The following is a 144,179-nucleotide window of genomic DNA, read 5'->3' as shown; positions in this document are numbered from 1 at the left end:
TGGCTGTAAAGGGAATTCCGAAAGAATAGTTTTTAAAAACATTTAAACATCTTAAGATTTAGAATGGCATCACTGAGATGAATGAACAGCCTCTCCCACCTCCCCCAAGGTGACTTCTTCCAAATAAGATAGAGTATACTTGGATACAGATTTCAATGTGTTTGCTTAAAAATCAATTGTGTTAGGGGCTTTGCCCAGCATGCGTACTACAGAGTACTACCTCCATTGACAGGGGGCAAAAAATAATATTTCTGTGGGCATAGTAGTTTGGGAAATAATGAATTAAGTAAATTCTCTTTCCTGGCATTCTTTTCCTGGTCTTTTATATGCTGATGCACCTATGGCTCTTCCCATAGTACTAAGATGCTTAGTTGGTGATTTGACCATTTCACAGAGCATCTCACAGGGCCAACCTCTCCACACAACACTCTTTGGTGAAGAGCTTCTAAGGAATAGAGATGAACCATAATCAAATTCTGAATTTTTGGCAAGTTATTTTCCAAAATATAAGTCAAAATGTATAGCAAATTTTATAAAACTTATATAACACATTATTTCCTCATCCAAAAATATTGGGATAATAATGCCTACTTCATATACATATTGATCCTTAAATGAGCTAATGCATTTGGAGCCTCATTGAAAAAGTCAAGACTGAGGAACCAGAAAGATGAAAAAGAGAGTGCACATGCATACAAGAGGAAAAAAACACTAACACAAACATGCAAGTTGAAAGGGAAAAGGAAGAGCAGCCAATGCTGTCCCATGCCTGGACCCAAACCCACTTCCCCACAGCAGGGCCAGGAAGCTACACTGCCTGCGATATGAGCATCTTCACCCTTGGAAACTCCTTATTCAGATCAAAGGTTTGGGCACTGCTTTTTTTCAGATAGTTGTGGAGATTATAATTCTAGAATTCGACAACTTTTCTAAGCAAAGCCTGCTGAATATAAGCTGTAGTCAGTGGCTATCTATCAAACATGAGTTGAGGGGTGTATTAGGCCATTCTTGCATTGCTACAAAAAAATGCCTGAGACTAGGTAATTTATAAGAAAAGAGGTTTAATTGGCTCATAGTTCTGCAGGCAGTACAGGAAGCATAATACCAGCAACTGCTTCTGGGGAAGCCTCAGGAAGCTATAAAGTTGGTGTAAGAGTAATTGTGGGTTTTGCTATTGAAACTAAAACCACAATTACTTTTGCACCAACCTGATATACTCATGGTGGAAGGCAAAGTGAGACAAGTGAATCACGTGGTGGAAGCAGGAGCAAGAGAGAGAGAGAAAGAGAGAGAGAGTGGCGGGGAGAGGTGCCACATACTTTTAAATGACCAGATCTCTGGAGAACTCACTATCACAAAAACAGCACCAAGCCAAGCCATGAAGTTTCTACCCCCATGATCCAAACACCTCCCACCGGGCCCCACTTCCAGCACTGGGGATTACAATTCAACATGAGATTTGGATGGGGACAAACATCCGAACTATATCAAGAGGGAATGAGGAAAGGCCCGCCCAACCAACCAGGAAACCCCAGGAGCCTGCCACTCTGCATTTAATGCCTGCTCAGCATTGCAACCGTTCCTTAAAAGGTAATCCACAAGAGAGGGGGAAGTGGGAGTTGTTCAAGGGGTATAGAGTGTCAGTTTTGCAAGATGAAAAAGTTCTAGAGATATGTTGTGCAGCAAGTTGCGTGTAGTTAACATTACTGTAATGTACACTTCAAAAAGTTTAAAATAGTAAGTTTTCTGTTATGTGTGTTTTACCACCATAAAAAAAAAGTTGACTCACAAGCATCTTCTGGCATGTTCCAGAATGAGCAGAATATGTAACTTGCTTTTGAAAAGAAGGGTATTAGGTGGGGAAGAGTAAGCGAGTAGAAGAACAGGTGGTTTTCCACCCAGAAGGAAACTTCCATGGAGGGACCTAGGCAGCCAACAGACCATAGCAGGATACTGGGTGTGTTGGGGATGAGAAAGTGGAGAGGATGGAAAGGAAATTGAAAGAGAGTGGCTAGAAAACGGTGGGGGTGAATAGATCGGGGCATCTGTCACCCTGTTGATCCAGTTGACCTATCTGAGTATGTCTTTACCAAGGCTGTAAAGACTAATTTTCTAATGTAGGAACATCAATCTTTGATGAAAGATAAAGGAATAGCAATCCCCTGCTTGGACTTCCAAATAAGCTTTCAAGCCCATTTGTTGGAATCCCTAGAAGCCACTCACATTTTTGCTTTTATAAGTGCCTACTCTGGTTTTTTGTACACATTAGCTCACTTAATTTAAAAAACACTATTATTATTATTATTATTATTTGCATATGTAGGTAAGGAAACAATATCAGAGATATTAGAAAAATCTCTTCAATATCACTCAAACAATGGGCTGGGGATGGTGGCTCACACCTGTAATCTTAGCACTTTGGGAGGCCAACGTGGGAAGATCACTTGAGTCCAGGGGTTTGAGACCAGCCTGGGTCACATAGTGAAACCTTGTGTCTACAAAAAAAGAAAAAATTTAATTAGCCAGGTGTGGTGGCACATGCCTGTAGTTCCAGCTACTCGGGGTGGGAGTGCAGGGCTGAGGTAGGAGGATCACGAGCCCAGGAGGTTGAGGCCGTAGTGTGCCAAGATCACATCACTACACTCCAGCCTGAGCAACAGAGCAAGACTCTGTCTCAAAATAATTAATAATTATAATAATAATAACAGAGCTGAAAATTAAGTCTAAGTATGGTTGGCAGAAGGCCACAGCTGATTCCATTAATGGACAAATATATCACCACTTGCTGAGAAACATTTGTTGAGTACCTACAATCACAAAGTATGATACAAAGAAGCTTGTCTTGTAGAAAAAACAAAGAGATATAAATCTAGCTGGGAAGATAAACCATACACCCATAAGAAGATTGCTGCCACAAATTCAAACCAAGAATTGCTCATGGCTGTATCTATTATTTATTGGCACAATAGGCTGCCGAACAAACCACCACAAAATGCAGTGGCTTAAGACAATCAGCGTGTAATAGCTTCCAACTGTGCTGAGCAGTGATTTAGACTGGTCCCAGCTGGACTAACAACCTATGCCTAGCAGTCGGCCGAAGTTCGGCTGTTCTAGGATGGCCTCTCCCGGGATGGCTGCGACAGCCTGGCCCCCTCCTCATTTCATCCTCCAATCTTTCTCAGGGAGGGTAGGGAAAGGAGAGAATCAATACAGAAAGTGAAAACACATATATGCTTTTTCAGGCCTCTATATGTCCCATTTGCTGATGCCAGTCATGTGACTGAACTAGGATAGAAGATAGGGCAATGACTCTAGCTCTGTAGTAAAAAAAAAAAAAAAAAAAGAAAAGAAAGAAAGAAAGGAAAAAAAACCTGCAAGTCACGTGGCAAAGAGCAGAGACCCACGGAGGATGAAGAATTGAGGTCAGCAGTGCCATCCAAGTACCGCAAGAGCCGATGGTGGCTGTAACAGAAGGTCTGAGTGCAGTGGGCAGGGTGCTCTTCTAAGCATCTCACATAGTCTTTAAATAATTCTCAAAGCTTTTCTACGTGACAGTGATTACTATCCCCATTTTATAGATGAGGGAACCGAAGTACACAGAGGTTGACCAGGTAGCCTCTGTCTGTAAATGGCAGAGCCTAATTTAAACACTGTCATGTCTGACTCCAATGCCTTTGTGTTTCAACTTGGACTTCAGAGAAAATTATTTTAAAAATGTTAAAAAGGATGATTTAAAATTTAAAATCTAGTTTGAAAAACATGACATTTTATCAAAATTCCAATCATAAGCTCTATAGTTTCTAAAAAGATATTTTATAGCAATTCTTTAATAATATTTGACAAATGAGTCAAGCCATTGAATATTTATATTAGATATAAACACATTACCTTATTTTCAAAACTCTTCAGCAGGATTCACGAAAATTATGGTAAACCTAAAATAACACCAATTGTCTTCTGGCCTGGACACTAGGGAATATTTGAGCGTTACATGCTAAACAAGTGACAAAAAGCACCTGAGAAAATGTGCTACCTAGTATGCTTTTACATGTACAAATTCAAGAAAGTATTATAATGTATCATTTAAAATGAAATTAAAGCTTCTTAAGTGGTCAGAACACCATTGCATTGAATTTAGAAAACTGTAAGCAGGACGGTCACAAGCTATGCCATTTGCCCACACGGTCCATTACATTTTGTTCATTACTGCAGTGCATTTACTACAAAGAGCAATAAATCATTGAGAGCCATGGAAAATCTGGCCTCTAAAACAGATGCAGTGGCAAGATTCAGCACAAGACTTGATCAAGATAATCCCCACACAACTAAGAAATTGTAGCTCACTTTTGGCAACAGTACACTTCAATTTCCTTTCCACCTTTTTGTTTCTCATAGCTCCTCACTGTGATACTATCACTTAGTTTGTGTTATATTCCTCTGGTCTATCTAGCAACAGGCGAGGGAGGTGGGAAGAGAGGAAAATCCCAAGAGTCATACATTACTTGCCTTGTAGGGAGGGCAAGAGCAAGGAAGGGGGTGGAAGGATTTTCAAGAAAGAGATTCTAACACTGGTTCCCTGCTTGGTCATCAGCTTAGGCAATAGGCTTGTTACTATGCCCTGCATTTTAAATAGCAAGATAGAGATAGGTCTGCAGCAGAGCAGCAAGCCCTTGTCAGATTTAGCCAAACAAGGATGGTGAGTGTGCCATGGGCAAAGTAGACACTTCAGATGCTAATCAGCTTGAGCAATCTTGTCAGTACCCACCCTAGAGAGCTGTTCATCAGGACAAGACCTCACTGAAAGAGCCTTCAGCAAAGACCACCTGCCTTGAGAACTAAACATGCTAACTGTGCATAGCAAGGGACAGTCTACAGGTGGATCTCACAAAATCCCACTAAATCCTCATAGGGACTCACACATTTGCCCCAATGGGGCCAGCATTTGGACACCTGCTACAGAGAGAGCATTGAACAGCAACACCCAACACTGGGTTGCAATTCCATATCCAGTAAGTTAAAAATATGTATTAGTTTTTCTCCTACCATACCCAACCCCAGAAAATCTAGAGGCACAGTAAAGGGAAGAGAGAGAAAGCATGGAACAGCAGACTATGTTCTTTCCCCATTCCAAGCCCTTCACAGCCAGGCATGGCCCATGCTAGGAGGAGGGGAGACGATAACCTACACTAAGACTGACATTTGAAATTGGCCTAGGCTCGACTGGAGTTGCTAATAACAGAATGTGACTGGAAAGCCATGGGATAAACCTGAGATGTCACGGAGAAATAGAAAAAAGAGATTCAGCAGAGCGTGGTAGAAGGCAATGATTGGAGAAAAATAACACGATTCCTAAATCAGACTCTCCATAAGTCTGTGACTCTTTATCTAGGTCTCAATTTTCTCCTTTGAAAATTGGAATCCTTCCAGTTTTAACAGTCCCTAAGAGCCAAGCTCTTTACATACATAACTGGATTTTTTATGTGACAACCGAATTCTAATTCTAATACAGTTCTAATGCTGTACACAGAGTGTAAAATTGCCACATTCCATCTTCAATTTCAGGTTCTGCTACAGTAAACAAAACCACCAAAATTAGTATTCAAAACCATCAGAAATGAGTAATGAACATTCACCAATGTTGACTTCATCATCATGGACCTCGCCCCCTTGGAGTGGGAGACATTAGTCCAGGTGTCAAAACATGATTAGCTTTAGTCCTGCTTCAGAATAAATTTTCTTAGTTTCTCTAGCTCTTCAATCCAATACAATCAGCAACCAATATGCAGTCAGGCTTCTGACAGTTGTTTAACAGATGTAGTGAAAGTTCACAGTGTGATGTTACACAGTAATAATGCTTCTTGAGTTTTTCTTTTGGGGGTGATTTCAGTTTTTCATAGAAGGCAGTAATGAACCATTGGTCTCCCCTTAATAATTAACAAATCACTTGATCATTTCCCTTAGGACTATTTCTGCCTTTATTAAACAGTGACAGCAGAAACTTTATTCTGAGTTCTAATGGGATCCTTTCACTGGTAAGAGTGTACAGCTTTTTTGTAAAAGTCAAGCCAATTTACCAATGAATCGAACATATACTCATATTTGTGATTAAAAGGAATTCTATATAAAGTTATTTTATGAAGTAAGCCATCTCTGGTTTATTTTCTTTCCTATAAATTCTACTTCCTATTTATTAGACTGGCAAAAAAAAATTAAGTTCAGCTGACATTTTAAATGTTTTGTTATTATAGGTGGAGCTAAGAAATACCAGTACCTCCACTGCAGAAGGGATTGTTCTGGAAGCAGGCATCCCCCCTGGGCTCTGGGGCAGATGGAACAGAGCAGACTGACAGGATGAGCCTGGATTGTATTTGTTTCCCCAAGCCTGCAACCTAAGGACTGATAAGGAGCTCATGGTAGTTTGGAAGGCAGAGGCCTTTTTTAGCAGACCCACATGTGAGAAAACACTAATTGAAGGGGATGGCCTCATGGCACAAGTGACCTAATAAATCAGCCTTATATACATGGGAGGTATCAGAGCACTGGGAATCATGTCAAGGGGGATCCCATAGAATATGGGGATAAATGGGCCATTGTTTTTACTCAGCTATTGGCAGGTTGTCTATTATATAGTGAAAAACAATCCAGCTTATAGGATGATCTAAGTTTTCCTTCTCTAAAATTCAAATCTAAATAATACTTGTTATATAAGTGGACCCTGGTTTAGTTTCTACCATTTAAGCAGGTGATAACAGATAGACCCTTACTCTCACTTTGTCTGCCAGGCTGGAGTGCAGTGGCACAATCATGGCTCATGGCAGCCTCAATCTCCCAGGCTCAAGCAATCCTCCCACCTCAGCCTCCCAAGTAGCTGGGACCACAGGCACACGCCACCATATCCGGATAACATTATTACATTTTTACTGAATGAGCAGTTTGCCCAGCCCTAAACCCTGGGCCCAAATGCTTATATAATAGTAACTGTGAAAGAAAATATCTGCTTCTCACCTACTGCAGCTGCTGAGAACTGGGCTCACAGGGGCTGGTGTGGCTTGAATGTGTCCCGCAAAAGCTCGTGTGTTGGAAGCTTAACCTTCAACCAGTGTTGGAAGGTGGGGCCTAATGAGGACAGAGCCCTCATAAATGGATTAATGTCATTCATTATCATGGAAATGGGTTAGTTATTGATAGAGTGGGTTGTTTTAAAGCACGTCTGTTTGTTCCAATTTTTCTAAAATATCAAAATTTTATGTATTAGAAAAGCATGTCCAGCCCCTGGTGTCTCTCTTTTTGGCATGTGCTCACTTGTTGTCTCACTTTCCACCATTTGATGACACTGTCCAAAGGCCTTCACCATATACCAGCCCCTTGATTTTGGACTTTCCTTCCCCCAGAAACATGAGCTACATAAATTTCCGTTCCTTATAAATTACCTAGCCTGTGGTATTCTGTTATAGCAACAGAAAACAGACTAAGACAGAGGCTTAACCCCAGCACTCTCAGGGAAGAATTATCTTAACCATCAAAGGTCAACATAATTAAGAAATCTATATGGGTCAGTGAGTTACAAGCAAATTCCAAACATGTAACTATGATAGATAAAGTACTCAAAAAAATGACATAAGCATGATTCTATGTTCCTTATTGAAGAAGAGGTCAGGCAGAGTAGGGGTTTAAAAAGCATTCCAATCCATACATTACTTGCCACTTAGTGCTATAAGCTCAAAGGATATATTTTCATTTGATACCAGAGGATGTCAGCTCAAGGTTCTCCTCTGAATTTCTCTTTTTTTGAGCATCCCTAAGTCACACTCAAGAGACACCAGACAAGTATCAGCACATCATTTAGACCATGATATTCAAGTGCTACTTTTCAATTAGCATAAGTGTATCAGACCGTCCTCACATTGCTATAAATAAATACCTAAGACTGGATAATTTATCATTAAAAGAGGTTTAATTGGCTCACAGTTCTCCAGGCTGTACAAGAAGCATGATGCTGGCATCTGCTCAGCTTCTGGGGAGGTCTCAGGAAACTTACGATCACGGTGGAAGGCAAAGAGGACGCAGACCCATCTTACATGGCCGGAGCAGGAGGGACAGAGAGCAAGCAGGGAGGTGCTGCATGCTTTTAAACAGCTTAACAACTCACTATCACGAGAGCAGCACCAAGGGGATGGTGCCAACCCATTCATGAGAACTCAACCCCCATGATCCAATCACTTCCCACCAGGTCTCACCTCCCTCACTGGGAATTACAATTCAACATGAGATTTGTTGGGGACACAGATCCAAACCATATCAGTAAGTCAGTCTAAGCAGTTGGAATCAGGGAGAGAGACAAGCAGAAAGAAAGGATACTGTGAAGCCAGAGAGGACCAAAGGGATACTGTCCTTGTAAAGGCTGTCTTTTAAATGAGCAAAGGCACCAGCAGAGATTCTAAAAATCACTGTAGCTACCAATGTTCATTAACGGCAAATTATTGTTTCTGGGACTCTGCTAATAGATCACTAAGGCAGTAGCCATCACTTAGAGATTACTGTTTTGCTCTGGCCTCAACCTCCTGACCTCAGGTGATCCACCCACCTTGGCCTCCCAAAGTGCTAGGATTACAGGCATGAGCCACAGTGCCTGGCCTACCATTTTGCTCTGAATGAAGCAACAACCTCATCAGATGGCCCTCCACCTACCCTGTTTGAGCGATGTGATTCTTGCCTGTCTGGAGTGGTGATGGTTGGGCCTGCCCCAAAGACAAGGGACCAGTCAGCCTCATGGGCTTTCTCACCACCTTAGACTGCTTCCATTGCTATGACCATCCATCTCTACCAAAACATGTGCTCTCTGTGTTATTTAAAATCAATTTTTCAAAGCTTTTCATTGATTTTTCAAAGTGAAACACAAAGAATAAGGAGTAAACCCATTGTTTATTATTGGCAAAGCATATTTAAACTGTCACATCTAATTTTGGTGAAAGTTGCACTTTAGTGGTGTTTGGTATGAGTGCAAACAAAATACAATGACATTTTAGAGCTGAGGGAACATCCTCATTTTACAGATGAGAAAGCCACTATCCACAGGATAAAGAAGCTCAGGCAAGGAGTGTGGTACAGAACTAGAAATGAAACTTTCGTTTATGCTCCACTTACCCACAAGCCTCTGACACCAATACAGTCTGACTCCACCTGTTCTCAGGTTAGGTCCACCACCTGCTAGTGGAGATGTTGCTCAGCCTCTTAAGCAACTCCACGTACCCTGAAGCTCATGCTGAGAGCCACAGACTAGAGTCGCTCTCTCTCTCTGCATTTCACTTAGTCATGTTTCCTTAAGACTATAGATGAGTCTCTGATCTGAGAGTTTCAAGAAAGGTCATTCTTGATCTCAGCCTTCACACCTCATCTGGCCTCGGCAGATTTTTCACAACTTTGTGATTTAGCAGTAGCATCATGTGTTATTATTTATTATATTTTCTCTTGACTCTGAAACTCAATGAATATGAATACTCCTCCTATCAGGGCTCATATTCCATAATGGCAGTATTTCTGCAGGCTGCCTCAAGTAACACTCCTCCCAGACTGACCCTATTGCTCTTTCTTTGTCTGCCTGATTTTCCTGGTGTAATAGTTGCCATTGGCACTTGCCACCATCTAAATGTTTGTGTCCTCCCAAAATTCTTGGAGCCCTCATGAATGGGATTAATGTGCTTATAAGAGACCCAAGAGAGTGCTCCCTTTCCACCCCCTTTTTTTTGTGAGTCAGAGTCTCACTCTGTTACCCAGGCTGAAGAGCAGTGGTGCAATCTCAGCTCACTGCAACCTCCGCCTCCCAAGTTCAAGTGATTCTCATGCCTCAGCCTCCTGAGTAGCTGGGATTACAGGCGTGCACCACAACGCCCAACTAACTTTTATATTTTTAATAGAGATGGGGTTTCTACTAGTCTATAGCACCATGTTATCCAGGTTGCTCTGGAACTCCTGGCCTAAAGCAATCCACCCACCTTGGCCTCTCTAAGTGCTGGGATTACAGGCAGGAGCCACTGTGCCTGCCCTCCCTTGCCCTTTCTACATGTGAGGACACAGCAAAAAGACAATGGTTCATGAACCAGAAAGCAGGCCCTCACCAGACACAGAATCTTCTGGATTCTTGATCTTGGACTTCCCAGACTCTGGAACCATGAAAAATAAATTTATGTTGTTTATAAGCCACCCAATCTATAGCATTTTGTTATAGGAGACCAAATGGAGTAAGAGAGTACCCTACCCAGATCATCTGGGCTGATATACCCATTCCAGCTGCTTGGAGAATTGGAAATTGCCCACTCCTCCAGATAATTGCCTATGATCAGGAGCCACCTTACCCAGGAGGAGAAGGGGAAAGGAGAGGGAGACAGCCCAAAGCCAATGACTGATTGAATGAGCACACAAGGCCAGTCGTTTACCTGAAGGAGAGACAGCAGTGGTGTGTGTTTGATTTATTTTCTTGACTAGACTTTCCCTGAGACCACACCCTCACTCAGTTCCTTCCCCTTCCTCTCCTGCTCTCCTCACTCTCTTACAGGTTTTCCTAAAGATTCTCCCTCACTTGCAGCCAAATCTTGCATTTTGCATCTAGAGAACTCTACATAAGATATCTGGCCTTGGAGGTTAGCTGCGGCCACTCATTGAAGACACTAGCTGCTGTCAGGGTCAACACTTTGACCTAGAGAGCCTTGGAGGGATTTTAATTCAAATTCAAATTCTGGGATTTATTAGCTGCTTGAAATTGGTCACATTATTTAACCTTTGTAAGCTTCGATTTCTTCATATCTAAAATTAGATATTAGTAGAAAATTAGGCCAGGTGAAGGGGCTCATGCCTGTAATCCCAGCACTTTGAGAGGTCAAGGTGGGCAGATCACCTGAGATCAGGAGTTTCGGACCAGCCTGGACAAACTCTCTCTCTACTAAAAATACAAAAATTAACCAAGCATGGTGGCATGCACCTGTAATCCCAGCTACTTGGCAGGCTGAGGCAGAAGAATCACTTGAACCCGGAAGGCAGAGGTTGCAGTGAGCAGAGATCACACCATTACACTCCAGCCTGGTGACAGAGTGAGACCCCATCTCAAAAAAAAAAAAAAAAAGAAAAGAAAATTATTGTGAGAATTAAAAGTTGTAATGCTGCTAAAAGTTTCTAGGCTGGTGCTAAACACATTTCCTCTGATATGTCAACATTAGTAATAGTAGTAGCTAATGTTTCTTGGGCATTTACTATGTTCCAGGATCTGCATTAAGCACGTTACATTCGTTATTGGATTTAATCCTCACATTAGCCCCTTGAGGTAGGTTCTACTATTACTCCCACTTTAAAGTCAAAGAGACTGAGACTATAACTTGACTAAAGTCTCATATTTAGTAAGTGGTAGAGCTCAGATGTGAAGCCAGGCAGTTGGTGCTGCATTTTGTATTCAGTAACATTACATCTGCTTTCTCAGAGCCACATCTTCCCTCTTACTTTCATTCTAAGCCCCTAAACTCCTGCTTCCCTTAAGATGCTCACTTATTTGTAGCACTTCACCATTAAATGCCCACATGCTCTTGGTCTCTATCTCCCAACAAAACTTACCCCTGTGTTCTAACCCCTGTGTCCCATTCTGCATTAGTTGACTCTAATGATCCCAAGCTTGCACAGGTATTACATGACTGAAGACAATGATTGTATGTGGATCAAGCACAGACAACCTTTGTGTTTTAAACTTGTCCTTCAATGACATCTCCCCAGGAAGTGCATATACTGTCATAATTTCAGGCATTTTGGTGGGTCGGTAGAAAAAATATATATATTTGTTGCCAGAGTGTTTATTCCCAATATTCCACAAATCCTTTCACATTGGTGATTACCACTTTCTCTCTGCAAAACATTCCTAGCCAAACCTCTGTCTCAGAGGGATTACACACCTGATCACTGGAGGATCAATTTTCCATCAGCTCAGCTGGACGTCTCCCTTTCAGTTATCCCTGCCATCATAAACATTATGTATTCCTCTCTTTTAAGGCAGAAAACATGTTTTTATTTCTAAAAAGCACCAGGGTCAGTTTTAGCGTCTTCCTTACAAACAGGGGAAAAGAAAGAGAAAGAAAAATGGAAAATAAAAATGAGCTTATATCCTCTCTTTTCTAATATGTCGCATTTTATTTTAGTTCACTTGCGCAAGTATCTAGATTATGCTTAAACAGCAAAGCTTTCTTCTTTTGCAGCCCCTTGCAGACATTTGCATTAGGTAGAGAAAAGAAAGGTTAAGAAAAAGTTCCTCTGAACAAATGAGCCTTTAGATGGGAACTTTCATTAGGCACACAGCTCGTTGAATCTAATCAGAGAGATTCAAAGGAGGGTCACACTTGACCTCAGCCCTCTTCCGCTGGGGTAGATAGTAGGTGTTCAGCTTGGTCCTCGATTTCTGAATGTCAATTAGAGAGGAAATGTCCATAAGACATGCTCACATGGATGATGCACAATGAAACTGGGACTTTAAATCTGTTTTTTTTCTTTCTTATCCCCACAGGGAACCCAGCAAGTTCCTTAATAATCAGAAAATATGCTTCACAATTCAAAAAAGTACTACAGGTTCACATTTCAGATATAATGGCTAAAAATCACAGCAAATAAGCCAGAAAACAAGGCTTACAAAGTGAAACAAAAGAAATCAGATAACAAAAGTTAATCACCTTAGATCGCTAACTAAAAAAGAAAAAGCACAGTAGCCTTACACAACAGTATATATAGTTCATGTTGGTTAAAAAAATACACATATATATGCATATGCATTTTTAAAAGATCTAGAAAAATATTCAGTAAAGTGTTACCAGTGATTATATCTGAGTGGCAGGAAACTATTTGTTATGGTTTGAACTGTGTCTCCCAAAAAGATATGTTGAAATTCTAACCCCTAGTACCTTGGAATATCACCTTATTGAAAACAGGGCCAATGCACATGTGATCAGCTAAGATGAAGTCACAATGGAATCGTCCCTTAAGCCAAGATGAATGCTATCCTTATAAGAAGAGGAGGAAGTCATTCAGGGTAAGGGACCATATGATGACAGACACACAAGGAGAGGGCCACATGCTGACAGGCAGGGATTGGGGTGATGCAGCTGCCAGCCAAGGAACTCCAAGTCTTGATGGCCCCAGGAGAAGCTAGAAAGAGGCAAGGAAGGATTCTCCCTTGCATGTTCCAGACAGCTACCCCGTCGAGGCCTCAGTGTGGGATTCCTGGCCTCCAGGCTGTGAGAAAAGAAATGTCTGTGGTTTTAAGCCACTCAGTTTGTAGCACTTTATTATGGAAATCCTGATAAACGAATACAATAATTATTTTCAAAATTTTGCTTGTCTGTAAGTTTCTACTGTCAATGTGCATATACTAATTTTGCATATACACTAATGCATATATACTAATTTTGTAATTTTGAAAAGGTCGTTATAATGAAAGAAAGAAGAGAGGGAAAGGAAGGAAAGAAAAAAGAATGAAGACAGAAAGAAAAGATGGTGAGAATAAATTCTCTTATTGTTAAGTGAATCACTTTAGATGATCCCACAGGAGGTATTTAATAAAAGAATAATAAAAATCTCGTCTGGCTAGGCATGGTGGCTTACGCCTGTAATACCAGCACTTTGGGAGGCTGAGGTAGGCAGATCATGAGGTCAAGAAATCGAGACCATGCTAGCCAACATGGTGAAATCCCGTCTCTACTAAAAATACAAAAATTAGCTGGGCATGGTGGCACACACCTGTAGTCCCAGCTACTAGGGAGGCTGAGGCAGGAGAATTGCTTGAACCCGGGAGGTGGAGGTTGCAGTGAGCCAAGATCACGCCACTGCACTCCAGCCTGGCAACAGAGCGAGACTCCATCTAAAAAAAAAATTCACAGCTGACAGGAGCCCTGAGATGCCAGCAGCACAGTTCCTGGGGGCCTCTCTCTATATCCCTTGGTCACTCCATTTGCTGATAAGTGCCTATGTCATACCCTCTGCTAAGTTCCTCCAAATACTAGCAAAGTGCCCGTCTGCTGCTGCTCCTAAGCCCTCTCCATTTCACTTCTCAGTACTGTCATCCCAGAGCCCTGCTCTCTGCATTGGATTCTCATAAGGAGCATGCAACCTAGATCCCTTGCATGCACAGTTCACAATAGGGTTCACACTCCTATGAGAATCTAAAGCCACTGCTGACTTGACAGGAGACAAAGCTCACGAGGTAATGTTCGCTTGCCCACCACTCACCTCCTGCTGTGTGGCCCAGTCCCTAACAAGTCACAGGTCATAGCCTTTTATTCATTCACTCATCAGTCATTTGCTGAGCACTACTCTGGTCCAGGCAATGGGCTACAGATGTAAAAATAAACAAGAACAGTCCTTGTCTGCACGGAGCTCACGGTCCAGTGGAGCAGAAAGGCAAGAAACAGAAAGTTCATCAGAGCAGCAGTCCCCAGCCTTTTTGGCACCAGGGACAAGTTTCATGGAAGACAATTTTTCCACTGACCAGCATGGGGGCTGATTTCAGGATGATTCAAGCACATTACACTTATTGTGCACTTTATTTCTATTATTATTACATTGTAATAGATAATGAAATATTTATACAACTCATCATAATGTAGAATCAGTGGGAGCCCTGAGCTTGTTTTCCTGCAACTAGATGGTCTTATCTAGGGATGATGGGAGACAGTGACAGATCATCAGGCATTGGATTCTCATAAGGAGCGTGCAACCTAGATCCCTCCCATGCACACTTCGCAATAGGGTTCATGCTCCTATGAGAATCTAAAGCCACTGCTGATCTGACAGGAGACAGAGCTCAGGCGGTAATGCTCGCTTGCCCACCACTCACCTCCTGCTGTGTGGCCCGGTCCCTAACAGGTCACAGACTGATACTGGTCTGCCAGCCCTGGGGTTAGGGAGCCCTGTGTTAGAGGTTTGTAAGTGACTCAACATGGAGGTCTTGCTGGAGTCAGGGGAGAAGGTACTGGGGGGTGTGGAATGAAGCCTCTCACCGGATTTGAAGAATGTGATGGTTAATATTAGGTGTCAACTTGACTGGGCAGAGGGATGCCTAGATGGCAGAGGAAGCATTGTTCCTGGATTTGTCTGTGAGGCTGTCACCAGAGGAGACTGACATTTGAGTGGGTGGACTGGGAGAGGAACCCCACCCTCAGTGTGGGTGTGCACCATCTAGCCGGCTGCCAGTGTGGCTGGGACAAAGAAGCAGAACAAGGGGCACAAGCAGCCTGCAGAGTCTGCTCCTGCTTTTTCTCCCACTGCTGGACGCTTCGCTTCCTCTCTTCCTGCCTTGTACCTCAGACTCCAGGTTCTTCGGCCTTTGGACTGGGGGACTTGTACTGGCGGCTTCCCTGGGGTTCTTGGGCCTTTGGCCTCAGACTGAGGGCTGCACTGTTAGTTTCCCTGGTTTTGAGGTTTTCACACTCGGACTGAGCCACTACTGGCTTCTCTCTCTCCTCAGCTTGCAGATGGCCCATCATGGAACTTCATCTTATAACCGCATGAGCCAGTTCTGTATGATAAACTCCCTTTTATATTCACATACATTTTATTGGTCAGTCCCTCTGGAGAACCCTGGCTAATACAGGAGGGCTGTGGGCTAGGGAAGGAGCTAACTCCTCCTGATTGCTTAAGTCTGGATTAACTAATCGTTCTATGAGCCCCATGCACTGCCCCATTGCAGCATTGACTTCATGACCCTATAATTCTTTCTGTGTCCAAACTGAGCCCCTCCCTGGACTGCAAGCTCCATGAGGAAAGGGCCAAGTCCACGGTATTCATCACTGTGTTCCCAATGCCTAGCTCGGCACTGGAGTTTCATATATTTATCATGAGTGCACAAGTGAGTGAATAATTTCATTAATTAATTAATCCAGATGAAGGGGAGAAGATAGGGAGTTCAGATTTGAACATGATCAGATTAAGGTACCTGTAAAATATTCAAATGAAGTTACCTCACAGACAACTGGAAACAGGTTTATAGAGCTCAAGGGAGTATGTTTGGGCTAAAAATAGACAGTCAGCATTAGCAGCCTCTATAAGATAAAAGAACAATGAAGAGACCTGGAAAGAAGCAGAAATATGAGAAGAGGTTGAGTGAGTGAGTCACAGTAGGTTGGCTGACGTCTCTGTGCTCTGAGGTATTGCCCTGCCGTTTAACAAAACCAATAGTAAATCTCTTATGGATGATGACAGCTTTCAGAAATTCTTTTTATAGATGGAACTCTCTTGGAACTCCTCAGAAAACACCATGTGGGCAGCCATATGGTGAACTAGTCCATCTCTCTTAGTTCCAGCTGCTGTAACAAAGTACAGATGGTCCCCCGACTTACGATGGTTGGACTTAGAATTTTTTGACTTTGCATAACCCTACTGTAAGGCTAGGAGCATCTGTACCACAGACTGAGTGGCTTACAAACAACAGAAGTGTATTTTTCACAGTTCTGGAAGCTAGAAGTTCAAGATCCGGGTGCCAACATGGTTGAGTTCTGGTGAGGCTGTGCTTCCAGATTGCAAACTGCCATCTTGTGCCCTCACATGATGAAAAGAGGGCAAGAGAGCTTCCTGGGGTTCTCTGTAGAAGGATACTGATCCCATTCATGAGAGAATCCACCTTCATCGCCTAATTACCTTCCAAAGGTCCCACTTCCTAAAACCATCATATTGGAAGTTGGGATTTCAACGTATATGTTTTGTGGGGACACATTTAGTTCATTGCACTACTACCTGTACATTAGTCTATCTCTAGTAGATAATACTGACTCAGTACTTATCATGTGACAGGTGCTATTCTAAATGCTTCACATGGATTCTCTCATTTAATCCTCACAATACTGTCAAGCAGTTCTTATCATCCCCATTTCACAGACATGGAAACTGAAGCCCTGAGATACAGCCTATTGTGACTCCCTCTTACACCACAATGATAGCTCTCTAGATATATTAGAAAATGAAATTGTTTGGTTGCTAAAATCAACTGTCCAGAGAATGAGGAGAGTCTCCAAGCCAATAAGCTCCATGTGATTCACCTGTAAGATCTGGGGGTTTTATCCATTAAGAGCAAAGCACCATCATCCCTTAGCAGAAATGCCCCTTCTAGACTTCGTTCACTGGCAATGCTTCCTGGGCACCCATTCCTGACAGCTGATTGAACACATTAAATCAGCCCACAGGAATAAGTCAAACTCTGTTAGTAACTCTGTAGAAATGTTAAGTCTATTTATTTATTATGAGTTATTCATAAACATCAAGACTAGACTTTATAATTTAATACCACCTGCAATGATTCCTGAAAGTGGCAGTATTTTACTACTACTATCTGATTAATTGACCTGTTCAAACAGAGCTCCAAATCAAGCATAACTTCCCTTTGACAGAAGTGTATTCATCTTCATCTCAAAGCCGGCCTTCTTGACTCATCAGGGGAGAACAAAACAGCTCATCTAAGGGAACCAATTAAAATCATCTGAAATAATATGGATATTCTACTAAAGAAATACTTATAAGCTATTAATATTTTCTTTTCTAAAAATATACAAAGGAGTACACACTTTATTATTTCAATCATATATGTTCAAAAATATACAAATGTAATGGTGCTGTCAGAAGGCAGGACAAGAGTTTTCCTTGGCAGCAGAGGCTGGGAAGACCTAATCCCTGGGGTAGGGCATGAGAGGGGCCTCTGAGGGATTGGACAGCCTCTGGGTGCTGGTTTCATGAGTGTGTTCACATTGTGAAAATTCATCATATGCACACTTTTCTTTATATATGTCATATTTCAATTAAATGTTTACCAAAAATTAAGGGGGAAAAAGGCAATAATTCATACTCCAGCAGCACCACCAGTCAGAGGCTTAACTGAAGACAATACTTCGGTTAAACTCCTCCAACTCCCAGATGTAATTACTAGATAGGCAAATCACATTAAATGAACCTCAGTTTGCTCGCTTGTAAAGTAAGAACAATGCCCCTTCATAAGTGGATGGAAAATGACTATAAAAATTTTTATATATGTTTATATGCATATTACTATCTGCCAGTTTGTAACGTGCTATGAAAATTCAGTATTATGCTACTGTTATTGTTATAATTATTATATAATCCTTAATTTCTTTTCTTGTTTTTTGAAACAGGGCCTCGCTCTATCGCCCAGGCTGGAGTGCTGTGGCATGATCTCGGCTCACTGCAACCTCCACCTCCCAGTCTCAAGCGACTCTCCAGAATTGCTCAGCCTCCAGAGTAGCTGGGTCTACAGGCGCACACCACCATGCCCAGCTAACTTTTTGTAGTTTTAGTAGAGATGGGGTTTTGCCATGTTGCCCAAGCTGGTCTCGAACTCCTGAGCTCAGACAATCCACCTGTCTCAGCCTCTCAAAGTGCTAGGATTACAGTCGTGAGCCATCACACCGGCCTGTAATCCTTAATTTCAACAAAGGTGCATCTACTCTTCCTGACTGCGCCTAAGCAGAGAGGTTAAGGCGTTGACTCTAAAATTACTGTTTAGATTGGCCCTGAAATAATAAAAGGATTAAACTAACTAGAGGCCAATATTTTGCCATGTCGATGAGTCTTGAAATCCCCTTGTTCATGACAGTCACAGGCAGGGCCAGCCTTTTACCAGGATGAGTTAGCAGCCCCTTGCACAGGACTGTTCCAGACCTTTTCCTCAAACCCTAACCTAAAATTCAAACATGAGGGATTCCTCTGATTGACAATAGAGAAGAATACACAATTTGGAAGACAGAATCCAGTAGACCATTCTCAACCTTTTCTTAAATTACTAAATTTTCCAGCCACTCATTAAGGAAGCAGGATGCTGGGCGGAGGCATAAAGGAAATGGAGATTTTCAGCTCTAGAAGATCAGTTGCTCCACCACTATAGACTGGATGTGTGGGGGCCAATATCTTGTTCCTTTTTTTCTTAGGTCAATTGCCACAGACAACTTCAGATGAACTCATTCTTTTTAATGATGTCAGTACAGGCAAATAGTTTACATTCAACATCATTTGTTCTACAAATGAGCAAATGAGTATGAATATGTGTCAGGTGCTGAGGACGCTGTTGGGGGAAAACCAATAAACTCCTGCTCCCACCGGGCTTACAGTCCAGCGAAGGCTGTAGAAGGCTTTCACGGTCAGGCAGGTATAGTCAATATTGCAAACGAGGTTCCCTCAGCAAGGAGTCACAATATTCATTAGGAGTAAATGAACTGAACTCTCTTTACCACCATGTTTCAATCTCAATTAATGCTTTCATCGCAGAACACCCATTAATTCTAGAACCCTAAGACACAGTGATATAGATTAAAATCGCTCCAAGAATTCAGGAAAATAAGAGAGCAATAAAGAATGGAGTCATTAGAAAGGCTTAAATAGAGGAAATGAGGCTGGCGGTGGATAGCTTTGATCCTTGTTTTAAGACAGCATGCCCTCAAGCATTAAGGATGAGTTTCAGCCTCTGTTCTACAAAAACACCCAATGTAAACAAGCTTAGCATTTAGCTGGTTCCCCAAGGACACACTTGACACGAGGCCACTTGCTTGGTAGCCTGGCCATGTCTGTCACTTGACCTTTCTAGAATGAAACAGGAATCTTGAGGCCTTGCAAAGGAGTTTTTCTACCTACAAGGGACCTTAAAACTATCTAGCCCGGAGTTTCTAAAGCTGTGATTGTAACCTATGAGTGAAATCCAATTCAGTCAGCATTTTTCTTTCAATAAGATCAAATGGAGGCCAGGCATAGTAGCTCACACCTGTAATCCCACCACTTTGGGAGGCCAAAGCAGGAGGATCACTTAAGTTCAGGAATTTGAGAACAGCCTGGCCAACATGGAGAAACCCCATCTCTACTGAAAATACAAAATTTAGCTGGTTGTGGTGGTTGGTAACACACCTGTAATACCAGCTACTCAGGAGGCTGAGGCACAAGAATTGCTTGAACCTGAGAGGTGGAGGTTTCAGTGAGCCAAGGTTGTGCCACTGCACTCCAGCCTGGGCGACAGAGTGAGATTGTCTCAAAAAAAAAAAGCGGATAGATAGAATGGAACTGAATGTATTAGAAAATATCAGAGCACCATACACAGAAAGAGTAACACTATTTTTTCATGAAACTTTGTGTGTCTATTCATATATGTGTGTATGTATATACACACATAATATTATGTATATATATACACACATATATATTATGTGTGTATATGTATATACACACATAATATATTACGTGTCTATGTATATACACACATAATATATTATGTGTCTATGTATATACACACATAATATATTATGTGACACATAATATATTATGTGCCTATGTATATACACACATAATATATTATGTGTGTATAGCATACTAGGTTATGATATAAAATTTATTTCTCACTGTGAGTTGTAAACAAAGTGTTTAAATGCCCGTGTTACAACTTAACAGCCTCATTCTATATATGAAGATACTGAAGAGAAGTAGAGTCAGTTGCCTAAAGACACAGAGCTACAGGCCAGACGTGTTGGCTCATGCCTGTAATCCCGGCACTTTGGGAGGCCACGGTGGGTGGATCACCTGAGGTAAGGAGTTCAAGACCAGCCTGACCAACATGGAGAAACCCCATGTCTACTAAAAATACAAAATTAGCCGGGTGTGGTGGTGCATGCCTGTAATCCCAGCTACTCGAGAGGCTGAGGCAGGAGAATCGCTTGAACCCAGGAGGCAGAGGTTGTGGTGAGCCAAGATTGTGCCATTGCACTCCAGCCTGGGCAACAAGAGCGGAAACCCCATCTCAAAAAAAAAAAAAAAAAAAAAAAGACCCAGAGCTAATTAGTGACAAAGCCATAATTAGAATCCAGCTCCTGAGACTCCCTGTTCAGTGCTCTTACCACTACACCAGCTATTCAAAAACAAAATTACACCTCATTGCTGCCTTTTAATATAGCACATTCCTGCCTTTGAAACTTGTTTAAAGATGTATTTACAATAACTCTCTGTTCATTGCCTTAAAACTCTAAACAAGATAATAATATCGACCTTTGTTGAGCTCTATGCCAGATAGGCATGGAGCCTGAGGAAAACCTAAAGGTGTTTAATTTTTTTGCCTTGTAAATTTTCTCACTAAATATGACAGAAGAGAATATAGCTGGAAGCACTATAAAACACCTATTAAAGAAGTTATCTCTTAAATAGGTACTGTTTACAAAATAAACCATACAGTCCCATTTTCTCCTTTATGATCTAATTTTCTTGCCAGCAGAGCTTATTTTTTTTCTAAGAAGCAAAAAAAAAAAAAAGATTTCAACTGCAGTGGTGTCTTTACCTCCCAATCAACCAGAGCTGGTTATAGACAATAACAACATGATCCTAGCTTTATAGTAGCTTTTAAATTGCAAAGAATTCTCTCAAGGGATTTGAGTCAAGGGGAAAAAAAGACCCTAAAATATAGCATTTTCAATTAATCTGCTTACTGGCAAAAGTTGCTAAAGAAGAGAAGGAAAATGAATATTGTTTTTGTTTCTTCTTCTTTAAATCTTTTACAAATAATTACACAAGGAACTTTAAGCTATTTAATTTGAACTTCAAGCCTGCAAAAAAAATATTTGTGCTCACGTTTCTGAAGAGAAATTCTCTAAAACAATAACTGGCACAGGAGAAAATACATGCTGACAGGTATTTCAAAGGCAAGAACTTTTATTTTTGTTTTGTTTTTTCCTCCAGGGCAACTTTGTGAGCCATCATTTTTCTTGCAAGATTTCCCTCCCCTGAGGTGTTCCACATATACGCTGTAATAATAAATGAAACAGGTGCAATTCAAAATGTATAGAAAGAGGATGTGGACAGAATGGATTTGATTCAGATCCCATGATACTGGCCAGAGTGGTGGGAATTTCACGGAAATGCCCCAGACTGCTGAGTTTATGTTAGACCCATTCACCTCACTCTTCATCCTGCACCTCATTTGTGAGTCCACAGAGCAATTGCCCTGACACAGCTCCAATAAAGGCAAGTCCTAACTTACCAACATTTGTCTTTCAAATATTTGCTTTTAATGTGGTTATTTGTAGCTAGACTCTCACATTAAAAAACAATGCAATGCTATCTATAACAAGGATAACAGTAACAATAATAGTTCATATTTATTAAGTATATTCCTTGTGCCAATTTTTGTTCTAATTGCTTAACATGTTTTAACTCATGTCTGTAATCCCAGCACTTTGGGAAGCCAAGGCGGGAGTATCACTTGAGCCCAGGAGGTTGAGGCTGTAGTGAGCTCTGATGACTACACTGTACTTCAGCCTCAGTAACAGAGCGAGACCCTGTCTCTAAAAGAAAAAGAAGAAGAAATTGGTTGGCCAAATAACTAGATTCAAGTTGTCAGGAAATTAAGTCATTATCAAGATATGCACAGAAATAAAGAAAATGCATGAGGATGGCCTGAGACATAATTAGACATGTGGCCTCCAATTTCCTCTTATTTTTCACTAGTATCAGGAAAATATTTTTAAATGTACACTTCTAATATAGATATTTTTCTTTTAACATAAAAACATGTGTCACTGTATTAGTATATAATAAACATTATAAACCATATGCACAAAATGTTTTTAATGAATGAAAATAGTTAAATGTCACTATTTGCCCATAACACATCATTTTTTTCTCAGAAGTAGACTTTATTGTGGAAGGAAAAGGAGGGGATAAGTCCTTGATACATGAATGAAGGATGTCCGAAAAGCCCAGCAAAGGCTCCTCAAGGAGAGAATACTGTAAACAGTGAGAATGATGTCCTCTTGGTCAAGGTAACATATTTCAAAAGATGGAAACTTCAAGAATGTCAAATTCCCCAAAGTAATCTTGTATCATGGTGCCACCTTATTGGTCCACATCAAAGAGCTATGCTTGACTTGAGAGCATCACATTCATTTTGCTCTGATAATTCTTCCACTATATTTGTATGTGTTTCCTACATATTACATATAAAAATCTTGTGAGCAAGGCCAGGTGTGGTGGCTCATGCCTATAATCCCAATGCTTTAAGATGCCAAGGTGAGAGGATCTCTTGAGACCAAGAGTTCAAAACAAGCCTGGGCAACACAATGAGACCCTATCTCTACAACAAATTTGAAAATTAGCCAAGTGTGGTCATGCATATGCCTGTGGTCCCAGCTACTCAGGGCGCTGAGGCAAACAGATCCTTGACCCAGGAGTTTAGGCTGCAGTGAGCCATGATCACACCACTGCACTTCAGCTCAGGTGACAGAGTAAGACTTTATCGAGAGAGAGACAGAGAAAGAGGGAGAGAGAAAGAGATGTTGTGATTACAGTCATTTTATAGAAGAGGAAACTTACGGTTATACAATCAGTACATTATGGCTTTAAGATTCAAATGCTGAACAACTCATTCTGAGTTCATGGGTTTTCTTATTGTAATCAACTGTCTTTTACTTATAGAGTTTAATTTGCCTTTAATTATCATTTTAAAAAACAACTTTTTAATGTTTTTTCCACATACCAATGAATCATTGCACATTGTGGCATACATTCACCTTCCTATTTGGATACCACTGACGAGTTGACTGAGGCAGTCTGATTTTAACAACTGTGCTTGCTTTTCTTAAATTCATTTCATCTTTGTCTTAAGGTGGTCTTGCTCATGGCAGTAATAAAGTTTAATTTTTTTTCTGATCACAACCTTGCCTAACCTAGATTTTTTCCACACAAAAATCAATAAAAGGCAAATAGTAGCTAAAACACTGTACTGAATCCCACATCACACGCTCATTTTATGTCATTCCCCAAAGCCACGAGATATTAGGAGAAATTTCTCCTTTCACAAATCAAATGAATAAGTAATTTGCTGCAGGCACAAAAAGGCAATTCAAAAGAGAAACAGACATAGCCAAATCATGGAAAGAATAGCCAAAACAATCTTGAAAAATAACAAAGTTGGGAGACTCAGACTTCGCAATTTCAAAACTTATTTCAAAGCTACGCTCATAAGACAGTGTCGTACTGGTATAAAATACATGTACAGTAGTCCCCACTTATCCCTGGGGGATATGTTCCAAGATCCCCCAGTGGATGCCTGAAACCATGGATAGAACCAAACCAGATTGCCATAATCACAACACACTTCTGCTCACGTCTTCTACCCACAAATTTAATGCCTTTTCCATCTTAACTAAACATGTATCATGCACTTTGGCTGTAACTTTTGCAGTTTGAGGTGCGACAGCAAAACCAGATTTCTTTTTCTGTCTTCACAATTTCATAGATACATTTGTTCTTACCACAGATCTTAGCAACCTCGGCATACGGGGATTTTTTTCTTTCCTTATTAAATAGAGAACTTTCAGATTTTCACCTAAAGGAAGCACTCGAAGGCTTCTCTTTGGCATATGCAAATTGCTATCATCACTACTTTTGTGCTTTGAGGCCATTACTAAGTAAAATAAGAGTGACTTGAACTCAAGCACTGCATGACAGTCTACCTGATAACCTAGATGGCTCCTAAGTGATTAACTTAGGGTGGGGAGCTTAGACAGCAGGGATCTGCTGGACAAATGGATGATTCATGTCCCAGGCAGGACAGAGCAGGATGGCACAAGATTTCATTATGCAACTCAGAACAGCATGTAATTTAAAACTGAGGAATTATTCATTTGTGGAATTTTTCATTTAATATTTTTGGATCGTGGTTGACCACAGGTAACTGAAACCTCAGAAGGCAAAACCACAGATAAGTAAGGGCTACTGTATGTATCAATGGAATAGGATTGAGTGTTCAAGAAATAAATTCATACCTTTGTGGTCAATTGATTTTTGCAAGGGTGCTAAGGCAACTCAGTGGGGAAAGAACAGTCTTTTCAACAAATACTGCTGAAACAACTAGATGTGCCCATCTCAAAGGATGAAGTTGGACCCATCCCTCTTGCTACATATGAAAATTAACTCGAAATGAACCAGAGACTTAAATGTAAGAGCTAAAATGATAGAACTCTTAGAAATCATGAAAAGATGTTTAAAATCACTAATAATCAAAAAAATACAAATTGAAATAAGAAACTGTATTTTATTTATCCAATTGATGAAAGAAATTCTAAAGACCAGTACAGGTTCAGTTTGGAGGACATGGAACATGGATACACATTTTATGGTTATGTGTATTGGCCCTTTCTGGAAAGCAGCTTGGCAACATGAATCAGTGTTAAACTGTTTAACTCAGTAATTTCATTGAAAAGGGATTATCCTAAAGACATATTGGGTAAGGATACAAAGTTGTACATGCAAGGATGCTCATTTAAGTATTTTAAAGAAGAACAAGAAATTGAGAGTAAAATAAATGCTCATTTGTTAGGGTTTGGTTATAAACAGATATACAATAAAGTAATAAGCAACCATTAAAATCATTGATTGATAGGTATATTTTATTGACATAGAAAAAATGTTGAGAATTTATTAAGGTAAAACAATTAGGCAACAAAATAGTGTATTTTTTCTTTTCTTTTTCTTTCTTCCCAACTTTTATTTTAGGTTCAGGGAGTACATATGCACACGTGCAGGTGTTACATGGGTAAACTCTGTGTCACGGGGGCTCGGTATACAATTTATGTTGTCACCCAGGTAATAAGCATAATACCTAATAGGTAACTTTTTGATCCTCACCCTCCTCCCACCCTTCACCCTCAAGTTAAGCCCTGGCTTCTGTCATTCCCTTCTTTACATCCATGTGTACTGAATGTCTGCCTCCCACTTATAAGGGAGAACATGCCATATTTGGTTTTCTTTCTGTGTGAATTTGCTTAAGATAACAGCCTCTAGCTCCATCTATATTGCTGCAAAGGACATTTCCTTTTATGGCTGTGTAGTATTCCATGGTATATATGTACCACATTTTCTTTTTCCAGTCCACCGTTGATGGGCATTTAGGTTGGTTCCATGTCTTTGCTATTGTGAATAGCACTGCAATGAACACACATGTGCATGTGTGTTTATGATAGAATGATTTACATTCTTTGGGGTATATAGTAAGTAATAGGATTGCTTAGTTCAAGGGTAGTTCTGCTGTAATTTACCTGAGAAAACTCCAAACTGCTTTCCACAGTGGCTGAACTAATTTACATTCCCACCAACAGTGTATAAGTGTTTCCCTTTCTCTGCAACCTCACCATCATCTGTTATTTTTTGACTTTTTGATAATAGCCATTCTGACTGGTATGAGTTGGTATCTCCTTGTGGTTTTGATTTCATTTATCTAATGATTAGTGATGTTGAGCATTTTTTCATATGCTTATTGGCTATGTGTATGTCTTCTTTTGAAAAGTGTCTATTCATATCCTTTGCTTATTTTTTAATGGGGTTATTTTTGTTTATTAATTTAAATTGCTTGTAGAGTCTAGATATTAGACTTTTGTCAGATGCATACTTTGAAAATATTTTCTCCCATTCTGTGGGTTGTCTGTTTACTCTGTTGATTACTTCTTTTGCTGTGTAGAAGTTCTTGAGTTTAATTAGATCCCACTTGTGAATTTTTATTTTTCTTGCAGTTGCTTTTGGAGTATGTCATGAATTCTTTGCCAGGGCCCAAGTCCAGACTGGTATTTCCTAGGTATTCTTCTAAGGTTTTTATAGTTTTAAGTTTTACATTTAAGTCTTAATCCATCTTGAGTTGATTTTTGTATATGGTTAAAGGAGGGAGTCCAGTTTAAATCTTCTGCATATGGCTAGCCAGTTATCCTAGCACCATTTATTGAATAGGAAGTCCTTTCCTCATTGTTTGTTTTTGTCTACTTTGTCAAAGGTCAGATGGTTGCAAGTGTGTGGCCTTATTTCTGGGTTCTCTCTTCTGTTCCATTGGTCTATGTGTCTGTTTTGTGCCAGCACCATGCTGTTTTGGTTACTGTAGTCTTTTTGTGTAGTTTGAAGTCTGATACTGTGATGCCTCCAGCTTTGTCCTTCTTCCTTAGGATTGTTTTAGCTATTCAGGCTCATTTTGATTCCATATTAATTTTAGAATTGTTTTTTCTAATTCTGTGAAAAATGTCCTTGGTAGTTTGATAGGAATAGCACTGAATCTGTACATTGCTTTGGGCTGTATGGTCATTTTAATGATAATGAGTCTTCCTAACCATGAGCATGGAATGTTTCTCCATTCGTGTGTGTCAGCTCTGATTTCTTTGGGCAATGTTTTGTAATTCTCATTGAAGAGAACTTTCACCTCCCTGGTTAGCTGTATTCCAGGGTAGTGTGTGCGTGTGTGTGTGTCTATTGTGAGTGGCACTGCATTCTTGATTTGGCACTCAGCTTGGACATTATTAGTGTATAGAAATGTTACTGATTTTTATACATTGATTTTGTATCCTGAAACTGTGCTAAAGTTGCTTATCAGATCTAGGAACTTTTGGGCAGACACTATGGGGTTTTCAAGGTATAAAATCATATCATTTGTGAAGAAAGATAGTTTGACTTCCTCTCTTCCTATTTGAATGCCTTTTCTTTCTGTCTGTCTTTCTTTTTTTTTTTTTTTTTTTGCCTGATTCCTCTGACTAGGACTTTCAGTGCCATGTTGTTAAATAGGAGTGATAAGAGCATCTTTATCTTGTCCTGGTTCTCAAGGTGAATGCTTCCAGCTTTTGCCCATTCAGTATGATATTGGCTATGAGTTTGTCATAGATGGCTCTTATTATTTTGAGGTACGTTCCTTCAGTGCCTAGCCTGTTGGAAGTTTTATCATGAAGGGATGTTGAATTTTATCCAAAGCTTTCTCTGTATCTATTGAGATGATCATGTGCTTTTTGTTTTTAGTTCTGTGTATGTGATGAATCACACTTATTGATTTGCATACGTTGAACCAACCTTACATCCTAGGGATAAAGCCTACTTGATTGTGATGGGTTCACTTTTTGATGTGCTGCTGGATTAAGTTTGCTAGGATTTTCTTGAGGATGTTTGCAAATACGTTGGTCAGGGATATTGGCCTGAAGTTTTCTTTTTTTGTTGTGTTTCCACCAAGTTTTGGCATCAGGATGATGCTGGCCTCATAGAATGAGTTACAGAAGAGTCCCTCCTTCTCATTTTTTTGTAATAGTTTCCATAGGATTAGTACCAGCTCTTCTTTATATATCTCACAGAATTCAGATGTGAATCTGTCTGATCCAGGGCTTTTTCTGGCCGGTAGGCTATTTATTACTGATTCCGTTTTGAAACTTGTTATTGGTCTGTTTGGGGTTTCTATTTCTTCCTGGTTCAATCTTGGTGGGGTAGTATGTTTCCAGGAATTTATCCATTTCTTCTAGGTTTTCTAGTTTGGATGCATACAGGTGTTTGTAATAGTCCCTGAGGGTTTTTTATATTTCTGTGGGTCAATGGTATTTTGTCATTTATGAGTGTGTTTATTTGGATCTTCTCTATTTTTTAATTAGTCTAGACAGTGGTCTATCAATCTTATTTATTCTTTCAAACAACCAACTTTTGGTTTTGTTGATCTTTTGTATGGTTTTTCATGTCTCACTTTCATTCAATTCAGCTCTAATTTTGATTATTTCTTTTCTTCTGCTAGCTTTGGAGTTGTTTTGTTCTTGTTTTTCTAGTTCCTCCAAGTTTGATGTCAGTTTGTTAATTTGAGGTCTTTTTGATGTGGGCGTTTAGCACTATAATCTTCTCTTTTAATACTGCTATTGCTGTGTCTCAGAGATTCTGCCTTTTCATAAAAATGAGAAGATCTATAATCTCATTTTGTAAAAAGGCATAATCAATCTCAAAACGTTAAAATATTTTTCTCTGGATGTCGCAGTTAGAGCTGATCTTCATGATCTTCTTTCATATCTTTTTTTTGTAGTTTTCTGCAATGAGTTTCCATTCTATTTGCAATTTTTAAAATATATGGATGCCACTTGGAAAAAAGAGCCCCTTTCTTAACAAAGAAGTATGCAGCTATGTATCTATTCTACTAACTCTCATATAGTAGCCTCACTTGCAAAATAACATGTGATTGGAAAAGCCCCTCTACTCCCACAAGTCTACCCTTCCCCTATAACTGAGGCTGAAATTTCTTTAAGAGAAAACAAGACTGTGGAGCCATATTTGACAATAAAATTACATTTTTCTAGGAAAAGTAGCACATAACTCAAGCACTGAGGGTGTATCTTATCTTATTCCTGTCCATTCCTCTTCATACCTTTCTCTTTTGCCTCTATTCCTTCCTTAACACCAGTATACTTTGCTCAACAATTGTCTGTTGAATGAATTAACAAGCTCTGATTATAGATTAATCAGAGAATTTTCTTAAAGCTGATTTTGATAGGAAGATATGGAGAGCCCATGAACACTGCATACCTAAGACAAGCAAGAGAAAATGCATAATAGAATAATAAGCAGCCATTTAAATTGTTAATGAATATGTATATTGTATGGACATGACAAGTATCCAAATCTTATTATTAAGGTTAAAAAGAAAACAACTATGCATTCCTGCCTCAGCTGCGGAGTACGGAAAAGGGAAATTTAACACCCAATAGGAATACTTGAGTTGCTGAGTTGAAATTTGTCTCCCCCTCTGCTTTTTCTTGGGTCAAATCTGGCTGTGTACTTCCTTCAATAAGCTACAGTTTGATTTTTTCCTCTTATAAATGTGTTTGAGAAGTACATCATGCACTCCAAACAGCTTCTGGGCTGAAAACAATCCAAACATTTAGACCAACAATTATATGCTAATCTAATAATTTTAGATTGGCTGGTAGATGTCAAGGAGCATTATTAGACAGCCTTCTCCTATTACTGTAGCCTATGGAAAGAGGTTCTAATCTTTTTATAATTGGGATTGATGACTCTGAGTTACTGGATAATCCCAAAGACTCTAAGTCCTTTAATGTAAAACAAATCATAACAACCGGCATTCTCAGCTAACTGGTGGTAATCCTTTGTAATATAAAACACAAGCCTGAGAAATCCTTCCATGCTCACTCTTAGTTGGAACCCTCTGGAGAAAATGCCTGTCTGACCCAGGGAAGAGATGTATTTTTTCCTCCCAACAAACTCCCTGGTGACATGCCTCTGTCAGTACAACTAAAGCCTACCCCACCCCAAATGGAGCAAAAATCAATATCTTTGCTTCCTATCTCCTTCAGGAGAGTGCTTAGAGCATTAAAACAGCACATAAAAGATAGAGATCAACTGCTTTTATCACTTGTCAACTGCTTGAGCTACATTTCATAACATATTTGGACACACTTCCAACAGCCACAAAAGAAGGTCCCTAGACGAACTACATTATGCACGTGTCCAAGAAAACAGGCAGCTTGTAAAGCCCCAGAGAGAAAATGCCAAGGAATGAGGCACCTGTCTCAAAAGCTCCTCCTTCCCTTCCAGGTGTTAAACTAAAGCACACACATTTTCATATACTATCCATGTGTCACCCAGGCACAAAGGAGATTGACATTGCAAGCAATCAGTCAAGTGTATATTTAGTTTCACTTCTGAAATGCTCAATTAAATGTGGCTGTAAGTTCATAATTTTTTTTAGAAAGTTGGGCACACATCTGTAACCCCAGCTGCTTGGGAGGCTGAGGCAGGAGGACTACGTGAGCCCAAGAGTTTGAGACCAGCGTGAGCAATGTAGCAAAATCCCATCTCTAAAAAAAAAAAATTAATTAAAAAAATTAAAATACTTGAGTAAAGTTAATGTTCCATACAAGTTTCACATCTCCAAGAGTAAGCTATTTCCCAAGGTGGAAGAAGAAGGATTGCTTGTCATGTAATTCCAAGAATCACTAATGAGACAGCCTTAACTTTCTATTCTGTTCCTTTGATGAGAAATCTGTGCCCCTGGACCATTGCCTATGCCAGCTCAATTATCCTCAAAGATTTAACCTCATGATATTTTATCTTATTCTGAATCTGCCCTTCGAAATTATTCTTGCCACCAACTCTATTTTTGAAACCCCATGAGATACAGGGTGTGGAATTTTTTGAAGAGAAGCACTACTTGACTTTTGCAATGGGGGAGAGATGTATTTAATAGTGGCGCATGTAAAGCACCTGGTGCCCATATGTCTATCTAACTGAGGATACATTTTTAGTTCTAACACTGATCAGAAAGTGACTCTTGCTGTCAATAGTAATGACAGTTAAGGGTAGATCATGGAAAATACAAGGGAAGATGGCCAAAGCCCTGAAAGCAATTGGATTGAGGATCAAAGAGCTATCAGAACAAACAGCTGGCATCCCATTCCTGGGATAATAATAACAACAGTTTTCAGAGCCTTCTGGAGGTAATAAGCTTCATTAGGCAAACAGCATAAGTGAAAGAATATCTTGCTTCTTCTTAAAAACAAAATCTTTTGTTTTTCTGCCACTGGGTTTCATGATGGAAGCAAATGAAATCTCTGGATACACGAGTATGGGGGAAAAAAGCATAAGAAATTCTTCAGAGAATAATCACATTTTATATAATGGAAAAAGAGATGCCCAGAGTAGACAAGAACAGGGCCTCTTCTCTTTACATTCGTTCATCATTTTCTTACTGAGAAACTTTCTACCAGAACCCTACTTTTGATTTGTTGTGTATATTTAAGTGCATAGAAAACTTGTGTGACTTTCATTCCGAAGTATGAGTTCAATCATTACGAACTAATATATCCTCACAAATTTCTGAAGTAACAGCTACCTCCAGATAGCATGGGGGACAGATATCTGAACACAGGCGACCCAAATGACTACAGTATTTAGGATTCTAGCACCAGGAGGGAACTGTTCCAACTGCAAAAAGAATGTTACTCCAGAAAATCACCCACCTCCTAGTATGTTACCTTGGCAGGATTTTTAATCTATCTGGGAGGACTCATTGCATTTCGTTCAGTACTTAGATGACAAAGATGTGATTCTTTCTAAGCAAAGCCTAGAAAAGAAGGCCTATTTTTAAAAACCTTATCTGCCTATGTGAACAAGCAAGGTTTCCAGCAGAGCTGAGTTCTTTGTATTGACCTGAGAAGTGACTCCGTGCATAAGCATAGCCAGCCTCTGAGATAAACAAGTTTGAGATGTAACTGGTTAGTAGAGATTTTCAGTGAAGCAGCCATCATTTTCTTCTTCCTCTTTAGTGTTTCATAGTTACTGACATTCAAATATAGTCACAACTTCTAAGCCAAATACTCATTTTTATTATCTGATATTTTAGATGAACTGCATTACTCCTGCCTCTGTGGGAAGAGATAACACATCAGTGTTTCACCAGGTTTTTGTAGCTGCTTTGCTCAGAGGTCAAATTCTTGCTCCTTTCTAAAAGTATCAGTAATTGTGCAATAGATTGCAAAGACTTTCATCCAACAAGCTTGTGTGAAATACTATTACATGCTAGACACTGGATGCATAACAATGAGAAAAACAAAGTCCTTGACCTCCAAATACCCTAGAAGAAATGGTCAAAAACACAGATTGCACTATAGAAATATACATACCATATTAGAGATATGAACAAGACCCATGCGAATCTAGGAGAGCTGGTGATCACAGTGGCTATTTCAATGTGGTTTACCAGTTATAGATAATATTTTGGGGCCCAAGAAATATTTTTGTGCTGTTGCTCAGTGTTCTGCTGGAATTTATCTTCTTTCCCTAGGCAAGGTTTTACTGCCAGAGAGGACTTTACAAGCTCAAATCGAGTGTTAATACCACTATTACTATTCATCAGGCTGAAGGGTCGTTTTTCTTGAATTCATCTTTATGCGTCTCCTCTGCTAATTCAATCTCAGTGAGGTCTTTGGCTTCATAAGGATGTGAAGCAATAGGGTTATATAGGTTGGTAGATGAATAAAAAGAAGTGATTCCAGATTGTAGACTTAGAGAAGTTAGGATGAAATGGGAAAAAGAAATGAGAGAGCTGGTTAAGAGCTCTTTCAGAAATTTATTAATAAAGAATGTGCACAAAACTACTATCTGTACAATCATGTCTCAATTTATGTGTTATGTGCCATCTTAAAAACTGGACTGTGAAGTAATATTTGAGTCAAATTCTATTTCAAATGTACCTCAAGGCAATTTAAAAAAATAATTTGGAAAATGTCTCTGTAAAGCAAAGACTCTCTTATAATGTGAATAATCACGTCCCTATTGTATGTCTTGTAAGTTGGATTTTTGTCAGGTTTGCTTAATGAACGACAAACTGCACCTTCTATTTATGTTAAATAAATAAGTAATATTGAAGAGTATGCCAGAAGACTTTATCTTTCCGTGCAGTCTCGTCATTAGGTGCATGAGATCAGTTGCTCTAGTTCTGAACCACTTGCACCAAATAGACCAGTATCCCAGAAAATAGTCAGAATAGGAGGGGCAGTCTCTGCTCCAGGAAACCTTAGGTTAAAAAACAAAACAGAAAGTGTTATCTAAGCCAGCACTTTTCAAACTTTAACTCATACATAAAGCACCTGGATTTTGTTAAAATGCAGATTCTAATTCAAGTGGTCTGGGGTGAGGCACAAGGTTCTGCATTTCTAACAAGTTCCTGGGTGCTGATGCCAATGCAGCTGGTCCATGCACCACGCTTTAAGCAGCCAGGATCTAAGCTAAGCTGATGAAATAAATGGCAAGAAGCATGTGTACTGTGCAGTTTATCAGCAACTTGAATATCCAGGCAAAATATATTTGAGGTTTCCAAACCATATCAGTGATGAAACAGGCAGGAAAAAAGGGGGACTCGTTGAGACAATGTTTTCTGTTTCCCCTTGTTTTCTCCTGTCGCATTCCCATCCCCATCCTCACTTCTGTAGAAGGGGCCCTCTGTTTACTGCAGGGAGTCAGCTACCATAACATTTCCAGCAGAGTCTTTCTATTTCACCACAGCAGTGAAAAAGCAGGGTAACTGGGGAAAGGTCAAAGGTTTAGCTTTGATCTCGCACAATATCATTCCTCTGAGCCTCCTATGCTCACTCTTTCAAAAAAAAAAAAATTAATGCAATGCCTTTTACTCTGGCTTCTTCCTCTCTTGAGATGTCTCTGGAACAATCGAGAGGTGCTGGATATGCTAAGTTTTTCCTTTGAACTAAGGCAAAAGGAGTACCCAAGCCCCAGAATACCTTTGGGCTCTAAGCACTGTATCAACTTTGAAACTAACTATGAGATTATAGTTCTATATTTTTAGAAACACATCTTTAACTGAAAAATTGTGGATAAGCCATTGCACCAACTTTTTAAAAGCCATGGCCCCAAAATAGGCACATAAAGAACTTCACCCTCTCTGGGCCTCAGAATAATTTCTGTACCTTGGTTTTCTCAATAGTCAAAGAGTAATCCATAAGAAGACCCACCTCATATTGCCATTGTAAGGCTTCCGTTTCCACGTGGTTTAGAGAACTCCTTAAAACCAGAAATCAATCATGACACTCAAAAGGATTTAACTTCCAATCAGTAGAAGTAAATTGCAGAAAAGATATTCAAAATCAAAATATTGCCACTTAGAAATTGCAGATCGCTATTCTACAAGCTGAAAAAAAATCAGCCTATCAGAATTGTTTTTTCAAAGATATATCAGGCAAAAGTAGGATATAAGAGCAAAAATTCTTGCAAATGGCATGCCATGCCAATTAATTCTACATTTATTTCTTCTTAAAATCTCTTTTTTGTATGATGACTAGTTTATGCTTCAAAGGAAAACCAGGGTATACAAAACAATTTCTATTGCTAAATACCCTTTCTGTGTCCATAAAACCACTATAAGAATACACATTCACTTAGGATAGATATCAATATTATATATACTAATATACTCTAGATGCTCGTAAATATTAAAGATATGCAGAGAAGGATACAGGAACATAATCGTTAGGTTACATTTTTTACTAATGTGGTTTTTATTGTAAAACATAACCTGTGTGTGTTTCACTAGATATGCCATATCTGCCCTCTAGTGGAAAGATGGGACTAGCACTTCAAGCTTGCTTTTCTGGTTTCCACAACAGAAATTTGCCTGCAACTAGGGGAACATCGTTACTGAACTACCAGAAGAGTACGGATTCCGTCCTGACTGTCATGTCATGCTAGGAGAAAGACACATCTGGGTATGTCTTTCGGTTAGTTGGGTAGGCTCTGCAGAGGTATGAGATATGAGAGACCAGAGAAATGGAGAGCCCTTGGGTAAGAGCTCAAGCGGAAGCCATTATGCCCATCCACTTGGTCACATGACAATGTTCTAGACGCCAAGGGATAATTTTGGGCACAGCACGTATCCTTCACTCAGACTGTCCTCTGGCCCAAGAAGCTCTGGTCTTCTGCTAGAATTTTAGAAAGCTGAGAGCTGCTCGTAAAAACCGATTTATTTTCAGGGTTATCATGGAAGCAGAAGGTAGCACTGCCCTGGAACCAAGAGTGTGTGACACAAAGCTAGGGGAATGATGTCCCCTCATCTCCTCTGTCAGCACAGCATGGCACCATCACATCAACGGCACTGGACATGAAATAGCCTCAGCAGTGTCAGTGTTTTAGCACAGGGCAATAACTACAGGACCGTTTAAGGATGGCACAGCACAACTTCAGGGGCCAAAAGCAAATATTGATAACCAAGAGCTACTTAGCAAGCAGCAGCACCAGAACCAAAAGCAACGAGGCACCATTCATTGCAGGGATCCACATTACCAATGACCTTGGCAGAACAGGTCAGGATATGTTGTCAAATAGAAGGAAAATGGAAATGTTTTGTGGTGGCTGACAGGATTATATTCATGAGCAGCATGAGATACTCTCTGGAGATCGCTAGAAATAACTGGCTGTTGGAAGATCCTAAAATTGCAGGACAGGAAAGAGCCAGACAAGTAGTATTCACACTACTATTGTGAGCAAGCTAATGTGGCTTGATAGAGAAAGTCCCATCAGTCCTGTGCACCATCTGGAACATTGTCATGACTTACCAATATGCAACATAAATTTTCTTGCTGATAAGGCGGCAACAGTTCTGATGAACGAACACACATCAAGAACAAAGGAAACAGAAGAAGGCTGGAAGAAACTAAATAGTTTGGTTAAGACTGGAACAACCCAGGCTCCATAGAGAATAAACCCCAGAGAATCTTCAATTGTCTAAACCTCAAACATACAAGGAACCTGTCAGCATCTTCACTGTATTAATTATTCCCACCATGGGAGTTCATATTTTCTATGTTTCAGTTGCGCTTTTCATTTGGGTATCCGAACTCCTTATCATCATTCATATCAAACTTGTCCCACAGGTTTTCACCTCTGGATTTTTCCACGCCACTTTGAAAATCTTTTTCCTCCACAATGTCTGGTACAACGTAAGGGACCAATACATTTTAAATAAACATATTTTATAAGTTAAATATCTTCCCCAACACAGAAGGCAACCCATTCTTAAAACTTACATGCAAATCAGGCTTCACTTTACTCCACCTGCTTTTTACATCTATTCCTTCAGAATTAGTTAGACATTAGGAATATCCCAGGAATAAGACATATCAAAATCATCAGATGCTAAAATTCTCATCCATAATTTCCGCACTATCCAAGTTCCCTAAAATCAGTGTGTATTACCTTTAACATCAAAGTCAAAAAACAAAATTTTAAAAATCCTTTCAGCTTAAGTATCTTCTCATAAACCATTTTTACCTACATTTTTACTCTCTGTTAATGGTAGGGCCACACCTCCCAGTCACCCAGTATCAAACCTCAGGTGTTTCTGGATTCTTCCTTTCCCTGTTGCTCACCTCTCAGATGCAAACAGTCTCCAGATGACATTCGGGCTTTTTTCCCACCTTCATAAATTATCTTGCAAACATCTTTTTTTTTTTTCCATTTCCTCTGCCACTACCCCGCTGAAGATTCTATGACCTTATGGCTAGATAGCTACAATCTCCTGTTGCACTTCTAGGTTTCCCTGCTACATCCTGAAAATATTGCAAGGTTAACCTTAACTTAAAAATGTATAGGCTGGGTGTGGTTGTTCATGCCTGTAATCCCAGCACTTTAGGAAACTGAAGTGGGAGGATCCTTTGAGCCCAGGAGTTCGAGACCAGCCAGGGCAAAACAGCAAGACCCCATGTATATAAATTAAAAAAAAAATAGCCTGACTTGCTGGCATGCACCTGTAGTCCCAGCTGCTTGGGAGGCTGAGGTGAGAGGATTGCTGAAGGTGCGGAGATAGAGGCTGCAGTGAGCCATGATTGCAACACTGCACCTCATCCTGGGCAAGAGAGACCCTGTCTCAAAAAATAAATAAATAAAAGATAAATAAATAAATACACACACACACACACACACACACGTATAATTTCTTTGGTTTTGAGCAAATCCCTCCAGTCAAAACTGTCATTGGTCCCTGTATTAGTCTGCTGTCACACTGCTAATAAAGGTATACCTGAGACTGGGTAATTTATAGAGAAGAAGAGGTTTGATGGACTCACAGTTCCACGTGACTGAGGAGGTCTCACAATCATGGTGAAAGGTGAAGAAGGAGCAAAGGCACATCTTGCTCTTACATGGCAGCAGGCAAGAGAGTATGTGCAGGGGAACTACCCTTTATAAAACCATCAGATCTCATGAGACTTATTCACTGTCATGAGAACAGGACGAGGGAAACCACCGCTGCGATTCAATTATCTCCACCTGGTCCCTCCCATGACACACGGGAATTATGGGAACTACAATTCAAGATGAGATTTGGGTGGGGACCAAAAGCCTAACCATATCAGTCCCTCATTGCCTTGAATAAAAAATCCAAATGTTCTAGTTTGACAAAGTTCTGTCCAGCTCCCGCTTGGCGTTCAGGTACCCTCCTAACTTCCACAGTCCCTCTTCTACCCACCTCATCACCACCTTCTGTGAATTCTCTGCTCCAAATAAATGGGCCTGCTCTCTGTTATTCATACAGACCATCTTATTTCCCCCAGTGAATTTATGTCACTCACTTTTCCACACTTCAACATTTTCTCCCACCTCCTTTCACTAAAAAAATCTTCCCCTTTCTGGCCGGGTGCGGTGTCTCTTGCCTGTAATCCCAGCATTTTCAGAGGCTGAGGCAGGCAGATCACCTGAGTTCAGGAGTTCGAGACCAGCTCGACCAACATGGAGAAACCCCGTCTCCACTAAATATACAAAATTAGCCAGGCATGGTGGCACATGCCTGTAATCCCAGCTACTCGGAAGGCTGAGGCAGGAGAATCACTTGAACCAGGGAGGTGGAGGTTGCAGTGAGCCGAGATTGCACCATTGCACTCCAGCCTGGGCAACAAGAGCGAAACTCCATCTCAAAAAAAAAAAAAAAAGAAAGAAAGAAAAAGAAACTCTTCCTCTTTCTTCAAGGCCTAGGTCAAGGCATCCCTCTTCAGAGATTCTGTGAACTCCCAGTCTTGTAGTGATTGCCTTTTCCTCTGAACCTAGAACATTTATGGTCCACATTACACATCTGATAGTCTTCCTTAATGGGACCAGTTGTCCCCAGTTTGTGTAGAACAATCCTGGTTTGCACCTGTATTACTGGTGAAGTACTTAATAGCATTTACAAATGCTCAAAAATGTCCCAGTCTGGATGATAAAATGCAACCATCCACCTTATCAAACCTATCTTTGCAAAAATCTAATCTCCCTGGCTGAGCTGCAAAGGACTCAATGGTGGAACTATGTCCCATTCCTCTGTACCCCTCTGCACGCACTACTCTGTGCTTTGCCCAAAGGAATGGCTCAAACAGGACTTGAAAACCAAGTCTTATTATCCTTGACAGTGGGGAATGCTCATTTTGCTTACAAACAGATAATTCCATGGGGAATTACCTACCCCATCATCCTCCCCTACATGTACACACACACACACAGAGAGAGAGAGAGAGAGAGAGAGAGACTGACCAGAGTACAAAGAGTCTAAACTTCCACAGACACCATATTATTCTCTTCCTCATCCCAGCTCAGGGTGGGGAAGGGGTTCCTTTGTACCTTGCGGGGCACAGAACTACACTTTTATATTTTAAATGTCCTTACTAGGGATTTGCCTGAAGTAAAATTCTAACAACATTTTGTCATCAATAACACTCATTTTCTCTTTTAGCACATCCACCGCCTCCTTCATTCACAAAACAATGAATATCTGCCTTGTGCTAGACATGAAGCAAGATCCCGTGGACTCAAAAACTCAGCAGCAGTCTTTCCCTCTAGGAGCTTAGAATCTGTCATCAGACAAACAATCAGGACTCTACAGGATACACACTATTGAGAAATGGATCCTGGGGTACCATAGTGGAGAAAGCACCTAATTCTTATGGGTCTGCTTGGATGAGTTGAGGAAGATTTCCCAGAAATGACATTAAATCTCAGTGACCAAATAGAGAATTAGTAGGAAAAGGCACACCAAACAGAATTGCAAGGAAATTGTCCTGAAAAATATCAATTAATTAAGTGTGTAAGAAACATGCCAGGCATAGGGGCTGGATATGGGGAAAGGAATGGGCAGAAAACATGGTTGAACAAGGAACGTGGAAACAGATCCTTGGATAACATGCTAAGAGGTTTAGGATTTATGTTATAAGCAAAGATACACACATACACACACACACACACACACACAGAGAGAGAGAGAGCGAGAGAGAGAGAGATTTGTTAATTTGGGAAGTGGTATGACTAGATTTATGCTTTAGATAGCTCTCCCATGGAGAAAGCTCCAAAACTCATACACAAAAGTTTAAGGGCAGCTTTCCTCGAATGAGAGGTTGCATGGAGAAGCTGTGTTTGCAGAGAAACTACATCATTATACTTCCAAGGTATGTTTACATAGGATGGCTGGATGGGAAGGGTGGTTTAATAGAGATTGTGAAAAAGGGTCTGGGTTCGTTGGCTCAGGCCTGTAATCCCAACCCTTTGGGAGGCCAAGGCAGGCAGGCCACTCGATGTCAGGAGTTTGAGACCAGCCTGGCCAACATGGTGAAACTCCATCTCTACTAAAAATACAAAAATTAGTCAGGTGTGGTGGCACATGCTTGTAATCCCAGCTACTTGGGAGACTGGGACAGGAGAATTGCTCGAACCTGGGAGGCAGAGGTTGCAGTGAGCAGAGACTGGGCCACTGTACTCTAGCCTGGGTGACAGAGTGAGACTCTGTCTCAAAAAAAAAAAAAAAAAAAAAAAGCTAGAGCCCTCTCCACCAAATAATTACCTATTTTACTCCTTTGGCACTTCATATATGCCCTTTTTTATGGTTGGATTTTGAGGGAAAGGAAGCAGCCATGATGGATCAGGAACGTGAGGAATTGAAAGAGAGGAAGAGAAGCACCTGGCTTGGGCTACCAGATGGATAATGATGCCATTAATAAAGGTGGAGAATATAGGCCACTGAGATTTGGGGGTGTATGGTGAGCTTGGTTTTGGACATGCTAAATTGGAAATGTTTGTAGGAGTTCCAGATGGAGTAATTCAATTGGTTATAGAACTAAGTTAGAAGAAAAACTTAAGACAAATTAAACTTATCAGAGTTTAATTGAACAAAGAACAATTTGTGAATCAGGCAGCCACACACACCAGAATAGGTTCAGAGTGACTCTGGGCCTGCCATATGGTAGGATAAGATTTATGAATAGAAAAAGGGAGTGAGGTCCAGAAACCATAAGTGAGGTGCAGAAACAGCTGGATTGATTACGGCCTAGCATTTCCCTTATTTGAACACTTGAATAGTCAGCCTCCTGTAATTGGCAGATTCTCCATGATTGGCACAAGAGTAGAGTACAGTCTGTTTACACATCCAGTTGGGTTACAGTTCACTATATAGGAAGAAACCTTTAGGCTGAACTTAAAATATGTAAGGAGGACTTTGACTTAACAATTGTCAGTGTTAGAGATCAGGGGAAAGATTTGTTCTCAAGCTAGAGATTGGCATGTTTTTTGCACCTGAGTACTAATTGAAATGGCAAGAAGAGATGATGTCATCCACGGAAAGGCTGGATATCAAAATGAAATGGAATCAAGGATTGTAGGAGAAGCACAATTAAGGGAGGCTGCAAAGGAGGTTTCATTTACCATGTTGACATTGATCAATTGGTAGTGCCTGCAGGCAGTCCCCAAGGAAGACTCTAGGGTCAGGGTGCCAGGATGGATTCAGAGTTGTTAGTCAGCAGGGGAGGTGGAAGTGGTGGCACCTCAGATTTAGGAGGCTGACAGAGGAAAAGGAGGCAGCAAGAGGTGACAGTGCAAAAGAATGACAAGAAAACACATCAGAAAGACATGTTTAATGGAGGCAGGTGCATCTGACGATGATACAGAATTACAGGCTGAAGCAGGGAGGCTGGAAATTAGACATTTGCGATTTCATGGAGAGCTGTCTCATTGATTTCGAGGGGGCAGAACTGAGGAGAGTTGAAGGGCAAAGGGGAGGAGTTTCAATGACCTTGGTGAGGAAAGACAATGCCCTCAAGAAATTCCCAGTGTCTTACCCACACTGTGAAGCGGCCCAGTTCTACCTAAAGGAGGCTTGCCCTTCCAAGACAGCATTTCTGGTTTTAAACTGGCTTTGTTTGCACCTGGCCTAGCTAGATCACGACTCAGAGCCACCTGATCGCCACTGAGTAGACGATGCTCCCCAGCTGCCCCGGGGAGTTCACTGGGGTCAATGGGAGAAGCTGCATGGTGTCTGGGATCCTCATTGCCAGACTGTCTTTGTCTGAGCATGCAAGAGTTCCAGTGAGGGTCCTAATCAATTTTCCTCTGAGTAATTGCACTCCAGCCTGGGCGACATAGTCTCCAATGTCTGCCCAGGAATATCAGCAGAATTCTTCATCCCAGCCTACCACTTTGGTGTGTCCTGTGCTTTTTGGGGTTTTGTTTTTGTTTTTGTTTTGAGACAGAGTCTCACTCTGTCACCCAGGCTGGTGTGCAGTGGTGTGGTCCTAGCTCACTGCAGCCTCCACCTCCCAGACTCAAGCAATCTCCCGCCTCAGCCTCCCGAGTAGTTGGGACCACAGGCAACCACCACCACACCCAGCAAAATTTTAGTTATTTGTGGAGACAAAGTCTCACTGTGTTGCCCACGTCCTGTGTTTTTTTTTTAATCATCTCTCCCAAAAAACCCACACTACCCACAACATGCCCTAAACTTAACTATTCTTTGATAATATAATGAAAGAAGTTAGGAAGTTTCCAATTTAAAAGACAGGCTGGGTATGGTGGCTAACGCTTGTAATCCCAGCACTTTGGGAGGCTGAGGCAGGTGGATCACTTGAGGTCAGGAGTTGGAGACCAGCCTGGCCAGCATGGTGAAACCCTGTCTCTACTAAAAACACAAAAATTAGCCAGGCGTGGTGGCACATGCCTGTAATCTCAGCTACTCGGGAAGCTGAGGCAGGAGAATCACTTTAACCCAGGAGGTGGAGGTTGCAGTGAGCAGAGACTGTGCCATTGCACTCCAGCCCAGGTAACAGACTGAGACTCTGTCTCAGAAAAAAAAAGACAAAGGCCAAAGGGACATATACATACAAGAGGAAAAGGAAACACACACACACATATATACACACACACACATATACACACACACACACAAAACAAACCAAGGCTCTTTCACTAAAAGGAATAGAAGTTGGGGGCAGCTAAAGGGAAGTAAAAGAACAGCAGGCCCTGCCCACCCTGGCAGGAACCCATGAAAGGACAGTGGGAGGGGAGAACCTTCTAGGTTCAAACAGAAAAGGTGAAAAGCATCATTTTTGAAAATAGCATTCCCAATCCTAAATTTCAAATTAGAGCTCCTTTGATTGCAAATGTTTAAACTTATATTAAAGGAAAATGACCATCAAGGGGATTGTTTCTGGAGTCAGGCTCAGCATGAAGTAATGGGACTGTTACCTCGTTAGAATGAAATAGGAACAAAGCTATTCTTGAAACCTTAGAGACCCGGCTCCAGGGCCTGAGCTTTGGCCATCTTTTACGCTGCACTGACCCCTAGAGGTTCTTCCTTTTCATTCACAATGTGCTATACACTTGGCCCAGGGGAAGAAAATAAAATAAGAGAAAATGTTGCTTTTCTTTCTAACGATAAAAAGGGGTATGAAAAGTAGGAAAAAGAAGGAAAGCGTGATCTCACTGCCAAGTGCTATCAATTAAAACCACCTTAATAAGAGGAGCAAATCTTGTCAGTGAATTTCTCATGCCCCGAGCACCAGCAGTTAAGCTTGCTACAGTATTAGTAAAACACATTGGGAACAAGTGCTTGCATTTTAAATGTGCATCTTTGATTCCCTGCCCCATGTGGCAGCTGAGACCCTAGACCAGCTGCCAACCCCGTCCAGTCCCTTCCCAATACAAGGACGGTGGGAAGTCGTGGCCCTGTCTGAAGACCCAGTTGCTTGGATTGCCTTATCACTGCCGCCTTGCTTAATATCTCACCCAGAGGAGAAGTTTGAGTCCCTAGAGTGCCCACAATGCACATTAGGTTGAAACACACCTCTGCTCGGGGAAGCGAGCTGCATCATTGTTATCGGGTAGGGGGAAAAAGAGCGTGGCATGTCAAATCTTCACAAGAGTCTTAATGACACTCCTATGGCAATAGAAAATTTGATTTTTAACCCACAGGCCATCCAGAGATCTGTCCTCTTACGGAGAAGAAAGGGAAGAAGTCAGAAATATTGAGGGAGCTGGAATTTCCAGTCTGCAAGTGTGACTTGGGGGCAATTTTAAGAGTGTATGTCCCTCAAGTTAAGGAATTAATCCCTCTTCAGGGCAGACAGTCCAGAGGAATAAGAGTTCCAAGAGGGGGCTGGGACATGTGCTCTAAAATTCAAATAATCCACAACTGTGCATCCATCATTACAGTTATATGGATTACATGATATAGTTATATATAATCTACATCATCCATAGTCTCACTAAAAGGGAAGAAGGAAAAATGTAAGGCCCTTTGGAAACAACGGTTTGAAAACAATAGCTTGGTTACTCTCTATACATCACGTACAGATTTTCTCACATATGAAGCTGCCCGGTTCTACCTAAAGGAGCCTTGCCCTTCCAAGACAGCATCTCTGATTTTAAAGTGGCTTCATTTGCACCCAGCCTAGGATCAGGACTCACGGCCACCTGATCACCACTGAGTGGACGATGCTCCCCAACTGCCCTGGAGAGTTCACTGGGGTCAATGGGAGAAGCTGCATGGTGTCTGGGATCCTCATTGCCAGACTGTCTTTGAGCATGCAAGAGTTCCTGTGAGAGTCCTAATCAATTTCCCTCTGGGTAATAATGGTCTTACCTGCATGACAGCTACCCGAAAGCTCCTTTCCTCAGCGGTGGTGATCGTTACCACCTCAAACAAAGCTCGCCTCTCCAGAGCACGCACCTGGGAAGAGGCTGAATGTATTGAAAACTGGTGAGCCTGAAAGAGGTAATCTTAGGTAAATCTCTTTATCTCTACGAACTGTGGAGGAAGCATTTTTAAACCTGTATATATACGGGTGAATCTTATTCTTATGAAAAATGAATATGAGAAAAGAACTTTTATCTGAGGCATGCAAGTCTTTTTAACTGATCAGGCCCAGAGAGACACAACAATGAGACAGCAATCACGCACGACTCCCCACTTTCAGCTATGTATTCATCTCTTGAAACTGCTTACTAGTGCCACAAATAGCCATAGAGTCACCTAAGAATTCTGCCCCGGACACGATTACCCACATCCTATAACTTAACAATGTATAGCCAATCACTAATCAGTGTCATTTCTATAAACCCATGAGAATTCTTGGATTTATACAAAGCAATTTTGTATCAGCCCACTCCCTCTCCCTCTTTTTTGCCTTTAAGAACGTGCTTGTAATAAAGGCCAAAAGAAGCTCATATCCAAGATTACTAGGGGGGGGTTGCATCTTCCAGGCAGCTGTCTTCACTTTGGCTCAATTAAACTCTTTACATTGTATGTTGTGCCTCAGCCTCTTCCTTTTAGGTCTACAAAACTTACAAGAGGAGGGAGTTATTTCTAGTCTAGACATTTGATTTGACACCAAAAATAAAAACATGGAAAGTAATTAAACCACTTACGTCGTGTGGCTTAACCACTTGCCTTTTTCATGAAATTACACTTGTGCCTTAGACACTGGCCTAAGCATTACACATCTGGAATTTCAGGCTGTATTTACTACTGATCATCTAGTAATTGATTGGGCAGTGATCTGATTTAATGGGTGAGCTAGCTGAAATAATTGGATTGACAATTTCCATAGATAAGCTGTTCACTCACCACACCATCTTTCACCCATTAGGATGTTATGCATTTACTCCAATAGATTCAGAGAATCATAATTATTCACAAAATTTTCCAATTCCCCACTGCAGTTGTCACTCAGAAAGTATGCCGAGAAGCTCAGCAGAAGAAATGCCTAAATATGTAAGTCATTAAATGATTCACCTCACTGTTGGCAACCTTCATTCTAGGAGCTCCCATTTTCATTTACTTAAGGAACCTTGACACAGTCCTAAGGCATACAGGACTATGAATGCTTTAAAAATGTATCCTGTTTCCTTACACATATATTGAGTTTCCAAAAAGTATCAGAACAAACACCAGCTGCAAACTTACAAGGCTTCATGGTTACAGCTATAATTTCTGAAAAACTGGGAGCATACAAATATTTCCCAATTACAGAAAGATGTCACTAATATTTACTTTCCCTGTCAGTTGTGTTTTGTTAATTAAGCATCTTTTGCCTGAGGGAATAAGGCACTTGTTGTTCTCCCTGGGGTTGGAAGGTAAAAGTAAGTAGAGATTAGGCAGCCACTGGAATCACAAAAGCAAGTAATGCCTGGCTAACTCCCGTCCCCACCCCAGCCCAAGACAAATGGTAGAATGTTCTATTTAAAGAAGCCCATTGACAATACTATTGTTCTTTCAAAGCCTAGGAGAAAGTAAAAATTGTACTGAGAATCTTTTTTTTCCCCTGCCTTCAAAATGTTGGGTGTACATAAAGTGATTGACAAAAGAAAAATAACTCAGAGAAGTCTGGGCTATGTGAGCTCTGCAAAATGCATCAGTCCCAGAAAGGCATGAGTATGAGACTTCAGTCATTTATCAAGCCCAGAAAGACATGAGTAAGGGACTTCCACTCCCACCAACCACTGCCTGGGGGCAATTGTTTAAAGGCATTTTGTTCCTGACTTGCTGTTTCACTTGTAGTCTTTATGTTTCTGGAATTTGTGACACAAAGAACAATGTATAGCCAATCATAGCTTATTATTTTAATGTAGATTTTTGGTTAACAATTTAGGAACTCTCTCTTTTCCTTTAAAAACCTACTTGAAGCTGGGCACAGTGGCTCATACCTGTAATCCCAGCACTTTGGGAGGCCAAGGCGGTCAGATCACTTGAGGTCAGAAGTTCGAGATCAGCCTGACCAACACGGAGAAACCTTGGCTCTACTAAAAATACAAAATTAGCCAGGTGTGGTGGTGCCTGCCTGTAATCCCAGCCACTCGGGAGGCTGAGGCAGGAGAATCACTTGAACCCAGGAGGCGAATGTTGTGGTGAGCTGAGATCACGCCATTGCACTCCAGCCTGGGCAACAAGAGCGAAACTCTGTGTCAAAAAAAAAAAAAAAAAAAAAAAAACCTACTTGTAACACCTGCTAATAGGAGTATATATTCAGGGCAACTTGAATCTATGCTTGCAATCCTCAAGCATGACCCAAATAAACTCTCTACTTTTATTAATTTTGCTTCTGCTTCTTCCTTTTAGATCAACATACTATGACATTCTAGAAAGCTGGATAAAGTTTTAAAGATCGTTATTTGTATTATTAAAGCGATTTCTGATTATTATTGAGTTTACATGCAATTATCATTGTCCATACATCCCAGGCAAATATAAGAGTTTAATTTAGGAGATTTGGATGTTGCTTGAATGCAAGATTGTAGAAACACAAAATTATTGACTAAGTGGAGGTAGAGAGCTCTAATACTAGCAGTTACCAAAGTGAGATGCATACACAGCAACGGCTTTCACAGAACTTTCAAATTCCTTCTCGTTGTAAGTTTTGGGTAAAAAAAATGTAAGTTATGCCAATAGTTATTGATATAGTTTGGATATTTTTCCCCACCCAAATCTCATGTTGAAATGTAATCCCCAGTGTTGGAGGTGGGGCCTGGTGGGAGATGATTGGATCATGGAGGAAGATTTCTCATGAATGGTTTAGCACCACCCTCTTGCTGCTGTTCTCAGGATAGTGAATGAGTTCTTGTAAGATCTAGTCGTTTAAAAGTGTGTGGCACCTCCCCACTCTCTTGCTCCTGCTCTGGCCACATGACCTGCCTACTCCCCCTTCACCTTCCACCATGATTATAAGTTTCCAAAGGCCTCCCCAGAAGCCAAGCAGATGCCAACACCATGCATCCTGTGCGGCCTGCAGACCTGTGAGCCAATTAAACCTATTTTCTTTATAAATTACCCAATCTCCGGTATTTCTTTATATTAATAGCAATGCAAGAACAGACTAACACAGTAACGAAGATCATTGATTCTGTGGGTGCAAATAACATGGCTTGGAATTCTCATGTGTATTATGATGAGAAAGGAGAAGTAGTCCAAGGTCGCGGTTAACACTCTTGAGCCAGGCACCTAGTTTTGAATCCTGGCTCTGCCATTTGCTAATTCTGTGACCTACGTTTCTTAACCTTTGTGTACCTCAGTTCCCCATCTGTAAATATTACCTCCCTCAAGTGTTCCTGTGAGGATTAAATGAGATCCTATTTGGGGAAGCACTTAAAACAGAGTCTGGCACATTGTCAGGGTTATACAATGCTATATATGTGTTGGTTGAATACAGAAACAAAACGTGGAGTGTTTGTTATTAATTGGAAAGATATTGTGAGATGAACAAGACAAAATCCCTTTATGTCAGTCATTAGATCATTTTTTTGCATGACAAACATTTTAAGAGTCTGATAGAAAAGTGTTCATAATGTATAACATAATAAATTTTGGCATATGATTTCAGCATGTTTATGGACCCCTACCCCAAGTAGCCCATGGGCTCTAGATAAGAAGCCTTGCATTAAACCAAAGTCATATTTATAGTGAAAATATGCTTGCACAATGAACATTCATATACATTTAACAAATATAAACATCTGAGATGTTGTATGAGGGATTTAGGGTGTTAAGTGCAGAGCTGTGTCCCCACATCCCCAACCCCTGCCAAATTCATATGTTGAATTTCTAACTCCCAGTAGCTTGGAATGTCACCATATTTGGAGATAGGATCTTTAAATAGTTGATTAAGTTCAAATGAGGCCATTAGGCTGGGCCCTAACCTAATACAACTGGTGTCCTTATAAGAAGCAGAAATTTGGATGCAGACAGGCACAGAGTGAAAACTCAGGGAAGAGAAGATGGTCACCCACCAGCCAAGGAGAGAGGCCTCCGAAGAAACCAGTCCTGCTGACATCTTTATCTTGAACTTCTAGCCTCCAGAACTATAGGAAAGAACATTTCTGTTGCTTAAACCACTCCGTCTGTCATACTTTCTTATGGAAGCCCTAGCAAACCAATAGCCAGGGTAATAGAAACAGTGGGAGCAATGAAGTACCCTACACCAGAAAGTGGAAACGTGGCAAAAAAGAGGAAGAACATTTATTCCTTTTATTCCTTTATACTTTGATGTGTTGATATTGAAAAAAGATGAAGAAAAACTGAATTCTATTGGAATTGCTATTATGAATTTTATTGGGACCTTGTTTTGAAATACTACTACATGCTTTGAAATTCCTAAAATATTATAATATGATGATACTATGTAAGATACAATTTATTACTCCCAATGAGTCAGCAATAAATACAAAGCTTTTCATATCCACATAAATTCAATTACATGGTAAGAGGAAAAGAATTCATAGGCAAGTACTCACAAGCATGAAAGATGTAGATGTAGGTATTTATGTTTGGGGGAAAACTGTGGCTGTCCCTTGTTAAAAACACTCATTGGGTTTGGCCAGAAGGCAAAGATTGTATCTCCCTGTATAGTACCTAGACTATCAGCATACATAATTGAGGGTAATGGTAGGGCTGTATTTCAGGTAGATGGGATGTGAATGTTAACACTAAATGTAGGTTCAAGGGAAATAATTGCTCAATTCTGTCAGCCAACCCTGATTGCTTTTCCTCTCCTGAAACAGATTCTGAAATGAAGCTATGCACGCTGTGGTGCTAATGAGAGAAAAGAAAGAAGAGGAGAGGAGGATGGGTGGGGTGGCTCATGCCTGTAATCCCAGCAGTTTTGGAGGCCAAGATAGGAGGGTCACTTGAGGCCAAGAATTTGAGATCGGCCTGGGCAACATAGCAAGACTCTTTCTCTACAAAAAAAAAAAAAAAAATTAGCTAAGGGATGGTGGTATGTATAAGCCCGTAGTCTCAGCTACTCAGGAGGCTAAGGCAGGAGGATTCCTTGAGCCAAGAATTCAAGGCTGCAGTGAGCTATGATCAGGCCACTGCACTCCAGCCTGGGAGACAGAGTGAGATTCTGTTTCAAAAAGAAAGAAAGAAAGGAGAGGAAAGAAAGGAAAGCCTCCCCATCCTAGAAATGGTTCTCTTTGATGTAGCCTGGACAATCATTACATACCAGCTCTGTAAAGGAATCACGACAAAATGTCTGAGTATGGTAAACTTGAATAGGACCTCAAAAGAGTTATTTTAGAAATTTAGCAGTAACTTTTTAACACCTGCTTTGCGGAACACATTTCATTTTAAGTATTTCACTGACATTGATGAATGAGCTTGCAATGCTCATCTTAAATTTTCTTGAATAAAAACAATTCAGAAACTGGTTTGCACACATTTTTTATATTATTTTTAGAAAGAATGTAGCATTCAGGAAAGACATTAAATTGATGACTTATTCCCAAGAGTACAGAAAGTTTTCCATTTACCCTGCCTGGGTCATTAACTCTGCTTGGCCCATCTGAACCTGAGCTATCTGGACAGCTAGGGAAAAAATGAAGGTAATGATGCTGCCTCCCCAACCAAAGGCTAGAAAAAGTGAAGCAGTAAAGAAACACGGCAAAGATGCAAAATGCTAAAGCAGCAATATTTTCTAACATATCTAAATGTGGCTGCTTTCACCAGGGGACTAGCAAAGATGCAAAATGCTAAAGAAGCAATATTTTCTAACGTATCTAAATGTGGCTTCTCTCACCATGGGACTATTCCTTTATTTTCTTTCCATCTTTGATGCAAGGTTTTGTTTTGTTTTGTTTTTTAATCATCATTTTTCCTTATCATTTCCTGTATATATGAGTATGGTCCCATATATACATTTTAAAGTAGGGAATAAGGAATATATATGTATGTATTTCTACCATAAGCCACATTTTCTCACCTTTCTCATTCTTTCCTCATTCCCAATTCCCTTACTGCTCTCAAACTCTCCATTCACCAGTTGATAGAGATTATTTTACTTCTCTCAGTTCTGGAGATTTTACAATAATTGTTGCCAAAAAGGTTGTTCTCTCCCTTTAACACAATCTATCTTGTTCTAGGATCGTGGTGGTTCCCCAGTGCCATTATTTCTCCAAATATACTAACCTGACCCACACAGAGAGAATTGAGAGGTGAAGATGGTGTCCTGTGTGGACCTGGCACCATACTGCTGGGGTTCAAGCTCTGTCTGCGGCCCACCAGCTGAGTGGCCTTCCTGAAGGTCCTCTAGGACTCAGTTCTCTCATCTGCAAAATGGGGATAGTAATATCTCTCTTGTAGGGTTACTGTGAGTTTAAATTGAGATCTTGTATATCTGGTGTTATTGTTATTACAGTTGACCCTTGAACAACATGGGTTTGAACAGCGCTGGTCCACTTACATGCAGGTTTTCTTCTGCCTCTACCACCCCTGAGATGGCAAGACCAACCCTTCCTTTACCCCCTCCTCCTCAGCCTACCCAGTGTGAAAACAATGAGGAAGAAGAACTTTATAATGATGCGCTTCCACTTAATGAATAGTAAATGTTTTCTCTTCTTTATGATTTTAATAACATTTTCTTTTCTCTAGCTTACTTTATCACAAGAATGCAGTATGTAATACATAAAACATACATCATATGCATTAATTGACTGTTTATGTTATTGACAAGGGTTCCAGTCAACAGCAGGCTATTAGTAGTTGAGTTTTGGGGAAGCTGAAAGTTACGTGCAGATTTTTGGCTGTGCACATTATTCCATGGTCAACTATATTTCATGAGCTATGCTCTGGAAGTTCACCAATTCAGTAAGGACTGATTAACATTTTCTATGGAAGCCAAAATGGATTGTGGTAAGAAACAAGAAAGTAATATTTATCCTGGATGTGTCTTACCTATGTAATTTCCCAGGCAGGAAGGGCAGTCATTGCAGGACATTCTCTCCCTTTTCCAATGTGGCCCCCTAATTGATCACAAGAGTGACTCTGGGTTCTTGCCTCCTATATCTCTTCCCCTTCTCATCTGTTTCTTCACACAGGGTTCTAAAAGTAGTTGCATCTTTTCATAGCACATCACTAAATCAAACTGAGAGTTATTTCCTATGTCCACTAGTTCAGCCTGCCAATTTTTCATTATTTAGGATTACTACAGATGATGAAATCAGATTTCACCTTTTCTTCTTCAGGAATTAACCAAAAATTGCCCCCCAACTATCCAAGAAAACACAGAAATTAGTCTGCCATCAAGAAAGGAAAGAAATTAAAACTGAAATGTATGTAGTAAGGAAGATGCTATTATGACTTATAAGTTCCACATTTGGACTACCATGGCCAAGATCTACCTGGAAAGTCTGCCTTTTCTCAGAGCTTGAGGAGGGTCATATTACCATATTATTTTTATAATATGGTAAAATATACATAATACAGAATTAAGTACATTCACATTGTTATACAACCATCACCACCATTCATCTCAAGAATGTTTTCATCTTCCCCAACTGAAACTTAGTACTCATTAAACACTAACTTCCTTAATATCCCTTTCCCTAAGCCCCTGGCAATCACCATTCTCTTTTCTGTGATAAATGATAAATGAGAAAGGCAACACACCCTTTTCCAGCCAGATCTGCTGAATCTGTCCTGCAGATTTGTGGTATGGCAGATGTTGCAGCCAGATGTGTAGCCTCCTATCTACATTTGTTTAATAGCATGATAGCCAAAGAAATTCTGATCTCTAAGGATGAAAGTCACTAAGATAAGAAAAAGGTCACTCAAAAATACTAGAGAAATGTGGAAATAAATATCAGAATTAAGTTATAGTTCCATAAGAATATCATTAGCATTATACTCTATTGTTTCCTTTTTCTCTTTAGCCCCACAAAGATTGTGATTACCAGGCAAATCACATCTCCATATTATCTTGAGTTAGGCCAGAGGATAAAAATGATGTCTAACTCATTATCTAACATAACTATTTTATTTTTATCTTTATAATATGGTAAAATATACATAATATAGAATTCACAGTTTTAACAATTTTTAAGTGTACAGTTCAGTGGCATTAAGCACATTCACATTGTAGTACAACCATCACCACCATTCATCTCGAGAATGTTTTCATCTTCCCCAACTGAAACTTAGTACTCATTAAATACTAACTTTCTTAATATCCCTTTCCCTAAGCTCCTGGCAATCACCATTCTATTTTCTCTCTCTATGAATGTAACTATTCCAGATATCTCAAGCAAGTAGAATTATACATTATTTGTCTTATTGTGACTGGTAGATATGGCTTGGCTCTGTGTCCCCACCCAAATCTCATGTTGAATTGTAATCCCCAATGTTGGGGGAGGAACCTGGTAGAAGGTGATTGGACCACAAGAGTGGATTTCCCCCTTGCTGTTCTCATGATAGTGAGTTCTCATGAGATCTGGTTGTTTAAAACTGTGTACCACTTCCTTGTTTGCTCACTCTCTCTCCTGCTGCCATGTGAAAATGTGCTTGCTTCCCCTTTGCCCTTCTGAGCCATGATTGTAAGTTTCCTGAGACTTTCCCACCATGCTTTCTGTACAGCCTGCAGAACAGTTAAGTCTATTAAACCTCTTTTCTTTATAAATTACCCAGTCTCAGATAGTTCTTTACAGAAGTGTGAGAATGGACTAATACAAAAAAAAATGGTACCAGAAAAGTAGGGTGTTGCTATAAAGATACCTGAAAATGTGGAAGCAACTTTGGAACTGGGTAATGGGCAGAGATTGAAACAGTTTGGAGGGCTTATAAGAAGACAGAAAGATAAGGGAAAGTTTGGAACTGTCTAGAGACTTGTTGAATGGTTGTGACCAAAATGCTCATAGTGATAGGGACAGTGAAGTTCAGGTTGAGGTCTCAGATGAAGATGAGAAACTTATTGAGAACTGAAGTAAAAGTCACTCTTGGTGTGCTTTAGCAAAGAGACTGGTGACATTGTGCCCATGCTCTACAGATCTGTGGAACTTTGAACTTGAGAGAGATGATTTAGGATTTCTGGCAGAATATTCTAAGCAGCAAAGCATTCGAGGTGTTGTCTGGCTGCTTCTGATAGTCTATGCTCATATGTGTGAACAAAGAGATTATCTGAAACTGGAACTTATGTTTAAAAGGGAAGCAGAGCATAAAGGTTTAGAAAATTTGCTGCCTGACCATGTGCAAGAAAAGTAAAACCCATTTTCCAGGGAGAAATTCAAGCCAGCTGCAGAAATTTGCATAAGTAAAGAGGAGCCAAATGTTAATAGCGAAGGTAATGAGGAAAATGACTCCAAGGAATTTCAGAGAACTTTGTGGCAGCCCCACCTATCACAGGCCCAGAGGCCTAGGAGGGAATAGTTGTTTCATGGGCCATGCCCAGGGCCCCACTGATCTGTGGCCTGGACATGGCACCCTGCGTCCCAGCTACTCCAGCTCCAGCCATGGCTAAAAGAGGCCAAGGTACCGCTTGGGCTGTTGTTTCAGAGGGTGCAAGCCTCAAGCCTCAGCAGCTTCCACATGGTGTTAGGCATGCAGGTACATAGAAGGCAAGAGTTCAGGTTTGAAAACTTCTGCCTAGATTTCAGAGTATGTATGGAAATGCCTGGATGTCCAAGCAGAAGTCTGCTACAGGGGCAGAACCCTCATGGAGAACCTCTACTAGAGCAGTGCAGAGGGGAAATATGGTACAGGAACCCCCACACAGAGTCTCCATTGGGACATTGCCTAATGGAGCTGTGAGAAGAGGGCCACTGTCCTCCAGACCCTAAAATGGCAGATCCACCAACAACCTGCACCATGTGCCTGGAAAAGCCACAGGCATTCAATGCCAGCCCATGAAAGCAGCCACAGGGGCTGTACCCTGCAGAGTCACAAGGGCAGAGCTTCCCCAGACCTTGGGAGCCCACCCCTTGCATCAGTGTGCCCTGGATGTGACACATTGAGTCAAAGGAGATTATTTTAAAGCTTTAAGATTTAGTGACTTCCCTGCTGGGTTTCAGACTTGCGATGGGCCTGTAGCTCCTTTGTTTTGGCCAATTTCTCACTTTTGGAATGGGAGAATTTACCAAATGCCTGTATCCCCATTGTATCTTGGAAGTATCTAACTTGTTTCTTATTTTACATCTCATAGGCAAAAGGAATTTGTCTCAAATGAGACTTTGGACTTGAACTTTTGGGTTAGTGCTGGAATGAGTTAAGACTTTGGGAGACTATTGGGAAGACGTGATTGTGTTTTGAAATGTGAGAAGGACATGAGATTTGGGAAGGGCCAGAGGCAGAATAATAGGATTTGGCTCTGTGTCCCCACGCAAATCTCATGTTGAATTGTAATTCCTAATGTTGGGGAATGGACCTGGCAGGAGGTAATTGGATCATAGGGGTGAATTTTCCCCTGGCTGTTCTCATGATAGTGAGTGATTTCTCATGAGATATTGTTGTTTAAAAGAGTTTACCACTTCCCTCTTCCCACTCTCTCTCTCCTGCCACCAGATGAAGATGTGCTTGCTTCCTCTTTGCGCTTCCACCATAATTGTAAGTTTCCTGAGGCCTCACATCCATGCTTCCTGTAGGGCCTGCAGAACCATGAATCAATTAAACCTCTTTTCTCTTACCAGTGTCAGACGGTTCTATAAAGAACAAGTGTGAGAACAAATACGCTGGCTTTGTTCCATCTAACAGTTATTAAAGTACCACCTAAAAGTAAGCAATAAGTGCTTTCTGGTGATATAGACTTGCTATTCATTCAAAAAATATCTGGTCTCCTCTATGCCAAGAACTGTGGGGACTAAAAAACATTGCTTAGTCACTACAATCTGGTTATGAAGATGAGACAAAGCAATAGGATTGGTTAGGAATAAGACTGCATAGAATAACAACCCCAAATGACTGTAACCAACTGCCAGAAAGTGGGATACAGACAACTGATGTCATGAACAGCAGAGGTGAGAAAAGATCAAAGTTGACTGGAGTAAGGGTGAAGTGATTTATAGAGAAAGGGCCTTACAGAATTGATTATATTTCTGTAGAACTAAAGGGGAAAGAGCTGAAGACAAGAACAAGAGCAAAACCAACATTAGTGGAAAGACAAGGACAGAAGATGAGCCTGTGCAGGTTACTCAGTGTGCCCCCCTGTCCCAACCCATCTTTCTCTGCCTTGCCCTATGTTCCAGAAAGCTGGGCTCTACACACATGCCCTCTGGCTTCCTGTTGGGTTCTTGGTGTGGCTGGTCTCTGAATGTTTAACAAGCATTTGATTCAAATACTGCCAACCCCTATGAAAACAATCCCTTCATTGAGTTCCTTCCTTGAGTAACATTTAGTTAATCTCTTCGAGGGCGGCATCAATTTCCTGCCGGGCTTTGACTATTATGCTGAGATACATGTTGAATTTGTAGAGTATTTTACATTTTCATGATTGCATCCAGCACAATCCTGAGCATATATTAAGGTGAATGAATGCAGTTCTCTGAAGCAAAAAACACAATGGTTAAAAACAGAGCAATTGCATCATTTGTGCCTTTCACCTACATTGAATTTGGAACTTCATTATGTACAGGACATAAGGCTTCTCTTGTATTTGATTCTCCCAACACAAAAAAATTTCAAAATGTGTCAAGGTTATCAATCTTTGCTATTAGAACAGAATGAAGTATTATCCTTCAACAGGTGAAAGGATAACAATGGATTTTAAAAATCTATGACAATACAATAATAAATTCTTGATACATGAATTATTCTCAGTGTATAATGCTAAGTGAAAGAAGCCAGACCCATAAGGCTACATACTGCATAATTCCATTTATACAACATTCTGGAAAAGGCAAAACTATACAAACAGAGAACAAATCAGTGGCTGACAACAGATCAGGGTAAGGAAGGTGTTGACTGCAAAGGAGTATCACTAAGGAATTTGGGGAGGTGATAAAATAGCTCTGTGTAATTATGGCAGTGGATTCTATTCATTTGTCAACACTCAGAACTGCACATCAAAAAGGCTAAATTTTAATGTATATAATTTTTCAAATAAACACAAGTTTTGTTTTAAACCAGAATGGGGTGGGGCTTTTGTCTCTCACTCCAGACAGAGCTCCAGTTTCTGTTTTCACTGCTCTGTGTTCTCTGCTCATATATGGCCCTGTGACCTGAAGGTATTGGGAGATCCCTAAGTCAAACACCAGGATCCCTGGAAGCCAGGAAATGAAGCTGTTGACATTATGTATTCTCTCTGGAGAAGTGGAAATTCCTGGACCCTGCTCAGCAAAATTTGTATAGAGATGTGATGTTAGAGAACTATGGAAACTTGTTCTCCATTGGCCTTGTTGTCTCTAAGCCAGGTTTGATCACCTGCCTAGAGCAAAGAGCCCTGGAATATGAAGAGACATGAGACTGTAGTCAGACATTCAGCTACGTCTTCTCATTTGACTCAAGATCTTTAGCCAGAGCAGGCGCTGGGCGCAGTGGCTCACGCCTGTAATCCCAGCACTTTGGGAGGCCGAGGCAGGCAGATCACGAGGTCAGGAGATCGAGACCATCCTGGCTAACACAGTGATACCCCGTCTCTACTAAAAATACAAAAAATTAGCTGGGCGAGGTGGCAGGTGCCTGTAGTCCCAGCTACTCAGGAGGCTGAGGCAGGAGAATGGTGTGAACCCGAGGGGACGGAGCCTGCAGTGAGCCAAGATCACGCCACTGCACTCCAGCCTGGGTGACAGCGAGACTCTGTCCAAAAAAAAAAAAAAAAAAAAGATCTTTAGCCAGAGCAATGCACAAAAGATTCATTAAAAAAAAAAAATACCAATACTGAGAAGGTATGGAAATTGTGGTGGTCATTATAATTTACACTTAAGGAAAGACTCATGATATGGTATGGCTCTGTGTCCCCACCCAAATCTCATCTTGAATTGTAATCTGAGTTGCAGTCCCCATGTGTCAAGGGAGGGATCTGGTGGGAGGTGAGTGAATCATGGGGATGGTTTCCCCCATGATGTTCTTGTGATAGTGAGTTGTCACAAGATCTGTTGGTTGCATAAATGTTTGACAGTTCCTCCTTCACACGCTCTCTCACCTGCTGCCATGTAAGACGTGCCTGCTTCTTCTTCTGCCATGATTGTAGGTTTCCTGACGCCTCCTCATTCATGTGGAACTCTGAGTCAATTAAACCTCTTTTCTTTATGAATTTCCCAGTCTTGGGCAGTTCTTTTATAGCAGTGCGAAAATAGACTAATACAACCGGGAAAGTTTATAATGACTGTATGGATTTACATCCACACCAACAGTGTGCAAGCATTCTCTTTCTTCAAATCTTTGTCAGCATTTGTTATTTTTTGCCTTTTTAATAATAGTCATTCTAAAAGGAGTGAGTTGATATCTCATAGTGGTTTTTATTTGCCTTTCCTGGATAATTATTAATGTTTCACATTTTTAATATATCTATTTGTTATATATGTGTCTTCTTTTGAGAAATGCCTAAGTTTTTTCCTTATTTTTAATACATATTTGTTTTTGTTATATAGTTGGTTGAGATTCTTAAATATTTTAGATATTAATTCCTTGTCAGATTCATAATTTGGAAATATTTTTCCCATTCCTAGGTTATCATTCCATTGATTGTATCTAGTGCTATGCAGAAGTTTTTCAGTTTGAAATAATCTTATTTTTCTATGTTTACTCCTGTTTCCTGGCATTTTGAGGTTAAATTCAGAAAGTAATTGCCCAAACCAATATGTATTTTCTTTTCCCTTATGTTGTCTTCCAGTAGTTTCAGATGTTATATTTAAGTGTTTGATCCATCTTGAGTTGTTTTTTATATGTGGTATGAGATGAGATGAGGGTCTCATTTCTTTCTTCTGCATGTGGATATCCATTTTTTCCCAAAACCATTTACTGAAGAGACGGTACTTTAACCATTACGTGTTTTTTCACCTTTGTCTAAAATCAGTTAGCTGTAAATGCATGGATTTATTTCTGGGCTCTCTATTCTGCTCTATTGCACTATGTGTCTGTTTTTATGTCAGTACCATGCAGTTTTGCTTATTATAGCTTTGTTGTATATTAAGTCAAGTACTGTGATGCCTTCAGCTTTACTTTATTTTGCTCAATTATTTGGACTATTCAGTGTTTTTTGTGGTACCATATAAATTGGGTGATTCCTTTTGTATGTGAAGAATGTCATTGTTATTTTGACAGTGATTGTATTAAACCTGTAGATCATTTTACGTAATATAAACATTTTAACAATATTAATTCTACCAATTTATGAATAAAGAACATCTTTCTTTTTGTCTTTTACTTAATTTTTTTTTTTTCCAGACAGAGTCTTGCTCTATCACCCAGGCTGACATGCAGTGACACAACCATGGTTCATGCAGCCTAAACTGCCTGGGCTCAAGTAATCCTCCCACCTCAGCCTTCTGAATAGCTGGGACCAGAGGTGCATGCCACTATGCCTGGCTAACTTAAAATTTTGTAGAGATGAGGTCTCTCTATGTTTCCCAGGCGAGTCTTGAACTTCTGGGCTCAAATGATTCTCCTGCCTTGGTCTCCCAAAATGCTGAGATTACAGGAGTGAGCCAACATGCCCAATCTTTACTTAATTTCTTACCTTAATGTTCTTTGGCTTTTAATGTAGAGATCTTTCACTTTCTTGGTTAAATTTATTTCTAAATATATATTTTATAGCTATTGTAGTTGTGATTGTTTCTTGATTTCTTTTTCAGAGAATATGTTCTTACTGTATAGAAATGCTACTGACTTTTGTGTTTTAATTTTGTATCCTGAAAGTTTGCAGAATTTATTAGTTTTAAGATTTTTGGTAGAGTGTTTAGGATTTTTATTATATAAAATTACATCATCTGCAAAGAAGGACGATTTAACTGTTTCCTTTACAATCTGGATGACTTTGATTTTGTTCTCTAAAGGCTCAGATTTGGACATCCAGTACTATGTCGAACAAAAGTGATGAAAGTGGCCTTCTCTGTCTTGTTATAGCTCTTAGAGAAAAAGCCTTACTTGTTTTTGTTTAGTATGATGTTACCTGTGCGTTTGTCATGCATGGTCAGTATTGGGTTGAGGTACATTGGTTCCACACTGAATATACTGAGAGTTATTATCATAAAATAATGGCAAGCTATGTCAAATATTTTTTCTGAATCTATTTAAATGTTATACTTGGTCTTGAGGTCAGAATTTGGGGAAATGCATCCATACCTAGAGGGGTCCCTGATAGGGCATCACATTTAACATTCTGTGGACATGATGACCTGTAAGTGTCTGATGCCCAAAAGAGAACTGAGGCCCAGGATTGTCATCTTTGTTCACTGAATTATGCCTAGTTTTTTAAAAAGCAACTGTACAAATTAAGTGCTTAATATATGTGTTGAATAAATGAACCCCAACCAGAAACACAAAAACAAAAATAAAATGGTATGTAGCTTTTCAGGCATGTGGGAAAACTTTAGAATTCTCTACCCTCCCCTCCACCCTCCATTCACTTCTGGAGATTGACAGTTACCTGAAAGGCAAAATGAAATGATCAGACATCTCCATAGCCTGAAAAATATGTATTTCCTTAAACCGGCATTTTGGCACTATTGATATTTTTGGGGTGTGTCCTGTGCGTTGCAGGACTTTTAGCAGCATGCCTGGCCTTTATGCACTTGATGTCAGTAACGACTGCACTATTCTCCCCTCACTGTGACAACCAAAAATGGTTTAATGTTGTCATGTATTTCCTAGGAAGTCTAAGGCAAAGCTGTCTTAGACTGAGAATCACTGCTTTAGACTAATTTTAAGAACTACTTTGGCCAGGCCCAGAGGCTTATGCCTATAATCCCAAAACTTGGGAGGCCAAGGCAGAAGGATGGCTTGAGCTTGGGCAACATAGTGAGACCTCATTTCCATTTTTAAAAAAAGAAATTAGGTGGGCATGGTAGCATGTGCTGGTAGTCCCAGCTACTGGGAGGCTAAGATGAGAGGATCACTTGAGCCTGGGAAGCCGAGGCTGCAGTGAGCCAAGATCTTGCCACTACACTCCAGCCTAATTGACAGAGCAAGACCCTGTCTCAAAAGAAAAAAAAAAAAAAGAATTACTTTATAGAATTGAATATACCAAACTATATATGGTGTACTTTATAGGGGTTTAGAAAGTTTTCTAGGGTAATTTTGGCTGGGTGGATAGAGAGAGATGTTTTTCACCTTGTATATCGACTTTGGAACCTCAGGACTGCCCAGATAATGATGACTTTATTATAGAAATAATATATGTCAAGACTTTGTCTCTTGTCCTATAGCCTCACTGAGTTGGTTTATCTCTTTTATTAGAGTCATAAGATTAGAACCAAAATAATTCTAATATGATATAGGAAAAAAACAGACCTAAAAAGTTTTAAAATATATTAAAGATAGGAAAGACCTATGGCTTTGTAATTGCTACAATAACTATGTATTATTGCTGAAGTTTAATGGAGATCATTGCCTTTCCTTTCCAGGAGGCAAAGTGTTTGCAAGATTACTCAGTCTATATCCTTGTTGTTTATTCTTGAACCATTTATTTGCTCTAGATTAAGGAAAAAGAAAGCAATTACGTCTTAATTATCTTATATAATTTGTGAAGAAAGCACAACAGAGAAATTATCTTGCTTATTTTATGCGATGATTACAAGAAAGTATTCCTGCATAGAAAGAATAAAGTTGAAAAACAAAGCGTTAGTGGAATGGCATTAAATGCTAATTGTTCTTAAAATTTGATCATTCTAGAATACCTAAATATTAATTTAATTATCAAAGGAACCTTTCTTAGGGCCATAGTAATAACCAAATTGGTGTTTACTACCAAAATACTTATCACGAAGTATGAAATAAAGAATTCGGCCTTGCCCAAATAAAGAACTAGCCTTTCCCCCTCAGCGTCTGCGGGATATTCTAGGTCATATCTGATAAAACGTGTCTTCTTTTTAGGGTGTGACCTGGTCAGACCGGATTTTAAGGTAGGGCCACATGTGTCAGGGTAGGATCTGACCACTCCAGAAAGATCAACCATGTGACTTAGGGTGGGGATTTCGTGTTATGCATTCAGTTGACCTGGAGACTGAGTAAAATCGTGTGGGCAGTCAATCAATCACGTCTTAAGCACAGTCCTGGTTAAAAACCCTGAACACCAAAGCTTAGGTGAGTTTTCCTGTTGGCAATACCCCGTATATATCACACGTCAGTGCTAGGAGGGTAATGTCTCCTCACTCAATGGGAGGAGGACAATGTGGGCTTTAAGTTTGGAACCTTGCAGACTGTGTATCTCTCTGGCTAATGTTAACATGTATTCTTTCCCTACAACAAATCATAACCATGAACATAATCATTTTTAGCAAGTCCTGTGAGTTCTTCTAGCAAATTATCAAACTTGAGGGTGGTTGTGCAAGTTTAGGAGATTGCAGTGGTGTCAGAAGTGAGGGTGGAGGACTGTGTCCTCCAACTTTGATACTTAACTCATTTGGGAATGAGTTGATGAACTCATGCCCAAATTCATTCTTTTAAAAAGTCATTGTTCATGTCTTAGAGGAACTTAATAACTTAGGTAAGATGAGAAGCATTTGAGGAACAGGCAATATGTACTCATATACAAGGTGTCAGGCAGAGTAACGCTACTGAGAAGGGACAGATTGGAGGGAGGAATGCACATGACAAGGCTTTAGGAAAGAAATGTGATTCTTTTTTTTCTTTTTTTGGCTTAAGTAAAAGGATCTGGAAAAAAAGAAAAAGAAAAGAAAATATAGGGTCTGGACTGATTGTGAGAAAAAAAGAAGCTAATTCTACAGAGAAACCAGTAAAAATGAAAGCACAAAGGCAGGAGAAATCACAAAAGAATAGCAGGCAGTTTGGGACGGAAGATTGAAGCAGGTGTTGTGGTTGACTCCCCAGCAGCCCTGACACTCCCATATGATGATTAACCTAAGCCATCTGGGGTCATTCCAACCCCCTTTCTCAGCAACTAGTTTAGGAATGTGCGTGTTAACCAATTCTAGCCAATGAAGTACAAGGGAAAGTGTTTGGGGCCTTCTAAAAAGCAGGCATATGGCTGGGTGTGGTGGCTCATACCTGTAATCCCAGTACTTTGGGAAGCTGAGATAGAATTGCTTGAGATCAGGAGTTCAAGACCAACCTGGTCAACATAGAGAGATCCTATCTCTATCACATATTTAAAAGAGTAAATAAATAAATAAATAATAAAAAGCAGGCATAGGAATACATCTATCTTCTCCTTCTGGCCATTGTCATGTCTGGACACCTAGAACCATCTTGCTACTGAGCTGAGGCTGAAGTCAATTCATGAAGGGGAGGCCATGATTAGAAGACCACACAGAAGCAAAGCTAGAGCCCTGTAGTTTGCATTAAGAATCTAAAGTAGCCTAGAATTGTCTTTTAGATACATTTAATATACATTTCCTTATTGTTTAAGCCATCTGAGACTGATAATCTGTTACTTGTAGCTAATAGTATGTGGCAGGCAGAAGGCCCTTTCCCAAAAAACTACCCATGCCCTAATGTCTAGAAATTGTAATCATGTTAGGTTACATGGCTAAAGTGATTCTGCAGATACAATTAAGTTTGCAGATCTCAAAATGGAAAGATCATCTTGGATTATCTGGGTGAGCTTAATCTAATTAAATGAGTTATTGACAGAAGATAACTTTCTCTAGCTGGAGTGAAAGACATGAGGCAGAAGAGGAAGTTGGAGCAATAAGACAAATTGACCTGATTTCTGGCTTTAAAGATGAAGGCAGCTGGCTGGGCACGGTGGCTCATGCCTGTAATCCCAGCACTTTGGGAGGCTGAGGCGGGCGGGTCACCTGAGGTCAGGAGTTCAAGACCAGCCTGGCCAACATAGTGAAGCCCCATCTCTACTAAAAATATAAAAATTAGCCAGGCATGGTGGTGTGCATGCCTGTAATCCCAGCTACCCAGGAGGCTGAGGCAGGAGAATCACTGGAACCCGGGAGCTGGAGGCTGCACTGAGCCAAGATCAAGCCACTGCACTCCAGCCTCCAGCCTAGGTGGCAGAGCGAGGCTTTCAAAAAAAAAAAAAAAAGACGAAGGGAGCCATGAGCCAAGGAATGTGGGCAGCCTCTAGACATTGAGAACAAACTCTGACTAACAGTCAGCAAAAAACCAGGGACCTCAGTCCCACCCTATCAGGAAGAAATTTCCCTGAGTAGTTTGAATTATCTCCATTCTTTAATTCGCACCCATATTTCCTCTTGCCTTTCTATTGATCTTTAATAATATGGCAATAGAGCCTATGGAACGTCATTGTAAAAAAAGAAGAAGAGGAAGAACAACAACAAAGATTGTGACCATTCCTTGAATGAATACAAAGTTCCAGTAAAGTTGAGTGTGTTTCTGACTCACTGAGTAATAACGCATTCAGCCCTCCACCCCCAGTGTTAAATGTTTTCAGAATTAGGTGACTAATTCATCCTCTTCTCACAGCAGCTTCTGTAAAACCAAAATCTTGTTTGTTCCAAAAAGCCACATGAGTGTCTTAAAATAAAAGTCATAGTTGTAAGGTCATGGTTTTCTCCTTTGTAAAATTATACTAAGCGATTCGGCTCTTGTAGGAGACAGAGGAGAGGAAGAGAAAGGTTTAAAAGAAGGCATTCATTCCCAGTAGCACATTCTACCATGTTGCTATTTGTATCAGTCCCCTCAAGTTTCCAAATGTTTCTGTTTTCTCACAACTAGCTATTGTTGGGTGTAAGGCCTTTGTATGAATCATGCTGTGCTCAACAAGCATACTCTTGCTTGCTGTCAACCTCTCCCAACACACACACAATTAACTCCCTGCTTTGGTTCTCTCTCAGTCCAGGGAGTATTTATCCAGTCAGCAAAAAATCAAGGTAACTCCCCAAAAAGCATATTCCAATACCTAACAATTTACCAGCGTTTTTTGTTTGTTTTTGAGGGAAGCGGTTGCTCCCATTTATGAAATACATTACCATACGGAGGCCACTGTATTAGGTATTTTGTTAGTATTAATTCCTTAAATCAAAATGGAAAGTCATTTGGAGGCTACCAACAAATGCAACAACAACAATAAATCAAGCTGTATGTGCCAGCCATTCTGTCTCAAGAGTGAAGTGAAATCACTAGACCAGCCCTCAGTGGCTCATTCTTGGATATACATTCCCCATTGAGAATTCTACAGAAGCTACTGATACTACCCCGGGAGAAAGGCACATCGTCATAAAATTGTGTATGTAATGGCAAGAGTCTGGCAGGCTCCTTGACTCCAGGGAAATATGGACCCCCGATGAGGAGTCCTACACTGGAGCAGTGGTCTCGAAACTCCTTTGCTAATAAATCCTTTCCGAGACAAAAACCTATTCCCAAATTGATGGATATTTACTTACAAATTATATACATGTACTGTTCTACTAATATGTATATTAAAAAACACTCAAAAATTAGAATCACAAAAACATTAGATAAAAACAAATATTAAAAGGTCCCACTCCCAGTGAATGGTTTTACACATGCCCTACATCAGGGGCCCCAAGCCCTGGGCGGCAGCAGACTCGTACTGATCTTCAGCCTGTCAGGAACCAGGCCACACAGCAGGAGGTGAGCAGGTGAGCAGGCATTCCCGCCTGAGCTCCGCCTCCTCTCAGATCAGCTGTGGCATTAGATTCTCATTGGCGCACAAACTCTACTGTGACCCGCACATGCGAGGGATCTAGGTTGCACACTCCTTATGGGAATCTAATGCCTGATGATCTGAGGTGGAATAGTTTCATCTCAGAACCATCACCCCACCCCACCCTGGTCTTTGGAAAAATTGTCTTCCATGAAACCAGTCCCTGGTGCCAAAAAGGTTGGGGACTCTTGCCCCAGGGCCCATGGTCCAGTTGCATCTTGCTGCCAGATTTCTCAGAGCATCAAGCTCATGAGGCAAAAAGCTGAAAGTACTACAGAGAAAACGCTAAACGTCAGATAAAAATAATTCCTAACATTCTGTGATTAAGAAGCTTTACCTATTCTCACCTCTTTTATAAGATAAATAATCCTAGTAAAGATGTCTCAGCAGGGGGGTTTACTGGAAAAGCTTTGACTAGTCACCCACAAAAGGACCAGATTTCCTAAGAAGAATCACTCTGCTTTCAGGCCACAGTCATACTGTACTTGTTAAACCAAACTGTGTTGCTTTTCATCAGCTTAAGACCTAAGTGGAGAATAGCATTGGAAGGTTGCATGGCATTCTAGAAACAGAAAACTTTTACATTCAAATTTCTCTCTCTGAATCTTATTGGCTAGGATAAGTCATTTAACTTGTCTGGGTCTTAGATACCTTAACTCATAAATGAGGAAAAGAAGAATATGTACGTATTACATGGCTTACATGTAGATTAAAATTCAAAGATAACATTAATGGGGTGAAAGTGTTCCATAAATTATAAAATGCTATATAACTGTGAGGAATTAAAACACTTAGTGTTCCCATAATTAAAAGTCAAATAATTGATAAAAGTAACTATTTTCACATAAAATTTGCATGTGCCCTTATAGAGAAAACCAGCATGCAAATTAAAATTTTAAAGCCCACTCCAGATCCTTCGAGGCATGCATTTTGACAGCCTGCTGCTCCAAGTCCAAATCCCACAGCTAACTGCTAGCTAACTGGGTTGTAACTGACTGGTGTTCCCTGCCCCACCTGTGAACTTTGGGACCCGACCCCCCAGTCTGATGTCCCCTGTGCCCGAGAAACATGATCCAGAGGTGTCCTTCATGGATTAAGTCATTGAAGATGACTTACACAAACAGTTTTAAAGCTTCAAAATTTATTGCTGTACATTTTCTCATAGCATTTACTATGGAAATACTAATAGTGCAAATATTTATTTTGGACTTCATAGCATTTGAGAAATCACAAAGCTTGTTTATATCTTTGCAATTATTTATGAAGATCTATATTACTTTAAAAATCCAAACAAGTAATCTTATATTCAAAGAGATTGTATAACACTCTCTAGATCTCCTTTTTAGACCAAAAAAAAAAAAAAAAACCCTGGAAGCCACCAAGGGCATTTCTTTCCTTTATAATACATACAGCTTCTAACACTTTCCAACTACATGACCCTTGTTCATTCACAGATTCATTCAACAAATATTTAATGACAAGCTATTATGTGCCAGGCACTGCGCTAGGCTCTAGGAACATTAGGATGAAAAAGCACAATCTCTGCTTTTACGGTGCTTACAGTCTAATAGTAGAAACAGACATGCAAAAAAATTACAATACAATACAATAAAGTGCTTCCATGGAGGTATTTACAAAGTGCAGTGGGAACAGGGAAGGCGGAAAAGAACATCTGCCTGGAGAAATCAGGGACAACTTCACAGAGGAGGTAGCCATTGAGCTGAGACTTCATCAATGATTAGGAATTCACCATGTAGACAGGCAGGCAAAGGGTGTTTCAGGCAAAGGGAACAACAGGTACAAAGACACAGAGGCCCAAGGGGCACTTCAAAGAAGGAAGTAAAGAGGTTTTTCTTGAGCTGAAGGTGCAATGAGGAATAGTGGCAGGATGAGGCCAGACAGACAAGCAGGGATCAGATCAAGAAGAGCCTTTTGACCATTCTTCCATTTATTCAGCAAACAGTTACTGAGTCATTACTAGGTGCCAGTCACTCAGCTAAGCGCTGGGGCTGTAACGGGAAATCAGACAAACACATCCTTGCTCTCATGGAGCTTACATTCTAGTAGAGAAATAGACAAAAAGCCAACAAATAAATAAAATACAGATTTAGAAAATGTCTACAAAGGAAATAAGGTGCTGAGGCAGAAAATAGTGTCACAGGGATAGGCGGTAGTTAGGGTTATTAGCAAATGCCTCTTGGAAAGGATGTAAAACTCACACCTGCAGGGATAGGGACAATAGTGTGCTCCAATGTGAGCACCCACTATGTGCCAGGCACTGTGCTACACACTTTAGAAACAGTCTATCTCATTGAATCCTCACAACAACTCTATGAGGTAGGTATTATTATTCCTATTTCACTGAGGAGGGACAGGCTCAAAGAGATTAAATAACCTGACAAGTCACACAAATGGCAAAAATCAGGATTCAGACACAGGTTCTCCTAATTTCAAAGTGCGTGCTCTTAAAAATCACTCTAAACTGCATACAAAGATAAGTGAGGGAAATAATACAGTCACATTTGCCTGTTTTGATATCTTTCTGATGATTATATGGAGGGGGAAAAAGGGGGATGGAGAGAGGGAAGCGGAAGAAAGTGGACAGGTGAGCAAGAAAGGAAGCCACTGAAAGTCCAGTGGACAGGAAAGGCAGTTCATATGAAGGCAGTGATCGTGGGGATGGAGGAGATGTGGGGTGCAGTCAGTAGTTCTAACAGGATTGATGAGAAGTCAGAAGCAAGGGAAAGGGCAGCATTGTGCTCACTCCTGGGCTTCTGCCTTGCGTAACTGGAGAAGATGGCTTGCTTTTACCAGAGTGAGGGAATGGAAGAGGGTGGTAGGTTTGTGGGAACCAGGTGATGAAGTTTTGAACATGTTGTCTTGTGGGTATATTGGGAACACCCTGGACTTATGGGATGGTCCCCAAGGGACACCATATAATGGCTTTCATACCTTGTTCTCCACCTGAGCAAAGTATATAAGCAGAAAAAAAAATCAGTTTTATATGTGTATACATTGTGTTTTTGCTTTTACAAGCTGTTTAGAAAAGCACATGTATCTTGGCTGGATTGGTTTGTAAAAATAATATATGATCACCAAGGTGAAGTTACCCCAACCCCGATCACAAATGAAGAATCATGGACTTGGGGGAGGAAGAGAAAAGCCCTTGGACATCCATTCTCACTAGTCATACTAGCTTTTAAAAAGAAATCACTATGATCCTCACCCCCACCCCAGTTGGGACAGTCTGATGGGGCGGGCAGGCACCTTCTACCATTGGCCTCTCAGGGTCTACAAGCTTCCCTGCTCATCCACCAGCAGGACTGCTTCAAGGAAACTAAGGGCCCTAGGGTCCAGGGATCAAAGTTGAGCGCAAATCAGGAATTCCAAGAAGTATTTATGTAGTTTGGCATAAAAGTCCAGGAAAAACAGCAGCCCAAACCTAGCCAGTCATATTGCTTTGACTATTCCCCTCTTCTTCCCTGCCTTGGGAACTGGAGGTAGTGGTAATAAAATGTACAGGTGACACTCATGTGGAATTGGTCATACCCCTGACTGCATCATTTAGGGTCTAATTTTAAAAGAACTCAAGAATTAAGAAATAAACACACCCTTTCTATAGAATGATTTTACTTTTGCTCTGTCTTTCAAAATTTGTTTTAATTTGCTTATAACCACTCCCTCCCTTCCTTGGTATCAGATTAAGTATGTTTTGATTTTAGAAATCATTTAATAATGTAATGCTAGTTTTCATAATTAAATATCAATAAATTCAAGTGGTATGAAAGTTACACTCACGAGTTTCAACAGAAAAAGAATGTTAATATTTTGGAGGCCAGGCCAGGTACAGGTAATGGTTTGTAAAGTATTACAAACCCTTTCATTAAGCAACTCGCCTAGAAGCTGCCTCTCACTGTAGCCAAGAGTCTGACCTGCACCTGTTAACTCAGTAAGCTAGTGGACGTTAGAGAGTGCCAAACCTTCTTTAAAAAACAATAAACATGGATGCCTTCTAGTAACACCTGAAGGGTACTTGTGTATTTGACTCATGCCCAAGGGAAGAAAAGGCCTTATTCTTATAGAACTATCAGAAGTCCGAGTCACAGGCAAGGAAAAAAATTACACATGCTAGATGATATTTAGCAGAAATTCTTAGAAATTCTGGTGAAAGCACAATTCTCACAATGTCCAGAGGCAATAGTTCATACTGCAAATGTATGCGCTATCTTCCTCCACCTCCATGTCAAACCTAAGGCCCAGGGATCAGAGCTGAATGTAAATCAGAGGAAGGCTAACGAGGGGTTCTTTATTGTGTGTGCTCTTCAACAGAAAGAATTCCAATCAGTCTGTGAATATAATCATTTATTTGTCTTTACAGTGATGATGGAAGAATGTACAGGTGTCCCCTTTCAATAAAGTATAAAAATATGTTTATATACAGTGAAGTCACAATAATCTTTAACTGGGAAATTTATTTAGAATTCCTGATCTGTTCTTATTAAAACTGTGGGGGAAACAAATGTTTTACGTAAGTGCTACATTTCCAGTAGATTGCACCTGGCATCAAAAGCTCAGCTTCATCTTAGGGTCCTGCTTGATATTACAAAAGACTAATTTTAAGTCCTAGGACTCAAAATAAACATGATTTTTTGAATAATAGATATATACATCAAAAATACATCTAAAAAGGCATTGGTTAGTGCTATTAAAAAGCTCTATGTGCTCGGGTACATTTTTTTTCTTACAGGCAAAAGCCAGTGGAAACATTTTTGTTCAATTTCTAGGCATTTTCTCTTGGGGAAAGTCGGTCGAAAGTTACCTGTAAAAAAAAAAAAACAGAACAAACTTAACTAATCCAATGATTTATCAGGTGAGAGGTCAGCAATACTCAGAAAAGAATTAGAGATTGAATTCCACTTAGAACCATGCTTTTACAGCCTTGATGAACATGTAGTTACAGCACTTCATAAATAAAAGGTGCTCAACATATCCCCTCATTGTTTTGTTTTATTTTGATGATAACCTTTACTACCCTGTTAATTTTCCAAAGAAATCATATGTATTCTTCTATATGTTTACACAAATATTTTCTAACTACAATTAACTACATCGGCATAAAAAGAGAATTCAAAGGGCATACAAATGAAAAAGCAGAACAGATACACACCAATCCAAATATATTTTGAGAAAATGTAGAAAAATTTCTACTCAAGATACTTTATTTTACTTCACCATTTCTTTCACATGAGATCATTTACAGATGACACGTATGCACCGAGTCTTCCTATTGTTTAAGCTGGGTGAAATGGCACTGTGCAACTGCAAATTGAACTGTTTATGTATTTGATATCCTATCTCGTGTATAGCTAAATATATTCACACCTTTGTTTTTGTAGTCATCTTCTTCTTACAATCAGTCCTAAAATGTTTGTCTAATATCCTGGCACTTCTCTAGGATTGTAAAATTTAAGTAACACAGTAAATTGCGACCTGTTATTTAACTAACCAAATAAATAAATGAATAAACATCCACCTTACTAATAGGAGGATTAGAAAGAGCTGAGGCATGATGAGGCTGGCCAACCTGAAGGGACTTTGGTTATCTCTTATGAGCCCATGAAGATGGCCACATCCCACCCTTTGCCCAACTAAGTCCTACCTATACCACAGGTTATTACGGACAGCTGATTAAGTCATGTGGTCATGCTTTAGTTTATTAAAACTTTTAGGTATATATAGGGTTATTTGAGTAAGGTAAATGTAATTTTCATAATTAAGAAGTACATCTAAATCTTCCCCAATCTATAAGTCTAATGGCTTGGTCTAATAGTGCCATTCTCAAGTTTGGAAGATTACATAAATAATTTGAATCTCTCCCTACCTAACATGCCAAAATAATGGCTACTTTTAAAGAACTGATTAAAATTCTAATCATTCAACATTAGTTTGTTATTACTATTATCCACATTTGTGCAAGGCAATGAGCAGTTGCCAACTTCTATGTAAGTATAGTGCCAGTGCCTACAACACAGGCTCGCTCACATAAACAAGGGTATAGTCTGGATGTCAATCTGCAAAGTAATCTGTAAAGGAAGCAAAAGTCGGCCGGTGGCTCATGCTGTAATCCCAGCACTTTGGGAGGCTGAGACGAGCAGATCACCTGAGGTCAGGAGTTCAAGACCAGCCTGCCCAACATGGCGAAAACCGTCTCTAGTAAAAACACAAAAAATTAGCTGGGCATGGTGTCAGGCACCTGTAATTCCAGCTACTTGGGAGGCTGAGGCAGGAGAATCGCTTGTACCCGGGAGGCAGAGGTTGCAGTGAGCTGAGATTGCACCCCTGTACTCCAGCCTGGATGACAACAGCGAAACTCCATCTCAAAAATAATAATAAAAAAAAAAGGAAGCAGAAGTCTAGTAAAACCTCAATTAGGTGACCCTTGATTATCTGAAATGATTTCATGAGAAAAGTCTAGAAAAAAAACAAAAAGCCCTGACAGAAGAGAATGGCTTTCTGAGAGTCCATTCTGAAGCAACAGTGCAGAAGCTGGATCAGGTGAGATCCAGATCCCTCTGTGCTCCAGCGATGGTGTGGCTGAAGCCGTGGACAGTAGAAACACACTTCAGACTTCCCTCTGAAAGACTTCCGGCATATTAAGTATACTCATCAAAGCCCATAAATACATCCTCGCCAGCTTGGAAAACAAAATCCAAGTATCAACACAGCATCTTCATGTCTTCAATACGGGAGTGCAGTGGCGCGATCTCGGCTCACTGCAACCTCCACCTCCCAGGTTCAAGTGATTCTCCTGCCTCAGCCTCCCAAGTAGTTGGGATTACAGGTGCCTGCCACCATGCCCAGCTAATTTTTGTATTTTTAGTAGAGACAGGGTTTCATCATGTTGGCCAGGCTGGTCTCAAACTACTGACCTCAGGACATCCACCCACCTCAGCCTCCCAAAGTGCTGGGATTATAGGCGTGAGCCACCACACCCAGCCTGAAATGATTCTGTATGGTCAGGAAACTGTGACCCAGAAGTGCTGCCATGAGTGGACATGTAAATGTAAGACATTATATGTATTACTGGATTTTGGTCTTGCTGTGGCATGAAAGATAAAGGCACTCATGGAAGGGGATAATTGTGTTAACAATTAAACTCACCCTCCCTGCAATCCCTACCCTTAGCCTGTTCCCCTACCAAACAGAGTTCCCTCCCACCCAGCTCAAGTGATGGCTCAAGTGAAAACCCTGAGGCATCCTCGCCACTCTCTCACCCTCACTTCCAGGCAGTCACCTGGTCACGTGATTCTTTCTCCAGATATATCTCAGATCTACCCATCTCTTCTTCTCCCAACCCATTCGCATGTCAACATCCTCCTAAAGCCATCATCATCTCTTGTGAGACTACCACAGCAACATCCCAACTGGTCTCCTTGCTTTCAAGCTTTCCCTACTCCAATCCTTGTATTCATGCAGCAGCCATAGGGCTCTTGTAAAGAAGCAAAACTGATCATGCTACTGACTCTTCATTGATTCCTACTAATTTTCATGATCAATCTCAAGTGGTCATCAATCTCCCTAACAACCCACAGGTCCTACGTGACTAGGTTCATCACCCACACATTCCCCCCGCTCCTTCCCAGACATACTACATTCCAACCACGTGGATAATTTCTTCATTCCTTAAAGAAACCAAGTTTCTCCTTGCTGTTCCTTCTAATGGGAACACTTTTACCCAAACTTCTCCTGGCTCACTCCTATGTATCTTTCAGGCTCAACATAAATGTCACTTTCTCAGAGAGGCTCTGTTGACCCTTGACATCATATTAGCACCCCATCCCTCCCTCTGTTTTGGCTTCAAAGGAAACTAATAAATAATTGGTTTTGGGGTGCCAAAAAGGAAGACATGGCCTGCCAAAACAAAGCAGGATGGAAGCCGGGAAGCAAGACGCCACAGAAAGCCTTAAGATCTGCATGTGCTCCTCTGAAGACAAGGTATGCCCATGGCATAGAGCCAAGAGCCTGGAATGTGAGTTTGAGATAAGATCAAAATGTGCATTTTTGTTGCTGTTTTTTGAGTCAGAGTCTTACTCCATCCCAGGCTGGAGTGTAGTGGCACAATCTCGGCTCACTGCAACCCCTGCCTCCCGGGTTCAAGCAATTCTTGTGTCTCAGCCTCCCGAGTAGCTAGAATTACAAAATTCCAGCTATTCTACCACACCCAGCTAATTTTTATATTTTTAGTAGAGACAAGGTTTCACCATGTTGGCCATGCTGGTATCAAACTCCTGACCTCAAGTGATCCACCTGCCTTGGCATGCCAAAGCGCTGAGATTACAGGCATGAGCCACCAAACCCAGCCTAAAAATGTGTATTTTTTAAGGTAAAGTATTTATTATACTTTTTAGTGTCCTTCTTGTTCTCCCTGCATCAAATCTGGGCTAGGGAGAATCTAAGAAGAAAAAGAAAGAGATTTTGCCTGCTTTGCCACCATAATTTTAAAGAGGAAGCAATATGCCCTGGAGGCTACTGTGATAGAGATGACAGTCACCTTCCTCTCCTGGGGCCATTCCTCCCTACCTGACAAAGTCCTTTTCTTCTGCTGCTGCTCTTCTCTAGTGACACCTTAGAGGCTTTCCACCTGGTTTTAATAAAGGAGACTAGATCCCTTGCAAGTGACTGCAGGGGTGTGAATGTCCTCCCAGTATGAGAACAAAAGGATGCAATAACTTACATGGTCCTTCAATCCAGAGAGAAGAACCAAACAACAGCACATGCGGAGCAGAGCAGTTGCTTTTTCATTCACTGCTGAAGAAGCTAAAGGGTAAATAACAAGAAAATACAACGACGCCTTTTTTTTTTTTTTTTTTTTTTTTTTTCTGAGATGGGGTTTCACTCTGTTACCAGGTTGGTGAACAGTGGCACAAGTTTGGCTCACTGCAACTTCTGCCTCCCAGGCTCGAGTGATCCTCCCACCTCAGCCTCCTGAGTAGCTGGGACCACAAGCACACAATACCACAGCCAGTTAATTTTTTGTATTTTGGGTAGAGATGGGGTTTTGCCATGTTGCTCAAGCTGGTCTCAAACTACTGAGCTTAATTGATCGCCCGCCTCAGTCACCCAAAGTGCTGGGATTACAGGCAGAAGCCACTGTGTCCGGCCAAGAAAATACATCTTAAGTTCCAAGTCACTCTCTCTGGTGTCAGTTTACCTGATCATATTCTTAGGCTTCATCTCCACTGTCCATTTCAATATCCATCTCTTCTGTGTCAGCAGCTCGTGACAAGATGTCTGCCATCAGTGCTTCTTCCAATTTCTTGCGTACCTGCTGTACTCGCTCTTCCTGTTTCCTTTTTAAAAACAGAATAAAAAGGCACTGAGAATTTGGCAAGTAATGACAATATGAATCTGCTACAGAAGTTCATCCTTACTTCAAAATCATTAAATTCCTAAGAAGAATAGACTTCCTTTTTAGATTTTTGTGCAGAGGTTGCTTCTACACACAAATCAAATCTCACGAATGAGCCTTGCCAAAAAGAGGAATGTTCACACAGGCAGTTATCCCTCATCACACATGAAATTCTAGAAAGAGCAGATTGACGTCAGTGACCTTTTCTTCAACTTCGAAAATGTCAACTGTGTCAAGATTTGGGTTTATTCCTATAAGGACAATTAGAAATAACTTAGAAGCAGGAATAAAAGATGGAGGGAACATAAATAACGAAGGAAAAGTGACTTGTTCATAGAAGCACTAAGAAAGATGGAGGAAGCAGAGACGTGATAAGCTGGGATTTAACTGACATTCTGCGGCTAGGTTAGTTAGGAGAGATCTCTCTCCTGGGTTCCCAGGTCTGCAGGCAACAGGTCAGCATGAAGGAGCCAAGACCACATGATCCTGCACACCGAGGACAGACACTGAAAAGCCTCTCTTCAACTAAGAAAGTGAGTTGCTTAAGAACACGCCATGAGTTTCTCTGTGTCTCAGTGATTACAAAGGAACCTCAAAAGTGAGGGTTAATAACTCCGAGTCATTAAAAAGGCTCTGAACCATTAAAGCACAGGAAGAAGGGCTATCAGTATACACTTTATCTTTAAAAAAAAAAAAAAAAAAGAAAGAAAGAAAAAAGTAGATCCCCCAGAGGGTAAGAGATAAATTCCTAATACGGGTCTAGCAAGCAAAGCTCGGTAAATAGAAATTGACATCCAGAACCAAGTAGAGAAGCAAAGGTTGAAGAAAGACAAGAGAAGAGAGAAGGCTGGTAGGAAAAGGTTCCAGTGGGAACAGGAACAGAAGGCAATGGCAGAGGAGGGAGGGTCAGCAGAACAGAAAAGGGGGCAAACCTCTTGAGACCAGAAGAAAAGAGATGAGGAAAGATGCAGACAGGGAGATGAAGATGCAACAAGGAATATACTAAGGGTTCTACTGAAGAAAAAAAAAAAAAAGTAATTTTCTCTACCAATAACTGAGGAAGACAGATTGCAGCAATTCCCAAACTTGGGACAGCAGAGAGGTAGAGGAGCAATGCTATAGAAGATTGCACTAAGGGTCCCTGAGTGCATAGGGGTTCAACCAGCTGCCAAGTTATATTCAGTCTACTCAAGATCACACCCCTTTGACCAAATAAGACTATGTCCAAGGTAGTGAAGGTAACATATATGTACTGCTTCCCACAAAAACTCTGGATATCTTTATTAAACTCCAAAATACCACAAAGAGTTAAAAGGTATAGACTTCCACTCATTAAATGAATTTTCAAAAAGAGGGAAGCTGTCACTGGGTCAGTCTTAGCTCTATAGCCTCTGTCATATTAAAAGAAACTGGAATTTGACAGATTTTCATGTCATGGGGCAGGGTCAAGCAGAACACATTTGTTTATTTCTTATACAGTTGGTCTCACCTCTGGGTCAGTGACTCAAAGTTTATGACAAATGACATATTGGTTTCACTGGCAGTCTCTCACTAATAAGAGTACAAGAATCTTCACAGCTGTCCTAGAGTAGCCTCATTAGGAAGATGGAGCAAATGGCACCATATGCAGTAATTTGGATGGAGAATTTTATCTTAAACTCTAACATTTGCCATTGATTTTCTTCTATCTTGAGCATTACTTTCCACATTTGTGAAAGCTGAAATTTAATCATTTGCCCATTGCTGTAGGCAGAATTGTAAGATGGTCCACAACAGTCCCCCTTCCCCAAAACCACCCTTACGTGCACTCTTTATATAATTATCTCCCCTTATGGGTGAGCAGAACTTGTGAATATGATGGGATATCTCTCCATGATTAGCTTACTAATCAATTGATTACCAATCAAGAGAGAGATTATTATAGTGGGCCTGACCTAATAGGACCCCTTAGTGGAGCTGGGATCTTCCTGACAGAAGCATACAGGGGCACATGGAGGAGCCACGAGACAAGGAACTACAGGCAGCTTCCAGGAGCTAAGACAGCCACCATCCCATAGCCAAGAAGAGAACAGGCGCCTTAGCCCTAAAACACAAGGCATGAATTCTGCAACCACCATATGAGCTTGAAAGAGAACCCCAAGCTTCAGAAGGGAACACAGTCCGGTGACACTTTTAAGACCCAAACACAGAACCCAGTCACACCAGGCCCAGACTTCTGACCTCACAGAACTTTAAGCTAATAAATGGGTATTCTTTTAAGCTGCAAAGTTTGTGAGAATTTGTTACAAAGTATTAAAAAACAAAAGTACTCATCAATGCAAACATTATCAAATATGCTAAAAATACTTGAGATATATCTTGTTGGGGTCTTCAGTTGGAGGTTTAATGTCGACAGACTATTGGATACCCAATTAGGTAAAGAGTGACAGTTCCATTTGCAGTAATTTATTTTGAACATGTACTAATTCAACAAGGAGTATTTGCTTCCTAATTTCTGTCATGACAATTAAATCAAATGAGCAATTTGTTAGACAAATTTACCCAAAAAGGAAATCATCCAGAATTGGCTTTGAGATCGTTTCCTCAACTACCAAAAGAACTGGTGTTGAAGCCGTCAACATTCCTGTGATATAACTCAGAGAACCTCCATCAACACACATAAGGACCTGGCAGAATCCCTGCTGATTAATTCAGTATTCATTCCAAGATGGAAAAGAACTTGTCTCTGGAGTAATTTTCTTCCTCAAGGATAAGAATAATCCAACGAGCAAGTTGATTCCTTTCGTTGATTTTACATTTTGTTTTCTTAAAAAATAAAGTTTTTAAGAAACTTTATTCATATTCATATGCAATCAAGGCATATGAATACAACTTGGCACCACTTTTTATCTTTGCAAAATAATTACTTTAAGACCCAAGAAGGGCTTCCCCATTATAAACCTAGCTAGACTTACCCATTTAAAAACACTTTCATGTCAACTTTGTATGGATTTTTTTAAAAAACACAAATATAGGCTGGGCGTGGTGGCTCACACCTATAACACCTGTAATCCCAGCACTTTGGGAGGCCGAGGCAGGCGGATCATGACGTCAGGAGTTCAAGACCAGCCTGGTCAATATGGTGAAACCCTGTCTCTACTAAAAATAAAAAAATTAGCTGGGCATAGTGGCGCTCGCCTGTAGTCCCAGCTACTCGGGTGGCTGAGGCAGGAGAATTGCTTGAACCCGGGAGGCGGAGGTTGCAGTGAGCTGAGATCGTGCCACTCCACTCCAGCCTGGGCAACAGAGCAAAACTCTGTCTCAAAAAACAAACAAACAAACAACAAATATAAAACATTTTAAAATTATATGATTCGAAAGTGTCATCTGCTGATTTTGTCTAGGAATAATACTCTCATTAAACTGATTTACATTCAGGGGACAGAAATAGTGAAGTATACACAAGGTCATATTTTTAATATACTATAATATAATATACTATAATATAATATAAATGCAATATACTACAGTATCACTATAAAGTAATGATATTGAGGTCATAAAACCCATATAAGAATTGCTCTGTGGTCTCACTAACTGGAGTACTTTTGCTTTTCCTGTGCAATGGTTTGCTTCTACTTTCTGGGTTCTACCAATCTGAGCTGGATGTTTTCCTTTTACCATTTGCTGCTGAAACCCTAACTTGTGAGTCAGCCTTAGAAAGAGTGAAAGATGTCAGTAGACATAGTTTGTGTCTTGTCTCATTCCTGGCTCTGTTTTATTGCTTTACCTGTGGCTTCTTCTTTCTTACTTGCTTCTCTTCTTGCTCTACCGTGTCATAAGTAAGTTTAAGAGCAGCATCACTATCATCTGATTTAAAGAGAGATTGGTTTCCAGACAAACCAATGAAGGAGGCAATCAGAAAAGGCATAACTGAGTGAAAGGGGCTCTTTATTTTTATTTTTCTAAGACAGGATCTAGCTCTGTCACCATGGCTGGAGTGCAGGGATGTGGCCACGGCTCACTGGAGCCTCGACCTCCCATGCTCCGGCAGTCCTCCCACCTCAATCTCCCAAGTAGCTGGGACTACAGTTACACACTACCATGCCTCACTAATTTTTAAAAATTTTTGGTGGGGATGGGGTCTCACTATGTTGCCCAGGCTGGTCTCAAACTCCTGGGCTCAAGTGATCCTCCCACCTCGGCCTCCCAAAGTGCTGGGATTATAGGCATGAGCCACTGTGTCTGGCAGAAAGAGGTTCTTTAGAATACAAAGTCAGAATCCCAAATTGCAAAAGACACTGTAAAAATGATGCTTAGGGAATATAACTGATCTGGTGCCTGTCCTTTGGACATGACCATGATGATACCCCTGGCATGCAGCATTTATACCCCTTTCAAGCATGTGTTTGTTATAACGGTCTTTTTTCACCTTCTATCAGTTTCTGAAAAACTCTGTTAAAAAAGAAAAAGTATAACTTTCTAGGTGATATATCACTTACTAGACATGCCACTGAACCTAATGAACAGTATAAAATTTACCCAAATGTAAAAACCCAAGTTTATGAGGTCATGTTAAACTGCATTACCTGATGTCTTCATCTGTGACAATAAAAGCTTTGCAGAGGGGTTGAGATGTGTTAAGCCAAACAGCGGGGTTCTTTTCCACAGCAGCAGAGACTTGCCCTGTGATTGGCGCAGAGCTTGTGTGCAAAGCACTGGCAACAGCAGATAAAAGGGTCTCATCATTGCTACCTGGACCAACTCCTGCAATGATAAACAAGTACTAGTTAAAGGAAATGTCTCAATGTGCTGAGCAAACTTTATGTGACCTAAAACAACTGATATTTTTATATTCATTTGGGATCATATATGTAAAACTGACATAAGACAAAGCAGCAAAAGATAATATATCTGCTTAATAGATATGACATGCTAAAGAAATAGTAACAAAATAGCTGAGCATTTTTTCTTACTTTAAAAAACAAATCCTCATGCTTGCTGTAAGCTTATAGCTGAGCATTTTAATAATACTTTACCAGAACTTTAAAATGCATTTTCCAAGGTACTAAACTTTTAAAAAGTTGGCTATATTTCCTCAAGCAATGCTAATTATTTTAATGAGGTAAGACCTTGTAAAGCGACTATACTCAAGTATCCCTTTTAATGTATTCCTAGAGTACTGGTATAGTTTCTCCTTGTAGCTTTTAACATTAATTTCCAGCAATATCTCAACAATTATCTTCTTTGTCTCAGGATTCAAAGAAAACACCAATGCAGGCAAGCTGTACCTGTGGCTTTAACAGCTTTTTTCATAAACCTAACAAAATATCCAAAATCAGAGAATTAATAACTGCACACTTTGATTACTTGTAAGATACTGGCACCATGGTCACATTTAAATGCAATGCTTAAAGTCCTAAACCTGTTTAACTAGTTAAGGCCAACATTTCCAAGAACATAAAGGGATAAGGCAATAATCTAACCATGAATTATCAGGATTTTTGAGCAATCCACAATATATCAAGCTTTAGAAGCCAAAGTTTTAATACTTGAAAAATAACTCTTCTCTAGAACTTGGAGTTCTCATATAGCACGAAATGTAGACTAGTGACTGAGTTTTCCACCCCAGATCCCACTGGCTGCTGTTGCTGGACCAAAGTGCATCTGTTCCCACTGCTACTTAGAGCACCAGTTTGTGGAGGGAGGGGCAGAAGGAGAGCTGTTAGTTGTTCTTTTGGGAAGAGGATGAGAGAAAGAGCAGGTGATAGGGCCAGATGCTGCTGTAAGCAGGAAGCTTTCAGAAATTCTGTTACTCATCCACATCCAGTGCTAAAAGCAGCACATGGGTTAGCTTCTATGATGAACCTAACCTAAAGCCAAAATTTTTACAAAGAAAAAAAATCTAAGATAATATACTACACTGCAGCATCCCTGCAACATACAAGTTTCTCATGTACCTTCTGCCTGGCTTTACTAAAACACAAGAGGTACGTCATCCAGCAAGGCATATGACCTCCCAAAGCAAAGACCTCCTGTCAGTCATTGCTGAATCCACAGCATCTAACAGAGTGCCTGGCATGCAGTAGATACTTGATAAATGTCTGCTCAACTGAACTTAGATAATACCTTGAAGACCTTTGGGTAGTTCCATGGTTTTTATAATTTGTTCTGTTACATCTGATGCACTAAGTCCTTGTAGCCTCTTCTCCCAGAAAAGCTGTAAGGCAAAATATCACTGTTAATAGATACATTCTTGAAACAAGAAAGTAGCGCATCGATGCTGTTGAATAATGAAATTTAAATCATTTCAATAGTTTCCTATAATTTCCTCATTTATTCCTTATAAAAAGCTAAATGATATTCCAAACATGAATTATTTCAACACATCATAATCCTCTCAGATGGTATTGCTCAAAAAAGGTTGTTTTACGTAACCTATTCACTTGTTACAGTACTATAGATGGTTATATGCTGTATACTATGTATAGTTTCTTATAAGGTATCTTCCAAAGAAAATAATTTGAATTTTTTAAAGATTCACCTGGCATGAAATTTTAATGCTACGATTTATTAGGGAAAAGAAAACAAATTATATGATGTGTTATCCCCCTTTATCCAATATCATTAGAGAAAGAGCTACTCCAAAATAGGATTTTTCCAGTACAATGAAGTTTAGCCCTTTAGCACACTTTAAGGGAGAAAAGACCATTTTCAATGAAAAGTTTTCTAAAATGTTTTAGATGCCTCCTTTATTTTTAAACTGGAGGTCACATTCATGAGTGACTCTTTCCCTGCTGCACAGGGCCTGGGTCACCATGGTCACTTAGTAGCCCCAGGTCATCATTATGGACATCAGTGAGTACACTGAGTGGCTCCTCATGCCCTAGGGGCTATGGAGCCTTTTGCTTATTCAAACACTTAATGGTCCAAGGCAATTATGGTTTTTATTTTATATCCTTTTCATATTTGATTCTCTCTCCTAGTTATTACTTTTCACTAATATCACTCATCCATTCGACATATCTTTATTGAGCTCCTACTAGGTGCTGTGCTCACCCTGCAGATGTGACAGTCAGTAAGAGAGACAATGTCACTGTCCTCATGCCTCATCTCTTTTCTAGTCTGTTTCACATTTACTGCAGCCAAAAAAAAACAGATAAAGGAATTCTATAGGACTCTGTATAACTGTCTTTAATCCTGGATACCAGGGCCTGTTACATAGTTGGTACTGAAAAAACATTTGTGGGAATGACTGAAAATGGGAGCAACTGGACTCAGCGTGAGGATCTGGGGGACACACAAACCCATACTGAAATCTCAGCTGCAACACTATCTCTAGATAGACAACCTTGGACAAGGTCTAAACCCATGCTGAAATCTCAGCTGCAACACTCTATCTCTAGATAGACGACCTTGGACAAGGTCTATAACCTCTTCAGAATCTTCAATTTATTTCCTCTTCTATAAATGTGGCAACAATGGCTATCACAAAAGATTACTGTGGGAGTTAAATAAGGCAATATGTATAAAGTATCCATTATATACTGGGCACAAGATTTATCTCATTTGCTTTTAGCAAACTGTGGCCACTCTGAGGGCTTTTGGGGCTTACATTCTGACTTCTGGATATATGTGAAGTATCAGATAATTGTCCTCCAGACAAATGAGAAGATGAAGTAGTGTAATTCTATTTATGTCAGAAGAGCAATATGCTGAATTGGTAATAAGCACAATACTAGCACCAAGGAAGGCCTTTGGTATATGGTAACATTTCCTTACATCTCCCTGCTAATCACATTATCAGTAGAATATGTTGTCAATATAAGCAGGTCAACAATATGAGGATATAAATACATTAATCATCATGGATGAAAAGTAGTAAGGTGAAGGTAATAATTGATGAATGCAATAAGTGTCCCAAGAAAACCTGCCCTGCCTGTTTTCTATTTGCTCTCTGGTGGAATAACATCATCTGTGTTTTGAATATCACAGCTATAGAAAAAAAAAAAAGAACACAAAACCCAGTTAAATTTCTAATGAAAAAGCATCCAGGAGAATTAGTGAGGATAAGATTAGTAAGTGCTTTTATAATTAAATATAATTAAACATTTATATATGTGTGTGTGTGTATATATATACACAATTATAAAAGCACTTACTAATCTCATAGTCACTGATTTGTAAAAATAAATCAACACTACCACATAAAAACATGGGAATTATGAACAGATACACTGTTTATATTTTACATCTAAAAGTTCCAATTCCAGATATTAAAAAATAATTTGTTTTATTCTATCATTTTTAATTCTCAACTTTTAAACTTCTAGCAGTAACAAGGAAAACAATACAAAAAAATTATAAAGAAAAAATTAGTAAAAATAAATCCTGGACTGAAATACAAGTATATGGCTCTAGCTTATATCACATCCTGGTACCACCACATGTCATCTGATACCCCGCAACTACAGCTGAAGTTAGAATCTGATATGTGTGGATGCCCTCTTTATAAGAGAGGACATAAGAAACTAAGATTTTGCATATGCTCTTTTGATAGTAAAAGCACCATTTCCAGAGTCCAGGAGCAAAAATAATAAAATTGTTATGCCATAAAAATGGAGATATATATATATATATTTATGTATGCATATTTTGTGTGTGTGTGTATCTTCTCCCATCCCCAACCCAGGGGAGAAATGGGGAGTGAAAAAGGTCAGAGAAGGAAAGGAGGCTACTTTAAAAAAAGAAAACACTTAACTGGTCAAGGTCACTTCCTCTCCAACCTTTCCAACACTCACTCAAAGCTAAGAAGCTCACCTACTTTCACTGAAAACTGAAACAGTCTTCAGGAGGTAAATGTCTGTTTACATCTGAGGATGTTCCTAACTCACCTTTTCTGTACATCCATCTTCTCAGATCCCTGTTTTATTTGTTTGGGTGGGGGACGGGGGCAAGGATTCTTTGCATTTTAAAATGCATTTTAAAGGTACATACAGTAGGCATTATGCTAAGTGAAAGAAGCCAGTCTTTCCCACTCTGTGTGATTCCACTCCTATGATACCCTGAAAAGGAAAACCTATAGGGAAGGTTGCCCCAGATTGGGATGGAAGGGAGTCTGACAACAAAGGCTCAGCACAAGCAACTTCTTTGGGGTGCTAGGACTGTACTTTCTGATTTTTAATACACTGAGACTTTATCCAGCTTATATAACGACCATTTTCTTTTCTTTCCAAGCCTATTCCTCAAGGAATGGCCCAATGTGCACTATCGCCCTTTCCAAAGCCAACTTTATTAGCCCACCCCCTTTCTAGCCAACTTGCACTAAACATACTCTAATAGTCAGCTCCGCTCACCAAATTCCATGATCTTTTCTAGTTATCTTTGGCCACTATAGCCCTCAGTGCTTTAGAGGGAGCAGGGGAGGAAAAGGTCTTCCTTTGCCTAAGTTTAATATTTCCTGATCTACTCACTTAGGTGAGTAGGTTTTTCTTTGGCGATTCTGTTCACTTGGAGGTCTCCCCACTCTATTACTTTCTCAACCATTAGAAGTCCAAAGACAGTAATATTCAAAAGATGAGTGATATTCAAAATATTCAAAACATACGTAAGGACTCCCCCTCTATGATGGCTACCTAGTCTCTTGCACTACACTTCATAAGCACTACTGCTGTCATAAATCCTAAACTACTCACTGCAAATCTGATGGTTTTCTCAGCTTAATCTTGCTGTCTGGTGTAAGGCCAAATAACCAATAAACAGAATATGTATAAGGAACAGTGATTTAATATTTGGAGAAACTCCCAAAATGTGCTATCACCCTCAGTTATTACATCTCCCTTTAATCCTCACTAACCAGATGCTCTGAGTACATCTAATATCTTGTTCTCTTTGTCACCTTCCAGTATATTAGAACATTGGCTAGCTCCACATGCCTATCACCTTATAACACTAACAGTCTGGGCAATGTCCTATCCAGGAAACCAGCTGATTGAGGGAGAAACATGGGATGGAATTAAAAGTCACTTAAAGCCACAAAAGTGCCTAAAATTTAAGTGACAGTGCAGAGCATTTTTGGAGAAACCATCTTAGTAGTCACTGCAGTTCATCTCTACACATTTTCTCCGCACAGTTCTCCTAGTAAGGACATCAACAGAAGCAGAGCTGCGTTGTACTTTACCCCACTTAGTGTCCCAGAGAACAAACATGAAGGTGTATTACAAAAACTGCTTCTTTAGTGAGGTCAACGATCAAATCTGTTTACTGAAAGTAAAATGAACCCACGATAGCATTTTCTTTTCATAAGTGTTATGTATTTAACTTGGACTTTGAGGGCTTTGTTCAACTTGCCTTATGAAGAATATCCAAAGAGGATGAGAAAGAAACAGGGATCACAAACAACTCCTCGCCACCATTCACAGACACCGATCCCTATTCTGATGCTCTGGGAACTGAGGCTGATAATGTTGATTATTATTTACCTTCATCACTCCCAGTTTATTAATATTACTCTAAGAGATTTGTACTCTTTAGTGAAGAACAAAAGAGATGGCTTACTAGGAAAAAGGAATTTGAGGATCAACAATATTCAACAAATACTCTTTGAATGCCCATGATATGCAACGTGTTTTTCTGGCACTGGGGATGCTTGGTAGGATAATCGGCAACCGCTGCCCTCCAGGAGCTGTTTGGTGGAAAACATGGAAAACTCTACAAGCCCGACCGCAATAATGAAGATCCAAAACTAACTTCAATTTGGGAAGATCTGGAAAGGCTAGTTCTAGGAAGAGGTACCCCTTGAAAATTGTGTAAGAATTCTATAGGCATGTAGAAGAGAAAAGACTATTCCAACCCAAGAAATTGTATGGGCAAGGAGGTAACAGAGTGCAGGTCAGTGTTTCTAAAGATCTTATAAAGAACAATAACCAAGGTGGCTTATTTTAAAAATATATTCCAAGGCCTCATCCCCAGAGATTCTATTCAATAGATCTGGGATTAGAGAGCTAGTTTTATTTTTTTTTTACAAATACCTTAGGTGATTCTGATGCAGGTTCGAGGTATGAGAAAGACTGGTTTGGTCTGTGTTGAAAGAATGGTAGTAGCCGGGTGCGGTGGCTCACACCTGTAATCCCAGCACTTTGGGAGGCTGAGGCAGGCGGATCATCTGAGGTCAGGAGTTCGAGACTAGCCTGACCAAGATGGTGAAACCCCATCTCTACTAAAAATACAAAATTAGCTGGGCATGGTGGCGCATGCCTGTAATCCCAGCTACTCAGGAACCTGAGGCAGGAGAATCACTTGAATCCAGGAAGTGGAGGTTGCAGTGAGCCGGGATCGCACCATTGCACTCCAGCCTGAGTGATAGAGCAAAACTCCATCTCAAAAAAAAAAAAAAAAAAGCGTGCATGTAGTGGGGGTGTAGTGACCACCAAGATCTCCAAGTTTTATTCTTAATTATGCTGAAAGATTTTTAAAAATACTATTCTATCCTCTTCCTTGCAGACAACAAGAAGAAGACATTTGCCATCCTTTTATTTCATTGCAGGAGGAGATATGTTTATTTAAAAGTAGATAAGTTTATTTAAAAGTAGAGCTAATTGTTTAGGTATAAATGAAGAAAGGGCTTACCCAATGTTCTGTTTTGCCCAGTGAAACCATGCCCAGTCATACTGTCTTGATGAAATAGGGGGAGGAAGAGGAGGAAAACTATCACTTAGCCATCAACACCTTTCCATAGGCCTGGCACTGTGCTAAGCGCCTTATGTACAGAAATTCAGTTAAACTTTCCTGCAGCATTTTGGAGAAGATATTACTCCCATTTACAGATAAAGAAACGGAAGCATGGGGAACTTAAATAACTTACACAATTAATCTGTGGTGCAGCTGGAATTAAAACTCAGGTCAGTGTGATTAAACAGTCCTTCTCTCTACAAAAGCTCTGAAAGAGTATTTACATGTTTGGCTCTTGTTAGGTTATACAGTACAAGCCTCAGATGCTTCTACTCATGCCATCAAAGGCTGATAATAATAGATCAGTAAACTTTCAGAGAACTATCAAATTACTCTTAATCCATTTAACTGCTAAGTAATAGATACTGTATAAGTCTCAATTGTAGGTGATCTGTGCCTGATGCCTGGCTCTTCCTTAGGCAGAATTGAGAAGACAGGCTTATAATATATTGAAGCTAAAACCAGCATAGAGTTTTATGGGGATATCAAATTGCCATGAGAAGTAGCTCACATGGTAAAAAATAAAGAATTGGTGTAACATATATTCTCTGCAAATTAGCTTTCTTAGACCACAATTACGAATATCAATCACATAGAACATGAAATTTTTATTTGGTGGATAGAAATTAAAGAGACTCTACTCCAAGAAAACACTTCCAGATAAGCAACACTAACAATGGTATGGGAGCAAGTATTTCAAAAAATGGAAAAAGAAAGGGAGTGATTTGCATATGTAACTGAAGGCTTTTGAATTTTTTCTTAAGAATACTGTTTCAGATTAATTATACTAATAGCTACTTCTCATGACCACACTGAAAAGCATCTACATCATATATCCTAGCACGATTTTCATCGATCATTATATCCAACTTGAAAAGTACTGATGTGTCTCTGTTGTGTTAAAAAAAATAATTCACTAGACAAAATGAAACTGACTTTCCCTGTATACTCACAACCTCAGCCTGACAGTCAACCCTGAGGACAGAAATATCTAACTTATTAGCAGAGTGAATGGGATTGGGTTTTAGAATCTGAACAACCAATGTTCAAACTTGCTTTTTCACTAGCTTTATAAATTGGACAATTGACCTCTCTAAATATTGGTTTCATACTATATGGAATGAGACAATATAAGCAATCTCAAAGGGTTATGGGAACAAAATGAGGAAGTGTTATAAACACTTGAACATGCCCAGTACACAGCAACTATCATTTTACTATTTTGTTTCACCTGTGGCTTGTAGTACATTGCTGATCATACAATAGCACTTAATAAGTAGTTGGTCATTTTATTAAAATTAGTAAGTATAAACAAAGCAAAAACAATCAATTCTGAAAGGTAAGTATTAGCAAATGAAGAGTCTGAGCACATGAATATGAATCTTCCCTTCCCTTCCCTTCCCTTTCAGTTGGGGATTTCTTGCTTCTACAAATATTTTAAAATTATTCCTCTTCCTCCCCTCCTCCAAGCCAGACTGCCTCTCACCTGGATCTAAGGTCGGTTGGGAGTACTTTGGTAAGCAGTACTGGCTATATAATTTATTGGGCCCAGAACAAATTAAAAATGTAAGGCCTCTTGTTAAAAAAAAAATTAAGAATTTCAAGGGTATAGCAGCAGAGCATTAAACCAGGCATGGCCCTCCCCTCTAAGTGAGGGGCTCTTTTAAGCACAAGGCCCTCTGTAACTGCACAGGTCACATGTCCACAAAGCTGGCATTGGTGGCAAGTATGGAGCAGCATTAGAAAGAAGGAGAGAAGAGTAGAGAAAGGAGGTCCCTGTGCTGTGCAGCAGTATGTAAGGAAAGGCTGGGATGTAATCTCATCCTGAAACTTTCTTAAAAGAAGGAGAACAACAGAAAACAGTTCTGGCTGGATCTATGCAATACAAAGGAACCTTTCCTTAACTCCTCATTAAAATAACGCAAGGATTTTTCATCCCTGTTGTTTCTCATTGGGAGGAACAGGATCACTGCTAAGGCTCTCCATGGCGGAGCAGTATTAGTAAGGAAGATTGGAAGACCAGGGAATGAGGAAACCATCATCACGGGGAGGAAAGGACTGAAGCCTAGAAAAGGATCAGAAGTTTGCTCTATTTAAAGTCCAGTGGAGAGCATGGATAGCTTTTAATTAAGATTTCCTAAAACTGTAATCTTCTTGTTATTTTTAGTCCATCTAGTTTCATGTTATGATGATGGTAAAGCCCTTAGAAAAACCGCAAAAGAGCTGTGAGCTTGTTTCAAGAATAGAAGGTGGGAGAGAATCAGGGAACACAGGCTATATTTCTATGCTGCAGTGAATCAAAAAAGGCAAAAACAACCCTAACCAGTAGCAACTGTCTGGAGCAGAATTTCTCAGTCTTGGCATTCTTGACATTTGGGGGTAGACAATTATCAGCTTGCTTGGTTTATACACCCACAAGATGTCAGTAGAAACACCCTAGGTGTGACAACCAAAAAATATCTCTGGATATACCAAATGTACCCAGGTAGGTGGGGAGTGGGGCAGTAAGAGGAAATGGAGGAAGCAAAATCATGTCTAGTTGAGAACCACTGGTCCAGAGAAAGAGAAAAAGGATAGGGAAATAGGAGGTTTATAAAGGCAGGTGCCCAGATCTCACAGCAGAAACAGAAAGAAGGCCCCTGCCAGCATGCACCATCACTGCAAGCTCCTCTCTCAGTTCTCAGTGGTGTCTCTCCCAGCTCCTCATTAATGGGCCTTAGAAGAACCAATCTAAATGGCTTGGAGGTGGGTGCCTCTTTTTTTTTACTGCCAGACAACTAGGAGTGGTGGAGAACCCAGTCATTCTGGAGAGTAAGATAAAGCACAACTGGGACAAACATGTCATACCTCAGAAAGTTGATAGTCAACGTATTTGCTGCTAGAAATGTGGTTGTAATTATTTTTAATAATTCAGATATACTTTAGATTAAATGGTCTTTTATGGGTCGGTCTGGGACCCTAGAGCCATTTATAATATCATTTCTATTAGAAGATGTAGAGTTCCAAATAAATGAAACATGAAATTTTACATCACAACCCATAAACTAGAAAGTGTCTGTACAGAGAGATTTTAGATTTCAGAAGGGGCTCTCTTATTTACCACAGGATCGGGGTTCCCACACATGTGCGAACCTGTCACTGACTACTGAGAAAGGCGTGACTCCATTTAGAATGCCTTTAAGTGTTCAAATGTAGGTACAGTAGCAAAATAGAACAGACAGGTTTATTTGGAACATGTTAATTTCCATGAATTAGCAGGTAGCTATCAGTAGGCCTGGCTAATTCTTACATGAAAACTGGAGACAATTCACCAAACTGAGCCACACGAAAACCTAAAACTTATTTTAGCCCTCATGCATTTCTTAAAAAGCATCTTCCCTTTTGAAATTATAATCTCCATTAGAACAAAAGTGACCTGACCAGAGAAACATGCTGAATTTCAATAATTAAACTAAGGGAAGTTCATCTGAAATTCCTACGTATCCAAACTCCTGTTTTTTTATTGTTTATTTTAGACACCGTAGCTGAATATTAACCCCCAAGCCAAGAAGCCTGTAGAGCAACTTCAGAATGACTAGAAAAGCCAGGCGTGAAGCCTGAAGGTCTAGAGCCTCTAGGAACATCGTCCTTTCCACCTCAGATCTCCTCCTATTTTAGAGAAATAAGAATCCTGCTGCCCTTCTAAGATTATCCCACCACCTGCGCTCTTGATCACATCTTCTACCTCCTCCTCATCTTGCCCCATCAATTTGCCCAACTTCTCTTCTCACATTTTCCATTTTTTCCCTCCTCTCCTGGGACTTCTTCCTTTAAGTGACAGATGCACTTGAACACTGACAACTTAAAACATGTCCTTATTCACACTGCTTCCCCCTCAAGCCATCTTTATCTTCCCCTCCCACTAGGAGAGAGAACTTGTGTCTTATTTCCTCACATTCTATTCATTCTTTTCCTTCTAACCCAGGCTCTGCCCCTCTTATTTATATGAACATTGACCTTGCCCAAGGTCACATTCACCTAATTACCAAATCCAATTCCTAGCTCAAGCCTCCCCTGTCCTACTTCACTGATACATTTGCCTGCTGTCAGGGGACTGAGGACCTTTTGTGATGGTTCTCTGTATGTTTCTGTATTCTTTACGACTATTAAGCAACAAATTAAAACGTCTAACATTAATTGTCAAAGATTTAGACTACAAGCATTTATTTTCTTTTTTCTAATGAAAAAAATTTAAATGTGTAAGATATGTGATATACTTTTTAAAGTATACGAGGACAACAGTGTTAATGCTTTATAAAACAGAAGAAGCAAAAGTTACCTTAAAAATCTCACCATTTTTAGAGTTTTATCTGCAATCTACATCTGTCAGGAGCATGATGCTAGACACAAAATTCACACTCAGATGTTTGTGGGATGAATTTTTGGCTAAGCAGAGGGAGGACAAGGTGATAGAAAGTGCTGGTTTGGCAGCTAAATGCTTTAATCCTGGCTCGAACACTAAATAGATGTGCTTGGGCAAAGCACTTAATCTCTTTGCATATATTTTCACTAGTAAACTAGAAATCTTAGTAATTGTCAGATCTATCTCAGGTTATCAAAACACTAATAAAATATGAGAAAGTTCTTTGAGAATACAAATCTTCTATCAAATTGCTCAGAATTTTTTCTAATGTTAGGATTCCATCAATTCAATGAATATCTTACTTTCATAAGGCAGTTACTAAATCTAATCAAATAATAGAGACTCTCGTCACGTAATTGTCAATTAAAGCAAAATCCAGAAAGTGTGTACTTTCTAGTCACTCTCAAAAGGCTAAATATACAAGACACTGGGTTAGGGCTACGTGGATGAACGGTGTTTCCTGCCAAGAAGAAATTCACGGTCCAGTTTATAAACTGCTTTATTTCAAATCAACCCCATATAGTATCTGAATTGTCTAGTTATGGTCAGCAAAAACAACTTAAATGCCATGGCCTGCAAACATCAAAGATCAAGTATGAGCTACCCTCTTATTTTGTCAGGGTGGCCTAAGAAGAAAGAGCTAGATAATGACAAGAAAATTATTGCATAAACCAAGGAAAAGGTTCTTTCATGTGCTGTGCAAACTACAATGTGATCTCTTGTTCAGGCAAAAGATAATTTGGGCTAAACAGGATAGGTGAATAAAGCAAAGGGCAAATTTTAGGGCTGATGAAGACAGAGGTGCAGTAAGCATTTGCTTTACCTGTTTCACTAAATTTTGCCACGAATACTCTCTAACTTACACACAGTGGGTATACAATACTTGTCAAGTGCCTGAAAAGGCACAATTATCCTAAGATGACCATGGAATAAGAGTATCATTCGTGGTGCCTAGATTTTTCATGTGCTCCTCGCACAGAAAAAGCTACAATCATTTTCTTATTGATACACAAGTTCATATAGGAACTTAGATGTGTTCCTTCACTACTTTTCACATATTTGTCACATGTCAATATACTTGGAATTATTTGTTCAGTGTTGATTTTCAGATTCAAAGTTTTATGAGGATGGGGACATGTTCGACTTTTTTGTTTATATAGCATCTGTTAATCAGCAATATCTGCTGTGGAATGAATAAAGTGATGATTTCAAAACCCACTCAACTGCAGGAACTTTGATCTCTGATAAAGATCTATCATTAGTTGTTTATAAGAAGATATGCCCTTAAGAAAAGCTTTCTTGAAACTAATTTTGGTAGTGTAAAGTAATTCCTTTTTTTTTTTTTTTTTTTTGAGACGGAGTCTCACTCTGTCGCCCTGGCTGGAGTGCAGTGGCACGATCTCGGCTCACTGCAAGCTCCGCCTCCCAGGTTCATGCCATTCTCCTGCCTCAGCCTCCCGAGTAGCTGGGACAACAGGCGCCCGCCACCACACCCGGCTAATTTTTTGTATTTTTAGTAGAGACGGGGTTTCACCGTGTTAGCCAGGATGGTCTCCATCTCCTGACTCGTTATCTGCCCGCCTCAGCCTCCCAAGATGCTGGGATTACAGGCGTGAGCCACCGCGCCCGGCCAAATTAATTCCTATTCTTTCTGTTAGGACACTAACAGGCACTATTTTTTTTTTTCTTTTTTTTTTTTTTTTTTTTTTTTTTTGAGACAGAGTATCACTCTGTTGCCCAAGCAGGAGTCAGGGATGCAGTGGGCATGATCATAGCTCGCTGCAACCTGGAACTCCTGGGCTCAAGGAATCCTCCTGCCTCAGCCACCCGAGTAATTGGGACTACAGGCCCACACCACTGCGCCAGCTAGTTTCTTAAAAAATTTCCTGTAGACATGGAGTCTCACTTTCTTGGCAGGCTGCTCTCAAACTCATGGCCTCAAGCAATCCTCCCATCTCAGCCTCCCAAAGTGCTTGGATTACAGGCATAAGCCACCATGCCCAGCCGTTCTTCTTTTTTAATACCAATACATCGAGAGATAGAAGTACATATGCACTATTTAGAATATGACATTAATCAACCACTAGAATTAAAATCAGGTTATAAATCTTCAAAATTACCAGAAGTATAAATTTAAATGAAAAACCCAGACCACAGAACAGAAAAAGAAATACCAAAAAATAATGACAAAATATTAAAAACAGTATATAAACACAGTGACAGAATTAGGACTAAACATATCTGTAATAGCAATAAATGTAATGGTAAACTCACCAATTATGAAAAAGACCTTCAGATCATATTTTTAAACAAATTAAAAAACTCAACTGTATGTTTTAGGCAAGAGACATTTAAAAATAAAGAGACTCAGAAAGCTGGAAATAAAAAGAAAGCGCAAAGAAATAGCAAACAAATACAGGCATAAAAAGAAAACAAAGATCCCAATAGTACTATAAGATTACTTTAAGGCAACAGTGTCAAATAAGACAAAGTATAATCCATTATAAAGAAATAACTTCTATAAAAGAAATGTTTTCTTATAGAAAGAAATTTGATAGAATTGGATTTGAATTTCAATGAGGAAAAGCTCATATACAGACTGAGTTCAAAACTTGTTAGGAAAGGTCTCCCCAATACCTCATTCCACTTTTCATTTGGATACTACCAATATCAGAGAAAAGAATATCACAATAGATACTGCAAACATTAAAAATATTACTAGAAATATATAAACAACCTTTTGCCACTAACTTTGAAAATTATAAAATGCACAAATTCCTAGAAAATCACATGAAAAAAACTAGAAAGAAAAAATGAATATTCTTCCATGTATCTATTTTAAAAATTGAAGCCTGAGCAACATAGTGAGACCCCATCCCTACAAAAAGTAACAAAATTTTTAAAAACTAGCCAGGCGTGGTGGTGTGCACCTGTAGTCCCAGCTACTCCAGAGGCTGAGGTGTGAGGCTCACTTGAGCCCAGGAGGGCAAGGCTGCAGTGAGCTGTGATCACACCATTACACTCCAGCCTGAGCGACAGAGCGAGACCCTGTCTCAAAAACAAAGAAAAAAAGTGAATCTGTAAGTTAAAACTTTTCCATAAAAAAAATAGGCTGAGATGACCTCCCAATTAATTATTCCAAAAAGAAATTTTTTTGTTTTTTAAAAATGCCAATTTTATAGAAACTCTTCAGAGAATATAAGAAGAGGGATCACCTCCAAGCTCATTTTACAAAGCCAGAAAACCTTGATACTAAAGCTTGAGAAGAACATTACAAGAAAAGAAAAGTACAAGTCAATTTCAATCATGAATATAAATGCAAAACATCCTAAACCTAGTAACAGCAACTCTAAAACAGTGATAAAAATGATAATACGTTACAACCACATTGGGCTTACTCCAGGAATTCTAGATCTGTTTAACATTCAAAAACATCAAACAGTGAAATTAATCACATAAACCAATCAATATGATACACTTTATTAACAGAATAAACATTATTTGATCACTTAACTAGGTAGAGGAAAATAATTGATAGAATTTAATATCCATTCATAAGAAATGTTCTTAGTAAAATAGAAATAGAAGCAAATTTCCTTAATCTGACAAAGAATATTTACAAAAAAAGCCTAGAGCAAGTATCACGTTTAATGGAGAAACATTAAAAATGTTCCCTGACATCACGAATGAGACCAGAATATCTGTTATCATCAATTCCATTCAAGATTGTACTGGAAGTTCTAACTAATAAAATAAAACAAGGACAAAAAATCAAAGTTTAAAGATTGTTAGAAAGAAAGAAAGAAAGAAAGAAAGAAAGAAAGAAAGAAAGAAAGAAAGAGAAAGAAAGACTCTCATTGACAGATGACATGTTTATTCACATGTAAATTCCAAAAGAATCATAGATGACTTAATAATTTAGAAGGATAACTGAATTCAGAGTCAATACACAAAATCAATTCATTTCTAATATTAGCAAAAGATAATTAGAAAATAAAAATTTTATAAATGACACAATTTACAGAAACATCAAATATCTAAGAATCAATTAAAGATATATAAGATCACTAGAATGAAAACTGTAAAAGCTTACTGGAGGAATACACAAGATTTGTGGACTGTAACACTTAATATTATAAAAATATTAATTCTCCCCACAGATTTACATCCTAGCAGCATAAAGAAAATATTATTGATGAGCATGTGGCAGAAAGTTTAAAATCAGAAAAGGTTAACTGTAATTATATTAGCAAACCTAACATAGAGTTATTAAGATTAAAAACAACAAAGAATTATGACAGAAAGGAGTGGCAGGGCATTACTTACCCTACCCAGAAAAATTTTCATTCACAATAACGTAAACTCTATTTAACCTATTTACCTAAAATTGTGATACATCTAGGTTGAGAGCATGACGGCAGAGAGAGAGAACTATGTAGTCACCTGTCCTTGGGGAAAGTAAAGAAATAATGGCTAAAATTAACAAAGACATAGCCTAATAAGTATATTAATTATAAATAAGAAGATAATTATAAAGAGATATGATAAGAATTAAGAATAAATGTTTCTGGAGTAGTAAACTACTGTTTTGAGAAGTAGTTTATAAAACACTTCGATTTTTTCATCTGCATTCCTATGTTACTTAGAGAAATAAAGTTCACAGATCCTCCCACATTGACAGTTGTCATGTTTTTAAAATGAACTAGAAAAATACACAATTATTGGTAACTATGAACCAACGGCCTATGCATTCCTTAATTTTTTCTTTTTTTTTCTTTTTTTCTTTCTTTTTTTTTTTTTTTTTTGAGACAGGGTCTCATTCTAGAGTGCAGTGGCCTGATCTCAGCTCACTGCAACCACTGCCTCCTGGGTTCAAGCAATTCTCATGCCTCAGCCTCCCAAGCTGGGACTACAGGCATGCGCCACCATGCTCAGCTAATTTTTGTCATTTTTAGTACAGATGGGTTTTCACCATGTTGGCCAGGTTGGTTTCAAACTCCTGGCCTCAAGAAATGTGCCTGCCTCAGCCTCCCAAAGTGCTGGGATTACAGATTTTGAGCCACTGCATCTAGCCTCATTCCTTAATTTTTAAAAATTCACATGTGATGTCTCAATTGCAATTCTTCCCTCCGTAAAGACTGACCATATCTCCAGACTCTCTTGGGCTCTAGCCCATCATCTTTTACTAGCTCAACATGAAACAATTACTTGGGCTCTAGCCCATCATCTTTTACTAGCTCAACATGAAACAATTACTTTAAGAGTATAAATTTTCTACCACTCAAATTCATATTTTATTATTTTTAAAAAATATTGAGCTACCCTTTATTATGTCCATATTTCTGTCAAAGATATCATTCTTCCACTTTATTCTAAGATTCTTCATATAGGCAGAGCTGATAAGTCAATAAATTTTGTCAATTATTTATTTTATTCTTTTTTTTTAGATGGATTCTTGCTCTGTCACCCAGGATGGAGTGCAGTGGTGCGATCTCGGCTCACTACAACCTCCACCTCCCAGGTTCAGGCAATTCTCTGCCTCAGCCTCCCAAGTAGCTGGGATTACAGGCACTTGCCACCACGCCCAGCTAATTTTTTTTTGTATTTTTAGTAGAGACAGGGTTTCACCATCTTGGCCAGGCTGGTCTTGAACTCCTGACCACGTGATCCACCCACCTCAGCCTCCCAAAGTGCTGGGATTACAGGCATGAGCCACTGTGCCCAGCCATCAGTTATTTTATGACCAGCATAAAATACACCTTATCATTTATGCCCTAACTTCCTGTAAGAGTTTCTTCAATGATCTCCTAACCCTGTCAGTCCTCATACTATATACAATTGACAGACTTCTGTCTAGAATGTTCCCTCCATATTTCTCTGCTTTTGAAGACCACATGCTCTCTCACTCTTCTGGTGTTTTTTTCATTGCACTTAACACAACATGATACATTATCTATACATGTATTTGTCTGACTCACTTCCTATCCTCACACTAGATGGAAAGTTCCATGACAACAGGGACTTTGTCTTGTTCACTGCAGTATCCCATTGTTTAGAAAAGTACAAGGTGAAGGCTCAATAAATAATTTTTGAATGAATGAATAATTTAATTCACTAATTCAACAAATTTACATATTAAGCACTTACATAATAGAGAAATTGTGGATAAAGCAATGAATAACCTAATACAGTTGTGGTCACAAAAGAAGAAAGAAGAAACACTAAGGAAGGTCTCTAAATCCAAACTTGGTAAATCAGGGGTTTTCTGAACAGAAGAAGTGACATCTAAGTTCTTGATGTCACTTGAGAGATGAGTAAGAAACACCCAGCTGAAGGAGGGAAAGGAAACAGCATGAAATCTGATCAAGGTATGTAAGGGTCAGGGGTAGGAGATGAATAGCATATGCAAAAATCTGAAAAATGTTCTATATGATTTGAATGTAGAACAAGAGAAGGTGAGGCCAGAGAGGTAAGCAAAAGGGATTGGCAGTCATGTTAAAGTGTTCTGAATTTACCCTAAAAGCTACCAGAAAGCACTGCAGGGTTTTCAGCAGTATAACACTATTGCCACTATCAGACCATCATGCCAGAGGAACACCTGGCTGCAATATGAAGAGTGAAGTAAGGGAACAAGACAGGAAGCACTTGCACCCAGGAGTTCAAGACCACCCTGGGCAAAATAGTGAAATCCCATCTCTATGAAAAACACAAAATTAGCCAGGCATGGTGGTGTGCACCTGTGGTCCTGGCTACTCAGGAGGCTGAGGTGGGAGCATCCCTTGAGCCCAGGAGGTTGAAGCTGCAATGAGCCGTGATTGCACCACTGCACTCCAGCCTGGGTAGCTAAGCAAGACCCTGTCTGAAAAAAAAAAAAAAAAAAAAGACAAAAAGCAGAGAGATTAGATGAAATGAATGATAGTTACCTAGTCTCAGAATGGAGCAAGAGAACATTCAGGAGGTAGGATCAATAGGACTTGCTGGCTAAATAGACGCTTGGGGTGAAAGACAGGAAGAATCAAGGATGATGCTCAGGTTTCCAGCTTAGGCAGCCACGTGGACAGTGGTCCTTTCACTGAGATAAAGCACATCTAATAAAAGGCAGATTTGACTGGATGACAAAGGAGTTCATAGAGATAAAGCAATAGATTACAGGTGCTGGTGAGACTTCCAAGTGAACAATGTTAGTAGGAGAACTGACACAAACGACTGAAGCTCAGGATGAAGATATAAATTTGGGGATCATTAACATATGGATGATAACTGAAGCCATGGGAATGAATGAAATCACCCATGGAGGGTTTACATACAAAAAAAAAATGCATAGTATTCCCTGGGAAACCTCAACATTTTAAAAGACAGAGAAAGAAGAACCTAAGAAGGGGATTGAGAAAAAAAAGTATGGAGGAAAAGCAAGAAAGTGCAGCATCAAAGAACGAAAAAGCAAATGTTTCCGAAAGAGGGGTAGTCATATTGTTTAATGTGAAAGCAGGGCAAGAAATTTAAAGACCGAAACTTGTCCATTCAGTTTAACGAGGAACATCAACAATCCTGAAAAGAACAGTTTCAGTGAGAACAAAAGCTATTATTTCAGAGACATAAACATACTGAGTAAGAGGTAAGGCAGATAGTAAACACACACAATGCCAAGAAGTTTGACTTTAACAAGAAAAGAAAGAGAATGAACACTAAAAGGGGAGCAGTGAAGTGGATAATTTTTTTTAAGATGGGGTGGATTTGAATATATTTAAATGCTTTGGGAAGAAGCCAGTTTAGAGACAGGTTGAAGATAAAAGGTAAGTGACGTACTCCATTGGATGGGGTCTCTGAGAAGGAAGGAGGAAGTGTATCTGCGGAGTACAGGTGTTGGAATTAGCTTTAGGCCACCAGGAGATACCTTTAAGTTCAGTTCAGATGGGTAATATAAAAGCTACTCCCTAGTTAAAAAAGCTCTAAACGTTTCTCATTTTTTAAATTTAACACAAATGCCTCAGTCTATTTAACTTTATACATATTGAAATAAATATAAATTTAAAATAAAATACCCCTTTAAACTACTGAATTACTCCCCCCCCAAAAAAAGTACTAATAATACTCAAAGCTACAGAAAAAGAGTCCCCAACCCCCAGGCCACAGACGGGTAGTGGTCCATGGCCTGTTGGGAGCTGGGTGGCACAGCAGGAGGTAAGCATTACTGCCTGGGTTCCACCTCCTGTCCAATCAGAGGCAGCATTAAATTCTCATAGGGGCACAAACCCCACTGTGCTCTGCGCATGTGAGGGATCTAGGTTGCATGCTCCTTATAAAAATCTAATGCCCAATGATCTGAGGTGGGATGGTTTCATCCCAAAACCATCCCCCTCCCCCTCACCTGGTCCATGGAAAAATTGTCTTCCACGAAACCAGTCCCTGATGCCAAAAAGGTTGGGGACTGCTGCTGTAGAACGTAAGCTGAAGCTGGAAAGTATCTAACTTATTGATAGTCTTTTAATTTGGTACAGCTCTTTGGAATCAATTTGCTAGTATGTATCAAAAATGTAAATATTCACACTAATTATATTTCTGGGAATCTAGCCCAAGGAAACATTATAAAATATTGTTAGAAAATATTTTTTACATTTTAAAAATATGTCCAGCATATGTTTCATGCCTGTTCTAAATATTTCCTCAAGCCTCCTAGCAACAGTAACCTCACTTTTCTTAAACACCTATAGCACTTGCCTGGACTATTCTACTATTCATTTGGCACTTTGTATATGGCATCTTCCCAACAGTACCCAGAGTAATATTTTTAAGTGTTATAGGACACATCCTCTATTTTCTCTGCCCAGGCAGTCAATTTTTCTGTCCAGAGCAAAGAAATATATCCACCATGAGACTCTGTGCTTTAGCTTATCTATTGGTCAATCATTAAGAACATTATAATGAGACTATACTAGAAACAACTGTTAGAGATTAGAAACAAGAAAATGTTGCTAGAATGCCTGAAATAGTAACCCTTTGAGTTTTAGCAACTGAAAGCTGAACTATTTTACACACTTTTCATACACAGTGACTTTAAACTGCACATTTACAAAATTTATCTTTAATCAGGAAAGTTTCTTCTAATACATTTTAAAACATTCCTTCTAAAAGAAAAGGCTGGCTTCTGGAAGTAGGTAAAGGAAAGTTTCATATCCTTGAAAGGGGAATTGGCAAAATGAAATAAAAGGAAAAAAATCTAAGATCAAGTGGAAGATTCAAATCTGCTTCTTTACTGTTAAACAATTACTCCTACAAAAAAGTGAATATTCTGTAAGAAATGTAATTAATATTCAAAGACTGTCAAAAACACAAAAGCCTTTTAGCCCTCTATAATCTAATAATTAAAAGTAAGAAGTAATAGTTCAAAGATGAAGCTTCTTTGGTTTGAGGCTAAAAGAGAAAAACAAGCAATCAAGAGACCAGATAGTATCAAAGATGACAGCAGCAAAGAAATAAGAAACAGAAATGGTAGTTCTTCACATTATGAAGGGGGTAAACTAGGAAAGGCATTGTTACCAGCAAAAATTACAACTCAATTAGACTAAAAAGATCTTGAGATGTGTTTTATGCATCTAGCTGAATAAGGATATTTCAGTGATTACTGTTTGGGATAATAGTCTGATAACTGGCAGAGTTCCCTCCTCCCCACTACAGGGGTCTTTTTAATCTAAAGAAAAGACAAGCAATCATCAAATACACTGATGCTATATACAAAAATGGCTGGCCACTACACTACTATAACTAGGTTTTACAAATTCCATCACTACCTTATAATTTTAATTATAAGTAGAAATCACTGCTGAATTCTGTTTAATGCTTTTCTTTACATTCCCTAATTTGCACTTTTAAAGCTAAGGCATTTTCAAGGAGTCGATGCATTAAAAATTCATAATTTATGTATTTTATAGAATTCAAATTAGGCTGCTATATAAATGACCTGGGCATAGGATGTTGATTATAAAAGACAGAATTATTATTTTTAATGATTGCGTCTCGTCTAAATTAAACATTTCAAATCTTTTCACAGTAAAGCCTAGTTAATATTCAGAAGCCTAATCCTAGTTATAGGCCTCAAAATTCAACACTTTAAAAGGAATTACAACACCACTATCTTGAACATCTTATTAAAAGAATGTGATATAAAGAATAAAAACATTTATATCTATGGGAACCTCAAAAATAGAAACCTCATTGACTAATTCATTTATTCTCTGATAAAAATAACTTCTCCAATTGGAATATTTGGCAATTTATATTATCAACTGAATTCAATGAATCTAAGTAATGGATAGCAAAATTGGAAGAATCATTTTTGCCTATGTATATTTTGCCAACTATCTCCTCAATTACAATAGCTGATTAGCAGTCATCTGCCATATGTATATCAAAATAGAATTAAAACCAACATCTTTCCTTTACTAACAAACTGAATCTAAACTGGAATACTTTGGATGACAGATCATGATTTTTAAAACATTAACATGAAAATTGTCTTTTTACTATTTTCCAATATTCTGCCCAATGCACAGTCCTATTGGTGAGACACTGGTTAAATATTACCTCAATTCTTACATTGACGATAAAGAAAGAGGAAAGACAACTAATGTCTTAGCACAATCAAAAGCATCCAGCAAAAATTGTCAGGTACCATAAGGATAAAGTAAAAAACAGCCAAAGCTTTTGGAGAAGTGGCCTGCTAAATAATTTTAAACACTTCCTGTCTATGCAAGCTAAAAAGAAGATTAAACCCTCAAAAGATCTGGGTTGAAATGACGTAAGTTTTTTGGGGAGAGATGGAGGAGATGGAACTTTGCTCTTTGGACACATACCTTTCATTTGAGAATAATCTCATACACCATAATAAAAGAAGGAAAACTTAAAACTATTCAACATACCAAAGAACAAGGAGCAACTAGTCTGGTTATTTCAACTTTAAAACTCTAAGTTACCAATATCTCTATAGCCAGGGAAACACCCAGTAAATAATTACTAGAGGTTTTTAAAACTGTGACTGAATTTAGGTGCAGAAAATAATTAAATTACTATTAAAATGGCCAGAATTTGCTAATCAATTGATCTTTAAATAAAACATTCGGGTTTATAGACTATATTGAGAATGACTTGGCAAAGAAAAGATGAGGATAAAATCTATTAAATACTATCTGATCTCATAAGGAAACTCAAATTTCCAACGTGGAACGATATTATTAATTAAATATTACATTCCACCTTCTTTATCTTTCAGAATTTTTGAAGCAAATCTGTTTTACCCAATTACATACTTTCAAAATTTTCAATTAATAAATATCTTTGTGGGGAAATGATTTTTAAATCACCAAAAAGTCAAAGGACAAGATGTTCAAGACTTTAGACAGTATCTGAGAAAGAATACAACCAGGGAATGGCCTTATGAAGGTGGGCAAAGTTCAGAATGCCAGAATTCCTTCCCTGTTGTAATGAATATACTGCAACCTCCTGTGGTTTCGTGACTATCACTGGGTGTGGTAGTAAAACAGAAGGGAAAAGCCTCACACAGAAAGCTGAATGGCCCAAAGAAAACCTAAGTGGTGACAAGAGCCTAAAGGCACATGCAGGTACGCATCTTTTATGTTGGATGTGATACACTTACATGGCCCCTGTTGAATCTCTTGGGGACCAACAGTAAAGCAAGTTTAGAACTTCAAATCTTGAGACATCTATAGCAAGATGCTGATCCAATGTGGCTCCAAATATCTTCTGTTTTCCTGGCTCACCTGAAGAGGAAAAAACACTACAGAGGATGTGGGAACTGAATTTCTTTATGTAGTTTCTTCTAGAGCAACTGTCTGAAAGTTTTGGCCCAATCCTTTATGAAGTCTGGAGATGAGACACTTGAAGGACTAGTGAAAAACAAAATTCAAATGAAAAGGTGGAGTGAGACATCTAAAAGGGGAATACGAGAGCAAAAGATAACCGTCGTAGGTAAATCGGTGTTTCTAATCCTTAGGTGGACTCAGGTGGGAGGAGGCAGAGAAAGGAGAGAAAAAAAAACGCACAGATGTTTCTCCCTCCACTCCCTCACCCCAATTGCTACTAAAAATTCATGAACTACCTAGGCTTTTTGACCACAATTAGGGAGTGAATAAGCGAGGTTATGTGGAAGGTTTAAGCATTTTGTCCAGTCTCCCTCCCCGGGCTATATGGCATTAATAGGCAGCAGGGAGGCCTTTCAGGTAATGCTTTTTTCCTAAGAAAAGATTCTGGTGGAATACAGCTTGAAGCAATAAAGAAAGAGAAAAATAAATTGAATTTGTACAAAAATGGAAGTCACAGGACAATATACCATATTGACAAAGTTCATCTAATTCTGTTTTTCAAAAGGGGTGGGACAGATTTCACAAAACAAGAAATCAGAATAAAAAGTAGTTTTAGCTTCCAAATAATAGAAAATATTTTTAAACTAAGCAACACAAACTACATGCTTCATTCTTCTATGAAATATTATCCTTGGAAAGATAATCTTTAAAAAACTAAGATTAGCAGAACCAAGTCTGATGTATATTACCACACGAAAAGCATAAAAATTTAGTCCATATTATGAATTAGATTCATTCGTAATTAGCTTCTTAAATTTTTTCTTAAAAATATTTTACCTAAATTTTGCATACTTCAGCATTCATGTAATAGCCTAGGACACAAAATAATTTTCTTTCCAAATATACTCCATTTTAACCAGACTTTATTTGAATTATTTCTGGTAAAAATACCAGCATTTTTCTGAAAAATAAGATTGGAGAACGAATTAGATCCTTACCTGACGTGGCTGTTCATTCATTCGTTGTGGGTCTGATTTCACTTTATTACTAGGATGATTTGTGACTTTGGTTACCGGTTGTTTGAAAATTGATGCTGTTTGTCTAATTGGCAATGTCGTATTCAAGTCTGGTTTACCCTGTGAATATACATGTATTTTTATTTAAAATATTATATATAAACACAATCAGATGACTTCTTACTAATTCAATATCTATGACTTTAAATCAAATTATTCCCAACTTCTCAGTCTATCGCAGCATTTTAAATACTCTAAAGTACATTTTAAGCACCTAATATGTGACACATGTATGAAGTTTCCTCAAAATACATGAAAAACTTTGTATACTCTTTTTTTTTTTTTTTTTAGACGGAGTCTCACTCTGTCGCCCAGGCTGGAGTGCAGTGGCGCAATCTAGGCTCACTTATACAATCTCCGCCTCCCGGGTCTACTTACGCCATCCGCCTCAGCCTCCCGAGTAGCTGGGACTACAGGCGCCCGCCACCAAGCCAGCTAATTTTTTGTATTTTCAGTAGAGACGGGGTTTCACCGTGTTAGCCAGGATGGTCTCGATCTCCTGACATCATGATCCACCTGCCTCGGCCTCCCAAAGTGCTGGGATTACAGGCGTAAGCCACCGTGCCCGGCAAGCTTTTTGTATACTTTTAAGTGTAAGAAAATTCTCTACACAAATTTCGTGTCTGATTAGCAAGGCACTAATGACTTTTAAATGTTTAAGATTGGTTTATCCAAAAAAAGAACTTGGGGTTTTGTTTGTTTAGGGACAGGGTCTCACTCTGTTGCCCAGGCTGGAGCACAGTGGCATGATCATGGCTCACGGCAGCCTCGACCTCCTGGGCTCGAGCAATCCTCTGACCTCAGCCTCCTGAGTAGCTGGGACTATAGGCAGTGCCACCAGCAGGCTAAGTTTTTGTATTTTTTTTGTAGAGATGAGGTCTCCCTACATTACCAGGCTGGTCTCAAACTCCTGGACTCCAGCAATCTGCAGGCCTCAGCCTCCCAAAGTGCTGGGATTACAGGTGTGAGCCACCACACCTGGCCAAGAACTTTAAGGATAACAATCAGGATAGCAATCATTTCTGCATTGAGAATGGAGGAAAATATTGGCATATTTGGGCATTAAAATATAAACAACCTGATCAGCAATTAGGAAGCCAGACTTACATAAAATCACACAAATTAACCTCTTTTATATAAAAATAAATAAGTATGAATGGTAGTTCTAATTCCAGCAAACAGAACTCAATTTAGAAAAATGTGATAAGGAAGTGTTCCTTATTTTTAATATACAGTAGGTCTTTGAATAATGTCGTTTTGTTCAATGTCATTTTGTTATAACAATGATGACAAAAAAAAATCCATTCCCAGCCTAAGCCTATCTGTGTGAAGTTGGCATGTTCTCCCCAGGTCTGTTTGGGTTTTCTCCATGTACTCCTGTTTCCTCCCACATTCCAAAGATGAGTGCACTTTAGGTTCAGTGGTGAATCCACATGGTCCCAGCCTGAGTGAGCGTGAGTGCGACCTGTGATGGGATGGGGTCCTGTCCAGGGTGGGGTCCCGCCTGGTACCCTGAGTTGCTGGGAGAGGCTCTGGCCCCCACGACCCTGAACTGGAATCAGTGGGTGAATAATAATCTTGTTTATATTAATCTTTCTTACATGTGCGGAGAGCTCACATTAATTTCAGTGTTTATCATTATAAGTGTTTTGGTCTTCATTTAGAAGTTTGGGATGTTTTGTGACCAGAAATATGCCACAGGAACTTAATTTTTGTCTATATCGATTAGCCTAGAGTAAATATGTTTCATTATACATCATATGGCTAAAAGTCGGTTTCCAAGAACCTATCAACAACACTAAGTGAGGACTTACTGAATATTATATTTAATACTTGTAAAGGAGATTTAACACTGAAGCTTCGTAAAGCCACATAACTTATTTACCTAGTTTTAAACAATCAATCAATAAAATCTAAGATGTGTTCCAGTGAGGTCAAAATGTGGCACAGAATTGCTATTAAGTTCATTTGCAATACTCTTAACAAGAAAGAAAAGGGAGAAAACACAATTATTGTGTTTTCTGAGATTCTGGCAAAAAAGATGAAATTACATATACCTGAAAACAAAATACATCTGATATATTTTTGATATTTACAGGATATTTGATGAACTTTTTTTTTTTTTTTTTGCTCCGCCTCCCGGGTTCACGCCATTCTCCTGCCTCAGCCTCTCCGAGTAGCTGGGACTACAGGCGCCCGCCACCACGCCCGGCTTATTTTTTGTATTTTTAGTAGAGACGGGGTTTCACCGTGGTCTCGATCTCCTGACCTCGTGATCCGCCCGCCTCGGCCTCCCAAAGTGCTGGGATTACAAGCGTGAGCCACCGCGCCCGGCTCTATTTGATGAACTTTTATCTTTACTACTACCCCCACATATAAATTGTAATGTCAACTTCCATGCTCTAAAACAGGGGTTCTCAAAACTGAGCATGCATCAGAATCACCCAGAGGGCTTGTTAAAACACAGATGACTGAGTCTCACCCCTGGCACTGGGCATTCGGTAGGTCTGAGATAGGGCCTAGGAATTTGCATTTCTATTAAGGTCTCAGATAATATTGATGCTGCTAATCCCGGGACCACACCTGGAGAAACACAGCTCTAAAACAAAGATTGCAACTTGATGGCAGGTGGATCAAGCCCAACCCAGAGATGAGTGTTCATTTTTTAGTGCCTTTAATAAATTAAGTCAGCACCTAAAAATCTACAGTCTTCATATAAAATCCAGAATTCTAGCTTCTCTTAAAAACTGAAAGATCTAGAAATACTGGACTTGGTTTGGCAACAATAGGCTGTGACTGGTTAGAAATGGCTTTCCAGTAGAGGCCTCAGGGTCTCCTGTTGTAACATTCCTCAACAACTCACATTTGCATTACCTGTCTGGGCCCTGTAGGCACTGAGTTTGTGACCTCTACTTAAAGAACATTAGCATGCCTAGAAAGGTAAGCCTCACAATCATCTGACAATTATTTCAATTACAGTATTCTTTAGATCCACTATTAAATGTGTCCTCACCTGTACACCTCCCCACACAACACAGCCCTCCTGTTTGTATTGGGCAATCCCATCATTCCTTTATCTCATTTTTTTCCCCTGATGTCTCTGCTTACCTTTAAAAGATATGCTCATCTCAAATGACTCTAACAGTATTATTTCTCAAGTATTTAGTTTTATCTTTATGGATTTTCAAAAAGTATATAAAATGTGCAAATTTGGTTGACAAGCTACAAAGTAACCACTTAGGTTGCCAACTCTACAAAGTGTGAGGCTCAGGAGTACGCATTTTAAATGCTCTCCTGGTCATTCTGTGATGCAAAGGAAGTTTGAACACCTCTGATTTATGATATCTAGACCATTTGGAGGCCCGAAGTGAAGTCACCCAACCTATTAACAACAGCAGACAATATTCAATCCTTAAGCAGCTTCACACATAAATGCTTATAGGGAACTTCTTGTCACTAATTAGGTATAATCAATATGTATCACTAAATGACGCCTTGTTTGGCTTTTAATGTTTTTGTTAAACCGGAGACAGAGTCTTGCTCTGTCGCCCAGGCTGGAGTGCAGTGGCGTGATCTTGGCTCACTGCAACCTCCGCCTCCTGGGTTCAAGCAATTCTCCTGCCTCAGCCTCCCGAGTACCTGGGACTACAGGTGCGCACCACCACACCCAGCTAATTTTTGTATTTTTAGTAGAGACAGGGTTTCACCATGTTGGCCAGCACGGTCTCGATCTCTTGACCTCGTGATCCGCCTGCCTCGGCTTCCCAAAGTGCTGGGATTACAGACGCAAGCCACTGTGCCAGGCCTTTGTTCTTAATAAAGAATGATATACTCTGCTGGTATTAGAACAAAGGTGGCATCACGTGTCTACTTCAGCAGACACACAGAAGTATTTGCAACGGTCTGCACGAGTAAACATATTCAAACCTGTGAGATTTTCATTACCAAGGATGACTGGAGGCAACTAAACTGTTTTAAACGATGAATCCTGAATCCATGAAGACTGGAAGGAAGCATGGAACACGTCAAACTATTAATGCTATTGATGCTACACTGGTAAGATGGACGTTTTTCCATTCACTTATGTTTCTGTGCAATAAAAAAAATTAAAAGAAAAGCCTGGCTAAAATATTTAAGATATACAACTAACTTCCATTGTCTAATGAGACAGTTCATTCCCTACTGGCACAGAATGAGACATTATTCAAAACGGGCTGCATTATTCTTCACTCAATCTTATTTTGGTTTTTAGTGTTTTTTCTCCTTTTAACTGGCCTAGAAGCTCTGACGACAGAAAGAATGTCTTTAATTTATTATTCTAAAACAGTATCACATGAAGCTGAGCAATCTGTAAAGCTGGACTAACTAGTTTTCCCAGAAACTGTCACAGAAACAGTCAATTCTATTACCTCTACCCTGAGGACTGCCCTGAGTCACTATTAATTTATGCCCAGTTGTGTGTCGGAGTTTTTCTACAGTTTAGTTTAGAATCTAAAGGACCAATCTACCATCAGCTTCAGAGTTAAAAGCCAGACACTTTTTTATGGGACAAGATTAAAGCTGTTTATGTATATGCAATCTTCTTATATCTTCAATATGAGAAAAAGTGAAGCAGAAATTCTGTTACAAAATTAAACTGGCAAACACATTCTAATACCAGAACTAAGTTTCCAACCTTTGACAAATCTATGTACAGACTAGCCCTCAAATCAAAATGTAATACATTTTATAATAATGTGTATATTAGGCTGAAAGTATTTTTCTTGAGGATCTATTTTATCCCCTAGCTGCAGGGAGGAACATAAAAATAAATCTTGCTTATTTTTAAAAATTTTACTTCCTCTCTTTCCCATAAGTATCTGAGATATATCTTTTGTACACTCCCAAAGGACAAAATACACAAAAATTAATTTTTAAAAACAGAAGATCAAGGACAAGGAAAAAACAGATATCCTTTGGAAAAGATCAATAGTGATACTAGAGCCGAGCATCAAATGTGGATCTGAATTTTCAAGGGGCCTGGGCAAAGAGAGAAACATTCAATTACTCAGATATCATGGTCAGAAAGGAGGACGCATACCAAGTAATGAGGAAAACAAAAAATGTCCAGGTATTAAATCTAGAAGAAAATCGATAAAGACACTAAACTTCACAACAAATATTAAGCAGATTTCAAATGCTCTTTCTTTTTTCAGTGACTTTCCATAAAAACCAAGAACATAAGACTAAAGGACAACTCAGTAAAGGTGAGTCTGAAAGGGCCTAATTATTGTGTAACCTTCCAATGATCTCACGTGATTAAGGATACAAGAGAATAACTAAAGAGGCAGCTGAAGAACATGTACCATAAGCCAGTGGCTGTCAAATATTTTTGTATTTCTACCCCTTATGAGAAATTTGAAAATATATATACCCCACCTGCATTTTAAAGTCAGCAAGAATATTTCATATTTTAATGTAATCAGTTGCAAAGGATGCACTTACCAGAAGCAATTTAAATGCTAATACTTTAATAATAAACTATTACATCTAACAGAATCTAAATGTACCCACCATTACCTATTTAAATACAAACAAACTCTTCAATGGTTATAAATTTTCATTCCCTTTGCTCTTTGAATAATTCCATTTCCAAACTTATTTCCTATTTTAAACTTGATAAACGTTCACTGATCATTTATGTATCATGAAATTATTTCACTTTCTGTGACCATAAAGCTCTTAGTGATAAAACAACAAATTTCTTCTGGTTTATTACAATTATATGTGACCAAAATAAAGTATTATAATTTTTAGTACATAAATTACATATACAGAAATTTATTGTGTGTGTGTGTATATATGTAGCTTAATGAAAAGAATTTTTTAAGTAATTTTATATTCTCAAGTGTGTTTTACTAATTGCTAGAATGGGACAAGGTATAGCATCAATTCTATTCCTAGTCTTCCTTTTTCATAGATGTAGCACTGAGAAATGTTGTTCACATAAATGAGTAGATAGAATGAATTTTATTCCACATCATTCAAATTCTCTGAACTCCTTTTGAGTTATATGATAGAATGTAACAGTGAACCATCAAAAAAAATTAAAAATCAGTCAACATCTACATAAAGTCCTCTAAATTTTGTTGAAAGCAAGTTAATTGTACTTGTGGAAAGAACTGACTGTTCCTGAGTCATTCGTGTTCTCAATCCAGTATCTCATACTCTCCCTTTATGATATCAAACATTTTGTACCATGGTAATATTGCACACAAGTGAGAAGTATGCTGTTCTGTAAAATGGGAGGTTGACTATAAAGGTGAATTACAGAAAAAATAATGTGTACTTCTATCACAGGTTACATTCTCAGATCAATTGAAGGAAAGAGTGTATATGGAATTTAAAGATATCAAAATGGATTCCTTTAAAACCATCCATGTCTATGAATATCATGTAAAGCCTCCACACAGCATAGTTTGAGCACCAGGGACTTACACTGTACTATATTGTAAATACCACTTTTTTTCAGTATGGCTTTGAAATAAAGTGGTATGACAGTTCAAATTGTACATTATTCTAGGGTCCAAGCCTAGTAGACTCATTTTATCTTTAAAATTCACTCAAATTTTGCACTTTACCTTAAACATTAGCCATGTTTAAGGTAAAAATGTTGCTCTACCTACCCAAAATATTCAAATAAAACTGACACTTCCAAGTATTATTCAAGCGTCATTTTAATTCTGCGGTTTTTGCATACACCGCACACTCCCCAAAAGATACTCCATTTTGAGAAGCAGAGACTGTATCTCTAAGGTCGGTTTCCTCATCTGTAAAGGAGAATAATAATAGCTATTGGATAAAATTCTTATAAAAATCAAACGAGATAATGCATGTTATGCTGCTGCTGCTGCTACAAATGCAGCTTTCATTCAGTTGATCATGGAACAAATATTGAGTGCCTACTACGTGGCAGGCACTGACTGGACCATCCACATATAGTCATAAAAAAAAAGAAAAAAACATCGGCCCTTAGTAAAACAAGTTTATAGTTTATAGTCATGTTGGTACAAATTCTAAATAAATAGCAGTTATTTCTTTAACCTAAACAGGTTATTGAACATGCTATTAAAATTTAGAAATTTAACCTGTTAAGTTTTCCCAGAAATAAAGCTATCCCCTGGTTCAAACAAAGGTGTGCCTGAGTGATACCTTTAGGTCAAATCAAGGCTATTCTCAAAAAGTAATTGGAGATTTGCTCCGGAATATATACAGTAGTCCATAGTGAATGTCTTTCCACAAAACCAAATGCCAACAATGGAAAGTGCCTTACAATTCTTCATAAGTTTTTAATTAATATAATTCACATACCATAAAACTCATCATTTTAAAATATACAATTCAGTGGTTTCTAGTATATTCACTAATTTGTGCAACTTCACAGGTTTTTACAAAAAGTAAAGAAAAAATTATCTGGTACTCATGATGTATATGCAGAAAATCCACTTAGTCTAATATTCTATGTGGGGAACAAGATTTTTTTTAAGGAGATTAATGGCATATTAATTAAAATATTAATAGGATGGATGGACTACACTTTGAGCTCATTAAAAAGGACTACACCTGTTCGCAGAAGAATGATTACAATTCATCAATGAAAACAAGTTTTGAAGAGTTCTGCTTGAAAAATAACTCACTGGAGCTTTAGTTAATGTAACGGACATCACCAAAGATGCCAGAGTTTCATCCAGATATCCTAGAACAGTCCTACTCAAACTCAGACAGTTATTATATGGAGTTAATCATCTTCTTCTCAGTTGGCATTAGCTATGTACACATCCTTGAGAGAACTATGGAAATAGTGACACAAATGGTTTTCTGTAGGGCTTAATTCTATTGCTGACCTGGAGTCTACAAGTTAGGTTAACTCTTCAGGACCTATAAAAGTTCTGTTAACACCTGGGCATACCAAACAAATCTTGTTAAAGCCATACCATGGACAACTCTGTCTCCGAATCTACCTTCATGATTATCACTATAGCCAAGTCCAGACCCTCTCAAAAAGTTCTACCACACTTAGACACATTTGAAGCACTAGTTTATAATATAATAAAGCTAGTATCATACTGAACAAATCATTCTCATCAGCAAGCCTATTTGCTAACATGGCTAACATTCTTCTGTTCACTCTTTGCTTCCTAGCAATCTCTATCCCATCAATATCTACATGACTCAAATTAGCCAAAAGGATGGAACAGTACTATTATTAATAGCTAATAACCTGATCATTAGCTAAAGAATATCAGCTAAATATCCTTTATGTATTCACTTACTAAAAATATTTCTGTATATAAGAGAAAATTAGAAGCTGTTTGAACAAGAGAACATGAATTCATTCTACTGTCTTTTGCTACATCTTACCCTTTCTTCCTTTATTCATTCATTAAACCAGTACTGTCCAAGTCACCATCATCCCCACCTGGACAAATACAACAGCTTCCTAACTGGCCTCCAACTTCCACTTCTGTGTCTCTACATTTTCCACACACGGTCAAAGCAGTCATATTTCCCCCTATGTAAAACCCTCAGACAGCATTCTATACTATTCCTTATGCTGGCTGGCACAGCCCTATTTTCAGGCTTGCCTACTTTAACCTCACCTAGTACTACTCCTCCACTCACTCAACTCCAGCCAACCTGGTCTTTTTGTCTTCACATGATGAGTGCATCCTTCCTTAGGGAATTTACACTGGCTACTCCCTCTACAGGGAAAGCTTCTCCTTCTGGTTTTTGTATAGCACCTCAAATGTTGAATATTTAAAATTGATTTTATTTACTCACATAAATTATTTCCCTAAAGTGGCCTCAGTAAATGGCACCTCTATCTACCCACTTTATCTAAAAACCAAGAATTCTCCCTTAAGTACTCCGTTACGCTCTACACACGATTCATCAGCAAAACCAATCCATCCTATTTTCAAAAGAGATTTAGAATCTGTCCACTTCTATCTCCACGGGCACGTGTCTAGATTGTCATTATCATCATCAACATCATCATCATACTACAACAGCTACTTGCTCCTCACTTCCACTTTTGATTTCAGTATCAAATTAATAGAAACTTGTACTCAACAGTGGCCCACACTTATCCCTTGGAGTGACTTTAGGGCCTATTCGTTCCCCTTCCCTGTCCCCAACTTTATCTAGAGAGACCAGAAAACACTCAGTTGAGAAAGACTTTAACTGACAAAAAGGGTATCAGTATCTTTGGCAACAATTTTACTTTCTCCATAGGTCAGGAATGCTGGTGGAATAAATGAAGTCTTTGTTTTCAGTTTGGATGGAGGAATCCTAGGAAGGTAGAAGCCAAGAGGCAGTTCTTACCACACTACGCTCTACCAGGAGCTGGTCATCAGAATGGTCCTACCACAGGGCTCCGATGGTGGTGAACTGGCCATGAAGTACCTCAGGCAGAAATAAGTCAGCCCAGTAAGGCACTACTTCATTAACTGAAAACTCCATAGTCAAACAAACGCCTAATCTGAGCTGCAGCAAGTGACCTGGCTCTTCACCTACTCCCTCACATCTTCTGCCAAGCTCCTTCTCCTGCTTTTAAAAAAGTGGTTATTTTTCAGTTATAGATTCCATTGAGAATTTGAGGAAAATAAGCTCTCTCCTCGAGAAATGTACACAAGGCTGGATGCTGTGGCTCACGCCTGTAATCCTAGCCCTTTGGAAGCCAAGGCAGGTGGATCGATTGAGCCCAGGAGTTTGAGACCAGCCCAGGCAACATGACAAAACCCTGTCACTACAAAAAATACAAAACGTTAGCCAGGAGTGGTGGCTTCCACCTGTAGTCCCAGCTACTCAGGAGGCTGAGATGGGAGGATCACCTGAGCCTGGGAGGATCACCTGAGCCCAGGAGGTCAAGGCTGAGTGAGCTGTGATGCACCACTGCACTTCCCCCTGGGTGAGAAAGTGAGACCCTGTCTCAACAACAATAAAATGTACACACACAAAAATTGCACACAATTCAAAGGTTCCTGGAGGTCTTTCCGAGGCATGGTCGCCCAGATTAGAAACCTCCCTGCCTATTGGTTCCTTCCAAGCTGACCTCTTTAAACCTTTAAAGGAAAAATAACCATAATGTTCTTTGATCAGGCATTCTCTTCTGAATACTGTCTTCTCTCTTCCACTTCTCATTCAAGCTTCTTAAGAGTAGGCCAACCATTTTTGTGGAAAGGGGTAAAAATGCATGTATGTGTACATGTTCATAAATGCACATAAGCTCTAGACAGACATACAAAAAGCCTCATTAACAAGTTTCCTCTAAAGAAGAGGATTGGGACTGAGAGACAGGAGAGGGAGACATTTTTCACTGAGTACCCTTTTCACTATGTGCCCAAATTACTTAACCAAATAATAATAATTTTTTTTTTTTTTTTGGAGACGGAGTCTCGCTCTGTCGCCCAGGCTGGAGTGCAGTGGCACAATCTTGGCTCACTGCAGCCTCCGCTTCCCGGGTTCACGCCATTCTCCTGCCTCAGTCTCCTGAGAAGCTGGGACTACAGGCGCCCACCGCCACCACGCCCGGCTAAATTTTTGTATTTTTAGTAAAGACAGGGTTTCACCGTGTTAGCCAGGATGGTCTTGATCTCCTGACCTTGTGATCTGCCCGCCTTGGCCTCCCTAAGTGCTGGGATTACAGGCTTGAGCCACCAAGCCCGGCCAGTAAAATTTTAAAACATCTGAAAGAACAGGCACATTGTGTGTCTAGTCTCTCACTTCCCAGAAACTTTCTGGAATTCTAAATACGACTTATCCTTTCTATCCATTGAAACTGGTAATGTAAAGTCACCAGTTGCTTCATAATTTAGAAATCCAATGGCTAGACAAAGTCTTTATCCTCCCTAATCTCTAACAAAAATCTGTTTTCCAGGCTGTTGTAACACCACATTCTCTTGATTCTCCTATTTCTTTTCTGGAAGGTTCACTTACTCTCCATAAGATTCATTTATTCATTTAATCCATGGGCCTACAGAGTGACAAGATACACTTCATTTGTCCTTATTTTGGGCATTATCAGTGACAAAAACACTATGAAAGGAGTTCTCAAAGTGTGACCTGAGAATTCCTGGGGGTCCCCAAGATCATTTTGGAAGTCTAAGAACAAAACTATTTTAACTCGATCTTCCTCACTCCACCCCCAAAACTTGCCCTTATTCCCCTATTCCCTGACTCCCCTGCCCCAAGTGACCAAAGCCAGGGTTGTTGCAGCATCCATTCTCTTTGTGTAACCATCAGGTACTTACATCTAATTTCTCAAGTCTCACCTTTCCATACTTCCTGCACAGGATTCATTCAGGCCATCTTTATTTTTCCAGACTACAACAGCCCAACTATTCTCCCTACTTCTAGTTTCATCCCTTCCCAAATCCAGTCTCCATACTGTGCCCCACTCTATATATCCAAATCTGATTCTTATCATCACCACTAAGTTTCTCAAACTACACAGAAATTGCCATCAAGATAGATGAGCTCTCCACAAAATTTTTTATTACTGTTGAGGATAATTAAAACAAGTACTTTCTAGATCATGTGACTGACAACCTAGCATACAGCCATATACCAATCTAAGTGTGTGTTTATACTCACAATAACATACTACCACCTTAAACCAAGATCATTCATGAGAAATAAATAATGGCAGACTTAACACACAACTGATTCCATTCAACAGAATATGATGTTCTTTATTTTCAAATGTATCCAATTTGGGTGAATAGAGAAATGTGATGAAAGAACTGAGCCTTTCCAAGATACCAGTAGTACTGTCAAGCAAAACTAAAAAATAATTTGTTCCATGCCATATTCACATTGTAAGCAATTTGTAAAATATGTCGTATGTCACATTAAATTAATGTTAGGGAACTTGAATTTTATTAGTTTTGTAGATTTAATTTACAAAACATTTGATGTTAAGACCTAGAAACACAAATTCAGCATGTTTATACATCTAAAACACTAAAATAAACTTCTAGTGACAAACCAAGCTACCTGAAGTCCCCTAAACATATCTTGCACTTAGAATCACTGTACTCTTCTTTATCCAATCCTAGAGTGTCTCCAATTAAATTTTAATATGATCTTGCCTCTCCTCCCAGTTCCCTGCTAAAAATGTTGACAGTCACATCTGTGAAACCCTGCAACATCTCCTCTTTGAAAAATCAAACATAAATGCCTAAACAATATTTAGCTTTTGAAGCAAAGGTTTGGTTTTTATTTGCATATTGAGAGGCAAAGCTTATTTGCATATTGAGAGGCAAAGCTCCGTGCTGTTCAATAGGATAGTGACGAGGTACATCTGGCTACTTAATTTTAAAGTAAAACTAAAAATTGAGGCCAGGCACGGTGGCTCACGCCTGTAATCCCAGCATCTTGGGAGGCCGAGGCAGGCGGATCACGAGGTCAGGAGATCGAGACCATCCTGGCTAATAGGGTGAAACCTGTCTCTACTAAAAATACAAAAAATTAGCTGGGCGTGGTGACGGGCGCCTGTAGTCCCAGCTACTTGGGAGGCTGAGGCAGGAGAATGGCGTGAACCCAGGAGGCAGAGCTTGCAGTGAGCCGAGATCACGCCACTGCACTCCAGCCTGGGCAACAAAGCGAGACTCCGCCTCAAAAAAAAAAAAAAAATATTGAGTTATTCAGTCAGACTAGCCACATGTCAAGCACTCAACAGCCACCTGTGGCTGAAAAGAGTCCCGTCATCATAGAATGTTCCCCTGGATATGCTGCTCTGTAACTTTTTCCCTTTAAAGTCTGAGAAACCTGCTCATGACTTCAAATATAAACTGTGCTGATGACTTCCAAATCTTTCTCTAGTCTTTTTCCATTAACCTAATGGAATATCTTCAGTAACCTTCTTGATTTCCAACAATGTCAGTTGAAGAGATGGAGGTGGTGGTTGGAAACAATTATGGCAGTCAAGAAAATCAATAAGGTATAATGTAATCAAGAATGGAATCGATTTTCAGGGTAAGGTTAAGATTGAGTTTGAGATATCTAAATAAGTACTGTAAAAATAATAGTAGAGATTAAAAACAATGCCCACTTCACTCTACCCACCCATCCTAAAAGAATTAAAAACCACTCTGAAGAGTTCTTAAAAAGATATCTTTCTGGCCGGGCATGGTGGCTCACGCCTGTAATCCCAACACTTTGGGAGGCCGAGAAGGGCAGATCACAAGGTCAGGACATCAAGACCATCCTGGCTAACATGGTGAAACCCCATCTCTACTAAAAATACAAAAAAATTGGCCGGGCGTGGTGGCGGGCGCCTGTAGTCCCAGCTACTCGGGAGGCTGAGGCAGGAGAATGGCGTGAACCTGGGAGGCGGAGCTTGCAGTGAGCCGAGATGGCGCCATTGCACTCCAGCCTGGGCAACAGAGCGAGACTCCATCTCAAAAAAAAAAAAAAAAAGACATCTTTCCAATCACACCGAAAGATATTATTCATCACCAGTAATTCACCTCCGATATTGAAAACATGTTAAAATCATAGCTTATAATTACTTAATGTAAATTATAATGTAGCCTGTTGCAAAGTTTATTTTGTCAATTAAAGCTCAATTCTTTCAAGATAAGAGTTTAAAAACAAAACATGTTGGGCGTGGTGTCTCACGCCTGTAATCCCAGCACTTTGAGAGGCCGAGGTGGGTGGATCACTTGAGGTCAGGAGTTCGAGACCAGCCTGGCCAACATGACAAAACCCCGTATCTACTAAAAATACAAAAATTAGCTAGGCGTGGTGGTGGGTGCCTGTAATCCCAGCTACTCGGGAGGCTGAGGAAGAGACAATCGCTTGAACTTGGGAGGCGGAGGTTGCGGTGAGCTGAAATCATCCCACTGCACTCCAGCCTGGGCGACAGAGCGAGATTCTTGTCTCAAAACAAAACAAAACAAACACAGTAATGTACTGAAGCCAGATTCACAACCACAAAGCAAAACATTACCTCAGATTTCTATTAATTGCTTTAAAGCTCTTAGCTTTCTTTACACTGTACTATCATAAAAAAGACATAATACAGTTATTACTTAACTAGCCACAAATACATTTTCTGCTTTATAGAGCTACCCAATATGTTGTTGGTGTTACTTTCCAAGAGAACTTATTTTTTAAAATGCAAAACTCCACTTTCTGACCATTTAAATAAAATCAGATGCAAAAAAAAGACCATGCCTCCAAAAATTCAGGCAGAAATCTTCAGAAAACAATGAAAATGAAAGGTATTTCCAAAATAATGGACGGTATATTAATTTATTTATTTAATAAACATTTATTACCACTATACACTTCTAGAATGAGGTGGATGGTAAATCAAATAAACATAAAGCAATATTAAGTACCTACCGTGTGCAAAAGCAAAAAAAGACATGGTCCCTGCCCTCATGGAGCTCACAGTCTAGCTGAAGCAGACAAACAAGTCACAAATACAAGGGCAAAGCACCAGGGAAGCATTATGGAGTAAAGGATTGGTTCAGCCTGGAGTATGCAGGGCAGGCTTCCCAGAGATGGAGACAATGGAGCTGGGTCTTGGATGAGTAGGAGTTCGCCAGATGAAGGGGAAGGGGGTAAGCACATTCCAAGCAGAGCAAACAGCGTATGAGCAAGCAGAGTCTTGAAAGCGCATGCCATGGTGCAGGACGATGAGTGTTCCAGCGCAGCTAGAGCAGAAAGGTGCACACAAACTGAAGAGACGAATTAGTGTTTGGTTTTTGATGAAACGTAAGTGTCAGAAAATAAATCTGCACATTACACTTAACGTAACTAAACTGTGGTTCTGGTAACAGTACAGTAATCTGAAATACTCTTCATTTCATAAATACTGAAGCCCCTTTTATATGTACCCAGCACTGTGTTTTAAGATGGCAATTTTAGAAAAATAAACCTGAATTTTCCTCTGTGCATTTAAGAAGCAAAGTAACCCCAGAATAAAGGTTTCCTGAAGCTGAAATCACAGTGATTTACACACACACAGGGTCCTAACTTTTGCTAACTTGGGCTCCCTCTACTGCTATTCTCACCTTTCTTAACACCTTCATAATGACCAACTCAAATCCACCCCATAGTTAAGCAATACAGAGGCAATTTAGCCTTCTCTTCCCATTCTGCCTCTCTAAACAAAGGACCTGCCAATGTCCCTATGAAAACCAATGCGAGGTATGATATAAAGAAACAATGCATTTTGACCTCTGTATCAATTATCAGAAATTATATTACTGTAAACTGCACAAATTGAGTGAAGACAGGTATGAAGCAGAGACCCCATGCCCCTCAGAAAATGTAAAATGACAAGAGGGAAGAGAGCTCGGGTCAGAAAGTTTCCAACTCAGGCCACCAGGCAACACTATTCACCAAGGTGGCTTGGTGCTCAGGAAGGGGGTGGCTTAGGGAAAGGGCAGTGTGGAAAGCAAAGGAATTAACATGGGTCAAATTTACTTTGCTAGATGTTCTATATAAATTCCCATTTACTCCTCACAACAATGCTAAGGGAAAATTTTCTTACTTTAATTTTACCAATGAGAAACCGAAGGCCCTTGGAGCCTAAGAAAGTTTCTCCTGACTGCATCAGCTAATAAGTAGCAGAGCCAGTTCACCGAGCCATGCGTTCCCGGGTCCAAAGCGCTTCTTACTCCACTATACTGCCAATGGGTTCCTAAAATGAACACACACTCCCAAGGGACTTACGGGGTTACATCAGTCACATCTTAAGAAAGAGAGCCCCTACTTCTCCCTCCACTATTTTCACTGTCAGTGTGAAGACAATGGTGGTGGCAATACCCATACACACAGATTCCTGAAGTTTACAGGAAGAAAAACTAAGAAAAGATAGTCACATATGTTTAGTTGTCCCCAGGGAAAAAGCAGCTTTGTAAAGATATTGGGTCCTTTAATACAATTAAATTAGTACAGGCTTAAGTATCTCTCATCTGAAATGCCTGGGACCAGAAGAGTTTCAGATTTCAGATATTTTTCAGATTTGGAATGTTCAAACTGTATCATAATTCAAATAAGATTTACTTAAATTGCTATACAATAAACTATCAACCAAACAGCTTGATAAAACTAAGCGCTAATGGAAAAATATCCAAACATAGAATTAGAATATTATTCCAGAAAGTCATTATCCTCAACATCGTCAAAGGTCAAAAAAACACTGCCCTTTCTCAAAACCTGAACCTGAAAATCAATACGTAATTATAAACTATGGGGCGAAGATACCTGACACATTAAAATTTTGCCACTTTTTGGACAACAGGAACTATTTTGAGGGAAGAAGAAAAAAGCAGACAATTAACACCAAAGAAACCTTTTGTAAACAGCCCCAGTGGGTCAGAAAAGTGTGATGTTCACTGACCTAGAGAGATAATGAAATGCGGTTTTCTACTGTGCACAATTTACTTATGCTCTCTCTTGCTGGGACAGGGTGGGCAGGGTACGGGGACATGCATGGGACATTTGGACAACCAAAATTCCAGTGACTTCATTATGATGTGAGATACTTTTTGGAGAGCTTTCGAAGTAGCATATACATGCGGTAAGTAAATTAACCAACCTTATTTTGATTGAGAGGATCGTTTCGCAGTCTCTGTTTGTTCTTCTGTAATTTACTAGGCATCATCTTTCCAGTTCTGAAGTCAAAACTGCTGAGATCAACAGTATTTCCCAGGTACCTTGCCAACTGAGGCTTGCTTCTGAACTTCTTACCACTTGGACTAAAAGAAAGATAAGGTTAATTGAACAAAAGGCAACAATGTTTACTCTAGGTCTCTACATAAGCCTTTTCTTCATGTCTTCCCCTACCCTCAGTTGATACTCCATTCTAATTTTACATATTTTTAAAGAAATGTTAAAGTTTTGCTAGGCCCGGTAGCTCATGCCTATAATCCCAGACTTTGGGAGGCAGAGGCGGGTGGATCACCTGAGGTCAGGAGTTCAAGACCAGTCTGGACAACACGGTAAAACCCCGTCTCTGCTAAAAAAAAAAAAAAAAATACAAAAAATACAAAAAATTAGCCGGGCGTGGTGGTGGGCGCCTGTAATCCCAGCTATTCGGGAAGCTGAGGCAGGCGAATCGCTTGAACCCAGGAGGCGGAGGTTGCAGTGAGCCAAGACCGCGCCACTGTACTCCAGCCTGGGCAACAAGAGCAAAACTCTATCTCAAAAAAAAAAAAAAGTTAAAGTTTTACAGGGAACTCCATAACTTCCCTGTAAGAAAAAATCACATGTCACCTAATATAACGCTCCCCTAGGTAGTCCATTGGAATACATAACATGTTGCCACAGCCTATCCCACTGGTCACTCAGCAACTACTGCAAGAACCTAAATCCAAACTTCATGCACAGTGTAACAGGCATACTAAAAATGTCTTCAATCTCACAAACTTCCTTTCCTAATTGATTTTGAAATGCTTGTTTTTCCCTGCAAGTATTACATATAAACTATGCCAGCAATCAGAAAAAACTTGAGAACAAATTCTTCTGAAGTCAGCAACCCTTGTTTAAAACACACACACACACACACACACACACACACACACACACAAATATGTGGAATCTATGTGATATCTGAGCTACCAATTTGGGCTCGTAACATGCACAATAAAAAAATTCTTAAATCTTGACAATATTTAAATGCTCTCTAACACTACTGAAATGAGAAAACTAGAGCAAATATTTGTGAAGGTGCTTGTACAATGCTGACATGAGTTTTGTTAGCCAAACTCCTCACTTAGGGAAGCATATGAAGAACAATTTACTTCTTGTAAGTAATACTGCCAAAGCTGGAAAGTTACAAAAGTGCCAGAATTATGCGCAGGACTAGTCTTTCCTAAAAAATTTTTTTTCCTGTGTGGCATTCATCTGTAAGAAATTTTTTATAGGAATAATGCCCCAAAGTGTTACCTAATAAATTTTGTGAACAAAATAAATGTGCTAGAACAAAGTCAGTGTGATATGTCACAAGAAAATTGTGAGAATTCTAGAATACTTCTCAAGGAAGCCAATGTGTCACATTTAGAACTTAACCTTGCACCAAGTGACCACAATAAAAGAAAAATAACTCATAAGAAGATAAAAGGAAAAAGGCTGAGAAACCAAGCAATAAATATTCTCTTGGAACAAGAAAACTTCTATCTGGGTCAAATCCACAGCAATACACCCCTGACTTGTCACAAACTCTTTGGTATTCTGTCCCAACACACTTCAAGACAACTGAAGATCCTATCAACATTCTTTTTCCACAACCACATGACTTAAGTATTCGTGAAACACAATTCAAGGTATAGAGTTCAGCAGGCAGATGAAAATAACAACCAGTAACAACAAGAACAATACAAGAAAGCACCAGAGGAAAGAGTACAGGATTCTACACAAGCACAGCTCAACTCCAACTCTAACCTAGATTTCCAGATTACTCGGTAACACAAAATAAAATAGCAAGTCACTCACAATATTGTCCGAAACTTGAATCATCTCTGCCCACCACACAGTTCCACCCCCAAACCTGATCTTCTATATTCCACACCAGTGTCAGCAGTGCTGCTGTCCACTTAGTACTTCATTCTCCAAGCTAGAAGGCCACATCACGATCCTTCAGCGCCCCCATGTCTCAGCCACACATCCAGTACCAAGTTCTAAATGTTCAAGCTCCTCAATGTTGACAAAAAAGCTTCACCTCCTTAATAAGCCATCGAAAGCTTTATATATTTTTTCCCAGTCTGTTATATATTTTTTCCCAGACTCTTTTCCCACCAGCCTTGGTAGCCTACATTCCAAACTCTAAATCACCAAAATATGCCATATACCTTTGAATCTTCCAGTCATGTCTTTCCAGATGGAAGGATGAGCACAGCAACATCCTGCCCATCAAAAAGCTATTAAATCCTCCAAGTCCGGCTAAAATATCCTCCACCTCAACTAGGAAGTCTTCTGGGATTCTTCAATTCAAGTTAGAAATAATCTACTACCACTCAAAATTCTATTTTCATTACAATAATTCCTATATATTTCCTTGCTGAGTCAAACAATGCCACTCTTAAACTTCAAACACCATTATAGGCTAGCAATGAACAAGGTAACTTTCCGAGAGCAAAAAACCTTATCAGTTCAATACTAAAGGATGTAGTTTTCATTTGCAGACATAATGGGATAAATATTATTGTTTATTTAAAAGTTATATGGCAAAGAATTTTTAAAACTAAGCTAGAAAACATTTTCATGATTAACGTGTTTTACCACATAAGAAATAAAGTATTACTAATGACCTAAATTAATATGAAAAATTAGTAAGATTACTCTGCTATTATGTCACTTATAAAATGCTGCAATAGCCAGGCACGGTGGCTCACGCCTGTAATCCCAGCACTTTGGGAGGCCAAGGCGGGTAGATCACGAGGTCAGGAGATCGAGACCATCCTGGCTAACACGGTGAAACCCGGTCTCTACTAAAAATACAAAAAAATTAGCCGGGCGTAGTGGCGGGCGCCTGTAGTCCCAGCTACTCAGGAGGCTGAGGCAGGAGAATAGCGTGAACCCGGGAGGCGGAGCTTGCAGTGAGCTGAGATCACACCACTGCACTCCAGCCTGGGCGACAGATCGAGACTCTGTCTCAAAAAAAAAAAAAAAAAGCTGCAATAGCCATATGGTCCTTATTATCAGATACTCAAGTTATTGGTAAACAAGATTCTGATAAACTAGTTAACATACCACAAAAAAATGAAAACACAAAATCCACAAAATAAAATGACAATTCTGTGGCCAGGCACGGTGGCTCATGCCTGTAATCCCAGCACTTTGGGAGGCCAAGGCAGGCAGATCACCTGAGTTCGGGAGTTTGCGACCAGCCTGACCAACATGGAGAAAACCCATCTGTACTAAAAATACAAAATTGGCCAGGCGTTGTGGCGCATGCCTCTAACCCCAGCTACTCGGAAGGCTGAGGCAGGAGAATCGCTTGAACCCAGGAGACAGAGGTTGCGGTGAGCCAAGATGGCGCCACTACACTCCAGCCTGAGCAATGAGCAAAACTCTGTCTCAATAAAATAAAATAAAATGACAATTCTCAATCAGCTATCCCTCAAATAGATCTCTTTAGTGCAATAAAAAACAGCTCAAGAGTAGACACCTTATTTCAACAGATTCATTTTCCAGAAGATGAAATATTCAGGCAGTAACTCTTACCAAAGAGATCAGCACACTGTTTTTAGCTCATGGCTTAGAGACAAATAGGAAGCTATTTATGAGGGAATCAATTGACAAACTTCACAAATTAAACGTGCAATAAGTAGTTCCTTATCTTAAAGTTGAAATGTCAGTTATCCACTGCAGCTGAAAACATAATAGAGCCTCACTACAATGTTCCTCTACAGAACAAAACTCATTAGAGATCAGTTCATTTTAGATCTCTCCCCCAAATCAAGATAATTTGAACTCAACTAAAAGGCTATACTCATGAAATGTGATCACTTAGGTTTATCATCTAGATTAGCAGTTTAACACAGCTTCATATTATTTCTATTATTTATTGATTTTAAAAATGAAATGGGGGGCCAGGCATGGTGGCTCACACCTGTAATCCCAGCACTTTGGGAGGCCAAGGAGGGCGGATTGCCTGAGCTCAGGAGTTTGAGACCAGCCTGGGCAACACGGTGAAACCCCGTCTCTAATAAAATACAAAACAGTAGCCCAGTGTGGCGGCGTGCGCCCGTAATCCCAGCTACTTGGGGAGGCTGAGGCAGTAGAATTGATTGAACCCGGGAGGCGGAGGTTGCAGTGAGCTGAGATTGTGCCACTGCACTCCAGCCTGGACAACAGAGTGAGACTCCATCTCCAAAAAAAAAAAAAAAGAAATGGAAGGTATTTATTATAAACAAAAAGGCTAGACATCCTCTACTAATAAACTAAGTTAGCAATGAAGGAAAAAAGATAGAAGTTTTAACTATTAGCATATCCAAAAGAAAGCTGGAATATTCACTAGCAACCAGTAAATTCTTATTCATAATGAATAACCATTTCCTATTTTACAGATGGAATTTTATGAAACATCTGTATTGGATAGCTACAAGTATCTATCATACATACTGCTGCCTTCAGAGAACAGTAGTACAAGCCATTTTCTTCTCCGTAACTGCTACAGTCTGTGTGTGGTGCTTTGAGGAAAGTCAACCTGGCTGCCCCAGGGGATTTTAGGCCAGAGACCTTACTCTTCAGGAGGTGAACGCAAACACGGAGGAGGGCAAGGCCCAAGGGAATGGTTAAGTAGGAATTCTGCCCATGAGATGAGATACAGACCAGCTGTACAGGAGCAAACTGACCCTGGGAGAGGCAAACTGAGGAAATAAATGCTAGATGAACAAAAAGACTGTCACCTAAGTTCTAGTCTTACCCAAAGTGATTAAGTTTAATCACCTGTCTACCCTCGATAATGGCTGCTGTAGGTCCTGGTCTCAGAAACACCAAGACTTACAGTGACTAAGCTTTTATTTTAAAAGCATCAATTCGTAACTTAGGGAAGTTCAAAACCTGTTTAACTCTAGAAGACTGAGTGAAGGATATTAGTCATTTTCAGTTTTCTCTGCCCATTATGAATACTTCTAATCCCAGTAATGAAATACTATTTCACTTTCAACCACAAAAAAAAATTCCCTATCAACTGCCCCCTAGATATGCCATTCCTGAACCGTGATCACACCTTTAACAACTTCTACCCACTATTTAAATAAACTCTGAAAAAAGCCCTGAAGAAATATACTAATTAAATGAAAATCAAAACATGAATTGTATTTTTCCAGTTCACATAAGAACATTTCATCACTTAAAAATAAAAATAAAATAACAAAAAAAGTAATTGAAACCAGAAATACTCAGATTACGCTCACTTTTAGTGGTACTCACATTTTGTCGCACTGTGAACTTACTTGTAATTACCATTACCTGAGCTAGACAACTATAATATGCCCTGCCAGTCTATGACATAAAATTACATCTCCAGAAGACCTGCTGCCTGCATGTGAAACTGTACTCTGAAACCACCGCTCTAATATAGCAGAAGATACCTTGTTTCTTTGATAACATGGATAATCATAATGTTCAGTCAAACCATTATGAGGAGACCAGGGCTCTAAATAAACACAAGTCTATTTTCAAATCAGTTTCTAACATGATGGGGGTAGCAGTCACCAGAGTGGAATAAGATGAAATGGCCTGTGAGTGACAAGGGGTGTCACAGACGGCAGATGGCTAGCTAGATAGCTAAACAGCATGTTCAGAGGCACATCACTTCCCATCAGTATCAGGAAATACTTTATGGGGAATAATAAAAATCTCCACACTAAAAATTCTGTAAGCTACAGCACTGGAAATGTTGAGACTAAAAGAAACATCAACTTTCTATTTTTTTAAATCTCTTTAAATGTTAACGCTTACTTCTCACTTACAACAGTAAGTATTCAAAGAAACATTTCCCTAACTTTAAATAACAATTTTCTTCAGAAATCAAACTTCATCTGAGACTAAAAACATGAAATTAGAATTACTCTTTTGTACTTAGATACAAAACAATCAGAAACCCGCCAAATTAAAAGAATGTATATCGTTGCTATATGCACACACAGACACACACATACACGAGAAAAATATACCTAAGTCAGCTCCCCACACCTCCTTAACTCCTTTGCCCTTAATCTTTAAATGTAGGCCTTTCCTACAATGCACCATCCTCAGCACTCCTCTACAGCTTGTCCCTGATAGATTTTATCTGCTCTTATTTTATTCGTATCTCCCATGTCTGATTACTTTCTAAGTGATCACCTTCAAACACAGCCTTCCTTTCCATTGCCACTGCCCAAATCAAGTCTGCATCACCTCAGGTCTAAATCACCATGATAAGCTAACTTTGCTAGTCTCTTTGCATTCTACGCTATCCACATAGCCCTTCCTAAAACACCACTTTGACAACAGCTCTGGCTTAACAGCCTTCAGTGGACTTTTACCCCATTAGCAAAAAAGCCAAACATCTTAGGCTTGCATTTTAGATTCTTTTTCCTATGGCCTCCTCTTTTTTTTGTTTGAGACGGCGTCTCGCACTGTAGCCCGGGCTGGAGTGCAGTGGCACGATCTCAGCTCACTGTAACCTCCACCTCCTGGCTTCAAGCGATTCTCCTGCCTCAGCCTCCCAAGTAGCTGGGATTACAGGCACCCGCCACCAAACCCAGCTAATTTTTTGTATTTTTAGTAGAGAGGGGTTTCACTATATTGGTCCTATGGCCTCCTCTTAACCTTTCAACCCTACTTTCCACTCTTATCTAGTGACCTTTGCTCCAGCCATATTGGTTTAATCACTCTATTCTGAATAGTCTAAATGGCTTCTACAGTTCTTTGCAAGCACCATGTCTTTTACTTGGTCCATAATGCATGATGCTACCCCTAGTCTCCAAGAGCCCAGAAATACCAATCCACCTTATATACTACCTCTTCCACAAAGCCTTCACAGAACCCAGTAACAGGAATTTTCTTTCCTCTGAACCCATATAGTAATTATTGCCTATGTTAGGCAAATAATCATGAACTGCCTGTTGGCCTCGTTCTAGCTTTGAAACACTGAGTTCTGCACTGGTAGAAATTTTCACAAGTTAAATCTTCTCAAATAGCATATTGAATACTTATTTATGAATGAACTTACTTGACGTCACATTTGCTTCAAATAATGAAGGTTGGGTTAGGAGTAGTAAATTGGGATAGGGATGAAATAAGATTGACTATGTGTTGACAAATTGTTTAAGCTGGGTAGTTCCCATTACTTTTGTATGTATGTATGAAAATTTCTCTATTTTGTTTAAACATTAAGTATGCTAGCTGAAGATTTCCCCCCAAAATAGGAAAGCTTTTAAAAAAAAATATCAAGACTCTGGGCAAGTCAATTTGAGCATTAAAGAATTTGCTGGTCAGGCAAAGTGGCTCACACCTGTAATTCTAGTACTTTGGGAAGCCGAGGAGGGCAGATCACTTAAGCCAGGAGTTCAAGACAAGCCTGGGCAAAAAACGTGAAACTCAGTCTCTACAAAAAAACACAAAAATTAGCCGAGCATGGTGGCACATGCCTGTAGTCCCAGCTACTCAGGAGGCTGAGGTGAGAGGATTGCTTGAGCCTGGGAGTTCGAAGCTGCAGTGAGCCATGATCACATCACTGCACTCCAGCCTGGGCAACAGAGCAAGACCCCGTCTCAAAAAAAAAAAAAAAAATCCTTGGCAGTGGGGATGGGTGGGGAAGGATTACGGGGGCAGGGTGGGATTATTTTTAAAGTATAAGGAAAAAATTTATTAGAGTAAATTACTATAGCTAATAGTATTATCTCTATTTCACGGATCCCTAAGCCCTAGCCCTGGCCACTCACCGTGGCCCGTTAAGAACCAGGAGGTACAGCAGGAGACGAGCATTACGGCCTGAGCTCTGCCTCGTGTCAGATCAGTGGCAGCTTCAGATTCTCACAAGAGCATGAACCCTACTGTGAACCGTACATGTGAGGGATCTAGGTTGCGTGCTCCTTATGAGAATCTAACTAATGCCTGATGATCAGAGGTGGATCAGTTTCATCTCAAAACCATTCGGGATCCATGGAAAAACCGTCTTCCATGAACCCGGTCCCTGGTGCCGAAAAAGTTGGGGACCACTGCTCTGTATCATGTTTAAAAAATTAAAAACCAGGGTGTGCCACTAAAATGTGAAAAATGAATATATGTAGAATTCTACCTAGTCTCATCCTTAAGGCATTTGCTTTCTGAGAAACGAAAAAAGAAAAATACTGGTTATTTTGGTTGAATTGGGGACTAGACACTGCTATGACACTGTCAGAAATCAAGTATATTTGGGAATTATTTCAAAATATAACTAGGGGGAACAGAGTGAATACAGATAAAACAAGACTGGCCAGGAGCTGGTAACTGTTGAAACCGGATGACTATATAGGGATTCATTATACTTTTCCATCTATTTTTGCCTATGTCTGAACTTTTCCATAATTAAAAGTGTGTGTATGTAGGTATATGTGTGTGTGTATACACATATATATCCTTACACATATATCTTACATACATACATACACACATATTAATATTTACTTAGACAAATATGCCGAAAAACCAGACTGGAAGCTACTATGTCAAAATTAACAGTGGTTCTCTCTTCTTTCTTTCTTTTTTTTTTTTTCTTTTTTTAACAACAAACATTGCCTGATAAAACAGTAGTTCTCTTTGGGACTATAATAATGACTGTCATTACTTCACTATACTCTTCTATATTTTCCCAACTTTCCCACTGAGCAGGGAATGTATAACCCATACATATTATACATATATATATATAATTTTTTTTTTTTTTTTTTTTTTTTTTTTTAGAGACAGGGTCTCACTCTGTTGCCCAGGTTGGAGTGGCGTGGAGCAATTGTGGCTCACTACAGCCTTGAACTCCTCGACTGAAGGAATCCTCCCACCTCAGCCTCCAGAGTAGCTGGGAGTACAGGCTCAGGCCAACATGCCCAGCTAATTTTTAAAAATCTTTTGTAGGGACAAGAGTCTCATTATGTTAGCCAGGCTTGTCTCAAACTCCTGTCTTCAAGTGATCCTCCTGCTTCAGCCTCCCAAAGTGCTGGGATTACAGGTATGTGCCAGCATACCTGACATATGCATAATATTTTTTTAAAACTCTGAGGAACCTTTATAACCTAAGGTCTGCCCTAATCACATTTCGGAATACAACAAAATACAGTAAACCTTCACACAATTACCAAGCACCCGCTTCCATTTCTGTTGGCTAACTAAACGAAGAGAAAGGAGCTAACATTTTACTGATGCACTAACCACCTACACATGGCAAGCACATTTAATCTCAAAAAATTTCCACGAGGTAGAATTCTTTTGTTTTTTTTTTAGACGGAGTCTCACTCTGTCGCCCAGGCTGGAGTGCAGTGGTGCGACCTCAGCTCACTGCAAGCTCCACCTCCCCAGTTCACGCCATTCTCCTGCCTCAGCCTCTCTAGCAGCTGGGACGACAGGCACCAGCCAACAAGCCCAGCTAATTTTTTGTATTTCTTAGTAGAAATGGGGTTTCACGGTATTAGCCAGGATGGTCACGACCTCCTGACCTCATGATCCACCCGCCTCAGCCTACCAAAGTGCTCGGATTACAGGGTGAACCACCGCACCCGGCCTCCACGAGGTAGAATTCTTACACTAGATTTATAGTTGAGGAAACAAAAGCTTACAAAAACTTATCCATCCAAGATTAACACAGTAAAGCAAGATACAAGCCCCGATCTTCTGACTCAAAAGTCTCCATTGTTTATTCTAAACCGGGACAACCAAATTGTGGTCTGTGTGCAAACTTACTGGTCCTCAAATAAGTCCGCAAGTGTAGAGAAAGCATTTGGAAACTGTCATGGTAATTTGACAGGGTAAGTTTATGTGACTCAGGAATCTGGTACTAAGAAGTTGCAACATGTTTTTTGTATGTCCACTTTTACTTCATTTTTCTCTTCTTTTTTAATACAGACCACTCTAACAAACGCTTCACATTTACAGCAAAACAAAAAATAAATTAGTTAAAACTACATAGAAACATAGCCTCCCAAGATGATACAAAAGCAATTTCTGAAGACAGACTTTTTTTTTTTTTTTTTGAGATGGATCTCCCTCTGCTGCCAGGCTGGAGTGCAGTGGCGCGATCTCAGCTAGCTGCAGTCTGCAATCTCCAACTCCCTGGTTCAAGCGATTCTCCCGCCTCAGCCTCCCGAGTAGCTGGGATTACAGACGCACATCACCACGTCCAGCTAATTTTTGTATTTTTAGTAGAGAAGGGGTTTCACCTTGTTGGTCAGGCTGGTCTCGATCTCCTGACCTCGTGATTTGCCTGCCTCGGCCTCCCAAAGTGCTGGGATTAAAGGCGTGAGCCACCAGGCCCGGCCTTTTTTTTTTTTTTTGAGACGGAGTTTCGCTCTTGTTGCCCAGGATGTAGTGCAATGGTGTAATCTCGGCTCACTGCAACCTCCACCTCCCAGGTTCAAGCGATTCTCCTGCCTCAGCCTCCTGAATAGCTGGGATTACAGGCACCTGCCACCACGCCCGGCTAATTTTTTCTTGTATTTCTTAGTAGAGATGGAGTTTTACCATGTTGGTTAGGCTGGTCTTGAACTCCTGACCTCAGGTGATCCACCCACCTCAGCCTCCCAAAGTGCTGGGATTACAGGCTTGAGCCACCGCACCCAGCCCTTGAAGATAGATTTTTTCAAGCGAAATATAAAAGAATTTTAATATTAAAAATGAAACCAAAAGTCCTATAAATCATTTTAGACCTAAAAGCCTAGGTAATATATATACATTAACACCACATACACACAACTTTGAGGAAAAAAATTACATTTACTTCAGCTATTCAATATTTGTATACCTGATTTGGTGCAAGGCAGGATGCTGGTAACTGCAGGGGACACAAAACAGCCCCTATAAGGGCAGTCAGGCCTATGTATACAGCCAGATTAACCATACTTTTTGGATTAATAGAGAAATGTATTTACTGTTTGCTTCACTTAGCAAAGATTTATCAAAAATGTTCCATATTATACCAGGGACTATGCTGGATAATGAAGATTCAAAAATGAATCAGACGCAGCTCCTGACACTGAGGAGGTTCAGAATCTCACGGGCGACAAAGACTTGCCAACTATTTCTTAAAGCAAACATGGTAAGAGTTAACAGAATTATACTCAAATGCCATAGGAGTTTCCATTTCTGCTAGGGGACTCTAGGAAAGGCTTTTTAAAACAGATGAATGCCTGTTAAAAAGAATTTTAAGGACATGCATCCTTGCTTATCTATGCATTCTTCCAGTGTAAAAATAACAAAAAAAAGAATATCGACACAGCATTCAAAAAAAAAAATCTTCAAAAGGTGATGATGGGTCAGGCGCGGTGGCTCATGCCTGTAATCTCAGCATTCACACACCTGTAATCTTAGCATTATGGGAGGTCAAAGCAGGTGGATCACCTGAGTTCAGGAGTTCGAGAGCAGCCTGGCCAACATGGTGAAATCCTGTCTACTAAAAATACAAAATTAGCCGGGCATGGATGGCACGTGCCTGTAATCCCGGCTACTTGGGAAGCTGAGGCAGGATAATCACTTGAATCCAGGAGGCAGAGGGTGCAGTGAGTGGAGATCACACCACTGCACTCCAGCCTGGGCAACAAGAACGAAACTCCGTCTCAAAATAAAATAAAATAAAATATAAAAGGGGATGATGTTCTTCTTCCTCACATCTGTAAAACACTTGATTACTCCTGAGAAATGCTAAGTGTTCAATTTTAAAATCTAATTTTAAATTTTATTATTTATATTTACATAGAGTTTATGTACATCAAGTTCCCAAAATGAGTTTGAATTTGTATTATACTGAGAATGAAGACAGGATGAAATTATGAAATCTGCAGATATTATTAAAACTTCATTCTAGTCTATATTTTTATTCTCCTTCCTTGGGAAGTTTTAGTTTTTAGAAGTTCTGATAAAATTAAGTAAAACATCATATTACAAAATTTTCCTAATCGTTTCTCACTGGAAATGGCAAAGAACAATGAAAGGTCAATACATAAGAGCTGTAAGAGGCATTAAGATTCCCAGCCAAACACTAAATCCAGGAAGAGTTTATGGTTTATTTCTAATTTATCATGCAAATCTTGAGAAGATTTTAAACATGAGTAAAAAAGTTATGAATTTCTATGAGCCCCACTATAGAATCTAAAAAACAAAATCAAAAAAAGCATCACTTCCTTTAAAATTCCATTAAAACTAAATTATGAAAAAAATGACTATATCTCATTAATAAAATTTTTAGAAGCAATGTGAAAAAATCTACCAATTTCTGTTGGAGATTATTTTTAGAATGTATACGCATCAGTTCCTTTGAGCTATGTATTTCCTCTAATACAGGTATTGTGGGTGTTGTGGCAGGTGAGACTGTGCATGTCAGATTCTAAAAATCAGATGTAGGACAGACAGCAATGCTGCACCCTCACAAAAATTCCTTTGGCATCTCACAAAAAGATGTGATAGTACAGCTAAGGAAGATGTATCAGAGCACAATCTCCACCACACCTATGTCTTTCATTTCTGGATGCAGGCTTCAATCACACAACATCAAGAGAAACGACTTAAAGCAAGACAAACTTCCTATTATGCAATTAAGCTCTAAATAAATATTGGATTTCTTTCCTTTCTCCAACTAGAGATTTTTAAAAAATTGATCTGTAGAGTATATTTCAACTGTATCTCAAACCTCAATATCTGAGAAATAACAGGGTTAATCCTAGGTTGAACATTTATCAAAGAGAGAATATTTTTGAACAAATTGATCACTTTTATTACTCAGAACAATACTGCTTTAATTATGTGGATTTATTACATTTTTTTCCCCTCCAGGATTATTTAAAGCTGGAGAGTTATCCTTTGGTACAATAGCTTCACTACCAAATAGGATTTAAAATTTACCCTTTGACATCTTCAGGATACAAGTGTAATAGTAAATAATCACATTATTTTAATGGCACACTAAGCCCAATATAGTAGATTAGACATGGGGTGTTGCAATATTTGAGAATACAAGTAGGGATCTCTATGCCATGCAACAGAGCATAGTGGTTAGGAGTTCTGAGGTTAAACCACCGGCTTCAGGATTGTAACTTTGCACTTATTAGCTGTACAACCCCAAGCATGCTACTTCCCTTTGCTAACTTCCCATCGGTAAAATGGAGATAATTGTACCTATGTTTCATAGGGTTATAAGAATCCAATATGATAAGCCGGGCGCGGTGCCTCACGCCTGTAATCCCAGCACTTTCGGAGGCTGAGGCGGGCAGATCTCAAGGTCAGGGTTCAACACCAGCCTGACCGACATGGTGAAACTCTGCCTCTACTAAAAATACCAAAATTAGCCAGGCGTGGTCGTGTGCACCTGTAATCCCAGCTACTCAGGAGGCTGAGGTAGGAGAATTGCTTGACCCCAGGAGGTGGAGGTTGCAGTGAGCTGAGATTGTGCCATTGCACTCCAGCCTAGGTGACAAAGTAAGACTCTGTCTCAAAAAAAAAAAAAAAATCCAGTATGATAATTCATGTAAAGCATTTAGCAAAATACTACTAATAGCTGCCAAAATTCTGAGAGCTGTAACACAAATACACATAGAATTAAGGCACAGAAGACCCTACACTACTATACCCTATGTTACACAGTCAATGAAATTCAAATGACAATTTCTCACTTGTGTCTATGCACTATAAGCATCCTATTTACCATTTTCACTGTATCTCTAATATTCAAAATCCCAGAAAAAGGCTTTCTGCAGTACCTTCACATTGATGATGAAAATTAGAAACCACAAAATGCGTAGCCTTATTAATAAAATATCTCAAGCAATTTTATCCCAACACACCACCACAAGAACAGAAATAAAGCAAAAACTACAAACTCATTTTAAGGCTTGTTTTTACAAAATGTTAGGTGGAATATCAATTGGTAAACCCTTATTTAGCATCTGAGTGTTCAGCATGTGTCGAGGGGAAAGACAGCTGTGTGAGAAAGCCACAAGTTCTAAATAAATGAATATGACAGTTATACAAGGGACACCAAGTTTAACTACGTAGGAATTATGAGAAAGAGGACAATATCAGAAAAGGCTTTTTATTGAAAGCCAAGAAGACTTTAACACAAACGTGTAAGAACTGTGACAATGGTCACACTGCTTACCTGGGTCCACTCAGTCAGTTTTCTAGAGGCTACGTGGAGGGTCCATTTATTTTTTGTTTGTTTTTAAAGGCAAACCAAGGTGAGGAGAGGAGCATGGTTGAACCTCAGTGATTCAGAATTCATGCTCTTGAAGCATCATACTAGTCTTTAGCAACAAACAGCACACACACACACACACACATATATATATTTGAGACTGTGTCTCGCTCTGTCGCCCAGGCTGGAGTGCAGTGGCGTGATCTCAGCTCACTGCAAGCTCTGCCTCCCAGGTTCACGCTATTCTCCTGCCTCAGCCTCCCAAGTAGCTGGGACTACAGGCGTCTGCCACCACGCCTGGCTAATTTTTTTGTATTTTTAGTAGAAACGGGGTTTCACCGTGTTAGCCAGAATGGTCTCGATCTCCTGACCTCGTGATCCACCCACCTTGGCCTCCCAAAGTGCTGAGATTACAGGCATGAGCCACCGCGCCCGGCCTAGATTTGATTTTTTAAAAAAGGGCAAGAGGGGGCTACTAAAAGACTATGTGAGGAAGAAAATATTTCAGAAATATCAATCAGCAAGTGTTATGCAAGCAACTAGAAATGACAGAAGTACACAAATTAGAAAGTTATTGTTCAAATAATGGGTTCAAATGATGGCAACAAACTTTTTCAGAAAATATACCAATGGATCCAATCAAACCACACCCTTTTAAACAAACACACTGGATGATAATATATGAACCGCCACAACACTATCAGTAATCCTGACAGAAGGCATAATTATATTGCTTAACTGGCAACTAGGGGCACGCCTTCCTATTAGAACTTGGCAATTTCAAAACAGCAGCCAAAAAACCTACTACCAAAATTTGAGGCTTTCTCCATGAGCTTAATTTAGGTCCAATTAATAAGTGCCTGCAACACCCTACATTAACAGGCATAGATTTGTTTAAATTAATCTCCCCAGGGGCAGGCTAATTCAGGGGTTAGTATTATTAGAATCTGTGTGAACAATTGGGTGCAGGTGTTCACATTACCAACAGGAGAATTAACTCAACCCACTTTTAGCAGATAGTGGGTGTTTGGTGAACTAATGGAATTTTTAAATATGGGGACACTAATATGTAAAGCAGTGACACTGTAAGCTGAAAAATAATTTGTCTTCCTTTACAATAAGTGACTGCCATCATTCATCACAGAAAGCTACAGTCACAAGTCAAATTAACTACTGTATCACAATTATCATATTACGCTACATACACCTTACTGACTCAGAATGTAACGTTTCAGAAGAAAAATAAGACTGGTTGTTAACAATCCTGCAAAGTAACTGAACCTCTGTAGACAGTTAATAAACAGCAGACAATGCTCCTTTTGGCCCTGAACGAAACAGGTTTGGCACAAATCTGTTCAATGTGTCCTTTCGATTTTACATAAACAAATAAAAGGCAAATCATGCTACAATGTCCCAGAAAAAGACTTTCATTTTAGAGAGTAATTACCACTATAGTGGCTTACGACTGGCCTTAAGATGAGTTTGTTTAGAAAGTTTGTTTTAAATTGATCATATCGGGGCCAGGCGCAACGGCTCACGCCTGTAATCCCAGCACTTTGGGAGGCCAAGGCGGCCAGGAGATCGAGACCAACCTGGCTAACACGGTGAAACCCTGTCTCTACTAAAAGATACAAAAAATTAGCCGGGCATGGTGGCGGGCGCCTGTAGTCCCAGCTACTCGGGAGGCTGAGGCAGGAGAATGGCATGAACCCGGGAGGCAAAGCTTGTAGTGAGCCGAGATCACACCACTGCACTCCAGCCTGGGCGACAGAGCGAGACTCCATCTCAAAAAAAAATAAAATAAATTTAACATCAGAAAATTTACACAACATCCAAGAAAATGTTAAGTGGCCACAAATCCAAATGAGCACTACAACAATCTGACTTCTTGAAATAACTTTTCCAACTACAAGGAAAACCAACAAACAAAAAGCTTTGCAATACCCAAAGTTAGTCTGAACAAAAACATCATCCCAAAACCAAACAAACCATATCCCAGGAGAACTGCCACAGAGAGTAAAATTCAAAGTTCAAGATGTTCTACTGAGAATAGCCTAGTCATCTATTCCTCAAGGAGTTCAATCACAGATACAGAATAATCTTGTCAAATATAATTGCCTACAAGACATCAGCACATAGTTCACAGAAGGTTATGCAGACTGCCTGCTTAGAAAGAAAACAGAATGCTCTGTTAATGAAAGAATACTAGAAAATGAACAGTTGTGAACAGCACTAAATGAAACTAATGAATTTGAGAGGGCTAATCTTTTTTCAACCACAGTAACTTTTTTTTTTAATCAGAAGAAATTGTCCCATTGAATGACAGCTGCCACTGGCACAGTCCCAGGGCAAGGATGCCAGCAAAGGTTTTCTCTCAGCACCAGCTACCAAATCCTGGCCCCACAGCCTGAGGGAGGACCTATGAAAGTGCTCACAATAACTTTCTTACCATTAAATCAAATATTTAATGATGAGGAAATACAAACCAAGACTATCACACTTTTTCTTTTTTCTTTTTTTTTCTTTAAAGAGATGGGGTTTCACTCTACTGCCCAGGCACAATCATAGGTCACTGCAGCCTCGAACTCCCGGACTCAAGAGATTCTCTCGCCCCAGCCCCGCGAGTAACTGGGACCACAGGCGATTACCACCTTCATATGTTTAAAATAAGTTCTCCATTTTATCATATGAGGTTTCAAGATGAAGGTCCAGATCAACTGGAAAACTAAGTTCTAATGAAACATCACTTTTGCTTTTTAGTTGAGGTGAAGTGAACTTACTACAACTACTCATCCATATATAGCAACCATCAGGAATGTGTTCGTATTTACATGCTGCACCAGCAGTGATCACATTCTTGTGTGTGCATATGTATGTATATATGTGTATGTACATTTCTTTAACCTTTTCAATCTAGTTAAAAGTATTTTTAGTTCATAAGCATGGTATGTGTACAGACACATTTTCCCAGAACTACTTGAAGAGAACAGGAAATCCTTCATAACATTATTACTATAGCTAAATGACAATCGTCTCCAATACCCATATACATTCCCTGAAAAATGCTTCAGTCCACAAACACGTATCTCCAAACTACTGAATACAAGTTTATATTATCTTCTATCAATAGCATGGCTTATTATAAAATTTAGTAAATGTGTATTAAGTCCACGGATGTCAATTGCCATAGGCACTTTCTTGAACTTACTGGGTCACACAAACTGAAGACATCAGCAGCATGACCACAGGATTGCAAGATCACATTAAGGTGAAAAACCTTGAATCATTTAGAACAGGATGTCTCAACCTCAGCACAGGTGACATTTTGGGCCAGATCATTCTTTGTTGTGGGAGCTTTCCTTTGTATTATCGAATATGTAGCAGCATCTCTGGCCTCTACCCACTAGATGCCAGTATCACACCCTCCCCAGGTGTGAGAACCGAAAATGTCTCCAGACATTGACAAATGTTCCCTGGGGAGCAAATTTTGGTCTGGGAGTCTAAAAACTTAGTACAGTGTGTCAGTTTCAAAAGAGTATATTCTGCAATACCAAGGAAGTTCCAGAAAAACTTCAGGCATTCCAAATAGCTGCTTTATACAAAACTTTCTTGGATGAAGTAAATGAAACCTTGTTACTGTAGATAGCTCATTCTTCCACATGTGCATGCTTAACACTTGTGATGATGAATCTGGGACAGGCTGGGACAGGAGCCAACAGTGACTGGGTTTTATAGTTTCGATGAATTACACCTCCTTTTAACCCTTCAGTGGACTAACCATCCCTGCCAGGCTAACCCTTTTTTCGCAAACCATCTTCCCCGACGCCTTCCACACAAGATGCCCTCCTGCGGGCCCTCACCTTTTGACACTGCCTCCCACCGCACTGGGGTCAACTCTCACCTAAGGGTTCCGCCACCTTCCACCACCAAACCAGCCTGTCCCTGCCACATGCGCCCCGGGCCCCAGCGCTCATCCTGGCATCCCCTGCCCAGGCCCGCTCTTGACCCCTGACCCCGGCCTGACCCCGCCACCCCCCTCTCCGCCCCCAGGGAGGTACCTGAAGTAGTAGACATCGCTCTTGCCAGCACTTAGCCCAGATTTTCGGATCACTTCCTCCTTCTTCCATCCGGGGGGGAGGGCCGGGCAGTCCATCCTCTTCCCGCTCTCCGTGGCCCGGGGTCCCCTGGGCCCCGGCCCCGCGCTCCCCGACGGGAAAGGGACCGGCTCCCGCCGGGGGGCGCCGCCGCCACCGCTGCCGCCGCCGCCGCAGCCGCCGCCGTCGCCGCCAAGGCCGCTGCCGGCCCCGGCCCCGGCCCCGTCCCCGTCCCCGGCCACGGCCCCGGCCCCGGCCACGGCCACAGACGCCGCCGCCCCGGCCCGCCTGCTTCCACCGCCCCCGGCCACGGCCGCCGCCCCGAGCGCCTTCCCTGCGCACGCCGCTCACCGGGGACGGGGCGAGCGCGCTGCCCTGGCCCCCCTGCTCTATGGCGGAGTCGCCGCCAGCGCCGCTGCCGCCCGCCGCGCTCTCCCCCTCCTCCTGCTCCGGGCAGCAGCGGCCTCCCCCCGGGTGCGCGCGCATCCAGCCCCCTCCCCAGCCGGCGCTGCGCTTCTTCCGTAACCGAGCCCTTGGAATCCCGGAGACCCGCCCCGCCCGCAGCGCGGCGCGCGGGGGACGCGCGCAAGCATCATAGAGCGGGCGCGCACAGAGCGGCCCTCATGCCCGGGGCGTGGCCCCGGCCACCGCCTCTTAGGTCCTCCAAGCGCTCTGGGCGGCCATCTTGTCTCCGCCTCCTCGGGGCCACGCCCCCTGCCGCGCTTTTCCGGCTCGGGCCCCCACTGGGCGCGCGGAGCCGGGAAGGTTGGCCGGGCTAGTCACCAGCTGGGAGTGTTATAGTGACTGTGGTCAGTTTGTTTCAAACGGGGTAACCTCCACCATTATGTGATTTTACCTATTTTGCTTCCCAATTAATAACAAGCAAAATAGATCTTATATTACATACTAACTCGGCTATTCATTTAAGGGGGTGATAGCCCCTTTTCCCGCCCCTCTGCACAAAGCTTGCTGGGGAGCTTATAATGAAGGAATGAAGCAAAGTGTCCCATTCGCTGAATACCAGTGCCCTCCTGAGCCTGGCTTCAGATCCATTGACAGATTCTCCTGGAATATGCCCATGTGTCAGATGGGGCTTACCTCTAGATTCTCCTTAGAATGATCAGAATCCCTAAATTCATCTAGAAATTTCCAAATGTCTTTGTCTAATACAAAAATCAGTGGCCTTTTATTTGGTAAATATTCCCTTATGTTGAAAGTCCAGCCTAACCTACTGTCACAGCCTTTAGGAAACTGTGTGGGATTCTTTTCGGTCTGCCAACTTGAATTTTAGAAATGCAATTTTCTGTAAGTTGTTGAACATTTATAGAAGTGTGCTATTGAAATTCAAGATAATATACTATGAAATGTTTGGAAGATTGAAAAATGTAAAACACATGTTATCAGCCTGATGATAAGCTATCTTGGGTTTCTATGCTCATATGCCCTAAAAACTGAGGACCAAGTTTAACGTGTAGAAAAAGTTGATTAATATAAAGCAACAAAAATCTAAAATTAATGTGGTTTATCTTTGCAGTATATGCAAACATTAACTCATACACACAAACTTATCCGTCTCTAAACCTGACCTTAGTCTTCTTTTAATGTCCTTTAGTTTAAAGACACTAATTTATGGTTTCCGACAAGAAATTTAGAAATGTGAATCTAAAAAAATCATCAAGAAATGAGTTCTGAGGAGAGAGATCAGTACTGGAGACATTCATTTAGAAGTCGTCTGTGGGCCAGGCGCGGTGGCTCACGCCTGTAATCCCAGCACTTTGGGAGGCCGAGGCGGGCAGATCATGGGGTCAGGAGTTAGAGACCATCCTGGCTAACAAGGTGAAACCCCGTCTCTACTAAAAATGCAGAAAATTGGCCGGGCGTGGTGGCGGGCGTCTGTAGTCCCAGCTGCTCCGGAGGCTGACGCAGGAGAATGGCGTGAACCCGGAAGGCGGAGCTTGCAGTGAGCTGAGATCACGCCACTGCACTCCAGCCTGGGCGACAGAGACTCTGTCTCAAAAAAAAAAAAAAGAAGTCATTTATGGCCGGGGGCGGTGGCTCACTTCTGTAATCCCAGCACTTTGGGAGGCCGAGGCCAGCGGATCACGAGGTCTAGAGATAGAGACCATTCTGGCCAACATGGTCAAACTCCGACTCTATTAAAATACAAAAATTAGCTGGGCGTAGTGGCGTGCGCCTGTAATCCCAGCTACTCGGGAGGCTGAGGCAAGAGAATCGCTTGAACACGGGAGGTGGAGCTTGCAGTGAGCCGAGATTGCGCCACTGCACTCCAGCCTGGGCCACAGAGCGAGATTCCGTCTCAAAAAAATAAATAAATAAATAAATAAACAAACAAACTCATTTGTGAAAGTGACAATTGAAGGAGGCCCTGCAAGTAAGTAAGTAAGCTCTCCAAGGAAGGACTTGTGTGGTTAATAATAAAAGGAAAGAGGATCAAGAACTGAATCTTGAGGAATGCCAATACTTAAGGTTCCACTGAAGGAATAATGGAAAAAAGTTTGTATGACATAAGAGAGTACTCTGATTTTCACACATAATTGAAAATAAAGGGTAAACATGAGCAAAAATCTCAGTAGAAACGGTAATTGAGACAGATAGTTGAGACAACAGATGGGAACAGGTATACTTTTGGAAAATTCTGCCTTTTCATGCTGTGCTAATAAGGCTGTAGATCAAATGATATATTGGATATAAAAGCATGCTTAAAGAAATAAATCACAGGATTTTCGGGTCATTATTTTGACTTCTACTACCAGATTCCATTTGCTAAATCCCAGAAGATGTAGCTTAATGTTCCCTCTGTTAAGAAAAATCTCATTTAGACATGTCAAAAGCTTTTTGGTTACACTTGAACTTTTCTGCTGTGATACCATAGAGCAAAGAAAAAAAAAAAAAAATTAAATAAAAATAAATGCTCTTATTTATTCTCCACTAAAAGAAAAAAAAAATACTCCAATTAAGGCAACAATAAATTCCAAAGGGGCTAGATCTAAAAGTGTTAAGAATAGATGCTAAATACCTGAGAGACAGACCCCTTTGTTTCTCTTAAAATACTGGACAAATAATAAACCTTTTATAATTCTAAGAAAATGCATTTTCTATCACTCCTCCAGGAAGCATAGCAACGTTGTTTTTCTCACATAGTAAAGTTGTGACCAAATTTTCAATTTGGTCTCTCTTACAATGGAGAAGGCTTGCTAGCTTATCTCTTGGAGAAAGTGAAAGACAAAAGCAAGATAGGATTATGTATGAAATCTGGTCCACTAAATGAACAACAGAGATGTAACCACCTGTGATCTCTGCCTCCCAGGTATAAAGGCAGACGCTAAAACACCAACTGTCACCCCTGGAAGACTATTCTTTCTTTGATTTTTCCCTTTATTGTTTAGCAGGTAAAGCTGAATGAAGTTAAGCCATTAAAGAAAAAGTTGTGGCCGGGTGTGGTGGCTCACGCCTGTAATCCCAGCACTTTGGGAGGCTGAGGCAGGCAGATCACAAGGTCAAGAGATCGAGACCATCCTGGCTAACACTGTGAAACCCGGTCTCTACTAAAAATACAAAAAAATTAGCCGGGCATAGTGGCGGGCGCCTGTAGTCCCAGCTACTCAGGAGGCTGAGGCAGGAGAATGGCATGAACCCAGGAGGCGGTGCTTGCAGTGAGCTGAGATCACACCACTGCACTCCAGCCTGGGCAACAGTCTCAAAAAAAAAATTAAGGAAAAGAAAAAGTTGTTTTAAAGAAAGGTGTTAATTTGGATTTTTATTTTGAAAATTAGAACAAATTCAGGTAATGAAACTTCGAAGAATATTAGGAGGTGAGACTGATTTTGAGAACTATATATTTTGTCAAATATATAACCTGTATTTAAATCTTTGAGTGTGATAAAATACCCAATAAAAGCTGGGGGGTTTTTTTGTTTGGTTGGTTGGTTGGTTTGGTTTGGTTTTTGTTTTTCGGTTTTTCGTTTGGTTGGTTGATTGGTTTATTGGTTTGTTGTTGTTGTTTTGGCCTCCTGTGTAACTGGTACCACAGGTACATGCCACCACACTCAGCTAATTAAGACAATTTTTTTTTTTTTTTTTTTGTAGAGAGGGGAGTCTCCCCGTACTGCCCAGGCCGGTCTCAAACTCCTGGGCTCAAGCCATCTTCCTGCCCCACTTCCCAAAGCCCTAGGATTATGGGAGTGAGCCACCGCACCCAGCCAGAAAAACGTTTCAAATAGTGGAAAACCTTACTTTTTTCAATGAGCATTTTTGCATCAAAGGGTAACAGGGACATTAGGGTTTTTTCCTCTTAGACTCCAAACAGCAAGGTCAGAATTTATCAAGACATTACATAGGAGTAAGGGCACAGTGGGGGGCGGGGACATTTTCCAGCACTAATTAACAGGTTTTATGATTCACTAGGTTGGCCCAACTACTGTTCTCACCTAATTCCCAGGCACAGCACGTCAGGAGGCCAAATGACACTTTCCAGTGCAAGTGCTTGTAGTATGAAGAGGGCAGAGATCACCTAGTGACCATCAAGCAGGCCATCCAGAGGCAAAACTCCTTATGTGAGGAATTTAGAAGTAATTAGACTCCCCTATTATCTAAAGCTGGCATCTGGGTCCAGGCTTCTTTCCCAAAAACTTGTAAGTAACTAGAATTTCTACATGTCTCCCATGCATGCATGTCCAAACTTATCGTGCAACCCTTGCTGACATTAAGACACCAAAATGTCTAAAAATGTAATCATTTATCGTGACCTAAGTGGTTAATATGGCCCAAATTCCCTTTAAGCTTCTGCTTTAAGGTTCATAAATATCCCTAAGGAAAATCCACTCAGTCCTCTCTTGCTGAGGCGCCCTGCTGTACTCTTCTGCACTGTTCTTTCTTTCTAATAAAACTTTCCTTTTTTGAACCTATACTGTCTTCTGTAAATTCTTCTTACTACCCTATGACCCGTGAGCCAACCAGTCTCCGATGCCAGGGCTCTGACACCTCACCTGGCATAATATAAAGTTTTTTTTTTTTTTTTATAAACTTCCACTTGGAAAGACTACAAAGGAATCTTGCACTGCATAGTTCAAACTAAAAAGAGAAGAGTTAATTACCTGAAAAGCAAGAGAAAACAAGAAGGGGTAAATTTTGAACAAAGGGAAATCATTTAAGAAGTGTCTGGTATTTTTGAAATTTCTGTCAGTTGTTATATTTGTCATAAGTAAACGTTTAGGAATAAAGGATGGAGACATACTTATTTTATTTAACTCCCCCAAAATAAAAAAACAAAAAACAAAGCAGTGCAACCAGTAGAAAGAAAATGATCTTTAGGTTTTAGAGCCCTTGGATGCCAGTTAATATGCTGAACAGTGGTTTTTAACTTTAATTCTGGCTGCAAAACACCAGAATGCTAGGACATGTGATCCATCAGAAATGAGAGCTGACTATGCTATGATTGCAGTTCACAAGTGAAGGAGGAGTAGTCACTGAGTAAACTAGAAAATACATCTCACCAAAAGAGACTTTGTACCAAAAATGGCTTTCCCACGTCCTCACGCATACCTTACAAGAGGCAAGGCAAAGACGAGAACTCCAGTTTCCTGACTCCAAGTTTAGAGCTTTATCTGCTTTCACTGCCTGTTCCACCTTCAATGGCCTCTTCACTCTCACGCTTGCTGCTACTTCAAATTGGAAAAAGATTGTCTGTTTCCACCCACA

The 144,179-nt window shown here is 39.8% G+C and overlaps 1 protein-coding gene and 1 non-coding gene across 2 annotated transcripts; both read right to left on the bottom strand.

Annotated features, from left to right (window-relative positions):
* Positions 1–69,440: 69,440 nt before the first annotated feature.
* Positions 69,441–138,991, bottom strand: MBD2 (methyl-CpG binding domain protein 2). Its single transcript, XM_032152263.2, is given in 8 exon segments — positions 69,441–69,912; positions 74,305–74,443; positions 79,071–79,248; positions 80,611–80,701; positions 103,428–103,565; positions 120,103–120,262; positions 138,426–138,668; positions 138,670–138,991. Coding segments are annotated over 7 exon segments (1,215 nt in total). The 5' UTR covers positions 138,948–138,991; the 3' UTR covers positions 69,441–69,912; positions 74,305–74,316.
* LOC116470065 (small nucleolar RNA SNORA30/SNORA37 family) lies at positions 136,673–136,801 on the bottom strand. The gene has a single exon (XR_004248495.1). It is a non-coding gene; the product is annotated as a small nucleolar RNA SNORA30/SNORA37 family (small nucleolar RNA).
* Positions 138,992–144,179: the final 5,188 nt, after the last annotated feature.

The sequence above is a fragment of the Hylobates moloch genome, unplaced genomic scaffold, assembly GCF_009828535.3.
Source record: "Hylobates moloch isolate HMO894 unplaced genomic scaffold, HMol_V3 SCAFFOLD_5, whole genome shotgun sequence".
Classification (NCBI taxonomy): Eukaryota; Metazoa; Chordata; class Mammalia; order Primates; family Hylobatidae; genus Hylobates; species Hylobates moloch.
This window is presented reverse-complemented; position numbering and strand designations above follow the sequence as displayed.